Source organism: Pinus tabuliformis, chromosome 2_1, assembly GCF_031772625.1.
Source record: "Pinus tabuliformis cultivar Carrire ecotype Pingquan chromosome 2_1, CPIR1, whole genome shotgun sequence".
Taxonomy (NCBI): Eukaryota; Viridiplantae; Streptophyta; class Pinopsida; order Pinales; family Pinaceae; genus Pinus; species Pinus tabuliformis.
In genome coordinates, this window is record NC_142299.1 from 81,011,809 (window position 1) to 81,155,987 (window position 144,179).

At 38.9% G+C, this 144,179-nt stretch overlaps 1 protein-coding gene across 2 annotated transcripts; it reads right to left on the bottom strand.

Moving 5' to 3' along the window:
• Positions 1 to 27,432: 27,432 nt before the first annotated feature.
• Positions 27,433 to 86,545, bottom strand: LOC149198872 (uncharacterized). Of its 2 annotated transcripts, XR_016253741.1 has the most exons (10): positions 85,671 to 86,544; positions 85,461 to 85,568; positions 85,024 to 85,334; positions 32,177 to 32,334; positions 31,118 to 32,091; positions 30,768 to 31,031; positions 29,710 to 30,636; positions 28,997 to 29,578; positions 28,324 to 28,887; positions 27,433 to 28,114 (listed from the first exon to the last, which is right to left on the bottom strand). XR_016253741.1 is itself a non-coding variant. In XM_089402193.1 (9 exons), the coding sequence occupies exons 1-9, from the start codon at positions 86,433 to 86,435 to the stop codon at positions 28,390 to 28,392; spliced, it is 4,587 nt and encodes a 1,528-aa protein (XP_089258319.1). In that variant the 5' UTR covers positions 86,436 to 86,545; the 3' UTR covers positions 28,322 to 28,389. The 2 variants fall into 2 exon arrangements, 1 of the variants encoding a protein (XP_089258319.1); XM_089402193.1 differs by lacking the exon at positions 27,433 to 28,114 and having other exon boundaries at positions 28,322 to 28,887; positions 85,671 to 86,545.
• Positions 86,546 to 144,179: the final 57,634 nt, after the last annotated feature.

Sequence of the window (144,179 nt, forward strand, 5' to 3'; positions counted from 1 at the left end):
GAATCGGTTACATGAAGTAACTATGCTGAATTGCAACATGATGACCCCATCGCTACACTATGTGTCATCAGAAGTAAGAAATCTACCTACTTATGAAGGTCTGAATGAGGTAGATATCTTTTTGGATGCATTTGAAAGGGAGGTACCAAAAAAGTAGTGCTTCCAGGCCTTGGACTGGGCACCGCGTGCTAGCCCACAAGATGGTGGGGTACGCATAAGGGAAGCTTTGATGATTGACACGAATGTAGGAGGATGATGAGAACAAGATTTGGGAAGCCTAAGATGTGACTGACAGACAAGTATGATGGGAAAATGATCCACACGTGCATTTGGCCAAATGGACATAGGCTTATGGAGAAAAGCCCCAACCTGAGTAGGTGCACCTATTATGACATACCTTGGATGTTATCCCAATGAATTGGTATATAGAAACAGAGCTTCGGCATGGGACAACTAAATGGGATATCCTGCGCGAAGGATTCATGATGACATTCAGTTTTGAGGACGAGTTTGATAGTATTGATGAAGTGCTGCAAGAGGTGAAAGCAACTATCTTTAGGATACTGCAGGATCCTTTAGACCTAATTCAGCCTGAATGGGCTACTTATCTGAGTTGCACGCTCGAATGTTATAATGTAACTGTTGAAGAAGAGGACAAGGATCCGTAGAAGATTAACATTTCAGAAAAAGAAGGCCGCCACGAGGTTTAAGGACCGCAGATTGAGAACCCTGATATAACCTCGTCATTGACAACGAAACAAGTGAACATTGGTATTGAGGCAGAACCCAATTTTGCGAAGATTGGAGATTACTGGGATGATGTGATGGTGGATAAGGTTGTTGAATTGCTCTGCAAATACTAGGACTTATTCCCTACCAATTTTACAGATCTAAAAGGAATAATCGGGGACCTAGGAATGATGAAGATAACGTTAAAGCCCGACATGAAGCCAATTAACAAAAGGCCTTACCGTCTCAATACGAAATATAAGGAGAAGGTCCGTTTAGAGCTAGACAAGATAATCGTGGCAGGCATCATTTAGCCTGCGGAAGAATCTGATTGGGTAAGCCCAATGGTGGTGCAAGAGAAGAAGCATAAATATGAGATAAGGATATGCGTGGATCTCAGAAAACTGAATGATGCTTGTGCGCATGATCCTTTCCCGACTCCGTTCACGGATGAAGTGTTGGACAATGTAGGTGGCCAGAAAGCATATTCCTTCACTGATGCGTTCTCTAGGTACCACCAAATCAAAATCACGCCAGAGGATAGGAGCAAGGCCACCTTCGCGACTGAGTGGGGTTTTTTTCAATACACTGTAATGTCTTTTGGATTGAAGAATGCGCCTGCAATATTTTCACGCGTGGTCGTTGCAGCATTCAAAGAATTTATTCATAAGTTCCTGGAGGTATATTTTGATGAATGGACTATATTTGGGCTGGTTAAGCGCCATGTGGAAAGCTTGCACCTGATGTTGGATACCTGTCGAAGATACCAGATCACGCTCAATCCCAAGAAGTGTATGTTTTGCATTCCTTATGGGAACCTATTGGGGCATGTGGTTTGCAAACAAGGACTGATGGTAGACCCCGCAAATATCGCATTGATAATGAACTTGGAAGCGACGAGGAGTGTGAAACAACTATGCGCTACTCTGGGACATACGGGATATTACAGAAATTTTATCAAAAGCTATGCCCAAATCACCGCACCTATGGAAAAATTGTTAAAGAAGGATGTCACGTTCTGCTGGAACGATGACTGTAAGAAGAGCTTGGATATATTGAAAGAAAAGATGGTTACCGCGCCAATTCTAGTCTTCCCAGACTGGAAGAAAGAGTTTCATGTACATGTCGACGCATCATGTATAGCGCTGGGGGCAGTACTAACACAGGTTGGTGGAGAAGGCTTGGACCATCCTATCGCATTCGCAAGCCACAAATTATCCAAAGCAGAGAAGAATTATTCTACCACTGAGCGCGAGGGGCTAGCTATGGTGTATGCGCTCCAGAAGTATAGGCACTACTTGCTAGGAGGCCATTTTAAGATGTATACGGATCACTCTGCACTGAAGTACCTGGTCAATAAGCCTGTGTTGGGGGGGTGAATCTGCAGATGGCTCTTATTGTTCTAGGAGTACAATTTTGAAGTTGTTGTGAAGCCTAGATGATTGAATGCGGAACCAGACTATCTATCACACATCGAAATAGGGGAGGAACCTACTAACTTGGAAGAAGGATTTCCTGACGCATAGCTATTTGCAGTGCGTGTCACAGATGGTCATTTTGAGGATATAATACACTTCCTAACAACAGGAACTGCACCAGAAGGATACTCTATCCAGCAAAAGAAGGAATTAGTGGTGCGCATGGCAAATTTTTCTGTCATTGCTGGGCATCTATACAAAATGGGTACTAACGAGGTATTGCGATGATATGTACCTAAGTTCGAGAGAAGCAACATCCTCATGGACGCTCATGGGGGCGCCGTGGGGGGACATTATGCAGGGAGAGAAACTGCATAGAAGATTCTATGCGCAGGGTTGTGGTGGACAACGCTTCATCATGATTCAGAAGCATATTGCAAGGAATGTGATGTATGTCAAAGAACGAGCAGGCCATCGCGGAGGGATGAAATGCCTTTGAATCCACAAATTATGTTGCAACCCTTCGAGAATTAGGCGATCTATTTTGTAGGACCCATTCAACCACAAGGGAAGACTGGAGCAATGTTGGGCATGGAATCCCCCCACAGAATGTTTTGGGGCTCAAAGCCCAAGTTTTGAGTGATACTATTGTAAAGCTCCATGAACTGTGGGCGCGAAATGTATGTTAGAGTCATAAGGTTTTCCGCCCTAAGTTTGAATGTAATGTCAGCCTACCCATGGTCCGTGGACCATGGGATTGTATAAATAAGAGTGAGGCTCTAAGTTGTAAAGAAAAAGATATAATAGAATGGATAGAAGGAGATAACGAAGCATAGAAGAAGAGTCTAAGTGCGTCTTGGGTCATAGTAGTAGGAAGAGGCTCTGCAGCTGAGTGCGCAGAGGCCTAGTAGAGTCTGCAACTGAGTGCGTGAACCCCTGCAGCTAAGTGTGTAGGGTGGAGTTGAGTCTGTAACCAGAGAAAAGATTAATAAAGAAAGGTTTTGTTACAAATTTTGTGCATCTATTCTGAGTTATTACATGTTTGATCTCAATTTCAATTACATTGTTTATTTACTGTGCGCACTTATATGAATTGTGAATATTGTTAAGTGTAACTAAAAGCGTACAAATAAGCTAAGTTAATCAACTAATATCAAGATACTAGTAAGGACTTGGGTAATAACATTGTTTGGCCCCCGAGTAGGGCTGTGCGAAGGTAGTATCTCAGGTTACGAGATACAGGAGGGTACACATAGCATCGAGCACAACCGAAGACCACTTGAAACCATCAGACATCTCCAGGGTGCAGAAACCTGGTTCTAGCACCCTCTCATGCTACTTCAGGTGAGACTTTAGTCCGCGCTTCGTGGACTGTTGCCAAAAGGGCCAGTAGTACCAAGATTTTTTTAGCTAAATCACCTCCAAACCTGGGTCAGGTCCCAACAAGCCAACAAATAGTTTCGTTGCCGGGACCGGGATCTGCATAAGGGATTTCTGATGTCGTGTCTTTGGAATCCAATGATGAAAGAAATTGAAGGGTGGTTGGACAGAAAGATTCACAAGTTTGCGGCGCAGGAAAATAGGAATCCGTGAGTATCAAAATAAAAGTGGTTGGAGAACTACTTATATACAGAAATTAACGAGATTTTCTTTGCATCCTTCCCCTCTTAATTATATGAGTGGATCGCGAAGCTAGAAGACAGTCAGGGAAGGTGTAGGCTCAACAAACCAATTGTGTGGACTTCAAAATTACTGCACAGACTAGAAGCATCGGAAGATAAGATCGCATGCCCTGTGGACCATTGACTCGATCGAATTATAGGGGGGTTCATCACCGAGTTTGCAATAGACATGACAGCCAGCTATAGTGAGGCAGAACGACGCTTCCTCAAAGGACCGTGAGGTAAGTACATTAAATCTTTGAACACTTGGATTAAGATGTTATTGTGTGAAAAGCGGGTTATGCGAATAAATTGATGTTTTGGGATATGCAAAGTGGGAGGATCTATATAAATGAAGGTAGCGCAGAGATAGAAAATAGCCCCTTGATTTCTCCTTGGCGGGAAAGCGAGGAAGAGCTCGCGAAAGTTTCTCCAAGAAACGTGTTCAGTCTTATAAGGTAGCGAATTCCACACCTACCACCTCCACCTACACCACCACCAGTCTCACCATCTTCACCTCCATCTCCTCCACCACCACAGTTTAATATCGCGAGTGCAATAAAATTGTCGTTATTCAGAGGAGTAGGGAACGAAGATCCAGACCATTTGGTTCGTGGTAAGGGCTATATGGGAAGCACAAGGAGTCATCGATGACAATATAAAGAAGGCAACACTGGTAAGCGCGTTGTAGGATTTCACACTAACAAGGTACAATAAGCATTCTAATGACCATCCAAATGCGGGGATCGTAGATAACTAGGCCATGCTGAACAGGGAATTTAGCAGGCCAAAATCAGAGATACAATCGATTATTGGGTTTAAAGAAATCGTGATGCTTCCAGGAAAGACCCCTTTGGATATGGACCAGAGACTCAAGAGTATGATTCGTGAAGCCAACATGACCTTAATGGATGGAAAACACCGCGCATGGTTTGTAGCGTCACTAACACCGCGTTTAAGGACAATGTTGTCATAGCAAAAGCTATCCACCCAGGTCGAAGCTTTGGAGATTGCAATGAGACTGTACGAGACCCAAATACAAGATCCTGGCCAAGTATTCCAACAAATCCATGCGCAACCTACAAAATTTGTGTCTGGAAATGTAGAGTTTGAAATAGGACAAGACAACTCGCCTAGAAGCGTGCGAGGAGGTATGGTGCATAAAATGCAAGGGCCAGGGGAATGACAAGCAGCATTTTCCAGTCTTCGCGAACTACTTGGTGAGAGGAGAGCCGATGCCATTAAGACCATGAGGCACAAGTAGGACCGAGTGTGGCACCTACATTATGGTGTGCGATTTTTCAAATAGGAGGAAAACATGCTACAAATAATTTTCATTTATTACAGAAGTATACGCAGACGTCCCAGCAATTGTTTTGTAATTTCTGCAAGTCAGTAGGCCATGATGAGCACATCTATAGAAGCTATGAGCTAATGATGGATCAGCCTCCTGCCTACAGAGTGCAGACTGAAATGTGAGCCCTCGATCCAAATGCATGGATGGCTCGCGATGGATTTCAGGAGCGCAGATGAGGTCGAGGTGGAATGGGATCGGGATGGGGTCATCGATAGTTGATTGTTACAATTGTAGAGGGCCAAGGCATTATGCCCGCAATTTTACAAATATGAAGAGAGCATCATGTTTATATTGTACTCAATTTGATCATGAGATGGAGGACTGCCCTACACTAATAGCGAGGCTGTGCGATAAAGGGGTATTCCAGCCTCCCCCAACTCAGAATTTTCAAATGATGAGGTATGAGCCACGTGAAGAGGACGCAAATGTAAACATCATGCTTAGGAGTGGTATCATGACAGGAGATGACAAAGATAAGTAGCCTGAAGAAATTGCATGGGTTCGCAAGGCTCCTACAAAGGAACCTGAATTTTATTTAGAGCGCGCGAAGGAGACTTTCATGGAAGCTAAAAAGAGCTTCACGGAGGCCTCCACTTCAGGTAGTAAGGATCAACCAGAGCCAGAAATGGAACCTTCAATGATCGCTACCTTTCTGGAGACATGTATGAAACTGCTGCATGACAACAAGGTTGTGAAGGGACTCTAGGAGCTTATCACTAGGTGCCCTAGGTCAGGAGAACCTCAAGTAGTCCGGAACCTCGGAAAGCACACATCGCAAATAGGAAGGGAAATGAGATTGACTGTGGAAATCGAGGAGTATGAAATGGATCAAGTAATTCTGGATCTAGGATCAGACATGAATGTGCTGCCAAAGCAGACATGGGAGCGCATGGGTAGGCCCGCGTTACAATTGTCCCCTATTCAATTATGGATGGCGAACCAACAAAAGATCCTATTGATGGGAAGATTACAGGGGATAACAGTAGACATCGAAGGTGTGAGCGTGCTTGCAGATTTTGAGGTGATAGAGATTGTCGATGACAGCAATCCCTATCCCATGCTACTAGGGATATATTGGGCCACTGATATGAATGCAGTGATAAATCTAAATAAGCGCAAAATGATCTTTGAGAAAAAATCACTGTGCGTAGTGGTACCTCTAGACCCTATGGAAGGATCGCGCTACACAGAGCTAGTGCATGGCGATGAGAGCGATGCTGAGCTAGACTGTATCTACAAGATAACCGCTCAGGAAAAGGGTTGGGTGAATCCTACAGCGGATGGTCAGATTTCATGGGAGCACGAAAGCTCCTACACTTCAGATTCAGATGAGGAAACATAATGATGGCATAACCGGTTACACGAGGTAACCATGATCAATTGCAACATGATGGTAAGATCACTGTGCTGCGTGACAACAAAGGTGAGGGATCTACCTATGTATGATGGGTTGACAGTGGTGGATGAATTTCTGAACAAATTTGAAAGCAAAGTGCTAGAAAAACAATGGTTCGATGCTCTAAAATGGGCACTGTGCGCTACACCCACAAGGTGGTGGGGTACGCACCAGTAGAGTTTTGGGGACTGGTGCCAATGCAGAAAGATGATGTGATTACGATTTCGAAAGCCTCAGATATGGGTGGGAGTTAGGCATGATGGACGAAACACCCTGTGCACTCAACTTTCCAGATGGGTACAGGCGAATGGTACACAACTTTCACAAATGCACATCGCTCTCACAATAGGAAACAGGAACAACAACCAGAAGAAGGTAAGACAGGTGCGCGAATGATGAAGCATGATAAAACCTAGTGCACAAAAAATCATACACGGGGAAGCCTTTGAAAAGGTGTGCGAAGTGCTGAATAGGGTCCACCATGTGAGATGCACCGACTGGGACCTGCACGTACCAACGGTTGTATGGGCTTATAGGACCATGTGCAAAACTCTGACCACGCAAGCACTTCTGAAGCTGAAGTATGAAGCAGGGGTTGTAGTCCCTGTGGAGCATGCGAAGACGAGTTTGTGCGTAACAACACCCGTAGATACGGTGGTCCACGCAGACCAGAATGAAGAAATCACACAGTTGCAAGAAACAAAATATATAAGACTTGAGGAAGAAATCCGACGGGGAAACTTTATACTTCGTGAACTTGAAAAAGGTCGGGTACGACTAAGGGGGAAAAGCGCTTTAATGGACGTAGAGGTCAAGAAGCTGGAAAATGAAATAAAGGAAGCATTTTTCGTTGAAAAACCAAGGATAGTAAGGCAAGATGCGTACAGTCATATTGACAGATTGGAAAACTATCACCGTGAACTAGTTAGTTTGTTGTTGTGGCTGGGACCGCATCTCACCAAACGTAGTGACCAGGGTAGCGCAATGCAAATAGTAGAGTGCGCAATGCCGATCACTACAATCGAATATGGGGATTCTCCACGAACCATGGTGGAGGACGGGATGGAACCCCACACGGGTGGTGCGACCACCTGACTAGCCATAGGGAGAACAGTCTTAGTGCTCCAGGCAGTTGAAAGGGAGCACGGTACTATAAAATATTCTTCCTAGGAGCTGCGCGATATTGGAGATGCATGTAGAATAAGAATGTCACAGGGCTTGTGACCATGCATGAAGGATTGAGCTGCTGCAGGGTTGGCTGGGAAGTGAATGTTGGTGTCACTGTTCATGATGGGATGTCCAATTTGAGGCCAAATGCAACGGGCGGAGGGCATTTCAGACGTGAATTATGGCCAAGATTTGGGAAAAGCTATCGCTAAGAAAGCATTAATGGCTTGAAATTGGGGGAAATGGTCGAATTAAAATTCGAAAGGTGCTATAAAACTCACAAGGCTGGCTAGTGAACAACACTTGGTCATTTGAGAATTGAGCATTTGAGAAAAGCACAGAGTGTTGAGAACCGAGTGATAATTGAGATCCTAATTTCGCGAGAGACAGAATACAGTCCACAGATGATGACGGCCACTAACGATGGGTTAGGAATTGAAGAGGTACCCACCGGCGAGGCCACGTAGATCCAAAGAGTGGAGGAAGTTCTAGAAGGCGTCAAGGTGGTGATAGAAATCCCAAAATCACTGCGAACACTGCGGCCCAAGAAGTATAGAAAGGTGATTGGTCCAATACACATGTCCCTGAGGAATCCACGGCATAGAAAACTCTCCATGGAAGAGAAGGGGAAAGCAGTCACAATAGAAACATATGAGGAAGCAGAAGACTTATAGGCCCTGATCACCGCAATGAAAGAAGAAGAAGAAGTGGAGGAGGATATCCAACCGTTGTGCTCTGCAACAAAACTTCCAGCGTATGTCCCTCCACAGAAAGGGAAAACCAAAGTGCTAAAGAACCTGGATGAAACAAAAAGCTCGCTCCAGACCCCGCTCCTCCCTGACAACATTGTATTTGATGGCACACACCTAGGTTGCGTACCAACCATGAAATTTGAAGACTCGGACCTCGCTAACAGTGAGAAGTTCCTACACCTGGAGACCAAGAACTTAATGAAGCAAAACACCAAGGGGGCGGTGATCACGTTGGAGCCCCGGAAATGGTTATGCAGTGTGGAAAAGGTTGACTTGCTACACTTGTTATGGATACCACATTTCATCACGCACCCATCACCATTTTCGTCATCAGGTAGCTGCTTTGCCTAGTACATGATGGGTATCTATGACTGGAGGAGCCTATTCCCATCACAGTAGACCTCATTCACAGGATTTCTCAGCTCCCCTGTAAAGGAAAGAACCCTGCGACTATAGCCGGGAAATGTAGCGATTTGGCCCTTGCAGAAGCCATGAAGGAAAAATATAAGTTGGAGAAGAAGAAGAGGGGCTACATCATCTCAAGCATCAAAGACAAAGGGGTGCGCGTAGCGACCCAACTCTTGGCTAGCAAAGTTATGAGAAAGTGCCATGCAGATGAGGTACCGGTGTCAGTGGTCATGCTGGCCGAGAAGTGCGCGGAGGGGGTCCAGTTCAACTAGGCCAAATTCCTCTGCAAGGATTTTTTGATAAACTGTAATGAAGCCCAGGAGTAGGATAAGGCCTGCCACTACACATGGTTGCTATTATCCATACTGCTCATAGTGGGAGAACTGTCAGAGGATAGTCAGTTCCCCAACATTGATAGGGAGTTACTAGAGGCCGTGAAGTATGCTTCGCTCTAGGTCACCAAGGACACAAAACATATTCGCGACATCAAAATTTTCTGGGTGCTCATGGAAGTGAGCATCTGGATGTGGATCAATAGGAGGTTGTGCCTATCACCTATGGTGCATAATAGTCTGCAGAGTTTTGCAGAATTCAAAGCTGATATGCACAACATATATATCAGGGCATGAAAGGATCCAGTGAAACAGTGGACGAATCTACCATTTGTAGCCATTGATGACGCGATGTTCGCTATCTTGGATACATGGCCTCCCAAATGGCACGCTCTAGAACTGGCAGAACTGGAGAAGGCCACAGCCCAGAAGAAAAAGGATGTTGCTAAGTTGCGCATCACTCAATTAGTAGAGAAAATATGGAACGGAAAAGTAGCAGCGGAGGTAAGGGCAGTGCGCGAAGCGGCACAGAAAATATCGGAGCAGAAGAAGGTCGCAGAAGCAGCAGTAGCAGCGTAGGGAGTAGAGGCAGCAATGACACAGGTAGACAAGGGCCAAGCAACGTCCTTAGGGTAGGAGGTAGAAGAAACAAAAACAACAGAAGGAAGCACGGACCCAGGGACCACATCCACACAATTAAAGCGACCACACATCACAGAGAGATTGGGCCCAAGGAAGAAGGTCAAGGCCTCGAAGTTGGCCATTGACCCGATCACCTTAACCGAAGGTGATCTCCATGACATCAGCGAGATGGTTTGTGATGTCACAAGTGAAGCACTTTAGGAGTTCATGCAAGAGCATCAGAATGTTTTGGGGGCCCTCAGGGCGTAGCTATAGGAGTTACAGGTGTGGCCCCTCAGGAAAGCACCTTGTCAACGCACGTCGCAGTAGGAACTTCAGCAATAGAACAGATGTTGCGCACAAGGATGAAAAACACAATAGTGTTGCTAGAGGGAGCTCTAGTGTCATCTAATGAGATGGATTGGATGTCGCTTAACATGATGAAAGACATTGGCCTTAACCTAGCTGCCCTTCCTCGGGAAATGATATATCAGTTATAGGATGGGATAATGAGAGAGCTGTGAGCCAGGGAGAGCCACGCGATCTAGGTTCGCAGTAAGCAGAAAATAAACATAGAACAACTCAGCTTGCAGTGCAACGAATTGGTGTCACGGAATCAATAGTTGGTGAATACAATAGATGACACTTGCAGATGCGTCCCAGAGCTAGCCATCACAGTAGATCTACTAGTAGAAGTGTGGATCCATAGTTTAGAAAGTGGAGTCTGCGACACAAGAGAAGAGACGGCAAGGGTACAACTAGAGCTGAATCTCCAAATTGTCGAGTTGCGATTGAAGGCGCAGCCTTCCAATGTCTTGGAAATCAGAGAACAACATTCCATCACTATTGCAGCAGAGATGGAAGATATTGGAGGTGCATTGCGCGACTGTATGAATATGTTGGAACAAGCACTGGAGGTCCTCATGACTTTGCAGGAGGATCCCAACATCCAGTGGCTGGAGACAGAGGTATGTGAACTCCATCAATAGTATGATAGCATCAGAGGGACTGCACAGATAGTAGTCCTCACTTAGTGTCTTGTGAGGATGCAACAAGCCAAGGCGTTAAAGGAGAAGGTGGACGTGGCACGCCATAAGGAAGAAGTTCTCAAAGAGCATGTCCAGCCGTGGATTGACGCGGCCTTCACGATCATGGAAAATATTGAAGGAAAGCTTGCACACATCTAGGGGATGCATGTGCAGATGCAGGGTAGCACGCAGGAAACAGAGGCTTCAAAAGAACAGATGCAACAGGTTCAACAAGCAGCAGCTCAGTGCACTGCGGACATCAAGACCGTTCGGAACTAGTTGGAGGGAGTCTGCACCAAGATTGCTGCGCCAATAGAGTGACTCAAGGGCGAGTCATGATGTTTGTGTTAGGGGCCTGTTGGGCATGGAATCCCCCCACAGCATGTTTTGGGGCTCAAAGCCCAAGTTTTGAGTGATATTGTAAATCTCCGCAAATTTTGGGCACGAAATGCATGTTAGAGTCATAGGGTTGTCCACCCTAAGTTTGAATGTAATGTCAGCCTACCCATGGTTCGCAGACCATGGGATTGTATAAATTAGAGCGAGGCTCTAAGTTGTAAAGAAAAATATAGAATAGAATGGATAGAAGGAGATAGTGAATCATAGACGAAGAGTCTAAGTACGTCTTGGGTCGTAGTAGTAGGAAGAGGCTCTGTAGCTAAGTGTGCAGAGGCCTAGTAGAGTCTGTAGCTGAGTGCGCGGACCCCTGCAGCTGAGTGCGCAGGGTGGAGTTGAGTCTGTAACCAGAGAAAATATTAATAAAGAAAGGTTTGGTTACAAATTTTGTGCACCTATTCTGAGTTATTACATGTTTGATCTCAATTGCAACTACATTGTTTATTTACTGTGCGCACTTATATGAATTGTGAATATTGTTAAGTATAACTAAAAGCATACAAATAAGCTAAGTTAATCAACTAATATTGGGCTACTAGTAAGGACTTGGGTAATAACATTGTTCAGCCCCTGAGTAGGGCTACACGAAGGCAGTATCTCAGGTGCGAGGTATAGGAGGGTACGCATAGCATCAAGCACAATTGCGGACCACTTGAAACCATCAGACATCTCCAGGGTGCGGAAACTTGGTTCTAGCACCCTTCCATACTACTTCAAGTGCAACCTCAATCTATGCTCCATAGATTGTTACCGAAAGGGCCAGTAGTACCAAGATTTGTTTGGCTAAATCACCTCTGAACCTCGGTCAGGCCCTAACAAGCCAAAAAGCAAGGTACATTATCACTGCGACAGAGTACTTGACTCGTTGGGCAGAAGCGCAGCCGATGAAGGATTGGATGGGCACGATGACCGTGAAGTTCCTATTTGAGCATGTACTGACGCAAGTTGGATGTCCAAGGATCTTGATGAGTGATCATGGTACACACTTCCTGAATGAGACGATCAGCGCACTAACAGAGGAATTTTAGGTATGTCACTAGAAGAGCACACCTTATCACCCATAGGCTAACGAGACAGTGGAGGCATTCAAAAAAGTGCTTGAAAACTCACTAACCAAGGTTTGCAATGCTCAACGAAGTGATTGGGACCTATGCATACCTGTAGGATAAATCCATTTTAGGCTTATCTATGGTGTGGAAGCTATAATGCCTATGGAGTACATCGTGACTAGTCTATGCATAGCAGTGCTCATAGGTATGACGGATCGTGGAGCTTTGGAAGAGAGGCTCGCGCAGTTGGATGAACTCGAAGAAGAAATATTTTTTGCTGGATTTCACCAGCAGGTCCAAAAGCAGCGCAAAAAGGCATGGCATGATCGACACATCAAGCTATGCACATTTAAGGTAAATGACCTGGTTTTTTTATATGATAGTAAATTTGATAAATTTCCAGGGAAATTCAGGATGCACTGGTTAGGGCCTTATGTTATTAAGGATATTACCAATGGAGGAGCGGTACAGCTGGTCAAGTTAAATGGAGAACCCTTCCCAGGAAAGGTGAATGGCAGTCACTTGAAGCCATACACCGGCGGTCTGACCATGTGACTAAATGAAAGTAGCACAGTCTTAGCACTCTAAACAGCTGAAAGGAGGCGTGGGACTATAAACTACACTACCCGGGTTGGAGAGTTGCACGATTGGAAGATGGTGTGGAGTGAGGATGTGTCACTAGGTCCGCGACAGTGTGGAGGGAGTTGCGCTACCCAGGGAGAAATCGCGCAGGTCGGCTGGAAAGTGACCATTAAAGTCACTATTCATGAAAAGATGGTAGAAGTGAGGCCAAATGGAGCGGGCAACCAGCATTTAAGATGAAATTTATGGCTTAGATCCTTGAAAATCTGTTGCCAATCCGGCATTAATGAACCGATTTTGGGGGGAATGGTCAGATTTGAATTCAAATTGCCCTATAAATTACAAGTGGCTCCCCAACAAAAAACACTTGGCATTTTGAGTATTCAGCAGTTGATCTCTCAAGCGCCTATGAATCGTGAGCAATATGAGCTTCTGATAGTTTCTGGGGTATTTGCGACTTTGCCGGTGGACACACAAGAATTCTTACGGAAGATCATGTCTGCGCCCCCAGAAGTTATCAATACACAACAAGTAGTAGAGGAGCCAGCATAGGGAATGGAGAGAGAGGCCAAAGTAGCTGCCCCGGAAGTAGTCGCAGTATTAGCGGAGGTCCCTAAATCATCGAGAACATCGAGACCGAAGCCAACCCCAACCAAGGAGACTATGAAGGACAAGAAGGGCAAGCAGCCTGCCATACCGGTGTGTGCATCGCCAAGGAGAAACCCACCAAAGCACACTGCCCAGGAGAAATGTAAGGCTATAAACCTATAAGCAGAGGAGGAGGATATCGAAGACATCTCGATGAACGATGAGGATGTGGGAGTGTAAATAGAGGAGGTTGAAACCCAAGCTGCGGACCCTATTACACAGTTGCCGAAGTATGTCCCTCCGCGTAAGCCTAAGTCCAAGGTCCCAAAGGACATTGATGAAAGTAAGACTCCCCTACAAACTCGTCTGCTACAGGATGAAATCACCTTTGACAATCTGCGTTTGGCACAGGTGCCCATATTGAAGCTCGAAGACTTGGACTTGGAAAATCATGAGAAGTTTCCGCACCTGGCGACCGAATAGTTGATGCGCTGCATCATAGAAACAAATACGAGGATGACTACACTGGAGCCGCGAAAGTGGCTCAGAGGAATAGAGAAGGCAGGATTACTCAACTTGCTCCGAGTGCTGCACTATAACCACACCCCCGTGACAGTTTTAGTCATCAAGCAACTGCTGTGCTTGGTGCATGATGGGTGTCTGTGGCTGGAGGAGCCAATACCCATCACTAATATGTTGATTCACCACATAACATGCCTGCCATATACAGGCAAAAATCCAACTATGATCTTTGGCAGCAAGGGTGGCGAGTTGGCGCTCGCAAAATCAATGAAAGAAAATTTCAAGTTGATGAAAACGCCACGAGGGTATGCTATCTCCAGCATCTACGACCCCACTGTGAAGGTGGCAACACAGATCCTTGCAAGGAAGGTGATGTGGAATTGCCACACTAATGAGGTACCGATGCCTGTCGTCGCGCTCGCACAGCAGTGCGTGGAAGGAGTCTAGTTTAATTGGTCAGACTACCTTCGCGGAGAGTTCCTAGTGAACTACCGTGAAGCGCAAGAGAAAAGAAATATGTTCCACTACGCGTGGCTCTTGCTATTGATTGTGCTCGTAGCATGGGAGCTACCAGAGGAGAGCCAATTCCCCTCAATCACACTAGACCTTCCTGAAGTAGTGCAATACGGTTCGTTGTGGGAAACCAAGGACACAGAGCACATTCGAGATAGCAAGATCTTTTGGATCTTGATGGAAATGAATATCAGGATGGCTATCAATCGCAAGTTGCGATTTTCACCCACGGTATATGCTAACCTGCAGAGCTATGCCGAGTTTAAGGTTGATTTCCATTGGATTTCGATCAGGGCGTGGAAGGACCTTGCACAGAAGTGGTACGATTTGTCGTACCTAGCCACATCTGATGCCATTGATGTGGTGTTGGATAAATGGCCGGCAGAGTGGTGCACCTCGACGGACTTGGCAGTAGGTGGAAGCAAGTCTGCCACACAAAAGAAGAAGGAATAGGCCAAGCTGAAGATGGCACAACTAGTCGAAAAGAGGAAAAAGGAGGTCGCTAAGAAGTCCCAGGCGGGACAGGCAGGAAATGAGGTAGGAAAATAGACAGGTGGCATAGAGCAGGGCTCTGACAAAGGTGTGCAGTTGCCTTCACCTGAAATTGAAGAGGAGGACACAGAGCAGCATGGTGCGGACCCTCAAGAGACATTCGGCCGCATTAAGCACCCGAGAGAGATGGAGAAGGGAGGGTCCAGGAAGAAATCCAAGGAAACCAAGACCTCACTGGACCCTATCACACTAACGGAGGGTGACTTATATGACATCGGTGACACAGTCCGAGATGTCACCATGGAGGCCCTGCAACAGTTCGAAAAGCAGCAGCAGATCATCCTAGGGAACATCCAGACAAGACTGTAGGAGTTGTAGAGCCGCACGTCACAAGTTGGTACAGTGTGTACCAGCTTGTCTATCGACATATTGGAGGTTGTCGATATGCTATGCACAAAGGCTTCCAGTGCGCTAGTGCTGCCGGATGGAGCACTGACAACAGAAAATGAGGCTAACAAGCTCAGCCTTCAACACCACCAGAGGTAAAGGAATAGCAGGCAGCCGCTATCACAGAAGCAGTTGTGGCAATAGAGAGTGCAGGAGCAGACTACACACAGTTGTTCGAACAATCATTTGAGGTCCTGATCGGCTCGCAAGAGGACCCAAACATCCAAAGGCTAGAGACGGAAGCACGTGAACTCTAACAATGCTATGATGAAGTTAAGGGCACAACGCGAACCGCCGCGCTAAAATAGAGGTTTGCCAAGCTACAGGAAGCCAAGTAGCTGAAGGAACAGGTGGACGCAGCGCTGCAAAAGGAAGCAGTGCTGAAGGCGTGACTAAAGCCCTAGTTGGAGGAAGCTTATGCAGTCACAGGAAACATTCAAGGCAAGCTTGCGACTCTGCAAGCGACACAACAACAACTTCTGGCAGACAGCGTAGGGAAGTAACTGAGAAGATAGTTGAAGATGTGAAGCAAGAAGCAACTCAATGCACAGTCGAAGTTGCATCATCAGGGTCAAGCTAGACGGGCTTCGCATAAAGATCTCCGCACCTACTGAGTGACTCGAGGGCGAGTCACAATCTTTGTGTTGGGGGATTGTTGGGAGCGGGATCCCCCAAGGGAAATTTTGGGGCTAAAAGCCCATGTTTAAGTCAATTTTTGTAATATTATTGTAAAGACTCTGCATTTTGTGGTCATGGAGTGCGAAGGTGTTATGTGTCATAAAGGGTAGTCCGCCCTTAGTTTTGTAAAGTAAAGTCGGTTGTAAGAGATCTAGCCATGGTACCTGTTGTAACATGATTAGTTTTGATAATTTAAATTTTCTAATATAATAGGTTTTAGTAGTTTAGAAATAATAAATGGGTCTGCAAGAGTAAATTCACCCTCAAAATGTAAATTTAAGTTTCATTAGCAGGTTGATTTAGTTAATCATGCATTTAAACATGATTAAATGATGTAATAAAGTAAATTAAAATATGGTTTACAAACTGCTGAGAACGAATTTTCAAAAACGGAAAGAGGTTTTTGTTGATAACATCCTCATGTACAAAAACCTCTCTCAGTTTTGTAACCGCTATTATGGATTGGGAGATGCAAATGCATATTTGAAGGAATGTTTTCTAGAAATTTCTTGTTTTAGTCACCTTTTTGCAGAGGATAGTGTGACTAAACAAAGATGAATATTTGGAATCTGGAAGAGGTTTTGGTTAATAGGATTCCAGAATACAAATTAATATCTCACGTTTCACACAGGTATCAGGGGTTGGTATATACACTCTCATCGTGTTTAGCCTATTTTTCTGACTATGCAATGTCTTGTTTAAGCCACCGTTTTGCAAAAACTATTGTGGATAATAAGAGATGATTCTTGAGAAACTGAAAGAGGTTTGTGTTCATAAGATGCTAAAGTACAATAACCTACTTCATATTTTACTCATATATTACATAATCCGAGATACAAGTACATCTTCACAGCCTATTTTTCATATTATGTAAATTCCTTTTTAGACATCTTTTTGCAGAACGTATTGTGAACAGCTGGAGGCGAATTTTGGGAAACTGAGAGAGATTTATCACAAGAACATATTAATGTACAATTACATCTCTCAATTTTTACATAAATATCTCGGATTAAGATATACAAAGGCATGAATGGACCCTATTTTGCAGGATTTCAGGAGGAAAATGCTCAAAGACAGTTAGGCCACCTCATCAACTAAGAGTTGCAATTCAATTCAAATTTCTCTTTTTTGTAAATAGCAATGCATAATGATAGTGCCAAGTAGATACATTAGTTTTTAATGTCCTATATTTCAGTTCTATTTTTGTAAAACAGTTTAAGATATTTGTAAACAAATCTTGATATTTTTTCAAGATATTTTAGTTTAGAATTTGTATAAATACTTCATCAGTTGAAGTAATTGGGGTTGGCTTTTGATGCCAAGGCTCTTCACTCTGTAATAAAGCTTTTGTTGTAGTTTTTCTAATGAAAGCCTTACGGATCTAGTTTTGACATAATTTTTTGCTTCAAGTATGTTTTTCCAGTTTTTCATATCTTATTTCTACACATGATAAAAGTGTTTATAGGAAGGTCTACAAAATCATTATCTTTAGAAAGAGATTTGTTTATTGGATTGTTTGTTCATCATAAATCCTCTTTAATTGGTTTTGTTTTGTGCTTTCTGACAGACATTAAAATAGATTAACTTATTAGTATATTTGTCTGAAATAGCTCCTCTTAGAATTGGTTTCAGTCTCGCCATTCTGTTTCCCTTTAAATCTATTTTGTTGGGCTGTAGAAATCTTCAACACGCATCCAAATCTTCCTAGTGGTCAAGTAATCATTCTGGCTACTCAATTATTAGGAATCTCCTTACATTCTTCTGCCAAATTCTTATATAAATCAAGCCAGTTTGTCAGGCTGGAAGCTGACACTTTCAAAAGGAACCCTATGAGAGAGCCTTTAAATCATGAGTAGGGATTATCATTGATCGCCAACCACCCCCAATTAAAACCATAAATCTGGCCATTGTTCTTCAAGTTTGTTGTTCAATGACATGTGAACAACGTTAAACAAGGCCTCATAACCACTGAGGGAGCCCCCTTTGGTTCAAGGGCCAGCTTGAACTAAAGGCTGGTTGAGTTGGTTTCCTGGCGTAGTTTTTGCAACCAAGGACTGCCTACGGGTAACAGGTACAACATTTGGCGTCATTGCCGGGGAGAAAAGTAAAGATCTTTCTCCAAGGAACAATAAAGTTTAGATCTATTTCTTGCTGGTGAACAAGGAATAGGCATTTTTATTGGTTGCATTATTTTCACCTGGCGACTCCACTTTGTCGGATGGTGATTCCACTGGATTACTGATCCCACTCTTGTTTGGAAATTTCAGCTACCTTTACTGCTATGCAAGGTTCATTGATACTTGCAATCAGCAATATATGTCTTTCCCTCTTAGCCATGGTCATAAATCTAAAATGTCTACAGAGGATGTAGCTTTTAAAGTACACCTGTGAGTATAAGTTTTCCATGTGATTTCATGTTCATATTGCATATATTCTTCAGATTTTCAGCTGCTAGAAACTTGGTTTGTCAATAAATCCACTCCGCACTTGGTTACATTAGAAAGAATATTACACCTAAGCATGTAAAGTTTCTCAGTTCAGTTAGATAGAGGTGTGGTATTGATTAGCTGCTTTCAGATTCAGGGTGCAGTAGATCTGCAATTGTTTCAGTGATATTTCAAGATTGCATATTAAGTTTGGTTTGGTTGAGTGCAATGACTTCCAAGGGATTAACTAATTAGCTCCATATCCCATGAATTAGGCACTTGTGTGCTTATTTCCACTTACATTTCCAGTTGTTTCACTTCAGCAGTTTTCAAGTTTCAGATTTCAGTGTGAAAGAGTATCTGAATTAGTGCAAGCATATGGTTGCATTTTACAGTTGTAGGTTGCAGTGTGTAGTAGCAGAGTATTCAAATGACAACATTGATCCATGGGGATTGGTTATATTTCTACATAAGATGGCAAATCAGTGGTTGGTGGTTTTATGGTATGACTCCATGCCCAACACTAAAGGCAACTGGTCTACTAGTTCTCTGCATCCCACAGGGGGAAGCAGTCCCCATTGGAGCCGATGTTGTAACATGATTAGTTTTGATAATTTAAATTTTTTGATATAATAGGTTTTAGTAGTTTAGAAATAATAAATGGGTCTGCAAGAGTAAATGCACCCTCAAAATGTAAATTTAAGTTTCATTAGCTAGTTGATTTAGTTAATCATGCATTTAAACATGATTAAATGATGTAATAAAGTAAATTCAAACATGGTTTACAAACAACTGAGAACGAATTTTCAAAAACTGAAAGATTTTTTTTTTATAACATCCTCCTTTACAAAAACCTCTCTCAATTTTGTAACAACTATTATGGATTGGGAGATGCAAATGCATCTTTAAAGAGATGTTTTCTAGAAATTTCCTGTTTTGGTCACCTTGTTGTAGAGGATAGTGTGACTAAACAAAGATGAATATTTCAAAACTGGAAGATGTTTTGGTTAATTGTATTCCAGAATACAAAATCCTATCTCACTTTTCACACAGGTGTGAGGGGTTGTTATATATACTCTCATTATGTTTAGCCTATTTTTCCGACTGTGCAATGTCCTGTTTAAGCCACCGTTTTGCAGAAACTATTGTGGATAATCAAAGATGATTCTTGAGAAACTGAAAGAGGTTTGTGTTCCTAAGATTCTAAATTACAATAACCTACTTCATATTTTACTCATCTATTACATAATCAAAGATACAAGTACATATTCACAACCTATTTTTCGGACTGTGTAAATTCCTTTTTAGACATCATTTTGCATAACGTATTGTGAACAGCTAGAGCCAAATTTTGGGAAACTGAGAGATGTTTATCACAAGAACATATTAATATACAATAAACTCTCTCGATGTTTATAGAAATATCTCGGATTAAGATATACAAATGCATGAATGGACCCTATTTTGTAGGATTTCGGGAGGAAAATGCTCAAAGACAGTTAGGCCACCTCATCAACTAAGAGTTGCAATTCAATTCAAATTTCTCTTTTTTGTAAATAGAAATGCATAATGATAGTGCCAAGTAGATACATTAGTTTTTAATGTCCTATATTTTAGTTCTATTTGTGTAAAACAGTTTAAGATATTTGTAAACAAATCTTGATATTTTTTCAAGATATTTTAGTTTAGAATTTGTATAAATACTTCATCAATTGAAGTAATTGGGGTTGGATTTTGATGCCAAGACTCTTCACTCTGTAATAAAGCTTCTGTTGTAGTTTTTCTAATGAAAGCCTTACGGCTCTAGTTTTGACATAATTTTGTGCTTCGAGTATGTTTTTCCAGTTTTTCATATCTTATTTCTACACATGATAAAAGTGTTTATAGGAAGGTCTGCAAAATAATTATCTTTAGAAAGAGATTTGTTTATTGGACTGTTTGTTCATCATAACTCCTCTTTAACTGGTTTTGCTTTGTGCTTTCTGACAGCCATTAAAAGAGATTAACTTATTAGGCTATTTGTCTGAAATAGCTCCTGTTAGAATTGGTTTCAGTCTGTCCATTCTGTTTCCCTTTAAATCTATTTTGTTGGGCTGTAGAAATGTTCTACATGCATCCAAATCTTCCTAGGGTTCAAGTAATCAGTCTGGCTACTTAATTATTAGGAATCTCCTTACATTCTTCTGCCAAATTCTTATATAAATCAAGTCATTCTGTCAGGCTAGAAGATGAAACTTTCAAAAGGAACCCTATGAGAGAGCCTTTAAATCATGAGTAGGGATTATCCATGAGTAGGGATTATCATTGATTTCCAACCAACCCCAATTAAAACCATAAATCTGGCCATTGTGTTTCAAAGGTTTTTGTTCAGTGACAGGTGAACAACGTTAAACAAAGCCACGTAACCACTGAGGGAGCCCCCTTTGGTTCAACAACCATCTTGAACCTAAAGGCTGGTTGAGTTGTTCCCTGGCGTAGTTTTTTCAGCCAAGGACTGCCTACGGGAAATAGGTACAATAGTACACAGACCATGGGATTGTATAAAAAGAGCTAAGCTCTAAGTAGTTAGAAGAGACAGACAATAATGGAACAACTAAGAGAGCCATAGCTTTAGAGTAAGAAGTCTAAGTCTTTGGTTGTAGTATAGGTAGAGGCTCTGCAGCTGAGTGCACAGAGGCCTAGGGTAGAAGTCCACAGCTAAGTGCGTGGACCCCTGCAGTTGTGTGCGCAAGGCAGACAAAGTTTGTAACCACTTGGAAGATATTAATAAAGAGAGATATTCTGCAATTTCTGTGTCTTTTCTCTGTTTATGCATCTTTATATGTTATGTATGAATTTTCTTTATTATGCTTATATGGTGCGTGAATGAATGCAATTACATTAAATAACTGAACGCATATATGAATATCTGTTTACGTGGGGATAAATATAATTGTTTGATAAGATAAGCAAGGCACTTAGATTAATTGGGGAATTTGTACGACACGCTGCCATAGCAGTGCGAAAGTACCTAAGCAACAGGCTCGAGTTGCGCAAAGGACGATCATATCCTTTTGCGGAGGTATTGAAGAACAAAACGCAGGGTTTGTCTTGCAAGCCCTAGAGTGAAGCAACCTGCGCGAAGGCATGGATAGAGGGAATTAAACGACATCACGACCATATCAGGGTGCGGAAACTTGGTTCCAGCATCCCCCCATACTGCTTTGGGTGAAACTTCAGTCCGCGCTCAACGGGCTGATGCCGAAATGGCCAGTAGTGTAGGGATTTGTTTGGCTAATTAATGTTGAACCTGGGTCAGGCCCCCCTCAAGCCAACAATAACTTTATTTTGCTAATATGACTTTTTATTATTTATTATTATTCAATTATTAATCAATTCCCAAGGTGTCTTCTCAAATTTACTTTTGGATAATATATGGTTTTCTTCAATTTATTTGTAAATTAAATACTCATATTTCAATTCTTAAGATATCTTCTCAAATTTACTTTTGGATAGGATATGGTCTTCTCCAATTTATTTCTAAAATAAATATTTGTATTTCAATTCCCAAGGTGTCTCCTCAGATTTATTTTGGAATAATATATGAAAATAAAATTCAAGGTCATTAAACTAAAAGGATTGGGGGGTATTCATGGCATTAATGGTATTTGGTTCAAGTGGATGAAAGAAAGAGACATAAAGAGAATGAGGATGAGAGGAGAAGGCGGATCCCTATTCTTTATTTTAGCATTGGAGGGTTTTATTTGGAGGAGGAAGGTAGAGAAGGAGAAGGAAGAGAATAGAGAGAAAAATGAGAGAACTCAAACTTGAATTTATTGGAGAGTGGTGGTTTTAACTTGTACACGCTACAACTGGTTGGACTTGGACTCAGAGGGCTAGGGAACCTATGGACATTTACTAGGCTAGGAAATCGTTCCTAGTTGGCTCGGAGGTAAATTCGATTAAGTAACCGAACATGAGCATCCTAACAGAGTTAAGAGAATCCCAACAATGTCATTGAATCAAGTATTCTTCAGTTAGTTATTTTATTTATGTAAATTGTTAAAATTTATGCATGTTGTAGAAATAAATTAATATATGTTCATGCTTATGATGTTTTATAAGCCTAAAATTTTCCTTGTTCTAAAATTTTGTGAAATTTATTTGATTGTCCTCAAAATTTGGGAAATTTAATTGAATGATTATATCAATAGTTAAAGGACCTATGGTTGGGTCCTCACAATTAATTATTCACTTAGGTTTATAATCCCAACCACTCATAGCCAACCATGGTCAAATGTCGCATTGTGACAAATATTGTCTCAATATTAGAATCAACCATGGTCAAACATGGTCCAATGTCGCATTGTCACAAAGATTCCCTCGATTTGAAAATAAATCATGGTCAACCATAGTCGAACATCGCATTGGGACAAGGATTGTCTCAATATGAAAATTAAACATCGTCAACCAGGTCCAACCATGTTTATTTTAGGGTTCATGTTCATAGGGTTTAATATTTTTCTCTTCCATTTATAATATTACTCCTTAAGGTTTATAGTATAAATCCTTTGGGTTTAATATTTATTAATATATAATAATATATTAATATTTATTAATACAATATTTTCTTAATAAATAATTAATATTTAATATTAGGGTTTATACTATAGGTTTTATAATTATGACTTTTAATAACAGGTTTGGCATTATGGTTTATAATATTAAGTTTATAATATAGCATATATCAAAATCAACCATGGTAAAACATAGTACACGATGTTTATTTTAGGGTTTATATACCTAGGGCTATAATATTATTCCCTTGGGTTTAATATTACTCCCTTGGGTTTATAATCCTTTGGATTTTTAGTATTAATTCCTTTGGTTTATAATTCCCTTCTGTTTATAATATTAATTCGTTGGGTTTATTAATATACGGGTCCATTTTCTTAGGGTTAATAGTATTCCCTTGGGCTTATAATACCTTGGGGTTTTAGAATTAATCCCTCGGGTTTATAATATCAACCTCTTGGGTATATCAATCCCTTGGTCCAACATTACATTATGACAACCATGGTCATCCATGGTCAACCATGGTCCAACGTTGCATTGTGACAAATATTGTCTCAATATTAAAATCAACCATGGCCAACCATTTTCCAACATTGCATTGTGCCAAAGGTTGTCTCAATATGAAAATAAATCATGGTCAACCATAGTCCAACGTCGAACTATGACAAATATTGTCAATATGAAAATCAGTCGTTTATTATTCCCTTGGGTTTATAATATCAATCCCTTGGGTTTATTAATCTAACAGTTCATATTCCTAGGGTATAACATTTTTCATAGGATTTATAATATTAATCTTTGAGTTTAATATAAATCCAGTGGGTTTATAGGCATGGCCAACCATGGTCCAACGTCACAATGTGGCAAAGATCTTTTCGATATGAAAATAAACCATGGTCCAATTTCATATTGTTATAAAGTTTGTCTCCATATGAAAATCAATCATGGTCAACCATGGACAAAGATGGTCCAACATTGCATTGTGACAAATATTGTCTCAATATGAAAATCATTCATCATCAACTATGATTGCTTTGGGGTTTATAATATTTATCTTAGGGTTTATATATCTTGAGTTTATATTATGTAGCCCTTGGGTTTAATATTATTTCCTTGGGTTTATAATCCCTTGGGTTTTAAGTATAAATCCCTTGGGTTTATTAATATAAGGGTTCATATTCGTAGGGTGTAATGTTATTCATAGAGGTTTTAATATTCATAGGGAAAAATAAATCTTATTCATATTCTATAATCAAACTTATGTATCACTTTTGTAATGATGATTTATAAGAATAAAAAAAATTCGGATAATGTCCTCTTTATATAATACTCTTCTAATCAAATTTGATTAGTTAAGAACTAATAAACATCTTTGAGACAATTTAGGCCATTTTGTGGGTGAATTTTGAACAATTATGTATCAACAAAAACATCTTGAAACTCTTCTGTGTAGCGTAGCTTGATGGTAGAGATGTGATTCATAAATACATGCCTTTATCTTAGTTTGATAATAATAGTGAACTCATGTTCTTATTGAAATAAAATCAATTGCTTAAGTTCCCTAATAAGAAGGACTTGTTGGAAATATAGTTCAATTCTAAGTGATCAACACAACATTGAAATTTTGGGTTCCAAGAGGAAATGGAAAATTTTCTATATGACGCATACTTCCTTCTAAATTGTTTTATAATTCCTTTACATTGCATTTAGCTTCCTATTGACGTAAGATTATCAATATTGTTAGGATGCAAATTTGTTAATATATTCCAGTACTAGTATTAGATATATTTATCTATATATGAAATATCATGCTTCATGCAGGATAAACTAAAAATTCCCTTTCATAGTTTCTTCGCTTCAAGGTTTCAATGGTGGTATAATATGCTTTAGTCCATTGAATATTTACCCCTTTTAGTAAAAAGAGAACTACTTATTAGGGGATGTGGCCATAGCCTCATATTAACTTATGACAGTAGTTTGTGGATAAAAAAGGTATAGACACATAAAACATATGTTGGTGTAGGATGTGATATAAGCAAAGGCCCCCTAAGGAGTAGTGAAGGTCATTTTGTACATCTTTCATGAGAAACCAATAGTTATTTTTTCTTGGATAATACATCGGAATATATAAGATCTTCGAACATGTAACTATTTAGGTGGTCCATGTTGGGAAAAGGTTAATTGTCATTCTGATACAACTAGTTAAAAATATGAAAATCAATACATAACTTAAACTTTTTTATTCTTCTTTCCGTAGTTTAAAACTAGTTTGGGATTAATGGGTAGTTGGTTTTGCTTGAAAATATTTATGTCTTATTTCAAAGAAATAATGTGTTTGATTATGATTGTCTTATACTTTTAAACTCACCACAACTCAAGACAACACATCCTTGAATTAACAATAAACATTAATAATAAAAAGGAACATTATTATAGTGAAAAAATGAGAGAAAACATATTGAAAATAATAAATAATATGTAATTCATTTATAATACATAACATTAAAAACATCATCTTTGTTCTAACTCAAACAATGCTTGTTCTATGTCCTCATTGGAACCCTTGATGAAGATTTGCATCAATCTCTTTTCTTTCCCTTCCATACTCTTTACATATAGGGAAACCATATCTTACCCATTTTCTATAATTATTTCCCCATCTTTATCTATTAATATCATCCATGGAATGTGATAACCAATAGAGTCAAGGATTCTTTTCAGTTTGGCATTGTCATCTCTTTTAGACACCATTTCTTTTAAAGAAGACAAGTGTGTCAAGAATCTTATTGCATCATGTTCCAATAAACTTAATAAAGGAATCTCCTCCATCTCAACTTTTGGTGTATCAAGATTTGGTAGTGGAGCTTTGATTTTTTTCTCTCTTTGAAGTCAAATCCAGTGATATGAAGTATATGAATGTCATCAATAAACTCTATTAAAACATTCCTTAAAAAAAATGTAAACTCCTTCACAGATATTCCTTTTTCAAAACCATCTCCACCAAATAAGCACATCTATTAAAACATTCCTTAAAAAAAATGTAAACTCCTTCATAGATATTCCGTTTTCAAAACCATCTCCACCAAATAAGCACATCATTTTTTGTTGAAGCAATACCTCTTTTACCTTTCAAAATAAGAAAAAAAATCATCTTAAAACAATAATAAATCATCCATTTAATTTTTTTTAATGCACGATCAAAACTAGTTTGGGAGTAATGGGTATTTGGTTTTATTTGTATGGATTTACCTCTTATTTCAAAGAAATTTTGTGTTTGTTTATGAATCTTTTATACTTTTAAACTCACCATAATTCAAGACAACACATGCTTGATTTAACGAGAAAAAATAATAATAAGAAAGAATAGTATTATAACGAAATAAAAATGAAAACACATATTGAAAATAATAGATAAAATGTTTATAATACATGGTATGAAATACATCATATTTGTTCTAAATCATGCATAAGTCAAGCAATGATTGTTGTCTGCCCTCCTTGGAACCTTTCATCAAGATTTGCATCAACCTCTTTGTTTTCTCTTCCATACTCTTTTTGTATTGGAAAACCATATATTTCCCATTTTCTATCATTATTTCCCCATCTTTATCTATTAATATCATCCATGGAATGTGATAACCAATACAATCAAAGTGTTTTTTCAGTTTAGCTTTGTCATCTCTTTTAGACACTTCTTCTTTTAAAGAATAAAAGTGTGTCCAAAATCTTATAGCCTCATGTTCCAATAAATTTAAGAAAGGTGTCTCCTCCATCTCAACTTTTTCCATATCAATATTTTGCAGTGGACAATAATGAACATAAGTGGTATCTGTAAGCTTTGATCTTTTTATCTCTTTGAAGCCAAATCCAGTGATATAAATTATATGAATGTTATCAATAAACTCTATTAATATGTTCCTTAATAAAAATGTAAACTCTTTTACAGATATTTAGCGTTTTATAGAGCCATATCCACCAAATAAGCATATCATTTTTTGTTGAAGCAATGCCTCTTTTACCTTTCAACATAAGGAAAAAAATTAATCTTAAAACAATAACAAATCATCTATTTAAATTTTTTTAACTTATTATTTTTAATAACAATATATTAAGAAAACTGATTAGTTTGGGATTAACGGGTATTTGGTTTTGTTTGACTGGACTTATGTCCTATTTCAAAGAAATAATGTGTTTGATTATGATTCTCTTATACTTTTGAACTCACTACAATTCAACACAACGCAACTTTGAATCAACAATAAAAATTAATAATGACAAAGAACATTATTATAATGAAATAAAAATGAGAAAACATATTGAAAATAATAAATAAAATGTAGTTCATTTATAATACATTGCATTAAATACATCATCTTTGTTTTAACTCAAACAATGCTTGTTCTCTGTCCTCCTTGGAGCCCTTGATCAAGACTTGCATCAATCTCTTGGCTTTCTCTTCCATACTCTTTCTCTGTCCTCCTTGGAGCCCTTGATCAAGACTTGTATCAATCTCTTGGCTTTCTCTTCCATACTCTTTGAATATAGGGAAATCATTTGTTTCCCATCTTCTAAAATTATTTCCCCATCTTTATCTATTAATATCATCCATGGAAAGCGACAACCAATAGACTTAAAGATTCTTTTCAGCTTGGCATTGTCATCTCTTTTAGACACCATTTCTTTTAAAGAATAAAAGTGTGTCCAAAATCTTATAGCCTCTTGTTCCAATAAATTTGACAAAGGCATCTCCTCCATCTCGGCTTCTGGCATATCAGGATTTGGTAGTGTAGAAGAATAAACATAAGTGGCATCGGTGAGCTTTGAGTTTTTTATCTCTTTGAAGTCAAATCCAGTGATATAAATTATATGAATGTCAGCCATAAACTCTATTAACACATTCCTTAAAAAAAATGTAAACTCCTTCATAGATATCCCTTCTTTAGAGCCATCTCCACCAAATAAGCATATCATTTTTTGTTGAAGCAATACCTCTTTTACCTTTCAAAATAAGGAAAAAATTATCCTTAAAACAATAATAAATTATCTATTTAAATTTTTTTAACTTATTATTTTTAATAACCATATTAAAAAAACAAATATAAATTAAATACTAATCTTTAATTTATCATCTCCCCGAAAAAAAAATAGATATAACAAAACAACCTTTAATCTATTAAAATTTAAACCAACAATGATGGACTACTCACCTTATGCCAGACGCTTTCTTGATTGTAGAAAAGAAGCTCTAAAGCGGACGTAGTCTCCATTTGAGACTATTCTTCCTCCTCTAATTCTTTAATTCTGTCCACGGTAAAGGGATAAGCCTTTGGCCCCCACCTATCTAGCAAAGGCAGTACAGGTTTATCAGCTGTAAACACTTTCCCATTTGGTTCTATTACCGTGATTATACTCGTGTACATTATTTCAAACTGATCTACCCATAATAGACATCCCTGGTCCGGTAGACTCCCTTTAATGAGGAAATACTTCACTGCTCTGCTTAACATCCCTGGATTTTGAAGGACCAACCACGGAGCATCTCCTGAAAACTGCTCAAGCACCTCCAATGTTATATTTGTATTTGGGTGCACAAGTGGAATTGATATAACTTCTAAATTCAATGCCTCTTTCTTTGTGTTATACAGTTCCATCAAAGACCCCAAACGAATATCATAACAGATGTCAAGAGGTCTGATGTCTAACAAAATCCTTTTTCCTTTCAATTCTTCCACTCCGCAGCTACAAGGTTTGGAGTTTTCATTTGGAGCGCCCTACAATTATCAATGTCAACAAAATAAAGTAGAGAGAGTCAATAATGTGACGCGAAATTTGTAAATTCTGTTTTAAAAAAGAAATATAACAAAAGTCAGAACTTAATACCTTCTGTGAGAACTTAATACCAGTCGGAAACAATGCTCTTAACAACTCTATATTACTCTGTCCACTTCTTGCTTCAAGTTCCTTCAACCTCTCGTAACTTCTACAGTTACCCAACAAAAATTCCTCCACATCACGGCCTGTCAAAGCTTTCCAGCAAGGACGATAATCTTCAGCATCCTTCTCGTCTCCCGCTACCTTCGTTCTCATCTCAAAATAACGGTTCCGATCTAGATCTTCAACTTCTGACACAAAGGCCAGTTTCCCGAACACATCAGCACTGCGATCGTCCCGCTCCCTATGGCCCACAATTTTACCCTTGACTTTCATTGGCAACTCATTAAAATTGTCGCCAATATAAATTATTTCAACATTTGTTTGTATTTCATCTCTTGTTTCTTCAAAAAAAGGCCACGGGAAATCGTAATCAAAATCGTCATGCAAATCAAAGATGACAAGAAAGAGGGAGTCTGCAGAAAGATGGTGAGACAGATGGAATGGCTCTCCTTCTCCATTACTGAGAAGGCTGTCGAATTCTGTTAACAACTCCTTTTCTAGAGTCGCCTTCCGGTCCTCCAACAAAGCCTGGACAGAAATCTGAAATCAGTACAAAGTAAAAAAAGATAAACAATCTATATTCATTTTAAAAGTTCACATAAAATACATGCAATAACACGATCGGTATATCAATATGGATGGATGGATGTTATGTTAACCTGTCCTGTGAACACTATAAAAGACCCTAATGGATTGCCTTCTCTTTCAATTTCTCCCCATCTCTTCACCAACATTTCGCTTCCAAGGATGTATACCAACTGTAATGTTTTTATCTTCACCACCTTGTCCATCTCTTTCCCTTCCAACAAGGGGCAATCTTGTGGATATAAATATTGCAATGAGGCAAGACTATGAAAATATTCAGGTAGTCTTTTTAAACTGTGGCACCCAGTCAAAAATAAAATTGCCAAGGAGTCGAGGCAGTGGAAGTCATTACACAAATGTTCAAGGTTTTTACACCCACGTAAATCCAGCTTCCATAAATTTACTAATTCTCCAAATCTGTCTGGAAGCTTCTCTAAATTGCTACACTGCTTCAATGAAAGAACTCTGATAAAGGAGAGGTTGCAGAACCCATTAGGTAGTTCTTTTAAGCTTGAACAGCGTGACATATCCAGTGAGGAAGCCAACGACTTCAGGTCTCCAATGCTTTCTGGAATACTTCTTAATTGGCTGCATCCCTTCAAATCTAATTCAGCAAGTGATGTTAAGTTTCCTAAGCCATGAGGGAGATCTAGTAGCCTTTCGCAATAGGATAGATCCAATAATTCCAATGCTGTGAGTTTCTCAAAATCTTCAGGCAATTGCATTATACTCGAACAGTACTCCATTCTGATTACTCTTAAAGATTGGAGCTTTGAAATTGAGGCTGGTAACTCCTGTATAGATCTGCAATATGAAAGTGTCAGTTCTTGCAAACCACGTACTAGATCACCCAGGTCTTCAGGCAATTTTTTCAACGCTACAAAGTGGGTCAATCTAAGTATCCTCAAATTCCCGAGATGCTGAAGATCGCCGGAAGAGATTTCGAAGGCATGAGAATGTGACCTCCCATCAAACTCCATGTACCTAACACTCGAGGGAATCTGCAAATTATTTGTGACAAACATAATCAAATTGAACCATTAAAAATAATAAAACTATCTCACACACAAATTCATTTTTCGAAGAAAATTGAGGAAAGAGATATTGGACTAAATATTTAAAAGAGACTTGCCTCGAGGAAATTCAAATCCCTTGGTTCATACTTCAAATATTTCAATTCCGTTGACCGGGACACATCAAAGGGAAGATGGGGAACTGCAGCTTGTAGAAAAACCAACTTTTCAAATGTTTGACTACATTTGTCCTCTACTTTTATCAAGTTCCCCAATGAAAGAACTCTTATCGAACTGCACAACAACTCCAATTTTGAGGCTGATATATCTACTAGATCTTTATTATTTTCACTCAGCCATATACCTTTGATCTCTCGAATATCCTGCATGATATAATTAAACAGAATTGAGTAGTTATCATAATGATAGAGACATATTATGGAACAAAATTAATTTCATGATTTGATACCTTCTTATTTAGCAGCTCCTCAAGTTCCTTTCCACTGGTGAATGTGAATCTCACTCCCTTTGTCTTTTCCAGACCGATTGACAAAATGACATTTTGTACAACAACAACCCCATCTGTGCCTCTGCTGACAAGTGATCTACTTTCCAGCATTTTCAGTTCATTCTTCCCAACAATATCTGCCACTGTGTCCCAATCCCATCCTTTGAAATATGAGCAGATGTCCAAAAATGGATCTTTGGATTTGAGATGGTTATATGCAAAGACGTAGGATTCCATTTCTCCAGCTTTACTCTCCCATTTTTTTTTGTCTTCCATCAATATACTAAAAGCTTCTTGTTGATCCTCTTCTTCACGTATGAATCCTCCTACCACTTTCAAAAGTGCTGGAATTCCGTCATATGACTGTACAATCTGATTCAATTGGTCACGATTTAGTTGGTTGTCCTTGATTTCTTTCTTCAAAAGCTGCATAGCTTCTGTGGGATGAAGGCCTTCCATAGCATAGGGTATTATTGTTTTCACTTTTAACGCTCTGCGCACATCTGTATCACGTGCAGTGACAAGCAGCCTCACCTTCTTGGCCTTTTCCATATCCGTGGGCAAAAGCTGCTCAAGCTCCTGTCGCCCCAAAACATCATCTATGTAGATAAACGCGGGCACTTTCTCTAACATCTTGCCCACTGCTCGCTGTCCATCATGCCAACCTGTAATTTTTTGAACCGTCTCTCCTTGTTCAATCAAATCTTCTAAGATCGATTTCTGCAACTCTAGTATATCTGGCTTTGAATCGATATGTTTGAAGAGTTGAACTTTAGAATATTTACATCCTTGAATCTCAAGGGACGAAAAGACGGCATCTGCAAGGGTGCTCTTACCCATTCCGCCTAATCCATGCACCATAATTGCAATGGCATTTTTGTCACTCGCCCATTCCAAAAGATCGATAATTTCTTTTACCGACTCCTCTATTCCAACTGTTTCAACGGCATTAATCATCAGATCCATGTTTGTGGGAAGAACGAATTTAAAATAAACAAATTATTTCAATCATATATTCACCTGCATAATCCGGATATCCTCTGGAGAGAGGGGCTTTCTTGCGGTCAATGGCATCATAAATACAAATATCCATCTGGGCATGAATGTGCTTGTACATGCCATCTATCTTTTTACTAAAATCATCCAGATCACCCTTGTCTGCTTGGGCATTGAAATACCTGTAATAAGTCAAGGAAAGTCCATTAAAACACTGGATTCTGCCTATTGGACATGGTCATCCATTAATTATGGAACACGTGGACTTTTTTTTTTAGATGACGTGATGTAAATTTTAATGAGTAAAGGTTTGAGTTGTAATGTGCAAGTTATTGTATTATAATTTTTTGAGCAGGTTTGTCTCTATCAAATATTTTCGTATAACATTTTATATTTTTAAGTTTTAAGTTTTATATTAATAAATTATTATTATTTTATCATTATAAAATGTAGTGTTCCAAAACGTGGAGTATTAAGAAATGGATTATGTGATCTGGAAAACCACTCAAGAACCTGATGGATAACGAAAGCTTGAAATCTAATTTTTTTTCAAAATCAATTAAATAATAAAAATATTTTAATTCACAAAATTAAAATTAAAAGTTAATTTTTTCAATATTTCATATTAATAAATAATAATTAAAAAATTAGTTTTTTAATATTTTATATTAACAAATAATAAATGACGTGAAGTTGTTTATTGATAGACTAAATTAGTTGGGAGACTAAAATCCGGGATTTTTTGTCCTAAAAAATATGATGGTAGGAGTGTTTGAATTTTGTCTCTGAAGGTGGAAATGGATTCAGCACCATCAAAAATTCCTAAAGCACTCAAAATCTTGAAGCTTGAAATTTGTACTTGGGATTTCCAAAAAAAATTGCCTCATTTTACCAAAATCTCGCCTAAAAATCCATTGTTTTCTAGGCCAATTTACTTCATTTTTAGACTATGTTTATTTAATACATTGTTTTTTCTTTTCATGTTAATTATAGTTTTTTATTTTTATTATTTTTTAAATTTCTAATCCACAAATATTCACTGAAATCATTATTTTAATTTTTTACTTTTATGTTATTTTTTGAGTAATATTTTTGTTCCTTATTTTCAATTTAAATATCTTTTATCAATCATTACTTTATTTTTAATAACTTTGCTCACTAAGCTAATGTGGATTTTCATAGTTGTTCATATTGTTAGAGATTTTTGGGACTAAAATTGTGGTATAGAATATGAAGAAATATAACCATTGATGAAAAATTAATTTTGAAAAGATAAAATTCAAAGGAGGGTCAACGGTCAAAGTGTTAATTTTCACATTGCTTTTAGCCCAATTCAATTCTTCAATTAGCAATCTTTTCAATAAAAATTAATCTTTCCAATCATTAAGAGTAATTGAACATAGAACAACAAATGCAATGACAAAGGAGACAATCAACACATCAACAAGAGACATCGGGTTTGGTCAAAGACTAGGGGAAAACCCCACAAGGGGGAAAACCCTTTGAAAATTATTCTTCTATTAGAATGTCATAAAATGTTCAACAAAGAGTACAATGAGCCCTATACAAAATCATCTAACAAAATAACCCAATAACATTCAAAATTATGTTTCTAGCATCAATATATATCAAACACAACTTTTCTAGTTTGTGGTCAAATTTAGCCCTAAATCCCAACCGCATGGAGGAAGAGGTGTGCATGTGGCTAGGACCTTCCAATTGCACCCTTGAGCCTGTTGGCCTGCAGTTATAGCTGAAAATTTCCTTTGACAAGCCTACAGTGGTGACCGAAAATCCTAGAACATGTGCGAGCTTCAGACCCTGTATTTTTGGACCTATGTGAACCTCTTTCCTCAACCCAACCTCAGACCTGTGCGAACAAATCAATGAAGAAGAGAAGAAGATGATGCTTGGGGATGTCCAAATGAGCTTGAGGTCACTTGTATTTATAGGCTTCCAAGGGTGACCAATTTCCTGTTAGGGCCAACCTATCCAAATGTGCCTATGTGGGCTTTTCTTCATAAGAACACATTCCCTGGTCCAAATTGAGTGCTTCAATAGTAAAAAATGGTCCTCTCGAAAAAGAGGAATCTAGTCCCATGGTTGCAATTTATCATTGAGTTGAAAAATTAACACTCCCTCTTAGCTAGGGACAAATTCCAACTGCATCATGTCATGTGTATCATGTCGTCATATCATGTCCCTTCTCTGCTCAACTCTATCTGCTGAAACATTCTCAAATCTGAAGAAGAAGAATCTGGGAGCATTAGCTACCACTCTCTATAACGTTAGAGAGCATATCGCAATCTGAGAACAATATCAAGGAGCACATCTCAACCTGAAACTACATCGAGGAACATATCTCAATCCTGAATCTCATGTGGGAGAAAAACACCTTCAACCCCATATCTAGGTGATATAGGGGAGCACATCTCAACCCATCCTATTGCCAACTGATAGTCCCAACAATGACCCTGAAGAGTCATGTAGTAGAACACCTGCATCAAAATAAACTTGGGTTGTACACCCCCAAGTACACTCTCAACCTGTTGGCGAAATATGGAGCAGTAATCCCAACAAGCCTAGTTTGTGGGTATGATGCCAACTGGGGTATATTATGCAAAGACCAAGATAGGGGAGAAACAACTCTAGCCCTATGTAATAGATAGGGGAGCAACATATACGAACCTTTTGTCCAAAGATCCCTCAACCCTAGGAGCCCTCTATCTCAATTCCTCACACTAGGAGCTCAGACAGTGGGGAAGAGTTAGCTTAGTGTTGTTGATCAGTGATGCCCCTTATCAGAAGGGGTCATATCCATTAGTCCAAGCTGCTCTAGGAAGACCAAGAACTTCCCTTTCAGAAAATCCTTGGTGAGAATATCTGCAATCTACTCATTTGTCGATATGTGATGGCGTCTAATGGCTCCTCTATGCACCATGTCTCGAATGTAATGATATTGAATCTCTATGTGCTTGGAGTTGTCATGAAATACATGATTATTTGTGAGAAATATCCCACTCTTGTTGTCACAATATATCATTGTAGTGTCTAGGACCTACACCTATAGCTCTCCAAAGAGCTTCCTCAACCAAACAGCTTTGCAGCTAGCTGTGCTAGCGGCATTTTACTCTGCCTCGGTGGGTACTCAATGCTACAAACTTTTTCTTCCTGCTCATCCTAGATACCATGGAAGATCCTCCAGATGTACTCTTCATGTCGACAATGTTTCCTTCCTAGTCAACATTGGTATATCCATGAAGTCGAACATCTTCGGCAGAATATCTCAAACCAAGGGTGATCATCCCATGCAAATATCTCAAAATGTGTTTGACAGTGATCCAACGTGCATGGAGAGGCTTAGTCATGAATTGACACAATTTGTTTACTACATAGCATATATCTGGATGGATGTTCACTAAGAACAGCAAAGCCCTAATCAATTGTCTATACTTGAATGGATTTGCCAAATTGCGTCCTGCAGCTTCTCCACATAATTTCTTGAAATTCATTTCCATCGGTGTGGGAAAGGACTTGCATTTTGTCATTCCAAATCTCTCCAACAGCTTCATGACATATTTTCCTTGTGAAAGGAAAATCTCACTAGGCCTTTGCCACACCTCAAGGCCTAGAAAGTAGTGCATGAGTCCAAATTCCTTCATCTCGAATTCAAAGGCTAGCTCCCTCTTACACTCTATCATTAGGGGCTCACTACCTATCAAGAATAGATCGTCAACATATAAAACCAAAATCAAGAACATACTTTGGACTACTTTGAAGTATAGGTTGGGAGCAACATTGCTTCTTGTGAATCCCAGCTTCACCAAATAATTGTCTATGTGGGCGTACCATGCTTTGGGGGCTTGCTTCAAACCATACAATGCCTTCTTCAACTTGAAAACATGTGTCTTTCGATCCTCTACTTCAAATCCTTGTGGCTTATCAATGTACACTTCTTCCTATAGCATGCCATGGAGGAATGTTGTCTTCACATCCATTTGATGAAGGCTCCATCCTTGACTAGCAACAAGAGAAACTATCAAACAAATGGTTGTATATCAAGCCACAGGTGAAAATATATCATCATAATATTCTACCTCTTTCTAGGAGAAACCTCAGGCTACGAACCTTGCTTTATATCTCTCAATGCTACCATCAACTCCATGTTTAATCTTGAATAACCACTTTGAAGTCACAACGGATTTCCTGTCCGATCTCATCACAACATTCCATACATCATTCTTCATAATTTATTCATATTCTTTGGCCATAGCATCCTTCCAAACTTGTTCTTTCATGGCTTCTTCAAAGGTGGTAGGTTCTACTTGAATCATAATACTCATGGCTGCAACATATCCCGGGTATCTGCATGGCTTCTTCCTTTCTCTAAATGATATTTGAATGGGAACTCATCTTTCATCATCCTTTAATATATCATGGAGCCAAAGTGGCCTTTTCCTGGAAGGAAGATCACATGGAGGATCTAAGGATCCATGGGCTCCATGGGATCATCAAAAATATTTGTCTCGGATTCAGGCACGGAAGGACCATCTAGAATATCCATATCATCATTCTTCTTCTCAAGAGGAGGAGTTGGAGGAAGGTCCCTTACTTTCCTAAGGGAAACATCTTCATTGAGTGTTACATCCCTACTAATTTCAACCTTCCTTTTGTTGAAGAAAAGGGTAACTAGGTTCGGTATTTTTCAATGTAATTTTGATCTTTGTACTTGTCAAGAAAAAGAATTATTATTTTTATAAATTATATGAATGAGTTTCTTGCTCATTCCATAGGTCTAGGAAAGTCAAAGAGTCAAAAGAAAATTGAAGAGCTCTTCATGAGACTATGTGTAATGTGTATGGGTGAAACTGAATGTCTAGAAAAACCCTCCAAGACAAGCACAATCCTCAGGATGAAGTTAACTAGCAAATGAACTAAATAAAAGTCATGTCGGATTGCAAATAGAGACACATATGTTCACACTGGCACGTTGGCTTAATATGTGGGTCAAACCACTATAAATAGGCATGTAAGTTCAAATTAAAGTCAAGAAATTTCAAACATCTCTCTGCAACTCGGATCTCTGAAATCTCAGACAAGTATAGGGGTCTGCAATCCGCATTATAGAAGGACACATTTTTGGATGTCTCTGAAACAGTCTCAGTGTAGGAAGATCTCGGTGTGGGAAGAATACTATCACAGTCTCAGTGGATATCAACAGTATTTGCATATATGTGATGAGAAGGATCTCAGTATTAATGTCTCGGCATGGTTAAGGATCACGATGATCCCACAGTAGAACACACAGTCTCGACATATCTGTTATGAAGAGGATGATACACTCTTGACATACTCACAGTCACAGTCTCATTGTAATGATAAGAACCTCGATGATCCTATAGTAATGTTCTTTATCTTGGCATACATTCTAAGTACAACTATACTCTCATAGAAGTAATCATGTAAATACACTCATGATCTCGACGAAGACAAGATCAATGGACCTAGTTGACATGGTGATGATCTCAGTGAAGGTGCAGCAATCATCTAGTTGAAGGTGCAACAATGGTACTACTGTAATGCAATAATGATGACCTTAGTGAAATAGCAGTGATGAAGATGATCTCAGTAGTAACAAAGGAAGAGGATTGGTGTCTTGGTCTTGGAGTGGCATAGAGGGTCAAGTATAATGGTCTTGGTGTTCGTCAATTAAAATCTCTATAAGAAGAATTATGTACGGGTTTTTCTCTCCAAGAGAGAGAGATTTTGGACTTGGAAGAATGCCTACTTCTTGTGTTCTTGTCTCTTTGTTTTGGTAGCAGTTTGATGAATTAAACACACACACTCAGAATAAGAAGAAGATTAAGATAAGATAAATAGTAAAATCATTTCACAAATTGTTATCAAGTATAGAAGAATCTATCTAATGCTAACTGCCCTAGATTCTTCAACACCTTTGACCAAGAATATATATTCTAAAATCTTTAGAATTTTCACAATATCCAACAAATGTACCTTTTCTTCCCATGGCTTCCAGCTTGTTTCTTTTGTCCTTTGGCACATGGAAATATATATGGCATCTAAAGATACAGAGATGGCCAACATCAGGCTTGACACTTGTGAACACTTCTTCAGGGGTCTTGTTGTCCAATGCTTGATGAGGAACCCTATTTTTAACCTATACAGAAACATTTTTTGCTTCTCCCCAAAGGAACTTTAGCAAATTTTGATCGTGGAGCATGGCATGAGCAACTTCTACAATAGACCTGTTCTTTCTTTCAACTACTCCATTTTGTTCAGGAGTATAAGGAACAATTGTATCTTTCTTGTTATCTTCCTTCTTGCAATAATTGATGAACTCATTCGAAATGTACTCTCCACCATTGTCAGACCTAAATATCTTGATTTTCTTCCCTGTTTGATTTTCTACCAAAGCTTTGAACTCATTGAACATTTCAAAGGCTTCATCCTTGTGCTTCAAATAATATATGCATGTCTTTCTTGAGAAGTCATCAATGAAGGTGATGTAGTAGAGATGTCCACCAATAGAATGTAAAGGCATCAAATCACATATGATCTGAAATTGGACGAGAACTTCTCCTTCCTAAAAATTGATCATTCTTCTTGATGTTTTGCAAGGAAAAATGAGTCTTATGACAAAACAGGTTTTCAAAGGTCTCTTCAAGGACTATGAGTAAGTTTTCACGTAAACTTAAAACATAAGCAACATCTCATCATCTAACTAATATAGGCATTCATGAAGAGAAATAATAAAGAATTTGGTGACGGAGTTCACCCCTCCTGGGCTACATCTTTGGGCCTGCCAACATAACTAGACCACTCCATATATTCAGTGAAAAAATTACATAAAGTTTTCTAATAAAACAGGTGGTTATTTTCCCCTTCAAGGAACTGCAAAGAAATCTCACTATAAACAACATGACAACCTACAGTCAGTCATTAAACCATCAACAATAAAAAGTGTCCCCTACAAATACCTTGTACTCCATCTGAAAATGAGCATACATGAGCATACAAGCACTTCAATTCCACCTTAAAATACAAAATAAAGATTTCCTCAACAAGACATAGTGATAAAATAATAAATGAGTTGAACCATGCAAGTAACAACTGCTACAGTAAACATTTGAAGGTAAGAAAACCCCAACAAGGCCTTTCCCATGGTCAAACACCTTCAAAAACTACTCCAAAACATTGATTGATCCATACATCCATGGACTTGAACCTGAAAAAATTCTCTTTAGATGTGCTCCAATCAACAAATAGAGGTCACCATTGGATCCATAATGTCCAAAAATCCCTATCTAGACTCTTCTTGAGCTCCAAAATCACCAAGTTATGGCTCCAACAAGCTCTGAAAACTCCTTCTCTGTTATCCGTCCTACAAAATGGATAAACAATATAATAGTGGTATAATTTCTCCATGTTTTCCGTTGTGGAGGTGACCATTTCGCCTATAGAAGGTGCAATTTGTTAGATAATTAAATTTCCCAATAACCCTTAAGTGCGGAAACTATGGCCACATGGACCATGCGGCTCGGGGACGGGGCTAACCGCTCGCCCCTGCTGGTCTAGCCCCTTAAACTTCGGGGTTGTGGTCTTATTAGTGCCCACAGGGCCAAGGACTGAGCCAACAACCTGCCCTTACCACTGAGCCCCCTCTTCCATGGCGTTGCGATCAAGTTGGTGGCCATATGGCCTAGGGCTAGCCCCCATTCAAACTCCCTAATAATGAGCACTCTGCCAAGGTTCTATGGCACCCATACGACTAGAGATTAGGGATATCCCAAACCCCTTCTATGCTGAGCTCACTCCAATATACCGACGAGGTCATATGCAGGTCACCGTGACAAGGGTTAGAGTTAATCTTAAGCCCTTTTCCGTTAAGATCTACTTCGGTGCACCTATGATCGTGTGGTTGGTTGGTGACTAGGGACTGGGGCTAGTCCCTGATCCCCAACCCTTTTGTGCCATGGTCATATGGATAGCAGATGACTAGCGGTCAGGGTTGACTTCCTAGCCCCTCCTCCCATATATGCACTTCATAAATCTTAAATAGGTTTGAGCCCCTTATGGGGTTAAGAATTACCCTTGTGGCATAGCGGCAAGGTGCTAGGCTACTAGATGTAAGGTCGCAGGTTTGCATCCTACCCATCCTATTTGACCCATACCAAAATTTTGGCCAACCGTGGGGTGCCATGTGGCAGCCTCTGGTTGTGCCACATGATACACCCTAATTAGTCCACCACACACAAATCAACCTAATAAAATTTTACCAATACGAGGTTGCCACTTGGCATTATCTCATTAGTCCATATATGCCAAGTCAATTGATGATGTCAGCAGTACGGTAGCCCAGTAAGTTGACCAGTAAGCAAACTTGCTAATTTTTTAGCTATTGGGACAAACGATTAGGACGCGATAACTTGAGCATACAATATCGGATTGAGGTGAAATCATTTTTGTTGGATCCATAACAACAAACATTTAGACTTGATGTCAATTTCGAAAAAAAATTGCACTTTAATTTTTGAGCTAAAATTTGATCACCGGATCATACCTCCCCACTAGGAACTTTTGGACTCCAAAATTTTACTTCTCCTAGTAAATAATATGAGGTTCAAAATCAAAACTTACCACTACAACAAAACCCTGTGATTAGCGTCCCTTTCTTCTTCCCTTTTTTGCGTCTAGAGCCCATTTTTGGTGCTATTTGTGTCCATTATCAAATATGGTGCAAAACTTGATGCAAACTTTGCACCATGTCTTACACCAAGTTTAGCACCAAGTATTGCAATAGGTTTTGCACCAGATTTTACACCAGGTTTTACGCCAAGTTTTATGCCAAGTTTTGTGCCATCCTTTGCACCATGTTTTGCATCAAGTTTCGCACCTCATTTTGCTTCACCAACTTTTGCATCCTCTATTGCATCCACTTTTTGTGCCTACACTTGCATCAACTTTTGTATCATCTCTTGCATCCTCTTTTGCATCATTTTTTAAATCATTTTTTGCATCCATTTTTGCATCATTTTTTCCATCCCCTTTGTGCCAGTTCTGCATCAAGTTTTGTGTCTAGTTTTGCATCTAATTTTGCATCTATTTTTTTTGTATCCACTTTTACATCTTGCTTTGCATCCATATTTACATCCTCTTTTTCATCTGTTAGTATGTCCACTATTGCATCCAATCTTCTTGTGCCATCATTTGCACCTAGTTTGGAACCTCCCTTTGCACCCATTTTTGCTTCTAAATTTTCATCCACGATTGCATCCTTATATACATATAGGTTTTCATTGACCTTTATATCTATTTTTTCATCCCTTTTTGTATCCACTTTTGTGTCAATATTTGCATCAGGTTTTGTGTCTCATATTGCATCTACTTTTGTATCAAATTTTGCTACATCAAATTTTGCATCCTATTTTGCATCCATTGTTGCACCCGTGTGTTATAGACATTTTTGGGCACTGCAACTCCAAGCATAAATGTCCATAAACTAAGGGCTCCTAAGTCCCTAAAAGTGTTGTTCCAACCCCTAAAAGAACAAGGTCAACTGATTACAGCTTCTCCCAGAAGTTCTCCATGTAAAACTGCTCAGAACTGGTCAAAACTTGACCATTTCACCTGCTCCATAGGCAAAGTGCATTGCATCTCACCTAAATACACACAGTAGGTGCGTTGCATTTCAAAAAGCCCTTATATGGGGTGCAATGGGCGATAAGGGACAAATGGCAGTGTTAATCCGCGAGGTGGAGAAGCATGGAATCTTCCAGAAACTTCTCCTGTGACACTTGCCTCTCTGAATTCGACCAGGGATGAGTAAGAGATCATCAATCTCCAAGTGGAAGCAAGAACTATTAGAGCAAAGACACTAATCAAATCACAAGCTGACTCATCTCCCTTCCAGACATCTATATATGGATCCCTCATCCCAGAGATCCGGAGGCTGGAATTTTGCATCTTGTAAGGAATTGTTGTTGGTTTCTTGACGCAACATCATAGTGTTGGGTGATCTAAGCTTTTCATGAGAGAAGGGCTCACTTGCTGAGAGGATGATGCTAGGTCAGAACGATTGGTTGTAACTCTCCTGGCTCTTTCTTGATTATCAATAAAGCTATTCAAGTTTTCCTTTATACTCTTGTGTGATTTATGTTTTATGCATTTGTATGGTCAATTTACATCTGATCCTAGATTGTTTATGATAATAGATCCATGTTCTCGCATAGTGTTATACTGCTTTGATTCTATAGGTACTCTGTGAAGCTGGGTATATAAGAAAGCAAGTAGCAAAGGACTATCAGAAGAGAGAGGAATGGAGCAAAAGACAGAGGTTGGTCTCCTTTATTCTTCTCTCATCTATCTTTCATAAAGGAAAACGAAAGTAGTTTTACTTTGTTTGTTTCTAAGGTAGCTACCAGCCTTAGTGGGATTAGCAGTTCTGCATAGACAATTTTCCCTGTAACAAAATGGCGACTCCGCTGGGGAATAAATTGATTGTTTATCTACATTTGTTTACTTTATAAACTTACAGACGGAGCCTGAAGTCAAGCCAGCTAGCCTTCGAACTGCATTTGCTATGCAAGTGCAAAGTAGATCAATGCTGCTTCAGTCAATCTCCGGGTTTTGTTTATGAATTAAACAATTGATTTACAAACTTTCTAATTGCCCTCGTGGTGGCTCTAGTAACCTCCTTAGATCTACCCCTGTGATTGATTTACTGATTATCACTTGCTCAACCAAAATCCCTGAACTGAACTGCAAACTGTGACCCGGAACCCAATCAAAGTCTCGTCCCTGGTCCAGCGCACTGTCTGTTTTGTGAATCTCAAATTCAGCGTACTTCTCGAGTGTAGTAGGTGCGTTGCATTTCAGTTTCACTGTGTTACAGGTGCGCTGATCAGACTAGGCATTGTTCCTAAATTTTGGTTTCTGTGTTCACTCTTTTCAGATCTATTCAAGAGTTTTGCTGCCTGTAGTTAGTACACCTCTGTTTGAAACCCCTTTCCTTGTTGTTATTCCGCCTCCATTGTGCAAAGAACTATAAATGTTTTTATGTATTTTTTGAGTCATTTTCAGTTCTCCTTTACAAAGAAGTAACGTAATTGTACTGTCATTTCTTGATTTGAAAGTGTCGCAAGTGTCATTTTCAGTCATAAAAGAGAATCTGATTGTTCTTGATAGTCGATTACCCTGTTACTATTGTATTTGATCTGAATTAGTAGTTTTTCTAGTGTCGAAAGCAAGTTTTCATTTCCAAATCGCAAAGTGTTGTCACTATCTTCATTTTGATTTTGAAAAGAAACTTGTTAGTAATTGTCGCTTTGAAAAATAATTCAGATTTGCGCATTAGCTTTCTTTTTATCATTCACATATTAAGAAGGCTGAAAACAAATACATGCATGTGCATTTGCATTTAGACTGTTTGATTGGTTTGATTTAGGACAGTGCATATAGTGTGTGCTCTATGCTCTTTGCTGAAAGAACGCCATTTCTCTTTCCTTAGTAGCTAGGATTTTCATTGCACAAAGAAGATAAAACGACTGTTTATCATCTTAGATTGCATTTTAGGAATTGTACATCTATATCACGTGGTGAACCTGAAAGGAAAATTTCTTAAGCAAGATCATCTATAAAATAAATTTAATGAATCTAACAACGCTTTGGAACCTAACGCACAACATCTAGAAGTCTAGGCTAGAGACGTATTCTGGCGTCGTAAAGCCTGGTAACTGTTGTTTTCACTATTGGTTGGGTGATTCCTCCACTTTGAGATGATAAGTGCCAGTACGGACTTGTGCTCCCACGTACCGTCGAGTATATTTTGGGAGACCACAATAGGCTTAATCCTTTATCCATAGGAAGCCGTGTCTGCCGCCCTATCGATCGCAATGCACTGAACACAGCATTCGGGAAGATTGACTACCGTACCATAAAAAGTATTCTACAGTTTTGCGATTGGTTTGGTAATCCCTCTGCCTAGATTTCCAGAGCAATCCCTTTCGTTCCTTTTTAGACTCCTTAACGGAAAAGGTCCATCTGAGCACTTGTCACTTCAGGCTCATTAAAAATCGAAGGCGACTAGGGTCATCTTTTGTTTTTTCTCGACTCTTTAAAATTGAAAAAACAAGTTGTGTCAAAGCATCTAAAATTTATTTTAAACAGAATAATCATCACCTTTCCTACGTTGGCCTTAGGTTGAGGAAAATGGAGTCCACCAACCAAGGAGTTCCCCTTGGAGGAAATCCTAGTCCCTTCTCCTGTTGGGGAGATGTTGGTGCACCCCATATGGCCACATTGTCGCTTCCAGGATTGACAATCGGTTTGCCCATATGGCTTTCCTCAACCTCCGTCGTTCAGAACGCCGCGATTCCTGAACAATCGAGTCAGCAACTAGACAATTCTAGAGTTAACCCCCAACCCTCTACTTCGTCCAATTCTTCCTCTCCTCCTTCCTCTTCGCTTGATGGGGTTGGTAAAGCCAAAAATCAAGTACCTAAGAAGAAGGAAAAGAAGAAGAAAAATAAGGAGCCAAAGGCGAAAAGGGGTAACCAAGCATCGTCTAGCGAAAATCCACACACTGCACCAACCAGGCCTAAATCGCCATGTGTCATTTGCAAGGGAGACCACTTTCATAGAGATTGTCCTTGCATCCCTCGGATCTTAAGGGACTTGTCTCCTCGTTTGCACAACCCGGTGTCGTCAACCTCTGATGATCATGTTGAAAATACACTGTCGACTAGTGAAAGTGAAGCCCCTAGACAAAAAGGAAAAAGCAAATTTCCTTGTAAACTGTGTGAAGGCAATCACGCCGTACACCGTTGTCCCTTCTTAGATGAGGCTAAAAGAGTTTTGGATGATCGTCCGGTTTCACCGTTACGACTTCCTCCTGGATATAAGAAACTCTTGCCGAGTCCGTCACTAGTTGAAAATCCAGCTGACACGCCCAGGTGGTTGGCCGAAGTATCTATCACTGAAGAAAAACCATCTGAATCCATACCAGACGAAAGTCAAAAGGTCGAGGCGACAGTTGACCCGGTCTTGCCTTCAAAGGTTCCATCTTCAGATGATACAGTCACCGAAGAGAACAAGGATGACACCGTCCAAATTCTTTTCGTAAGCACGGACTCCGATGAACATGGGGGCAATTTACCCATTCCTTTACCGCAGGAAGGAAGTTCGTCAGGGTCGTACCCGGACGTCTATTCGGTCCCACCTCCAAGCAACCTGGTTGTTTCCTTTGACTGGAATCTACTAGGCAGACCCCGTTTACCGGCTAGTGTACCATTCCGAATCATTGCTCAAATATATAGGGTTATGGCCGGTACCATCATAGATGAAGGGGCTTCTGTGAGTATCCTTTCCTCGACTGCTTGGAAAGCGCTTGGTTCACCATCGCTTTTGCCTGAGATGAGAAATCTAACAGGCTTTGACAAAGGAACCAGTCGACCGTTAGGGATCCTTCCCAATGTGCCCATTACATTGAGAGGGAAAACCGTTCACATGAAAGTAATGGTAGTCCAAGGACCCCTGGATTATAATCTACTCCTTGGACGAGACTATATTTATTGCATGGGAGCCATTGTCTCATCACTTTTAGAGTAATGTGTTTTCTGCACGAAGGAAGAGTGGTCAAGCTCGTAGACCAGCTTTCATTCCCCAGTTCACGCATAGCAAATAGTCATATACCATCCCTGAATGGTCTTTTCACGCAAGGAATGTCTCATCAATTCCCAGTCCGTCCACCTGATGAGCACGAGTGATTCGGGGGACATGACTGAATCCCAAGGGGCATGCACCCTAGTCTACTTCGGCAGGAAAACTTCAGGTATAGCATAGGTTTCCGCGAAGGATATATGACTAGTCTGACACTCCCGTCCGTAATTGGAAAAGGGGGTTAGATTGGAATAAGATTCCCTCGTCAAAGTTATGTGAGTGGTGGCGTCTGCACCACTCGCCTTTGTCTATTTCGATAGACATCGCCGAAGAAGTGTTTTGTTTGTGGTACAAATAGAACAATCTTTGGTAACCTGAAAGAGGTAAGCCTTTTTGGCAAAACAAATGTTTTGTCCACGAAATTGCGGGGTAACCTTGAAACTCTATTTTATACCTGGGGGCATGAAAACCTTTTGGCATGCAAGCGAAGAGCGACCATTTATTTTTTAAATTTGTAGGTCCTCTAACCCTTTAAACTCGTAGGATTGGTCGTTTCCTAACTTGCATAAAGAAAGGATGTGGGGCAAAGCTTTGAAATAATGTCGTTTTTTATATATGAGACATTCTTATTATACGACTGGATTAATCGAGCAGTTTTAACGCGGACTTCATGCTAGTTAAAAAATAAACATAAGCAATGAGAAAATGTTTCCCCCAGCGTTTAAGCTCATTAAAAAATGAACCAATTTCCGGTAAATAACCATCGTGAATGTAGTACTTCAGCCTTTGAAGCCTTGGTCGTGTTCTCATCATCACCTCCACTTTGTATTGGCCGATCATTCACCTCCACTTGATTGTTTACCCCTTTTGAGGAACAGCTGCGAAGAGTGATCTTGTTAGCCATCCTTGTAACACTGCCGTGATTGGGAAATTCGAAACCTTACCTGGAATCAGCTGCTACCCGAATTTATCACTCGTTCCTCAAAGACGAGTCTCCTTTAAGCTCTTTTCAACTGACTCGTAAAATATGAAAAGTTTTCCGAGCCATTGGCCTCTCCAACTCGTTAAAGTGACTAGAAGTGTTATCCCTCCTTTAAATTTTAATCTTTTTGGACCTGAGGGATTATTACATGAAAAGATCGAGCGCTTGTTTTGTTCGGCTCATTAAAAGTACCGAAAATTCATCCCTCCTGTATTCTTTTATACTTTTTCGGACCTAAGGGATTAGATGACGAAAAAGGATTTTTGGAGTTTCCTTTACGTCCCTTTTCAGACTCTCTAAAATTGAAAAGGACCAAGTTATCTTTGTCGTTAAACTTGTTAAAACCTAATAGCAACAAACTTGTCCATAACAGACAAGAACGAGTTTCACTATCGCTAGGCTCGTTAAAACATAGCAATGGATTTTCCCGAAGGGAAAAGTATAGAACAAGCATATGTTATCCTCCTCAAGCTTGACAAAAATAAAGAGGTACTGGTCAGCAATGACTGGGGAAAAATTGGGAAGAAAACTTGAAGAAACTTTGTTGGTAGCAAGTCGCTCTTGAACATGACACTTTCACTCCGCATCCAAGTCGGTTGGGTTGTTTCATTCACCGGTCACATCGCCATGGTCACATCACACCATCCACATTTGGGGTTAATGCTACCAATCCATCATGTCAGTGTCGTCGATATGTTCAAGAGAAGTCACTCAGAGAATTCACCTGTGTCTCACCCACTGCAATACATTTACGCTCCATTCTTTCATGACCACCACCCTGAACCTTATATCACCATATCATTTTCACCTCCATTAAAATCATTTGCTCCGTTCCGTGTCATTGATGTGGGATTCATTAAGGCCCTCCTATGACGGATCGCTTCTTGTCGACATCAGCTCATTATCCAAGAAGTCGATCTAGGAACACCCATTTCAGTACTTTGAAGCTTGCATGCCTCAATGGCAAGTTTCTCACTTCCGGCAATAGGTTTACATCAATGACCTTCGACTGAAAGATTTTGCGTGGTGTTCGACGCTAAGTCCCTTATTCACACCACGTGAATTGTACTGCAGTACCTTGAGGATCATTATCATTATCGGTGATTCCTCTCGCGCCTGTTAACAGATTACATCATTGGCTGGTAATCAGGCGATGTCTTTCCATGTTCGACTCCAGAACATCTCTCACATGGATCGACTTGTACTTTAAGTGAAGATCGAATGAGATTGAAGACCCCAAATCTAGTTTCATCCATCCGGGCTGTGATATATATTCAGGAAAATAAAGACATCAAATGTACATCATTGCTGCACAGATAATCATCCAATCTAAGGAATGATGGCTCTACCAGAATCATCTGTCTACACTCAGACGATTGTCTGTCCTATGTACATGAAAATGAATTTATAAAGTTGAGCATGGGAATGCCCGCCTCAGCTAGATCATGAAAATATTATGAAGATAATGTATTGTATTGTATCTTATTACAGGTCTCCTTCCAGCTTGAAAGAACTTCGGATCCTCATGATAAAGCATTTCACCCAACATCAAAAAAGATTAACGACCTCATGCTTTAGGGGGCAACTGTTATAGACATTTTTGGGCACTACAACCCCAAGCATAAATGTCCATAAACTAAGGGCTCTTAAGTCCCTAAAATTGTTGTTCCAACCCCTAAAAGAACAAGCTCCACTGATTACAGCTTCTCCCAGAAGTTCTCCATGAAAAACTGCTCAGAACTGGTCAAAACTGGACCATTTCACATGCTCCATAGGCAAAGTGCGTTGCATCTCACCTAAATACACACAGTAGGTGCATTTCATTTCAAAAAGCCCTTCTATGGGGTGCGATGGGCGAGAAGGGACAAATGGCAGTGTCAATCCGCGAGGTGGAGAAGCATGGAATCTTCCAGAAACTTCTCCTGTGACACTTGCCTCTCTGAATTCAACCAGGGATGAGTAAGAGATCATCAATCTCCAAGTGGAAGCAAGAACTATCAGAGGGAAGATACTAATCAAATCACAAGCTGACTCATCTCCCTTGCAGACATCTATATATGGATCCCTCATCCCAGAGATCCAGAGGCTGGAATTTTGCATCTTGTAAGGAATTGTTGTTGGTTTCTTGAGGCAACATCATAGTGTTGGGTGATCTAAGCTTTTCATGAGGTGAAGAAGGGCTCACTTGCTGAGAGGATGATGCTGGGTCAGAACGATTGGTTGTAACTCTCTTGGCTCTTTCTTGATTATCAATAAAGCTATTCAAGTTTTCCTCTATACTCTTGTGTGATTTATGTTTTATGCATTTGTATGGTCAATTTACATCTGATCTTAGATTGTTTATGATAATAGATCCATGTTCTCGTATAGTGTTATGCTGCTTTGATTCTACAGGTACTCTGTGAAGCTGGGTATATAAGAAAGCAAGTAGCAAAGGACTATCAGAAGAGAGAGGAATCGAGCAAGGAACCAAGCGCAAGACAGAGGTTGGTCTCCTTTATTCTTCTCTCATCTATCTTTCATAAAGGAAAACAAAAGCAGTTTTACTTTGTTTGTTTCTAAGGTAGCTACCAGGCAGTTCTGCATAGACACTTTTCCCTGTAACACCGTGTTTACGTCCACTTTTGCATCCATTTTTGTGTCTTCATTTGCTTCTTTTTTTCATTTATCATTACATCCAAATTTTTTGTGACACAATTTGTGCCACGTTTTTTACTTATTTTTGTACACACGTTTGCTTCCAATTTTGCATCGATCTTCGCATCCTCTTTTGCATCAAATATTGCATCTATTTTTTCATCCACTTTTGTGTTGGGTTTTGCATCTCATTTTGTATCTTGTTTTGCATCTACTTCCATTGCATCCATATTTTGCATCCAATTTTTTTTCTCTTGTTGCACTCATGTTTGCATCCACTTTTACATCCCTTATTTCTTCTTATCTTACAACTAAGTTTGCATCTTTTTTTGTGTTTGTTATCAAATATCAAGTAATATATTCTTCGAGAATGGAAGGAATGGAGTAGATCCATTGGCATTAGAAGGAGGAACTCAAGTAATCATGGAAAATCCAAAATGAACGAGGAAGTTGAACTATATCAAGGGCCATAAGGAATATAATACTGGTAGGAAAATAGGTTGTGAAATTTGCTGGGAATTTTATCTCAGATATTGAAATTTGATAGGATATTATTGAAAAAATAATAAAAGGTGGAAAAATCATTTTATTCCTAGCTATTATCTTCCAAGTCTATGGGCTAAATTGGAAGTAAAATGACTGACAGAATGTTGATATAATCTTCCTATATTTACCTGCTTTGGTATGTGAGAAGATGAGTCATCTTGAAGAGACCTTGGAAAACACTCAAAAACTTCTTGATGAACTAGTGAGAATATATGGTCCTTTACACATCAATACCTCCTTAGACCAAAATGATGGTCAAAGAATCAGAACATTCTCGAAAATAGTCCATGCCATTCAGCAGCCCAAGCACCGACATGGAAAGTGAAGGAGGGACAGGGAAGAGGAGCTAAGATCTCTGCACTTGGATATGAATTGCAGCAAACAAAGTTACTCATATACCTTCGTAAGTTGGAGGAATTAGACACATGTATGTCCAAGGTGGGGCAGCCAGAATGGAAGAAGCTAAGTTGGGCTATCAAACCATCCCTACTTGCATTAAAACAACACAAACTCTGGGAGTATCCTTGTGAAGAGGCCCAACTCACAGTTGCTTCTTATCTCAATAGGATCATAGCTTTAACATCACCGCTACTACCTTACAATAATGATATCATGAGAGAGATATTGTAGTTGATAGTAGAATCCCTTCAAGGGTTGAACAACATCATGCTTCCTACCTTTCAGAAGCAGTGCAAAATCTTAGAACTAATGGCAGAATTCAACTTTGGCACATTCATGTTGAATCTGGAATGTGAGGACTTATTCTTCCAAGTGTTCCAGGAAGTTTACACCAGCATTACATCAACTTATCCAGATTTTGTCAAAACAAGCATGCAAAATATTGGGTCTTTATTCTTAGAATGATATGCTAACATCAGCAAGATATTAAGATCCAAATTGCTGACCATTTGGAGGAAGGAACCAAAGGTATCACCAGTTTCCTATGATCTAGTTGAGAAGTTAGTCAGGAAAAACATAAAATTTCTCAGAAGGGTGCTGACTAGGAAGGAGTTGAGAAGGATTGATGGAGGCAAGAAAAAAACTTGTAGAAAGAATGAACTAAGGAGGAGATGACTATGCTTTATCTGCAAAGGACCTTGGGCCTTTAACCATTCATGTCTAGGTGATAGCAAGGAGGCAACATAGATAGAAAAAGAGGAGATTCCTTTAGATCATGGGGAGTCTTTTGTATTTGGGTCTATTCATTTTCAAGATCGTGAGTAGCAGCGCGATATTATTCAGGGAGACTTGCAAGATGACAAGCATTTGGAAGTGCATGAGGAAATTATACCTAATGGTATTGATGAGGTAGACTCATATACAGCTAAGTCCATAGGTCTCCAAGGGGATGTCCATAAAGAATATGAACGTTCAAGTACAAATAGCAGTCCACCAGTGCATTTATGTTCGACAATTAGAGAGGATGAACAACATATTGTCTTCACTGATGGAGGAGACAAGGGAAATTTGAGTAAGGAACTAGTAGTAGTGAACCAACATGATGAGCATGATCATTAGGAGCAACATGATGAAATAATGTGTAAAATGAACCATTCCCAGAGAGTCAGTCAAAGGCTCAAATTGAAGTTGTGGTCATTAGGCATTCGGTGCAGACAAGAATATAGACATTCATCAGGGCATTAGAATCACCAATAGAGAACTTTAAGGGAAAGATCATGCATTTCAAGACACATTTTATGATGTTGAAGTAGAGAGTTTGGATAGCTCAAGACATTATCTTATAAGAAAATGGAAAAATTGAGAAGCTCATAGGGGTATGTGTCGAGTCAGTGACCAAGTTGTCTAGTGTAGAGGAATGTCTCAAGTCCCTCACAAGGATACAAAAGGAATACAATTAGGAATTCCAAAGCAGCCCTCTACAGGCGTACACGCCTTTATACATTGGGGAGATTAGGGAAAAATTATCCAAATGGATCATGTTGGATGACCGAATGGAGCAACATGAGTTGAGCAACTGGCAACATCAACATAGTAGACTTATTCCATGTGCAGACATTCATGCATTAGATCCTTCCCACGGGATGGATTGTCGAGAAATTATGAGTTGGAACTTTATTGATGGGTTGATTCCTATGAGGATACCCATAACCAAGGGCATATTGCAGCTTTGGCCCTTAGGCATGGGCAATGATGGAGAGGTTGAGATGGTATCATAACCCATAGGTCCCGGGACTTAGGTGGCATTGGGATCTATGTGAATCTATTGAGGGCGAGATTGGTCGAATAATTGTTTGGGATCTAGGGATCGAAGAATCCATTCAAGATCATTTAGCATAGAGGCATGGGATAACACTTAGGTTTGCATGGGATGTTGGTATTAGTATACATACGCTTTTCTTGCGGATAGAAGTGGATTGCTTGAGGGCAAGCAATCTTTGGGTGGGAGGATTTGTAATATTCCCTTTCTTGATATGATCAAAGTGGACTGAATCTGCCCATGGTATTTACAGTGGTATTCACCAATGGTATTTTCCTTTATTTTTCGAAGGAAAAAATTAAAATAAGGTTTTTGGAGAGTCCATCAGGCCCATAAAAGGGGATAAGGGACAGACAGTGGGACCATGGAGAGTTTGTCTATCTTATTGTGTTTTGTTCATAACTTGGCATGGCCAGTTCTAAGTTGATCCTAGGACGAAAACCCCGTGGTGACATTTGTATGGTGGATCCATCTAGGATTCACAAGTGGGCTTTAGTGTCTTAGAGTAGTCGTTGTTGAGCAGTCGTGCATGGTATTGGTAGGGACTTGAGTATGTCTTGTTTGAGCATGTATCTTGTTTTCATTTATTAATATAAATAAGAGGTTGCATTTTCATATCCCTTTGGTGTTCATTTTTTTATTGCAAGAATTTTTATTAGAACATTCCAGTGTGCCAGATCTATAGGAAATTTAATTGTTTGGGATCTTACAAGAAGGAACAACAATCTAGGGAGAGAGTTGAAGGCAAAATTGTTGAACTCAATGTTGATTTGGGGTGGCATCGGATGTGCTCTAGGCCTCAAATTTTGCAGGGAGGCTTGGGAACATGTATTGCAAAGAAACCAGAAAGAGTTTTGGTAAATTCAACCCAAAGAAATTTTATTAAAATAATTAATGTTTTTTAATGGGACCCTAAGTCTAAACTTAGGAAATTAAAACTATTAATGGGTATTAATCTAATTGTGGGTGTAACTTCTAGAAGAAGACAATGATCAAGCTAAAATGATCTTAGCCATTGATTAGATTCTAATTTGGGTCGTTGAATGTCAACGAGAAGATTATTTAAGGGAGCTTGAGGGACATTTGGAAATCACACCGAGAGATCAAGAGATCGAATTTATGAAGTGATAAGTTCTTAGGAGGAAATTCTGATCGAGTAGATTTCTTTTAATTGAGGGGCAGGGATAGTTGGGCTGGAGTATCTTCTCTAGAGCCTAGGATACACAGTAGAGAGAGGCAGAGAGACACCATAGGGGTTGATGTTGAGCCAGAAGGACCCACGCATAGCTTGACATTGAGCCAAAAAGGCTCACGTAGAGGTAGGTCAGTCACCCACGCAGAAGTCCGAGTTTTACAAAGGAGCTGACATTTCTGAGCCGGGAGGGCTGGAAACTACTCTAGAAGGCAAGATGTTTCCTAGTTGAGCTGACACAGAGCCTCAGAGAGCTCCACAGAGGCCCACATAGTTATTGCGCAAGGGAAGCGTAGTTCTAGCCGAGGACAATTGATCCAGTTGTCGGAATAGTCAGAATTGTCAGGTATAGTAAGGGAATCTCACTAATTTTTTTTTACCAATTTATTTATTTGTAACTAGATTGTTGGGAGGGCATCCAGAGTTGTATTCAGAAACTACTTCTTAATAATAAAAAAAACCCTCAGAGTTGTTGCACCGATTTTCCCGCATTGGGTTTTTCTGGGGACTTTTGTCCAAAAATAACAATGTCATTTTTGTTGTATTTTCTTTCTTGCTTAGTCTCTTGTTTCCACATAATAAGTTAATTAAGTGAAGTTTGCAGTGTATGTATTACAAAATTGGTCGTAGGAAACTACAAGTAATTTGTTTAAAGGAATTTAATAAATAGGATTAATGTCATTAGTGACTGCAGTAGGAATTACGGTCAAGGAATTTTCACACCCAACACATTATTGGTTCACATGAGCACAACCTCAATAAATATGTCCAAAGCGATGGGGATTCCCTTTCTTGCTCCTACCCCTCCTCCGACATCCTCCAATTCGAATGGAAGGTCTGAAGAGGTGGAATCCTCCTAACAAGAGAAAAGAGCCTCCAATTTGGCTCACCAAAAACCTAAAGCCAAGAAACAAAAGGTGATTGGTGCCCATAACTCTTTGGAACCAGTAGGGCAGGCAACAGACTTAGCCAGTCAGTCTAACGTTGAGGGCATAACCAATGGAGAACCCTCATGAAGGGAGGTAGATTCCTACATTGGGAAAGCATTCATGGAATTGGAGCATCCCTCTTGTCTCCCTAAAGGATATGACAACCTCTTCCTCTACCTGTAGCAATAGGAACATGCTAGGAAGTAAAAGGCTTGGCAAGGCAAGGTTCCAAGGGAGAAAATGCATCTCACCTAGACCAAGACCAAGGCCGACGAGGATAAGGAATAGCCCAAACATGCATGCTAAATTCCCTGGATAGACATTCTCAGAGTCTCAATTTTACATGTCATTTAGTTGCTCTTCTCTACTTAGATTCAATTATGTTTACTTTGTTTTAATGTCATTCCATCACCATTATTGTTAATACCTCTTTGGGAGACCATCTGGCTTCCCTCTCGAGCTAATGGCCTCCCTAATTTTCTCCTCATTATATACATTTTTTTGTCTACAAACAACTTAGGGGTACAAACTACTCTTGACCTCCATGATTGTATTTTATGTAAAATTTTGAAAATATACAAATATTACCCTGCTTACCCCTTAATTTTTTTTATTAAACTTATTTAAAATTTAAGATCAAAGATTTGACTCGTGAACAGTTGGGAAGATGACAATGAAGGTGAATAACTAATTTCAAGAGAGAAAAAACAGAGAGAGCCTTTGTTTCTGAACAAAAAAGGCTCTGTTTCTTTTTACGTTGTATCTAATTCTTGATCTGAATTGAAAAAACGATTCTTATGTTGTGGGCTGAATTATACTTTCTTTGGACTCTTACAGAAAACTGTTAGGCTCACTTGGAATGTAAACAACCACAAATGATAGAACAATGAATTGCATATATTATTGACATGATATACATTTATAGTACATAGTGTGACCCTTGGATTCATATTCCAAGTGGTCTCTTGGACTCTGGTGGCTATTCACATTCCACACCAACCCATAGAGGATTAGGTGTCCAACAATCCCCCCCTAATCTGAAGGGGTACATATGAGTCCAAGAAGAGAGTTGTAATACAAAATGTGCAAAAATGCACGGAAGCGCTAGGCTGAATGTGCTCTCTGAAATGTTGGTATAAGGAGGTTGTTTAAGGATGGCCACCAACATTGGAACACTTAGTGCAGTTCCCAGAACTCTTCCAAGTCTGGCAAGAGGCTGAAATATTCTGCAAGAGGAAGTGTCCCTAATGCTTTGGAGAGGGGGACCTTCAACCTGAAACAGGGAGGTCTACAACCTACAATGGTTTAAGGATGACCACCAACTCTGGAATGCTTAATGAAATTCCTGGAACTCTTCCAAAATTAGCAAGAAGTTGAAGTCTTCTGCTAAAGGAAGTGTCCCCAGTTCTTTCAAGAGATGTCTCAACCCCACATAGATGGTTTAAGGTTGATCATCAATTGAAGGCATGCTCATGGGCATCTTTGTTGCTGGCTACAACTCTGAATCTGGTATGGCAGGTTGTGGCTCATGCTCGCTTGATGTTGGTTTGAAGCTTGTAGATGACCATCACTTACCCCCTTGTCAGATACAAGGTGAGATGATGGAGAGAACTCAACTGCAAGACTGTTCAATACTCTAGAAAAGTTCTGACATATGACTATAAAATATTCTTGGTTGTTGAAGCCCATTTCCAAGAAGCAATCCATCCAAGATGAATCTCTGGCACGAGGCTTGTTTTTGTAGCATCTATTTGAGAATAAGTGATTTTATGACAGTGCTCACATGCATGAAGATCAAAACAGTGATCTTTCATATGGCCAACTCGATCACAGCATTGGAATTTAACAACTTTTGGTTGTGAATGTGGAGGAGTAGAATCTGGAACAGTTGAAGGTGAACCATCATGAAGAAACCCAACGCTCTAAAACTTGATGGGCTTTGAGTAATCTGGAGTATGAAAGGAAAATTCCTTATCATATCCAAGACATGTTTTGTGCTTATTACTGATGAGTTCTTCCGAAGGTTTAATGATGGGCTTGGGATGGGCAGACTGAACTTCTACATCTGCATGAAAACATGATTTGGAACTGGGCACTAAATCAACCTCAATTTTATATTCTTGGTGTTGATGGGAGCCTATCTCAATGTTCTGAACAGAAACAAGTTCAAAATGATGAATCCATTGTTGTAATTCTTCTTGCTTAAGTTGAGATTCCAACTACAAAAACTCAATATTTTCTTGTGCATTTTGCAAACATATTTGAACGTTAACAAGAGTGGTTTTGCTGATTTTGATAGTGTCACCTGTAGTATATTGTATCAAAGTTTCCAGGGACTCTAATAATTCATAAACTTTGGCCATTTTCCAAACAAATCAAGCTAAATAAATGAATGGTGTTGGCTTCAACCGATAATGCACCCATTTACAATGTAAACAAATTGCGAATATTGGATTGATCTTCAAAACAAATGTGTCATTGATTTAATAAAAAATATCAAACTAAAATGTTGAATATAGCACCCCACACCAAGAAAAAATTCAACTATACCTCTAAGATTGCGAGAAGAGATAATGATACTATCATTACTTACTATGCAGTGTTTTCTAATGCTAGAAAATATAACATATCCATGGTGAGGGGTTAAGAATTCTTTGAAGCTTCCTAAAAGTGATTGTTGGGTGTGGGATCCTCTAAGGCAGGTTGGCCCCATCAAGCCAACAGTGATACAAAAACACTCGGTTAGATAAAATAGATCATACTTCGCTCCCTTCCATCTGGTTCTTTAATTTTTATTTAGGTCGCGTATTTAGGTCTAGCCAAAATCCGCAGATTTCCCTTAGATCTAACTGATTTCTCCCCTGTATTTGTGCAGCAATGGCGCTTCACACTAAGAAAACAGTGTTAGACAGACTTCGGGAGGTTGGAGATCGAGTTGGCTATGAAAAGTCACATTGCAGCTGAGGGACCGAGGTTCGAGGGAGAGGACCGAGTGGAAGGATCCCACAACTAACACACAAGAATGCAATGGGCGTAGATGGAGTAAACAAAGATGTTGGGCATTGGGTTTTCTTAGTAGAGTGAATATTCATGGAGAGACATTAGTCTTCATTACATGGGAGCTCCAGACATTAACCAACAACATTCAGGCATGGAATATTAAAAACGCATATGACAGTGTATGGAAGGTGGAGCGTTATACTAGAGTTAAAAACAAAATGTTATAAACCGGTGGTAGAGGACTGTGGTATGCAGGCAGAGAATTGGCGCTCAACTGTGGTATGCTTGTAGAGGACCAGGCGTTAACTGAAGACCGTTGATATATATGGAATCGGCCTCCAAATTCGACTGCTCCAGCATGGGCACTTGCCAGACCAAAGACTTGAAAACCTCTCAACTGCAACGTTGTCGTCTGGTGTGAATACCACAACAACCGTCACTTTTATGACGCCTCTGGAATAACATGTGTAGCAAGTTCTATACCTATTGATTCTCGTATAAGGTGCGATTGCAGACTCCTCTCTGTGGCAGTGTTCTGAAATTATGGGGGTCATGTTGCCTTTTCTCTGCTCACAACATTGTTGCTTGACAACATGTCTAGAAATAGATTTTAAGCATCTCAGAACTGTGATAAAAACCCTGCAGATTCATCTCATGATGTGTAGGAATTTACAGGGTAAGTTCCACAGAAAGAATACCAAAAGGACACCGCTCACAACCAGATCTCAAATCAATACACCAGTATTTTTGACGTGGTTAAAACCCTCAGAGTGCAAGGAGGGAAACAGTCCACGGCCTGTCCCAACGTGGGTACTACAGGCAATTTATTAATCAAAGAATGAAAATTTACATAAGCTTCTCTCATGCACGGATTACACGAACAATGACCCTCCATGCGCTTTAAATAGAACTCATGGACCAATCGGGTGTCAAGCCACGGATCAAGTGTCGGTAATACCGAGGTGAGAGTGAACCGTCGGATCACTACATATCGTGACCGTCGGATTGTAAGTTACAAAATGTACAACGGTAAAGAAACGCACTTTACCTAACTCTAACCTAACTCTATACTAGACCAAGTTGAACTTAACTATATCCTATGTGTCGGAATATCCTAACATCCCCCCTTAAGAACAACTTGGGATAGGATTGAAGGATTTACAAATATGACACAATAGGAGAAGGAAGGAGGCACTAGAGCCTATCCCCCCTTAGTGACAACTTCCTGAACTCCAAGCATATATCGAAGTTTAGTGAACTTCGCCTCTGTGAGAGCCTTTGTGAAGATGTCTGCAACCTGATCATCTGTTGGACAATATTGCACTTCAAGAACATGGTCATGAATGAGCTTTCTGATGAAGTGCATGTGTAGTTCAATGTGTTTGCTGCGCTGATGCTGGACTGGATCTTTGCATAGCTGAATGGCACTTTGATTATCACACCAAAGTGTGGTTGGATGCTGCTGCTCAAAGCCAAACTCTGATAGGATCTGACGAAGCCACAAGGCTTCCTTACTAGCTTCCACGGCACCACGATACTCTGCTTCTGCTGACGAAAGAGAAATGGCAGCCTGTTTCTTACAAGCCCATGTAATAGGTCCTGAACCAAGAGTGAAGACATAACCGGCAGTAGACTTCCGATCATCATGGTCACCAGCCCAATCAAAATCAGTGAAACCAACTAACAGAGGAGCTGCTTTGGCACTGTAATGAATCCCAAACTGTACTGTACCTCGAACATAACGAAGTATTCTTTTAGCTGCTTTCCAATGACTTTCACGGGGGTTTTGCATAAAACGAGCAACAAGGCCAACAACAAAGGAAAGATCAGGACGAGTATGGGTTAAATACAAGAGTTTTCCGACAAGTTGACGGTATAAGGTAGCATCAACTTCAGGAGAAGTACAAGAGACTGAAAGTTTGACTCCAGACTGAAAGGGAGAAGGGGCTGGCTTACAGTCTTCCATGTGAAAATGACGAAGAATATCACAAGCATACTTGGACTGGGAAAGAAAATACCCTCTTGGGATTGCAAGACTTGAAGACCGAGAAAATAGTGTAAGTGTCCTAAGTCTGTCATTTCAAATTTCTTTTTAAGGCTGGACTTCACATGGTTTATAAGGTTGGGATCACTACCAGTAAGAATAAGATCATCAACATAAAGAACAAGGATGATAAGAGAGTTGCCCACTTTCTTGGTGTAGACAGTATTGTCAGAATGACACCTAGAAAAGCCAGATTCTAAAAGAAAGCTATCCATTTTGGCATACCAAGCCCGAGGAGCTTGCTTGAGGCCATAAAGGGATTTCTTAAGTCGACAAACAAGGCTGGAGTCTGTTTGTATGAAGCCAATGGGTTGTTCCATATAGATTTCTTCCTGCAAGTCCCCATGCAAGAAGGCAGATTTAACATCCATCTGATGGACTTCCCATTTTAAAGAGGCAGCAAGGGAAAGAACAAGGCGGATAGAGTTCATTTTGGCAACAGGGGAGAAGGTTTCAGTGTAGTCAATGCCTTCAACCTGTGAAAAGCCCTTAGCAACGAGACGAGCTTTATGTTTATCAACTTTCCCATCTGGTCCATACTTGGTTCTGTAAACCCATTTACATCTAACAAGTTTGCGTCCCTTTGGTAGAGGAACAAGATCCCATGTATCATTTGTCATCAATGAATGATATTCTTCATTCATAGCTGCTTCCCAATGTGGATGGCCTGAAGCTTCTGCAAAAGTGTCAGGATCATGATTTACTGGAGCTTGAGCCAGTAAAGAAGAGGCTCTTTCAAACTGAGAACGTGTACGTCGCTGATCTGTAGGATCACCGGCAAGATCACCTGCTGCATCCCGAGTAGCACGGACCCATCTTGGAAGTTGAGGATCCTGAGAAGGTGGGGGAGGATTATCATCCTCACTTTCATCATCTGAAGAAGAAATGTTTTCAAAAGTAGAAGAGATAGGAAGAGGTGGCACATCCGCCGGACTAGGCTCGCAGGCCGATTTATTTTCATCAAATTTTACATCTCTTCTAATGATAACATTTTTGGACTTAAATGGAATAAGTCTATAACCTTTTACATCTTCAGAATATCCAACAAAAGTACATTTCTCACTCTTAGGTTCTAAAGCTTTATGCTTTTCATCTGGAATATGGGCCCATGCTTCACTTCCAAACACACGAAAGTGACTTACATCTGGTTTAATGGAACTCCAAGCTTCTTCTGGAGTGATATTCTCTAGAACCTTAGTAGGAGTGCGATTGATTATATAATTTGCACAATTAATTGCTTCGGCCCAAAAACTAAGACTGAGTCCTTTAGATTGCAGCATACAATTAGCCATTTCCTTTAAGGTGCGATTTTTCCTTTCAGCTACACCATTTTGTTGTGGAGTGTATGGAACAGTATGTTGCATTTGAATTCCATTTTCGGTGCAAAAGTTGATGAATGTGTTTTTAACATATTCTCCACCATTATCAGTTCTTAGCTTAAGAATTTGATGTCCAGATTGTTTTTCAACAAAGGCTTTGAAGGCCAAAAAAGTGTTAAATACTTCGCTCTTGAGTTTTAAGAAGTATACCCAAGTGCGTCTAGAGAAATCATCAATGAAAGTTAAGAAGTACTTGCAGCCAGAGAATGAAGCAACAGGAAGAGGACCACATAAATCACTGTGCACAAGCTGTAAAGGGGCTGAGGCGTGCCAAGAGGCACGTTTGTCAAAACTGTCCCGATGATGTTTTCCGAGTACACATCCGGAACAAACACCATCTCTGCAAGATACCATAGGAAGACCTGTCACCATATTTTCTTTACATAGATGCTGAAGGGAGCGATAGTTTAAGTGACCAAATCGCTCATGCCAAAGTTTGCTCACTTCATCATTATGAGCAACAAATACTGAGGGAAGATTTGATGACCCAAAGTTGTGAAACTTATACAACCTTTTGGAATCATCAGCAAGACCAGTAGCTAGAATCTGTTTAGGATCTTTTAGATCCTTGATTACAACATCATGAGGTGAAAATTCAACAATTTTACCTTCACCTGAATGAGTTATCTGATAGACAGATAGAAGGTTGCAGGATAAGGTTGGAACACATAATACATCATTAAACTGACCATTGTCTAGATGAACAGTTCCAGTCCCTACAACATTAAGAGATCTATCATCACCAATATATATATTTTTGGTGTTACAATCATTTAAAGAAGAAAACATGGCTTGGTTTTTGGCCATGTGACAAGAGGCTCCAGAATCAATGAGCCACTCATGAGAATGAGAAGAAGAAGAAGATACATTTAATGCATAACCAGACTGAGATGATTGATAATGACATGCAGAAAGTGCCATTCCGGAAGTTGAAGTTGAAGTAGGCTCCACATGGATGTTATGTTTCTTCATTGCGGCTTCCAAGGCTTCCATCTTCTTAAAGCATTTAGATTCTAAGTGGCCATCTCGATTACAAAAGTTACAATGTCTATCAGTCTTCTTCCATTTGTTTTTATTGGTCTTATCATTTTGCTGAAATGATCTTTCATTTTGAGGCTGAGATGGTTTAGGACCATTCTTTTGAGGATATGACTTCTTAGGATTCTTTGAATTTGGTTGCTGCTGGGCGGCTAACGCTTTCGTGGAAGAGTTTCCAAGATTAAGAAGACCAAGGTGTAAGAGTTTTTCTTGTTCTCTTATTAAGGAATCACAAAAGGAGTCAAAGGAAGGGGCCTTGTAGTCTTGTCCTTGACAAATGAAAGCTTCCCTTGTAGAATGGAAAGTGGAAACAAATACAGAGTAGGCTGGTCCCAACTTAGTAAGGATGGAATAAATAAGGTTACCATCTTCTTTCTTAACTTTAACACCTTCCAAGAGATATCTAAGGGTCTTGAATTTGGACAAGAAATCTTCAATGCAAGAAAAATTATTAGGATCCAAAGTAAGCAGCTCATTTTCAAGTTGATGGGCTCTAATTTCATTTTTAATTCCAAAAACTTTAGCAAGTTTTTCTAATGCTTCATGAGGAGTCTCAAGTTCTGCAATGTGGAATCTAAGATCAGGAGAAACAGACATCTCTATCAAACCACGTGCTTGATCTTGTCTATTTTCCCATTTTGCCGCCTTGTCTTCATCTTTTGGTTTCTTCTCTTGGTCTGTGGCTATTCTGTAGAGACCTTTACTTCTAAGTAAATCTCCCATGTAGGCTACCCATTGGAAGTAGTTAGTGCTGTCAAGAATGACTTGGCATGGACTTTCCATTTTTTTAAAAACAACTGAAGCTGAAGATGCTAAAAGTAAGTGTTCCAATGGATAGATCTCGAAAAAATAGGCGGTTTTAAAAAAAACGGCTCTGAAAAAGGCTTCCGGATGAAGAAGTTATGGCTTTTTGAAAAAAAATTGTTGACGTTGCCGGCAAAGTGCGCGAATGTGCGGGAATGAAAAAATCTGCCCCCACAAAATGGAGACTTGAACCCAAGACCTCTACTCTCTTAAAATAGCTTTGAACCAATTGATCTATACAAAAAATTTGAGAGAGAGAGAGAGAGAGAGAGAGAGAGAGAGAGAGAGGGGGGGGGGGGGGGGGGGCCTTGGTTTGCATGCTTGCCTTCAGAAAGCTCTTTTTCCCTACAAAACACAAAACACAAAACCCAACACGAATATGCAAAGAAAAATGAACCTTACGGCTCGAAGTTAGCTTTAGCCAAAAAACTAGAAATTTAAAAAAAAAATTCAAAGTTAGCTTTAGCCGAAAAACTAAATATTTTTCTCAATGTTTCTGATTTTCCGAGATCACACTAAGGTGCAGGGAAAAGAGCATACGCATGAGAAAAATCCTTCCTTTCTGTTTCTGATTTGCCCAGATCGCACAGAGTCGCAGGGCAAAGAGCATACGCAGAAATGAAAGGTATAGATCCGGTTAAAAAAAAAGGCTAAATAAACTGAGACCGAAATAAGCAGAGAGAAAATAACAGTAAACTGCAAAAGAACACTATATACCTCCCGATCTGAAAAATGACGCAGCTAGGGCTACCGGAAACCTTTTCGCGTGAAACGAAAGGGGTTCCTCACTGGAACAGATGCTCCGAATGCAACAGAGCAGTCCTCTCGGCCCGAAAGCAGTCAAAAACAGTAGATCTAGGAAACGACAGCCGCATGCAGTTCTACCGGCTTCAGATTTGGATCACCAACGGACGCGGCCCTCAAATAGCTCTGATACCATGTAGGAATTTACAGGGTAAGTTCCACAGAAAGAATACCAAAAGGACACCGCTCACAACCAGATCTCAAATCAATACACCAGTATTTTTGACGTGGTTAAAACCCTCAGAGTGCAAGGAGGGAAACAGTCCACGGCCTGTCCCAACGTGGGTACTACAGGCAATTTATTAATCAAAGAATGAAAATTTACATAAGCTTCTCTCATGCACGGATTACACGAACAATGACCCTCCATGCGCTTTAAATAGAACTCATGGACCAATCGGGTGTCAAGCCACGGATCAAGTGTCGGTAATACCGAGGTGAGAGTGAACCGTCGGATCACTACATATCGTGACCGTCGGATTGTAAGTTACAAAATGTACAACGGTAAAGAAACACACTTTACCTAACTCTAACCTAACTCTATACTAGACCAAGTTGAACTTAACTATATCCTATGTGTCGGAATATCCTAACATGATGAACACAAGTGGTCGCCTACAATTTTAAAACATCAATGTTCTTTCAAAGACTGGATCAATGGTAGCACTGTGACGAGCAACAACATTAATGATGCTAAGTTGATGATATCGGTCCCTGAAGAATTTTTGAGTAATGATGAAGAATCACTGAACGCCACCCCACAATTAGTTGAAGAAGAGCAACCAACTGTGCCTCAATCTGACCTCATTGGACCGCATAGTGACTTGGACTTGGATGCTAAACAATGCACGAGGGACAAGGAATTCAAAGGTTATCTTTGGAGGAGTCACGAGATGAAATTCAGTGGGGACGGATGAGACCCTTAGATTACCCCGCATACATGTATATCAAGATGAGAATGGTACCTTGTGATCCAAGGACAACAGGAAACTGTGGGCTTTCCGAATGACCGACGTTACCTCCATTGTAGGGAAGCTTTTCTTTAACCAATTTTTCAGGATGCCTCCTAACAGTGGTTAGTGGGAAGAGGTATTAATGGCGTAATGTTTATACCTAAGTGGATATGAATTTGAAACTGATGCATTCAAGACTTTGAAGACACCTTTTCCAGCCCAGGTACACTTATGTATTCAGAAGGAATGCTTGACATTGCCAGAGGAAAAATTCAAGCTGCGATTAAAGATAATCACTATGGGAAAAGTAGCTGAAGGAAAGAGATTGGGTGGCAATAATAGAAAGATAGGCTTAGATGGCAGAGCCTTAAATTTGATGAGACCACAAATCAATTCCAAACCAAACTCAGATTGGAGCAGCTATGAACCAGATATGAACCATATGATATAATGAACATAAAGTGACATGAACCAGTGCTCACAATAATCTCAACGCATATATAAATACGACCCTCGTATAAAACGAAATTTAATGCATGAGTAACCTTCACATATAAACCTTGAACTTCAATTAACGCACAGAAAAAGAACGTATATACCTGGATTGAGTGCAGCATAGAGCCAAATTTAGGTCCTGTGTTCTAACGGGTGTAGATTTCACAGAATCTAGATAATGCCTAGGTCTGGAAACAAACTCATAGAGAATGACCACAAAAAATAGTGGCTCAAATTCGAGCACGACAGGAATTCACCTACTCTGATACCATGTTAGGCTCACATGGAATGTAAACGACCATAAATGATAGAACAATGAATTGCATATATTATTGACATGATATACATTTATAGTACATAGTATGACCCTTGGATTCATATTCCAAGTGGTCTCTTGGACTCCAGTGGTTGTTCACATTCCACAGCAACCCATAGAGGATTAGGTGTCCAACAAAAACTTGTTAGAAGTGTTTCTTTTCTCCTTGTCTCTTTAATTTATTATATGTGATGTATGAATTATCTTAAAATTGGCAGCTAGGGCCAAACTCCACATGGGTCATTTTATTTATGAAAATTGATATTTTTCTTGGATTCCTCTCTCCGAGAGGTGTAGGATTGATCTAGAGATCATCTGATTCTGACATGTACAAATGAAGTTATGAATTTATTTTGATTATGAAAAAATTGTCAAGGTTGTCCAGCAAACTTATGTAGGCTCAGAAGCCCAATAGTCATGTCCATTCATCCTCAATGTTTGTTATAAATACATGAAGCCTTAGCCTCATTTGGACACACTCATCTTCACACTTCTCTCTCTCTCTCTCCTCATTGATTGGGTGTGGATTTCTAGGCCTCTCTCTCTCCACACGTCCAAAATTTTAGGAGCAAAATTTTAGGAGGCCAAAATTTCAAGAGACTGAATTTTTGGATAGTTTGACCATGCATCGACCAGCAATGTTCACATGTTTGACTACGTTTTTGTTAATTCTAAGTATGTTCTATGCTAGATCAATTTACTTCAATTTTCACAGTTAGCTCAATAACTTTTCCAGATTAGCAATCACATCAGCATTAAAGTAAACTGCAGATAGAACATAAATATAAATCGCAGAAGACAAGCCAAGACAAGAGGACACAAGATGTGGCGCTAGCCAGGGACAAACCCCAATGTGGGGAAACCCTTGATAAATTCTTCTTTTATGTTCTTCAATAGTTTAGCAGAGAGAGAGAGAGATAGTACATTTACAACAGAAGTCAACATTTTGACTTTCTATATCTACATGAGATCAATTGAAGACATGTTGCATCAACTGATTCTCCAAGGTCACTCCTTCACCCATCACCATGCTGCATCTCATCCACTTGTTGCACCTTACCGTGCTGCACCATGTTGTACTTATCATCACAGTGCTGGACCTTAATGACCATGCTATGCACTTCATGTTGCTGCTTCTGTTACTGTGCTACTTCAATCATTGAGCTGCTCTTATCACAGATCTGCACCTAATGTTGTACTCATCGCTGATCTACACTCAATGACTGCTATGATGCATTTCATCATGCTTCATTAATCATGACTATACCTATCATTGTACTGCATTATGTGCCATTGTTGCACCATGTTGCCATCCTGACCTATGTGCTGGCTGCACCTTGCTTGCTTGTTGTCCTTAGCATGCTTATTGTTGCATGCTAGTTGTCCCTTGCATGCAAGCTATAACATTGCATGCTTGGTGTATTTGCTGCTAAGTACCATACAACTGTCCCAATGTTAGTTAGCTATCCCTTGCATGCTGCCCTCCTTCAGAGACAAATGCTCCAGCTGTTCCGACAGTTCCGGCAGTTCTGCCTTTTCCGCCAATTTCAGCTTTTCCGGCTTTTTAGGTAGTTCGAGATTTTTCGGTAGTTCCGGCTTTTTCGGCAGTTTTGGCTTTTCTGACAGTTCCAGCTTTCTGGTAGTTCTGGCTTTTCTGGCAATTCCGACTTCCAGTAGTTCTAGATTTTCCAGCAGTTCCGGCTTTTCCGGCAGTTTCGACTTTTTCGGCAGTTTTGGTTTTTCCGGTAGTTCCAGCTTTTCCTACAGTTCCAGCTTTTCCAGCTTTTCTGGCTTTTCCGGCAGTTCCGACAGTTCTAGCTTTTCCAATAGTTCTGGCTTTTCCAGTAGTTACGGATTTTCCGGCAGTTCCGACTTTTCCGATAGTTCCAAATATTCCGGCAGTTCCGGCTTTTTTATTCTCCCATGACTACATTTAGATCTAGGGCAGCGTATACCCTAGGGCACTCCCTCTAGCTCTCATCTTCATCAAACCCAAAACAGGATGAAGTGAGATCACAAGAGTGAGTGTGTATGTGACATATGACTTCAAGTCCTCTTCTATTTATACTAAAACGTAGAGGTTGAATAGACATGACTGTTGGGCTTCTGAGCCTACATAAGTTGCTTGCCGACTTGACAATTTGTCCATAATCAAAATAAATTCATATCTTCATAAATACTTATCGGAATCGGATGATCTTTAGATCAATCCTACACCTCTCGATGAGAGGGATCCGAGAAAAATATTAGTTGCCATAAATAAGATGACCCACATGGAGTTTGGCCCTAGTTGCCAATTTTAATAGTTTTTGGGTGAGATATTTCTATTTGGGAAAGCCACATTTCTAGGCACAGAAATCGAGGTCAAATGTTGACTTTGACCAGCATTGACTACAGCTAGGGTTGACAACAGAGTTGGTTGTTTGACCATGTTTGACTGGACTATTTTGGGTTATTTTGAGGGTTGAATCATCTTGTTGTTTGGAGGCCGAAGTTGACTGAAGTTAACGAAATTGTCGAGGGTCAAATCTTCCCTTTTGACTGGCATTGACTTTTCTCATTAGGACTCTTTTACTGTTGTTACAAAATATCGTATTTGTAAATTGTACTATCTCTCTCTGTTGAACCATTGAAAACTATAAGAAGATTTGATCAAGGGTTTCCCCACATTGGGGTTTATCCCTGGCTGGTGCCACATCTGTCCCCTTGTCTTGGCTTGTCTTCTACTATTTATATTTATGTTCTATCTACATTTTATTATCATGTTGATGTGATTGCTAATCTAAATATTGATACTGGGCTATTAAAGAAATTGAAGTGAAATTGCTCTAAAGCATAGAACATACCATTTTGCATCAAATTAACATGGTATCAGAGTTGAGGTGAAGACAAATCCCAAGAAAGAGCGAAAGAGAGATCACCAAATACAGTTGGACAAGGACAAAAGGCTCAATGGGTTCCTCATCCTACTTCCCAGCTGAAGACAATCTCCATGATAAATCTAACTATCATGGATGGAAGATGTCTCATGATTTTACCTTGGAAGAACAAGTGATGGATTATGTGTAGGGTAAAATCCCTGAACATCCTTCAAATGCACCGGCTGTTGCAAAGACCAAGTATAATAGGGACGAAGTCAAAGCAAAGAAGATTATCAGGGATTTCATTGACAAGCGTTTGGTGGCCTACATCTCCGAATTGAAGACCTCCTTGGAAATCTACGACATGTTGATCAACATTTCAAGGTTAGTAATGCTAATCAAATTCTGCATTTTATTCAACCGAGGAGAGTAGATTCAGAAGCCCTATGCTGATGCAAAACCCTGTCAAACGCCGCCAAACCCTAACCAGCCGCCGTCCCTGACCGCTCTCACTGCTATTGCTGCCGCTCCTCTGCTGGTTGCTCGCAATGGCAATGGCAGTAGGGGGGGAGAGCTCTGCCTCCCCTCCAAAAAACTCTTTAAGCTCTGACCAAATGTAGCATGTACAGCTTCTGTTCCCCTCTGGCACAGGCCCAGAAGAAGGACAAAACAGTCACCAGAAGAATGAAGACAAGACCTACACGGTCCCGACAGAAGAAGAAACTGCAGATAAGGAGATGCCTAACAAAGCCAAAGCGACGCAGACAAAAGCAACATCGGCCACCTGTATCCCAAAAGCCGCTGAACCCATCAAGGTTGACTTGCCTAGCCACCGCATCAATGGTGAGATCCAGTACATGCAAGATCACGCACTCATCGGAAAGTTTCTAGGTTTCTGGCCTACGGAAAAAGCCTTACAAGGCTGGATAGCCTCAAAATGGAAGCCCAAAGGACAAATCACTCTGCAACTCGGTCCAAAAGGCTTTTTTACAGCAATCTTTCACTGTGTGGAGGACAGAGTGCGGATATTTGAAGGAGGCCCTTACTTCTTCAACTCTTCAGGTCTCTATCTCACAGAATGGAAACCAAGATTCAACCCCGACAAGGAAGATTTCAGCTGGGCTCCGGTCTGGATCAGGATGTACTCCCTCCCGGCGGAATATTGGAAAGAAGAAACGCTAGCGGATATAGGCAACAAGCTTGGCACCTTCATCCGAGTCGCGGCTGAGACAAAAACTCGCAAATACACCTCATATGCCAGGATCTGCGTCCACATGCACCTGACCAAAGCTCTAGCTGATACAGTAAAACTCTATCACGATGATTATGAATGGACTCAATCTTTAGATTATGAGCATATTCCCTTCCGCTGTCGCAAGTGTCATGAGCATGGCCATCTATACCGAGATTGTCCTTTGAATTCTCAGTTCAAAGCAGCTGATGCTATCTCTGACAAAGACCCTGAAGGTTTCACAAAAATTCACAACCGCCGTAGGCATGCCAAAAAGAGTCAGCCAGTCATAGACAATGCTCCCAAAGCTGACTCCCAGAACAGATTCTCTGTTCTTGCTTCGCATAACAAGCAAGACCAACCCAGTTCAGAACCCCCACTCAATCCCTCTTCGCCCTCTTCCTCCCTCAATCCCTCAAACCCCTTGCAGCCCTCTGATCCTGCTATCGCGAATCATCATCCCAACCCTTCCTTGGAGAAAGGAAAATCAGTGTCTAGTCTCAGTCCCTCCTCCATATCCCAAGAGAAAACTCTACCGGACAATAAGCTACAAGACACAGATATGGAGACAGATGCTACACTGGCCCTAAGTCTGCAGCAAGAAAAGGATGAGGAAGAAACAAGGCATACTACTGTTATGGAGGAAGATCAGGTGGATGTTAGTCTAGATGGTTTAGACATCTTCACTCTTGAAGCGGCATGCAAACAAAGGGAATACAACTCAATTTCCACCTGGAAAATCGACAAGCTGGAAGGAGTCTTAACCAAGGTGCAGCATAACAAAAGCCTTGGCATACAGGGAGGCAGCCCATGGGATGGAAAAAAGGTTCTCAAAGATCTCAAGAAACGAGGAAGAAAGACAGATCTACAAAGAACCATAGCATTAGGGGAAATACTTATGGAGTCGGGGCGATTCCCTAAGTTGACAAAGTTTTATAAACCCAAATCTCAGTTTACATGAAATTAATATCCTGGAATGTGAGAGGACTCAACAGCCCCTCAAAACATAGAATGATCAAAAACTTGATTCAATCAGAAAAACCAACCATAGTTTTTCTGCAAGAAACTAAAAGCAGCACTGAAGCTATTGAAAGAATTCGCAGCAAAGTCTGGGCAGGAAGCAGCGCTATCTCAGTAAACGCCTCTGGAGCCTCAGGGGGTTTAGCCATTATGTGGAATCCGCAAATCATCACCCTATATGACTTCCATGCCACTCTCCATCTTATTCAAGCCTCTTTCCACCTTATTGGCACCAGAATCCATGGGCATCTCACCAATGTATATTTTCCTCAGACAATTCAGCAAAAACTAGATCTTCTGGAAACAATTTCTATCCTCAATAAGAACAGGCAATTCCCGCTATGGATTGGGGGCGGCGACTTCAACATAATAACATCCATGACAGAGAAGCAGGGAGGAAGAATCAGGCTCGACAGTGATAGTGAGGGACTCAGAGAATTCATTCAAAACAATCAACTCATGGACATACCAACCTCCAATGGTATTTTCACTTGGACTAACAAGCGTCGAGGAATTCATCACATTGCCTCCAGGCTTGATAGATTCCTTCTTTCTGACAATGCAATCCACCTAGGAGGGGATTTCAACGCTTCCATTCTCCCCCAAAGTGGATCTGATCACTGGCCCATTATGCTACAATGGTCCAGGCCAGGTAACCGCTGCAACAGACCTTTCAGATTCGAAGCATTTTGGTTCACAAATGCCACTTTCAAGACGGTAGTCAACAACGCATGGGCAGCCTACATCCCGCCAGATGGAACCAAAATGTATCAATTCCAGCAAAAACTAAAAAATCTGAAACACGTCCTCAAAGTATGGAATCGCACAAACTTTGGCAATATTCAGGAGCAGCGCTCACAACTGGAACAGCAAATGCACAGACTTCAACAAACTCTCATTCTTGAGGGCAGATCAGAGGAACAAGCGCAACAGGAGCAGATACTCTGGAACCAAATTGAGGAATGCAGAAAACAAGAGGAAATACTTTGGCGGCAAAAATCCAGAATCAATTGGCTCAAGGAGGGGGAGAAGAACACAAAATTCTTCCACAAAACCACCATTCAAAGACGAATGCACAACAATATCACGTTCATCAACAACCAACAAGTTGAAAGAATTGAGGAGCACGAGGACATGGAAAAGGAATTCACAGGGTATTTCAAGGAAATTTTAACGGAACCCTTTGAAAACAGGGAGGCGGCAATCAGAGCCATCACGCAGCATATTCCAAGCATCATAACTGAGGATCACAATAACAAACTTCTCCAGCCAACGACCTTGCAAGAAGTTGAAGAAGCCATGCCTCAACTCAAAGACGGAAAAGCGCCTGGACCTGATGGCTTTACAGCCAATTTCTTCCACGAATTCTGGGAGTTAATCAAAAATGAGGTATGGGACCTCGTTGAAGAATCAAGAAGCATGCATTGGATCCTCCCAGCCCTCAATACCACCTTCATTGCCCTGGTACCTAAAGGCGGAGAGCCCAACAGGCCTGAAAAATATCGGTCGATCGCTTTATGCAATGTAATCTACAAGCTAATCTCAAAGGTCATCGCAAATAGGCTCAAACCTCTCCTGCCCCTACTCATATCTCCGAAACAAACTGGATACGTGGAAGGTCGTCAGATCATGGATGGAATCATACTCTCAAATGAGGTAATACACTCATTAAAGATTCTCAAGAAACCAGGTATGATTCTAAAACTCGACCTTTCCAAAGCTTTTGACAAGCGCAGTTGGGAGTTCATTCATAAAATGCTATTAGCCTTTGGTTTCAGTGCAACTTGGACAAGATGGATTATGAACCTCATCACTTCCCCAAGCTTCTCTGTTCTTTTAAATGGCTCTCCCTCCTCCCCCTTTCGACCCTCCTGTGGCATTAGGCAAGGGGATCCTCTTTCTCCTTTTCTCTTTGTTCTAATGGCCGAGGGCCTCAGCAGACTTCTCAAATCAGTCGTTGCCTCCAAAGAGCTCAAAGGTATTTCCATCCATGGTCTCAATCCTCTGTCCCATCAGCAGTTCGTTGATGACACTATGTTATTTGGTCATCCCTCTTCCCGAGAAGCCACTGTTTTTAAGTCTCTTCTCTCCCTCTATTCTGATGCCTCTGGCACCTCCATCAATGCCACGAAGTCTCAACTTTTCTTCTTCAACACCCCCCCCTCCACTCAAAGGAATATTGCCAGGATTTTGGGTTTCACCTTATCCTCTCTGCCTTCTAAATACCTTGGAGCACCCCTCTCTGACTCAGCTATCAAACACTCTTCCTGGCGGTCTCTCCTTGATAAGCTAGAATCAAAACTCTCATCTTGGACCTATCGTGCTCTCAACATGGCAGGCAGATTAGTTCTGATCAAATCGGTACTCCAAGCTATGCCGCTGTACCTCTTCTCCACCATGGCAGCTCCAAAATGGGTCTTAAAAGCCATTCGCAACCTCCAGTGCAACTTCCTTTGGGGTTCCACGGGTAGGAATCGAAAATGGGCTCTTGTCAACTGGAAAGACGTGTGCAAGATCAAATCAGAAGGAGGACTGGGACTACGGGATCCGCTTCAAAGTAACAACACAATGGGAGCCCGAATGTGGTGGAATTGGATTTCCAAGCCTCACTCACCTTGGGCTCGCTTATGGCAAGAAAAATATGCTCCTGGAAGTCACTGGAATGATCTCATCAGAATCAACTCCTCAGCCCAAGGATCACCAATCTGGAATGCCGCAAAGACTCATAGCCACTTCATTCAGGAACACAGTTTCTGGGAAGTACACTCGGGTACCTCTGCCAAGTTTTGGGAGGATTCGTGGCAGCAACTCCCCAAACTTGCAGATCTATTCCAAAAGCCAATCTGGCATTCTTACATGTAGCAAGAGAACCTCACACAGGTCCAACAATTCTGGCAACCAACTGCGCTTCATGGATACCAAATGTGGAAACCAGCGAGCAGCTGGCAGAGGGATTGGGAGGGTGAAACTTTCTCAGAAATGGATCAGGAACTCACCCATCGCAGAATCCGTCACTCAAACCAGCAAGATAAGCTCAGATGGGGTCACACGCACAAAGGCACATTCACCACCAAAGAAGCACACCAGCTGCGCTATTCAGATACACAAGCAGATAGAGACCAAATCTGGGCACGAGTTTGGTTACCAGGGCTATGGCCCAAAATCTCAACCTTCCTATGGCTGTTAAGTAAAAGGCGCATTCTTACTTGGGACAACTTAACAAAAAGAGGATTCATTGGGCCTTCGAGATGCCCAAATTGCAATCTCAACTCTGAGACAATCAGCCATTTAATGGAGACATGTCCGCTAGCAAAGCAACTTTGGGAGAAAGTGGAAAAGTGCAACAAGAGAACAGATCCCAGGGGCGAGGATATAACGGAAAATATCAGGAACAAGGACAAGAACCCATTCAAAATCCAACTTCTCAATACACTTTGGGGGATAATACCAGGCTTTTTATACTGGATTCTCTGGAAAGAGTGCAATGCCAGAATCTTAAACAACACTTCCCGGACAATAGATGCTCTGTGGCTCATCTACAAACGAAACATCCAAGAAACTTTAGCCATAAGAACCTGGTATGACACAGACATGCCAGAAGCGCAACAAGAGAGGGACATTTTGAAAGAATGGAATCTTGACCTCTCAGCCTTTGCCAAGATCATCCCCCGTCCTCCTCGAAGTTCCACCTCCCCATCCTCCTGGTCCCCTCCAGCTTACAACTCATTCAAGCTCAATTTTGATGGGGCAGCTAAAGGTAATCCTGGTCCTGCAGGTTACGGAGGAATCATCAGAAGCCATACAGGAGCAATTCTGCATATTTATTCTGGTTCATTAGGCAAAGACACTAACAATGTAGCTGAGCTGGAAGGTCTCTGGCAAGGGATCTGTATAGTAGAGCAAAAACACTTCTTCCCTCTTGAGGTTGAGGGTGATTCTCTCATCCTAATAGCAGCAGCCAAGAAAATTCAGGCAGGGACAGCAGCAGTCAAGCTCGCAGCCAGCTGGAGATTGCTAAGCAGGTTGGAATCCCTGGAGGCAAAGCTCAAGACTCCCCAAAGCATAACCTTCCAGCATGTGCGACGAACAGCAAACCAGGTAGCCGACAGAATGGCCAACCAAGGTGTTTCTCAGGCATCACCATACTTCTCTGGCTCCCTGGACATGGTTGATGATGAACAACTTAAACAAGACTGCATCGCCTTGGTGCAAAAGGACCTCTCCCTCCCGGATGCGGGTGGTTTTCAAGCATGACAGTTGGGTGGCTCGTCATAAGGGCATGTGTCAGCCCGGACGAGCCACCTATCCCAGGACGATTCACACCTGGTCAGGCCATGTGATGCATTTAAGTTCGGAGGCGGTTCATTTCAGCGGAGTCCTTTCGGCATTCACTGCGCGTCTTGGTAACTGGAATATGGCGATTCAAAGCCATGGACACTCTGTCATTCTCTCGCAGTTGGTGTGGGCTTGTATTCTGGATCTGAGGGAGGTCGTGGTGGCTCTCTCACTGGTTCTGAGGGAGGCGGTGAGGGTGTCTCCTTGCTCTCAGAGAAATTTGGGAAGGCACGACATCTCTGTTATTATCCCGCAGTCCAGCAAAGGGTTTGAGTGTTTGGAGGTTGTGCTGGTTTATGCATTGGTCTCACAGGAACTTGAGAGGAGATACACCAGCAATTTGAATAGCTCAGGGAAGCAAAGCGGGCAACGAAGGATGATCAATCGACGCGGCTGCTCCAGAAGTCAGGCCCAGGCTCAGAGGCGAGCCCCCTCCCCTACATCCTCATTCGAGATCTCTTCAGAACAAAGACGCCCCAGGGGAAGGCCGGCTGGTAGAGGCAGAGCTGCGGATTACAGAGGGAGGGCGGTTGGCAGGGGCAGAGCAGTGGAACAACGGGAGATTATGGAATGTGGGCATGTTGTGCATCCCATGGTGAGATATCGCATTCCTTGCACCTTGTCAAACTCTACTTTCTATGTCACAGTTTCAGTTGAGCATTGCAGAAATCTGGGAGGTCAGGACGCTGCTCCTCAAGCTAGCCCTCCGCGGATTCCTGGGCTGGCTCCTACAATTGATATGGAACTTCCAGCCACTGATATGCTGCGCCCTGTCCATGAAAGCTTCCCCCCGGATCCCGGGGCAGGCCCAAGTGAACCTGCGCAGCAGAACACTCCCGGATGCAGAATGGAGGAAGACCCGCACACTACCGATGATGACTAGCTCGCTCTTCAGTCCGCCTCAGGTCACTGAGATTGGAATTTTCTCACTGTTTGTTTTCAACGCTATCATTTACGTGTCAGGTCCTTGTCCTTATGTAATTCTGTTCTTACCTGTTACAGTGACAGATATCTATATGTGTCCCAGTCTCTATATGTCTCAGTTTCGGCTAATCATGTATGTTCAGTGTCGGTCTCAAGCCTGTTGGCCTGGTTTAGTGTCAGTTTTTTGTAATTTTGGAGATGATTCATGAGCTTACTGTCAGTCCTTCGACAGGAATCACAGAGCTATGGCTTTGCTGTAACAATGATGATGTAATTTTTGCCTTTTTTGTAATATAAATAGCATAGTCTGATTCAGAAAAAAAAAATGCTAATCAAATTCTATTTCTCAAGAATAAGTTGAAAGATATTAAGAAGGGCAAGGACGAGGATATTCAATCCTACTTCTTAAGGATCACTGAGATCAAGAATGATCTACTTTTGATTGGAGAAGTCATTCTTGACAGGAAACTTACTCTCACTACCGTGGAGAAATCCCACTTGAGTGGTATGTATTTAGAACCACAATACTCAACAATGATAGAATTCCAGGGTTTGAAGAATTGATGTCAAGATGCATTCAAGAAGAAACAAGAATGGTGGAGCAATAAATGCCTTCTATTAGAAGCAACCCCACTGCATTCTCCGCTTATGCCAAAAGGAGAAATAATGCAGGGTCTAAAGGTCATTTCCATGGAAAGGCTGGATCTAAGGGAGGAAGGAAGGGCAAGTGCTTTGTTTGCAATAAGTTTGGGCACTATGCAAGTGAGTGTCCAAATAGAAGGGACACATCACATGATGATGATCACAATCGTTCCAAGGGCAACTTCAACAACAATGATCAAAGAAATGGCAGGTCCAATGGCAAAGGAAAAAGGAATGTGGGACATCAAGGAAATGGTAGACCCTCCAAGAGATCAACGAACTCCAGGTATAAAGAATCCAATGTTGTTAATAATAAGCAAAAAGAGTACTATCTTATATCGGCCCTCTCCACTACCTCTCCTCTGAACACTTTGGGAAATTGGCTAATTGATAGTGGTGCCTCAAGGCACTTCAACGTATACAAGGAAGCCCTCTCTAATCTGATAGAAAAGGAGACAAACTTGGAGATCATCCTTGGAGACGATACCACCTATCTCATGAAGGGAGTAGGGAATGTTACCCTTCAATTGAATCAAGGTAACACTATTCATTTGCAAGAAGTATTATATGTACCTGATCTCAAGAAGAACCTAGTGTCCATTTTGGCAATGGAAGATAAAGGATTCAAGGTGGCTTTTATCGATGGAAAGGTATGTGTTTGGAAAAGAAATTTTAAATATGCTTTTACTCTTGGGTTTAGGGTTGACACTTTGTATCAAGTTGGAGGAAGTCCATTGGGAGCCATGTCTTGTGACACATCTCTACAATCTAAACTATGGCACCGGAGGTTTGCCTATATTCATTATAAGGCCCTACCCGATGTGAGACAGATGGTGACAGGTATTCTCGAATTCAAAGTAGAGCATGAAGGTGCATGTCTAGGATGTGACGAAGTAAAACTTACAAGGGGACCATTCCCCTCAAGTAATAGCAAGACCACAGACATATTACAATTGATCCACTTTGACATATATGGTACGATGCCCGTAAACTCTTTGGGAGAATATTTATATTATCTCACCTTTACGGATGATTATTCTCGCAAAACTTGGATCTACTTGAAGAAGAAGGATGAAGCATTCACCTGGTTCTAACACTTCAAAGCCTTTATCGAAAACCAATCCAAGAAGAAAATCAAGATATTTAGGACTAATAATGGGACCGAGTATGAATCGAATGAATTCCAAGATTATTGCAGAGAAGCTGGCATTAAGAGGGAGACTACAACACCATACACTCCCGAGCAAAATGGTGTGGCTAAAAGGAAGAATCACACTATTGTAGAAGTTGTTAGTGCCATGCTTCATGATCAAGGGCTTCCGAAGTTCTTATGGGTTGAAGCTGCAAATACCGATGTGTATGTTCAAAACTGATGCCTTCATCAAGCATTGGACTCCAAGACTCCCGAAAAAATGTTCACTGGTAAGAAACCTGATGTCTCTCATTTTAGAATTTTTGGAAGCCTCGTATATTTTCATGTGTCAAAAGAGAAAAGAAGCAAATTGGGTGCATCTCAGAAGAAAGGAATCTTTGTGGGCTATAGTGAAAATTCTAAGGGATATAGAATTTATGTGGTTGGTCAAAGGGAATTTGAGATAAGTCATGATGTCACCTTCGACAAAGATATGGCCCTCAGGAATATCAACAACCTTCCTATCCCAAGGAAGGACAAAGAAGCTGACAACGAAAAACTAGGTGCAAAAGAAGATGAAACAATACCATATGTTGATGAACCTATGGATCTTATTGATCCTCCTCCTCAAGAGCCCTCCTCCTCCAAGAGGAGACCCTCATGGCTTAGGGAGACTTGAGAAGATGCCGAGAGACATATTGCACCAAGGGGGACCTTCCGTGAAAGCAAGAAACCAAATAGGTATCAAGGATACTTGACCATCATGAGCACTATCATTCAAAATGAGCCTTCATCATTTGAAGAATTTGTGAAGCAACAAGTACGGAAGGAGGCTATGAATGAAGAATATGAGTCAATTATGAAGAATGATGTCTGGGATGTGGTTCCTAGACCCAGGGACAAATCAGTTGTCACCTCTAAGTGGCTCTACAAAATCAAGCATGGAGCTAATGGAAGTGCAGAAAAGTTCAGGGCTCGCTTCGTTGCTCGAGGCTTCTCTCAAAAGGAAGGTGTAGATTACGATGAGATATTTGCACCGTTTCCCGATACACCACCATCCGCTCGATAATAGCTCTTGTTGCCTCGAAAGGATGGAACCTACATCATATGGATGTCAAGACCGCTTTCTTGTATGGTTCGATCAAAGAGGAAGTCTATGTGGAACAACCTGAGGGGTTTGAGGTTCATGACTGGGAATCTCATGTATACAGGTTGAAGAAAGCTCTCTATGTATTGAAGCAAGCAACCCGGGCTTGGTATGATAGGATCGATAGCTATCTGATGAAGATGAGATTCACTAGAAGTGAAGCCGATTCGAACCTTTACTTTAAGGTTTGTTAAACACACATGGACAGCTAACAATATGAAAGATAAATCATGTGAGTTCATATTTTTATTAACATCAGATATACATTTATAGTACAATGTGTGACTCTTGGGTTTCAGATCCCAAGGTCTCTTGGACTGCTTAGTCTTTTCGGCTTCCACACTAACCCTTTAGGATTAGGTGTCCAACATTCCCCCCCTTAATCCGAAGGGTTATGTATGAGTCCAAGAAGAGAGATGTAATACAAAATGTGCAAAAAATGCATGGCAGCACTAGGCTGAATGTGCTCTATGAAATGTTGGTAAAAAAAGGGCGGTGGTTTAAGGATGACCACCAACACTGGAACGCTTAGTGCAGTTCCCGGAACTCTTCCAAAACTAGCAAGAAACTGAAGTTTTCTGCTAGAGGAAGTGATCCTATTGTTTTAAAGAGGGAAACCTTCAACCATAAAAGGGAGGTCTCACCCCGCATAAAAGGTAAAACTTCAACCTGAAAAGGGAAGTCTCAACCTGTGATGGTTTAAGGATAACCAACAACTCTGGAATGCTTAATGCAATTCCTGGAACTCTTCCAAAACTGGCAAGAAGCTGGTGTCTTCTGCTAGAGGAAGTGTTCTCAATCTGTGATGGTTTAAGGATGACCAACAACTCTGTAATTCCTGGAACTCTTCCAAAACTGGCAAGAAGCTGGAGTCTTCTGCTAGAGGAAGTGTCCCAGATTGCCAACTGAAGGCATGTTCAGGCATCTTTGTCTCTGGCTACAACTCTGAAACTGGTGTGGCAGGTTGTGGCTCAGGCTCACTTGATGTGACTTTGAAGCTTGTAGATGACCATCATTTTCCCCCCTGTCAAGTACAAGGTGAGAAGATGGAGAAAACTCAACTGCAAGACTGTTCAATACTCTGGAACAAGTTCTGACATGTGTTTGGAATATCTTCTTGGTTGTTGATGCCCATTGCCAAGAAGCGATCCATCCAAGATGAATCTTTGTTCTTGCAGGACGTTTGTTTCTGAAGCATCTGTGTGAAGAATGGCTGGTTTTATGACAGTGCTCACATGGATGAAGATCAAAACAGTGATCTTTCAGATGGCCAACTCGATCACAGTGTTGGCATTTCTCAATCTGTTGTTGTTGTTGTTGCTGTGGAAGAGGGGCAGAATCTGGAACAGCTGAAGCTGAACTGTCATGAGGAGCAGGTGAACTGTCATAAATGAATCCAACACTCTGAAACTGAATGGGCTTTGAGTAGTCTGGAATACGAAAGGACAAGTCCTTGTCATATCCAAGACCAGTTTTGTGCTTGTTGTGGACAAGCTGTTCCCAAGGTCTGATGATGGGCTTGGGAAGTGCAGATTGAGTTTCTGCATCTGCATATACAATTGCTGCTTTATTTGAATGATCTGTACCATTATTGACTTGCTGTTCATGGGAGTCTGTTTCATTGTTCTGAACAGAAACAGGTTCAGAATGATGACTCCACTACTGTAATTCTTCCTGCTGCAGTTGTGATTCAAGCTGCAAAAACTCTATCTTTTCTTGTGCATATTGCAGACGTGTTTGAATGTCTGAAAGAGAGGCTTTGTTAATTTTGACTGTGCTGTTAGCAGTGGACATGATTAGAGTTCTCAATAACTCTAATATTCTTTCAAGCTTAGCCATTTTTCTACACCTTAAAAAACCTCCAAATCCCACAGAAAAATGTAAGCTGCTAAATATGTTCAAGTTGCACAAGAAAGCCCTATAGCTTAAAGGAAAAAATCAACCAGAGATATCTTGAAACTGTCAAAATTATACAAATATCACCAGACTTTCAGAGATTCTGTTCTTTAAATTCTGTAGAAATTTCACAGCAAGAATGAGAGGCTCAAAGTCCTTCCAACACAGATACAATAGATATGTTGCTCAACTGAAACAACCACAGAAAATACAAGTTTGTAGCCTTGGGCTAGATCATTCTTTATGGAAGTCGCTGTAGAAAATACAAAGTTGGCCTATGCAGGTCACGAACCAACTTTAGAAAGATTGCTTTAGGCCTGGAACCAACTGTCTTCTCAAATTAAAGCCACAGGACTGAAACAAAGTTTCTGAAAATGAACAGGCAAGAACTCCTCGACTTCAATCACCAAAATCATTTAACCAATTCAACTTGGCATCTCTAAAAAAGTCTGCTACAGCAAAGATAATATGGACTTGTGCAAAATACAAAGCATTCGACTTTCCAACAGTGATTTATCAACCACCAAAGTATGCACTTGGCCTTTCTAATGGAGGAAATATATATCGCTTTTAGAATTTAGTAGGCATTATACATGTCAGGCTGTCACTGACCATTTTGACAATATTTTATCAGTTGGAAATAGTAAGATATTGCTAAAATGTACAAAAGGAATATTCTAATGTTTGTCCATGAAGTCCTGGTACTTAAAGATCGAGGGCAACTTTGTTATATCTTATAATAAATCAGTCCATCGGTCAACGGTGACCGTGATATGCCGGATTCTGTTGAAACAAAAACAACAGATACTGGTGACCATACAAATCAAAGATTCTGTCTAAAACAAAACTTTGTTTTAATTGCCAACCGATGTCAGTTTACTAGTGTGATCAACAGAGAATTAGGCCGTCCACCAGGTTTCCGATGTGCCACGGGCATAGGACCTGATGATTTTGGTGGAATGCATGCCTTTTAGACCTGGCACTTAAACCAAAGAATGTGCAGCCCCGCTGGAGTAGTTTCTTTATAAACATCCAAAAGAAAACACTATCTGATTAAACTCACCATTTAATAAGCGATCCAAACAAGAAATGCTGCATGATGGGCACCTTCTCCAGCAGCTCAGCCTTATACATCTTCAGCATCCCACTATTCACCTTGCCCCAATTCGGCACAGTGCTGATATCATCGATCATGGGCGAATGCTCCGCCAAATGACCCTTCTTCACTTTCTTCACAAAAGCCACGCAGGAAAGATAAAGATACTCATCAGAGAAATTGTCAAGAATGTCTTGATTGTGAATGGACTTGGGCTTCATATATTTGTGATTGGTCCATCCCTGGGACTAGATTTCGTTCCACATTTTTCTGATACTTATGATACTTTCATTCCGAAAATTCTGAACAACGGATCCTCGAGAACCCACCTCGCAAGAAGTAGACAACTCAGAAATAGATATGGACAGCGTTCAAAAACTGCACCAAACAATGTCTCAAAAACTGCGTCAACGTGCCTCTTAATACCACTGCCTCTCTTAATACCAGTGTTCGAAAGGGAACGTGGTATGATGGTGTGTAATTGTATTCATCATAGAAGAATAAAATTACATTTAACTTATGTACAAAGTGAGTGCATTCTGGTAAGCATTCAACATCCACATTGAGGGACAATGTTTTACGTTCAAAACCTTAGGCCACGAGATTGTGAAAAAATAAAAACAGGCATGTAGACTTGCTTAAAAAACCCAAAGAAGCATCGTACAAAGGCCAAAGAAGGGCACCCACTCATGCATTATTGGTCAACAAATCCAGCAGGAAAATAATAAGGAAAATGGGTGCAGACATTCCGTAATCAAAACCTTGAGAGGAGCAGAGGTGTGACCTACTAAGCCTCACGATGAACTGGCGGCAACCCCAGATCTAAAAGCGGTGAATGCAGTACAACCCTGCAAAAACCCACGAAATGCAACCAACGCACCAGTATTTGAACACAAAGATTCAAATTTGCAAACCATTGTTTCAACTCTTCGACTTCAAGGTTTTAACCATCTTACATCCCAGCATTCAAATGTTACGCGGATCCCATATTCGAAGCACTGAATCAGGTATCTTAAATTACCTTAAGCCACAAAAATATCTAACTGCCCATGGCACTATATGCCATCTTCTTCTCTTTAATCCAGACCAACTATCAAACGAAGATCCCCTGCCTATCTTCGTCAATATAATCAATGCACAAACTTGTTATGACAGTGGCGCAATAAAACTCTCATATATAAAACAAAAATGCATCACAACATACGGCCTTCAAAGACTTGTCAACAACATTCACGGTGTTTTAAAAACCATTCAAGGTACAAGACATATACTTGGAACTTCACATACGAACAATTGTGCATTCTCAGATCACTGCATTCCAGGTCGTGGGCCTGCGTGTGGATGGGTTACAAATGCCAACGATTGCAAATGACTACAAATTGTGGGAAGAGTATTGTGAGTTGAACACATCTTTAGCCTCAATGTACAACGTTCAATTCTCGTACCGCAATAGTTTGTAACGCCTCGACCTAGTCTCCACACCGGTTTTCAAACGCCCAAAACAAAAAATGCAGAACGGGTGTTCATACGCGCCAGGGAGCGAGAATCACTCGAAGACTGAGGATGACAGGAATTTGGCAGAAATAAAAAACGCAGTCTTGATTACAATAATGGCAAATGCGTTGGCATATGGACAGATATGGCAGATCAGAGGCAGGAATGTGCAGAGAAAACGGATGCGCAGTCTCTCAGGACAGAGGCAGCGACAGAACGACAGAGTCAGAGAGCGTTTCCAGAATGCAGTCACGCAATTATGTTTAGCTCAGTGAGCACAGAGTGCAGACAATGAAAAAATACCATATGGCAGAGGGCCAGGGCTGACATGCACATAACAGGCCACAGAAAAACAAGTGGCTATGATACCATGTTAAACACACATGGACAGCTAACAATATGAAAGATAAATCATGTGAGTTCATATTTTTATTAACATCAGATATACATTTATAGTACAATGTGTGACTCTTGGGTTTCAGATCCCAAGGTCTCTTGCACTGCTTAGTCTTTTCGGCTTCCACACTAACCCTTTAGGATTAGGTGTCCAACAAGGTTGAAAATGATAAACCTCTCATTCTGGTACTTTATGTGGACGACCTCTTTTTGACAGGTGTAGACCCTTTCATTCACAAATGTAATAGGGAGTTGGCTTATGAATTTAAGATGAATGACCTAGGACTGATGCACTACTTCCTAGGGTTGGAGGTCTCGCAAAAGGCAGGTGAAATTTTTCTATCTCAAGGAAAATATGTTGGGAAGATATTGGAAAGATTTGGGATGGTGGAGTGCAAGCCTTTGACTACCCTGATGGAACTTAACTTTAAGAAGTTATGTGGTAGGGCTGCTAGACCTGAATTGGGAAATGCTTCTGAGTATCGTCAACTCATAGGAGCATTTATGTTCTTGGTAAACTCCCATCCGGACAGATGTTTTGCAGTTAACACATTGAACCAATATATGGTTGAGCCTCATCATATACATTGGATTGGTGCCAAGAATTTTCTGAGATATCTTCGGGGCACAATCACTCATGGATTGAGATACATTGCCGGAGATGTGAGGCTGCATGTTTATTCTGTTGTTGATTGGGCTGACAGTGTGGTGGATTACAAGAGCACTTATGAATGTCGTTTTTCTTTGGGTTCTACTTCGATAACCTGGATGGGCAGGAAGAAGAAATTGGTTGCCTTGAGCACCGCTGAGGTCGAGTACATAGCTGCCAGTATGGCCTCCTATGAAGCTGTCTAGTTGAGGGAGCTCTTCAGTGAGTTGTTTAGACATGTGCTGGATACCATGTGATCCTATGCGACAATCAAAGTGGGATCTGATTATCAAAGAATCATGTGTTTCATGATCACTCCAAGCATATGGATATGTACCACTTTATCGTGATATGGTACAACCACGAGCAATAAAAGGTACAAACTATTCCTGATTTTATGTAAAAATTTTAAAATATACAAATATTACCCTGCTTACCCTTTAAACAAAAATTATTAAACTTATTTAAAATTTAAGATCAGAGATTTGACTCGTGAACAGTTGAGAAGATGACAGCGAAGGTGAATAACTGATTTCAAGAGAGAAAAAATACAGAGAGACTCTCTTTCTTAACAGAAAAAGGCTCCGTTTCCTTTTGCGTTGTATCTAATTCCTGATCTGAATTGAATAAACTATTCTTATGATCTGGGTTGAATGATACTTTCTTTGGACTATCGCAGAAAAACTTGTTAGAAGTGTTTCTTTGCTCCCTGTCTCTTTAATTTATTAGATGTGATGTATGAATTAGGTAAGAAAACCTCTTTTAAGAGATGCATTACCTTCTCTATTTCCACTTTTAGACAATCTATTACAGCTGCAGGCTCTTATTTATGTGTATGTTTGAAAAAGATTGTAACAGATTTGCTTTCCATTCACATCGAGTTCTTTGTTTTGGTTAATTTGCAGGTTCTGGAGTATTTGATTGTTTGCTTTTATAACAGAATTGTGGGGCTTTCATCAGGGGGCCTCTGCTATATGTGCATATCAAAATAAACCGTCACACAAATAAATAGATTAGAATGTTGATTTACTCACTTGGAAGATTTTGACGACTCAATCTGAGAACAGCACCTGTTGTGGCCTTCAATTATCAATTCGGTTGCCTCTTTGATTAGATTGTGCATTACTGCATCTTCTTTCAACTGACGGCGTTCTCTAAATTGTCTGACAATGTTGGCCAGAAAAAACATTTCCTTCAGGAGACCTAGGCACTCAGCTTTATTGCCTTTAACTTCTTCGAGCCTCTGGAAGATATTCTCTACCACAAGAAGACCTGCAGTAACCAACTGTGTCGGTCCCAGACTTGCAACAGCTGTCTTGATCACCTCCGCAGGAATAACACTTGTCTGAAATAAACATACAAGAAAAATTTAGGGGATGCACAACACAAACCAGAAGAATTTGAGCATATGAATAAAAGGGTTTGTAAATAAAACATTGTCAAATGATGAAGGTCCAAGTTTACTACGCACAACGACATTGATTCCCCCTGATATCAGCTTCTTTAATTTGGAGAATGTTTTGGAGGCAGTGGGCCAATATTGTTGAGCCCCTTCTGTTTGTGGCGGTTTTTCCCCTTCCTGGAACAAAAGGAAACGGAATTTCATTCATGCTGTTTTCTAAATCTGCAGGTCATGATGTCCATATAAAATCACACAATATCTATAGCGATACGCTTTTACCTCGATGAGTAGCAAGCGTTCGTATATGCGCTTAATAAGGGCATCCAGATCCACGTCCACGTCGTCTCCTTCAAGCCCAGCAGCATCTTTGTTTGTGTTGGTAATAGAAGAGGAGGACGTTGTCCCTTGAAAAGAAGAGGAGTGGGCTTCTCCAGGTTGAGTAGAGGAGGAGGCAACCGATTGTTGGGAGTGATGAATATCATCTGTCGCCATGGCCACCGTTGGAACGCGGCAAGAAGCGGAGGAGGTAGCAGTTTCTGGAACGGTGGAAGAGGAGGAGGGCATCCCTTGAAGAGAAGAGGAGTGGGCTTCTCCAGGTTGAGTAGAGGAGGAGGCAACCGATTGTTGGGAGTGACGAATATCATCTGTCGCCATGGCCACCGTTGGAACGCGGGAAGAAGCGGAGGAGATAGCAGAAGCGGAGGAGGTACCAGTTTCTGGAACGGTGGAAGAGGAGGAGGCAGCACATGGTGGAGCTAATGGAATGGAAGAGGCACCACCTGATGGAGAAGAAGGCACCACCTCATCCTGCTTTACAACAACAGCGCAAGAGGCGTCTTGATGTGCAGAAGAAGATGAAAAGGACGGCTCGATACTCTTGCCTTGGGCACCAGAAGTTGACGATGATGGAGGGGTTTGGAGATGATGTCCTGTCGCGTTTGGGTCAACAGCTGCAGCAGAATCATCTGGCAGGGGAGAGGTAGAAGGGGTGTTCCTCCCCGAAAAACAAGAAAAACAGCAGCAGCAGCTACTTCTCCTGGTCATTGTTGCTAGAACCAGGTAAGGTTGGAAGGTGAGGATGAGAATAGGAAAAACAAGGAACAATGAGAGTCGAAGAACTGAAATTTGAGAGGTAGCACTTCTCTGAATTCACTCACCGCAACGCATTATATAGGCACGTTCAATCTAGTAGCTTGCAAAGTCACGGATTCCATAAATAAGGCAAAGCGAAAGTGATCAAATTTGGACGTAAGTACAACTCACAAATTCTTTAGTAGTCTAACCAGTGGAGGAATTGGCCACACAGTTAAAAAAATGGTAATGCATTTTTTTAATGAAATTTTGTAATAGTAGGGTTTGAATTATGTTTAAAATTTTGTAATAGTAGGGTTTGAATTATGTTTCTGAGTGTGGAAATAGTTTCAGTATTATTAAAAAAAAAACTTAAAATATTTAAAATTTTAAAATTTCACCGTTATAATTTGAATTTACAACAATCTCCACAAAATTTTATTAAAATAATATCAAAATTTGAAAAAAAAAAAAAAAGTCAATTCTTTAGGTTATGATAAAGGTAAATGTAAAGATTCCTCATACAAAGATAAAGGTAAAGGTAACGAAAAAGCACAAGTGATAATATTTAATCGGGTTGGGGTATATGTGGTTTGTCTCCCAGTTCCATGGATTAGGTAAATTGAAATAGATAATTATGCCTTCTTGTGCTCACGGGTTACATTCGGATAAAGTGACACGTACGGTGATTCGATGATTCGAAGGCAACATAGTCGAAGTGCTAAATTCAGGGAAAATCTGTTTTCACTTCCAAGTCATTTTATAAAGTCTTGTCCTTTAGAAAATTTAAAAGTATTTTTTAAGGCTTGGGTAATTTTTTTCTTCTGTTTTTTAATTATTTTGTATGTTATAAAATTTAAATTAAGATGAATGGATTTTAATATTTTAGAATCTTATCTATAAATATATGTTTATAAAGATAAATAGTAAAGGATATATTAATAAATATAAAGATATTAAAATTTTAAAGTTTATAGAAAAATTTATTGGATTTTATTTTTAATTGGTTATTATTTAGATGTGGTGTAACATTTTTAGTTGTAAATTGGATAATGAGTTTCATTTGTTGTTTTTGTAAATGAGGTTTTTTCTGAATTTTCTAGGGATTAGTGGGATTTGTGAAGGTTGTCTTTTTTCCCTTTTGTTATTTCTTATTATCGTTGAAGTTTTAAGGAGACTCATCGTGTAACCTAAGTTTTTGGATCTTTTAAAAGGAACCAAAATTTCTAAGTCAAGTCAAGTTTCAAGTCTTCTATTTTTCGATGTTATTCTATGTTGTGCACATGGTGGATGCAGAGACCTGGTCTCTCTGAAAAGATCAATCAACTTGTTTTACTCTTCCACTCAAATGGAGATTAATGTCCAATAATTTTGTTTGGTTTCCCATGGAAATTTCGAAGCCATTAGTACTCAAATGATAAATTGTTGCTCGGCCCAAGCTCCTTCCCTACAGAGATATGATTTGTTGGGTTGTGGAACATTTAAACATTGCAGATAAAAGATTCATAACAAAGAATGATACATTCATCGTCTCTTTCAATGGTGGTGATTTCAACACTATGTACCATTGGCCTAGTCCTCAGTGTAAATATGACAAACAGTTCATTGAGAAGTTCATGAGTGGCATTGATCATGCATCCAAACCCATCAAGGATTGGAGGAGTGATTCAAATAAGCACAAGCATGAGGAAAAGGGCATATATTCAATAGAATCCCTTACATGAACTTATTTCCAAATTGCTGCTATGGTATGTAGACTTTTCGCCTATCCTAATACTTAGAAGTTCCCAGACCAATGGACTACAATGATTGATGTTGCTTCAGAAGGATTTATTCTAGACTGGGGAAATATTTTATCTGATAACTTAGCCACTCACATTTTAAATTTTAGGAGAAAGCATACAGTTTCAGAGAATGTAATTCCTCCTTTTTATATGAGTGCTTATGTTATGGACTCCCTATGTTATAGTATGGATTTTTCTTCCATGGGATAGAAATGGAATTTAGAGGATCCTACTCCTATTCATATATACCATAATACCCTTTGGGATTATAAGTACCAACCCTACTTCTATAAGATCTGTCAAGGTGTCATGTTGTCGATTCATCAAATTATCTTTAACAAAAGGGATCCTAGGATTTCCCCCGAAGAAGAGACAAAATTGCTCAAATTAGGAATTGGTTTGGAGAAGAGTTGTTCACATACATATAGGTTTTTGGTAGTCTTTCTCACCCACGTGTATTTCCCTTATACGTCCCTGATAAGTTATTTGCCCATGAGATTGCATACCAAACTGTAGGTAATGGAATTTCTTAAGTATTGAAAGAATCCAATAAAAAAGTATGGTCTGTGTTTCCTCTTTGTTGTTGCATTTTTGCACTGTAATACTATAGACATGCAACTAAGGAGATCAACTCTATTCTAGAGTTTAAATTTCCTACTATTCCTAATAGGGAATATGACCCTCATGGAAATGTCAAGAAGGTCACTACACAATCAAGTGTTAGGAAATTCTCCCATGAGCCACATTAGTTCGATGATGTCTTTGAGAAAGCTTCCACATATGCCATAGTTTCCAAACAGATTTTAGAGAAGCTAGCTCCATGGGAGACTAATCAATTTTCAAAATACAGGGAAGCAAGGCTATCCCATTTACCTTTGGATTTGTTTAAAAATTCACAAGAAAACACAACTTAGGAAGAAGTTACAGTTATTTCTTTTGAACATATTATTCATATCCCTGATCCAAAAGAGATAGAGGCTTCTTCTTTTACCCAAATTGAGGAACAGCTACCAAGTTCTAATCTTGATGGGATTTTAGAACAATGTAGTCAGGTTCTAAAAGGAAGTAAACTCGAGGCTTTGAAGACTCAATCACAGGATAAGATCTTAGACATTTGCAAGATTGTAGAGAGGACCTCGTTTACTATTGGGGCCTCTGACAAGCCTTTAGAGGTTGAAGATATAGAGAATATAGCAGCATTCCCATCCTCCTAGGTCATCTTAAGGGTTGAAGAGATTCCTCCTCTCAACATATTCTACAATCCCCAACATAAGGCCATGGTCGAAAGACAAAGAAAGAAAATAAATATTAATCAATCCCAGGCCTTAGTCCCTGGAAACACTACTTTTGAAGTAGTATGGAAAGGTTCACAAACTACCACTTCAAAGGAACTTGAGAGACACACAGTTGATAAGAGCTTATGCTTTTGCCACTATGGACAAAGCTATCAAGATTCAACAACTTCTATAGGAAAAGGATAACAGGAAAATGCAATTAGAACAAGGCCTTGAGAATGAGAAGTAAATGATTGCTCAGCAATGGAAAGTACAACTTATAGAGCTTCAAAACAATTTCAACGCCCTTAAAATTCAGCATGACTCTGATTTAAACGTCTGACATGCCTAGATTCAAGAATTACAACAGAATATTGAACAAATGAAAATCAATCCTAAGTTGGAAGAATTTAAAAAAGAAGCAGGAGAATTAAATACGCTCCTTGCTAAACAACAGGTCATTTTCTATCAGAAGTTAGTTATTATTCATAATTTGTGTCAAACGACCACTTGATTGGTATACCAACTGTCCGACCTGAGGACATACTTTGATGATATTGAGGAGAAGATTGCAAGATATATAACATGGCAATATAGTGCTAAAGGGATATCAATCGATATCCCAAGGATTGAAGAATCACATAAGGATATAGTCTTCAAAGAATGGGGAATTCGCCTGAAATAAATAGAAATAATGGCATTCAATGCAAGGGACATCTCCAATGACCTAATTGAAGTGATAATTTATTTAAGGAAAATCTTATTTCAGAATTCCTGGAGGGAACTCTTCACGATATTAAATTGTTAACTAAGACGTGGCATGATTATTCAAAGTAAAATGCTGAGAAGATTTAAAAGCTCTCTAATATAGACTTAGAATTCCATTGGCATTTCTTAGTAAAACCTCATAGCCAATGGTTAATGCTTAGAAGCTTATCTAACACAACCAATCATATGCTTCCAACACTTAAGGACATTATATTTACTGGTCAAATGCGGATCAAACATGGTCTCCACCCGAATTGAAGCCTATGACAGATAGCTATGAACTACAACGGTGTGTGGGAGGCCAGTCTTCTTCAGATTCTTACTTGGGTTGTTATAACCAAGTCTAAAATTGTCCTATGGTTTTATTTTAAGAGGTGTTTATTAAAACCGCTCCAAAATTTTATTCTGCTTTACTATATTTGTATTTTATTTGAAAACTATAAATCCCCTTCATTTGAATGAAGAGAGGGTTCTAAATTTTGGAGAGAAAGCTTTTGTTTTCACTACTGTAACTCAATTTATCTTAATATAAAGTTGAACCAATAGTGTTTTTCTCATGAGCAGAGTTACAATATATCAGGTTTTGTTAGGATTCCAAGAAACTCTCATAGGTTGTAGCTCGAAGATGCTTGGTAACAAATAAATTCAACTATTGTTGCAAGTTTAATGGAAGGAATGATGGTTTGTTCAAGCCAGATAACCACTTCTACTTTGTTTCACTCCAGACATGCATGAACACCCTCAGACTACAAGGCTTTAGACCACCAAATACTCACAGTTTAGATATTGGGTGAATATGGAGAATACTAAACACATCAACAGATGCACAAGACCATGTGATGGTCGGCTACAACTAGTAAAGAGACCTGTAAATCTAATCTACTAGTGCAAAGACAGGATGACAACTCTCTTGCATCAGATAGAAAGAAACCTATGTGACCTATTCAGTGACACATTCAACAATCTAACACATAGATAAGATGATAGTTATCTAGTGCTAAACCTCAAAAGATCATGAACACAGCATATCAGGCACAAGCCTGGAACAGAGGAAAATGGAAAGTGAGCAGTTAACAGCAAAAGAAGCTTGTATTAGCTGAAAATGAAGACGAGACGCTGCAAGTGACAAAATATCTACAGCCTCCAGAAGTTGAACCTCACATCAAATGCCAACCACCAACCCTAATTACATCTTGTTTCTGAGTATTTATAGATTTACATTACAAGGGCACTTGGCCGTTTAGGTATGGAGGGGTCACAATTGACCACCAACTGCATTTAACTACCTGATGGAGTCTCTCAACATGTTTGCTTGCTTCAGTGAATGAATCTGATCTGTTTAAGTGTTGTGCTATCCTCTTAGGCAGTTGGAGTGCTCGTACCAGTGGAGTTCCATAACTCATAAATTCAGTTACAAGGTCGTGCTTGTCCTTTTCTCCCTTGGCCATGCCTCCTATTAAATATGGTTGTTGGGGGGTTTGATAGCGACTGGTAATGGCAAGCTGGTCATCTTCCTTCTTCGGGAAAACAGAATGGTGGAGGACGTGGAATGCATGGGCAGGTGAATGATTTGGATGACCGGGAAGAATAGTCATCGGATCGAGGGAATGGACGGCGGAGATGGCTCGACAGAGTCTGTCGGGAGAGGTGAGAGTGGAGTGAATCGGGGCCATCAGATCTTCGGCGGACAGATCGAACGGTCATCAGGAAGCGAAGCTGTATGAACGTTTAACGAGCGGACAAATTGGTCGAGTGGTAAATGGTATTTATCGCACCGCTTTTGGGTGTTAAACGGTAAAAAGATGGGGTCGCGTGATTCCATTCAGCAATCGAGACGTAGCGGTGGATGAGAGAGAAAAACCTCTCTCATCGCGCGCTAACGTTTGATCACATTGCTGGCACGATAAGAGCGAATGCCATCGAATCTCGGCGGAGATGATCCGACGGTGAGGAATGATTGAGCAGGTTGCTTTATCAAGCGTAAGGGAAATATTGCATAAAAATAACACAAGAGGAACTCAAATATTTATTGAAATGGGTAATATACCATGAGACTACATTATGAAAAGAAAGGATGATTTACTTTAGGTGAAGTTTCGTATTTATACCTTTTAATGCGTATCTTTCTCTGAGATTCATGCCTCTTATTACATTTCAAATACCATGGGTAAATACCATGGTTTATAAAATCCATGTGTGAATACCATGGGTGAGTATCATAATTATGATAGTACAATTGAAATCATTGCGCGATTAGATTCTCACTTTAATGTTATGATTTATTTTGTTTATTATCATGCTTTATCCATGGTTTAACCAACCATTGACAGATCCCTGATGGGGGTGGACATGGGCTATGCCCTCATCCCACGCAACAAACATGCTAGTTATTAATTTTGGTTCACAACGACAGTACTCATATCGTGCAAACCCTTCAAAAGCTAAGTCTTGGTTGTTAATTGGTGCATTGGGTAATTACCTAATGTTCATAACACGGGCGGTGGGTTTTGTGCATAAGGGGAGCTGTAAGGTTCACGACAGAGACGATATGTGCTTGCCTGTGTGTTGGCTCAGTTGGCTCAGCACAGTGGTCGACTGTCTTGTTGTAGTCTTGCTTCACACTGATTTTCAAATAAGTATTTGGGACCTGGGCATGACTTTGAGAGGCAAAATTCTTCTCAGCGTTGAGCTTGGATGGGAAAAAAGGCAAATTCTCATCAATTCTGAAAGCAGGTTTAAGGTGGACTAGTTTTTGTGTTTTGTGAAGGTAACCCCTCTACTTTGTATTTGGTTCTCTGGATGGGTTTTTGTTTGTTCAGTGGATGTTCTCTCAGTCATTTTTGGATGGAGTCTCGTGGGGTGGAAAATGGACCAAGAGAGTAGCATTGGTAATTCTCGCAGTGGGGATTTCAGGGGTCTGAGTTGGGGGGTTTCAACTGCTCAAGCCCTGGTTGTTGGCATAGTTTCTAGCTTATGTCTGTCTCCACTTGAATTTTACCACCTTCTTTGTTCTAATCTGGCTCTCATGTCCACCTTCTTCATTGTCTTGAGTCAGTGGTTTCTTATAGCTCTCTTTTGCCCTCTATTTCTCTGTGTTGTTGCTGGTATGGGGTTAATTCCCTATGGGTAGGTTCTGCGGTTAATTGGGTGCATACAGTGATAATTTGGATGGTTCTTTATATAGTTTTTGAAGGCATACCTGTCATAATTTTAGCTTGGAATAAGTTTATTTATTCTCTTTAGAGGGCTTCTCCTCGCTGGGTGAGTAGTGCTTCAAAACTAGGCAGGCTCCTATAGGTTTTTGGTAGGGGCTTTATCTTTTTCTCTATTAGGGGGTGTCGACTCTCGAGTCCCTTATCACATACCACTTGATAATATTCATAGTTTGATGGCCATGTTGCGCTATCATGGGAGGCCACGTTGTCGGGGCAGCCACCATATCCCTGCAGGGCATCTAGCACACAACCAAAGTTTTTCTTTAGACAATTCAACATGTATGGAACATGACAATGAGGTGGCTCACGCTTTGGTTCATTCTCACGGTCGGGTGGATGTTCTAGCTTCATTGGATTCCATTGTAGAGAAACTTAGAGGAATTCAGGAAAATATGGACATTAATCGAGAACATAGATATGAGGACTGTAATGAGCTGGTTGCATATATGAATGCCATTCAGTTTAGCCAGAACGAGATTCTCAAGCAGCTGGACAATCTTTTTCGAAGTCACTGTCGCACGAATGAGCGTCTTCGCAATTTGGAAGCTTGAGTTGAACATATCGACTTCCACATGCATGAACATGTTTACTTTCATGTTGGAACTCCTATAGTTCCGCCCCATCCCCCTCCTTAATATGATGTTGTCAGTATTTGTGCTCTTTTTTTCTCTTTTTTGCGATGTATGGCTCTTAAGCCTAGCGAAGATAATGCTTGTAAGAATTAATCTTTGGCATACTCTGACCCCAATGCCAACAAGTCTGGTTAGAATGAGGCTCGGGAGGCCATAGAGACACATTTTATACTATCTATTTTTATAAGAATATAACTAAAGAAATTTCACTAACAAAAAATAACCATTGACATAAAAAGAACTACGGTAATTATTTTCCACCTGGATCATACATGATGGAGATCTTCCTTGCAAATTTCTTAATGGGATCACGATGTTTAGACCTCAAGCCTTATCTTAACATCTCCTTGATGTGACTAGATGTACAAACACTCAACTAATAAGTCCATCTCCATGAAGCATACACTTAGATCAAGAGGCCAGATGGACTTGAGTGGAACAACTCATCGACAATGTTCCAAGCAAGTGAAAGTTACCTAGTTTTCCAATGATTTTTCAAACAGGTTAACATTCGTAACACATGTATAGGTTGGTATTTTGGAATAGAGGATAGGCTTGATTTAGTCCACCTATAAATGTTTTATAGCTTTAGATATGAGTGTGTAGTGTCCGTGTCTTAGGTGCCTTATAATGTTATTGGAGACACCTACAATAATTATCTTGTTAATTTAAGGATTTCCTAGCTGGATTAATATCTTGTAGCACAACATACAACTTCTACAATTTGAAAATATATATATATATATATATATATAATCGTTATTATTCATTTGCAGTTTTGATAAAATCGTTATATATATAAATATATTCAGCTCTCTGGAAAATTTATTTTGTAATTCAATTTTTAATAATTTTTACCAATTTTATTTAAGATTAATAAGAACACATGTACTGGAAAACATATATAAATTAAATTACTCCTTTCAAATGCACATGCATCCAGAATGGGATTGTCATTTGATTTTGAGGATTCATTATTATAATCGTCATAACTCAGACCTACTTTTATACGTTATTAGGTTGTCTACATCCGGTCTGTCATTGCCAGCGATAAGTGAACGAATTCGATAAAAAATTGTCGAATAAAAAAATATACTTTGAGCGGTAAAATCGCCAAGCTCCTGTCCCATCCTTGACCGAAGGATATTAAACACAAAAATTTAGGCAACCGCAACCCCAAAGTCTACAGAAAACATATTAAATTGATGGGGAGTTATGAAGAATGAGTGCACCACTGAACTCTGAGGCCGTCATTTTGGTTGGAGATAAGGATGCACTATGTGAGAGTTAATATTAATCTATGTTTTATTAAAGCCATCCATTCCTAATTATTATTTTATGAATTATTGCCAACCCGGATTCCCTCCATGTTAATATTGTTTATGGAGCAGTTATAATCGTGACAACTCATCTCTAGATTCCCGGGATTGTCTTTTTGACTGTAAGGATGCATTATGGAGTTGTCACAATCGTCACAATTCATGCCCAATTTATCTTAACATTATATTAACACTACTGCCCAGTTTCCACTTCATATGGTTTATGCAAGTTCATTAATTTATTATTTTAGATTTTGATTAATTTATTATTTCTATTACTCAAATGTTTTTTACTTTATTTTTGTTTGATATTATTATTTGCCACACTCTGATGCGGTAATATTTAACACATTGAGAAGTTTTTACAAAACTTTTAATTTATGCCACAATAATGCGAATAAATGGTGTTGTTTAAATGCGTTACCTTTTGGATTATTTCGTTGGAATTTGTTAATTTTTTTTGGTTAAATATGATTTTTTATGATATCATATGTGTTTTTGATTTTATATATAGATTCAGTATCTTATCCTGAAAAACTTTGAGACATTCACATTGTGGAGAGTTTACAACTCAAACTTGTGATTCTAAAAAAAAATTGTCGGATTTTTAAGAAAATTGAACCAGAAAATATGGCAAAAAACCCTCCAAAACATAAACCAAATAAAATATCACTTTAAGAATTTTCTCTATCTCAATAGAATTTATTTTGACATAATCTAACCTATAGACGAAATAATTTTTTTTACCAGAATTCACCAAAATTCGGCAATACAATTTCAAGATTTTTTTTGTTGTTTAAAATACATTTTTGAATGCATAAATGGATTCAACACCATGAAAAACCGTTGAGACACTTGAATTATGGAGATTAAACAATTTAAAATCAAGTTTTAAAAATCTATTTCGAATTTTGATTAAAATTAACTAGAAAAAATGTCGTGAAAGAGACCATTTCGTCTATAAGTTAGACTATGTCATTTATTTTCAACTCACCTATGCACATGACATAAGCATACACTTTTTGTTTATTAAATGCTCGGATGGGGTCCCTCAGTTAGTTTTGGGGCAAAAGCCCAAATTTTGATGTAAAAAGATGTAAAGTCTCCGCAAATTGTGGACACAGAGCGCGTAGCTAGTCAAAAGTCAAATATGGTATTTACCCTTGTTTATGTAAACTTGAGTTGGTTTTTGAGATCTGGGATTGTATAAATAGGTGTCTTAGAGAGTCTAAGAGAGATGTCTTAGATGTAATGGGTCAATAGAAGTGACGTAATAATGCAAAGAAGTAGGTCAAATAGGGGAAGAAAGGCTTTGAAGCTAAGTGCGCAGAGGCCTAGAGTAGTGTCTGCAGCTGAGTGCGCAGACCCCTACAACTAAGTGCACAAGGAAGTTTGAGTCTGTAAACTTTTACTAAAGATCAACAAAGAAGGTTCTTGCAGAAATTCTTGTGTTTTATCTCCTTACTTCTGTGATATATGCTATGATGAATGATGTCTTTATGAAATAATGTTGTATTGATGCGCAAATCTACTAGATACAGTCAATTAACTGAATGCAATTAATGATAAGTGATTACGCGAAGATAATAGGACTTTCTATTATGTTTATCAAGTACATAGCTAGAAGTAAGTAAATACTGATCTAAGGACAACCTATGGTGCGTGTAACTAGCTAATTTGCCTGTTTAAAGTCCACAAAATACGATCGTAGACCTTCGCAGAGGTCTAGAGGCCATTAGAGGGAAGATACAATACCAGGTCTTAAGGGCTTGGAGATCTGTGCGAAGGCAGATCTAGGGTGTGAAATGGGCATTGCACTGATCTCTGGGTGCGGGAACTTGGTTCCAATGTCCCACCATACTCCGTCAGGTGAGACTTCAGTCTGCGCACCGCAGATTGATGCCAAAAGGACAAGTAGTGTAGAGATTTGTTTCGCGCAACTAACTCTAAACTTGGGTCAAGACCCCCTAAGCCAACAAATGGTTCTGTTGCCGGAACCAGGATCTGCATAAAGAGATATATGATGTCGCATCACTAGAATCCGACCAAAAAGGAAATTTAGAATTGGTTGGATAGGAAGATACATAAATTCTCGATGTAGGAGAACATGAACCTGAGCCTGTCAAAAGAACAGTGGTTGGACAAATATTTATACACTAAGATACATGAAATTTTCTTATGCACCTTCCTGATCAAGATGTACGAATGAATAGCTAAATTGGCAAACGACCAAGGAAGGTGGAGGCTTGATGGTCTAATAGTGTGGACCCCAGAATTAGTGCGGATATTGGAAGATTTTGAGGATAAGATCGCGCGCTATTGATCAATGGCTTGATCGCGTCATAGGAGGATTTGTGACAAAGTTCGCAGTTGATACCTCAGTCAGTTACAACGAAGCAGAGCAACGCTTCTTCAAGGGACTGTGAGGTAAGTATTTAAGATCTTTGAATATTTGAATTAAGATGCTCTTATGTGAAAAGTGGGTTATGCCATTGCCTTGATGTTTGGATCTAAGCGAAGTGGACGAAGCTTTAGAAACCAAGAAAAAGCAGGCCCTAAATATAGGCCGGTGATTAGACCTCCTTCAAGTGACAAGGAAGGAGCAGTACAGGCCTCACCACGGAGCGCTATCCAATTGATAAGACAAGGTTTTTCAAGGACACATCATCCATCCACCCCACCTCCACCTTCACCTCCACAGCACACCATCGCCTACACTGCCACCTCCACCACTTCCATTCAACATGTCGAGTACAATGAAGTTGTTAGTTTTCAAGGGTCTAGGAAGTGAGGATCCCGATCAGTTTTGGTTTGTTGCGAAGGATGTGTGGACAGCACAAGAAGTTATGGATGATAATATAAAGATTTGTTGGATATCATTGGCCGCTCCACTATGATGTGCTATTATTTTACACATTGAGAAGCTTTTACAAAACTTTTAATTTATGTCACAATAATAGGAATGGCCCATATGTTATATTAACACTACTTGTCATTTTCCATTTCATATGGTTTACGCAAGTTCATAAATTTATTATTTCAGATTTTGATTAATTTATTATTTCCATTCTATGTTTGGTAAAAGTCAATATGGTAGTAACTATATCTCATTTTTCACTTCCCACTTGGGTGGCACACCTTTTGGCTCTTGGAACACTTATTTTCATGCATGTAAAATCTTTTAGAAAACTATTACTTCTATTGTTTTATACATCTTTCTAATGATGCCTTCACAACTGCAAACTTAATGTCTTAGATTTTGTCACAAGAAGAGAGTTGCATGCTTCTTCCTTGAGCTAATCAATCTCTTAACTTGGTGGGAACTGGCTAGAGAGATGTTAGACTTCTCCTTATTTGCATTGATGAAAAATAATTGCAATCCTTGATGATGTCGTATTGGGTTTACCTTATCATGAAAATGACATCCTTCTTACACAAGTAAAGACTCTAAGCACTTCATTGCAAGGACCAAGGGGCACCACATTGACTTAATATACTCCATTAATAAAATTCACACTAATATAAAATATAATCTTGCGTAACTGAATAAAATTTAACTCTTCATATCTGTTGATTCCAAAGGGTTTGGATGAGAGTGATCACTCATTTATAAACCAAGCTAACTTACTAGGTACTTTATAATATGGTTGGCTAATGAACCAAAATATAACATTAGCATCCACTTCATTCTTCTTATTTTGAATATCAACATGGAAAAAAATTGTCATATTCTTATCCTATTTGTGATGGAGGTCACTCAAGTTCATTTCCTTCTACACTGTTGTGCAAAAGAATTTTTCTCTTCCACATCTGAGCTTATTTATATTTCCCTCCATGCATCCACATCTAGAAGATTCTTCTCCCCACTGCTATCCTCTCTCGCATTCTCGCCCACCCTGGGTCTCTCTTCCTCTCTCCACTTTTCCTTCAATCTCTCTCCCCTACTCTTCCCCAACCTCTCTCTTGGCCTATATCTCCATCCATATATTTCTCTCCACCTCCATTACTCTTTCTCACTCTCCACTTATCTCTTATTCTCTCCCCCTCCCCACTCCTCTCTCTCTACCCTTCTATCTAAATTTCTCCCTGTACCCCCCCTCTCAACCTCTCTCTATAAAATTCCTTTTTGTTGCACCCCATGTAGATGTCACTATGTTAATTTGTTTATATAATTTATGTCAAAGTGCAATTAATGATTGAGATGAAGGAGAGGATACAGGTTCATAGTTCTGAAGTGGAAAGGTTGCTTGTGGTGTGTCAAAAACATACCACACCCAACTCATTTACTTCCATTACCTATCACCTTGACGAATTGAATGAATTGCACAAATAGTTATACAAGAGGATCCCAAAAGGCCAAAATTTTGAAGTCTTCAAATCTCAGCAAAAACTACCTCAAATTGAAGAGATCATCATTCTAAATCTAACAGTGCAAACAACACCTCAATCTGGCACTGTATGAAAAAGTTATGACCAAATTAAGTTTTTGTCGAATAGAAAAAAGAAATTGCAAGTGTACCTTAGGGTACCGTGTGGCACTCCCATACGCCGCAATGTATTAGTATGGACAACATATTGTTAGCGATGGTATGAATCCTAGTCCAATCAAATTACAACATATGGCAGTACAAACCGGTGACTGGGAAATTGATTAGGTACAGGGAGACCAATGGCATGATGCCACATGGGCCAATTATATGGCACCACATGGCACCATGGTGGCAACCCATGGGGCCTGGTTAATCTAGTGGCTACTAGAAAGGATTTAATGGTAAATTTTGTTACATTACCAATTAATGGGTGGTTGGAAAAATAAGTGATTAAGGAACATTTGGTTGGAAAAATAAGTGATTAAGGAACATTTGTTTTATTTTATAAAGATAACAATGCTTGATGGTCATGGGGTTTGAACCCTTGACCTACCATATGGGAAAAAGAAAATATATTGTAGGGTCATTTTTGGGCCAAAAACTCAATGTTGGTTGTATCGCCCACCAAATTATATATAAATGACCATTGTGTATTCGACAAGAGGAGGGACCAAAATGGTGCATGCATGGACCAAAACCACGCTTGGAAGCAAGAGCCAAGGGGAAGAACTATGCGCACCCTGAACTGAGATTTAGGGTTCCAATAGAGGAATATTCCAAGAATATTCTCCCACAAAATCTGCATTGAATTTTTTAGATTCTCTAAGGGGCTAGACTTGCAGGTGACAGAATATGGTCAAGTTTATACTCAAATTTTCAAGATGATTTCACTGGCGCAGTTTGTTTTTGGATCCCAGTAGTCCATTTTTAGGTCACTGTTAAGAGTGGATGTATAATTATGTATTTTTATATTTTCTCCTTATTTTCACTTGGATGAATGAAGAGGTCTCTCCACTATTGAAGCTAGGCCTAGAGATATAGTACGCACTAAACAAACTCCGTTATCAAATTTTTGTGTGCATTGTATTTATGGTCTCATTTATGTTTCCTCTTCTCTAAGTGTTTGCACATGTGGTTTTACATGCAATTATGTAAACATCAATGACGTAAATATCTTGGATCATGTTTGGTATCAGAGTGGTCTTCTTGTTGATGTGATTTATGAGTGCGAATGATAATCAGGGCCAAGTTCAAAAAGGGTGAAGGTGAACTTAAATCCTTTGATCCAGAGATTGGACATGCAATAAAAAGAAGGAAAATGACATATGACAATGCTAATATTGAGGAGGATCAAGATTTATGAAAAGATTTGTATACCATGGAGAATAAGGTAGACAAATTGTTGCAGATTATGAGAAGAAAATGGAAAACAAGAAGGAAGAGGAAGAAGACGATCGTGCATCGGTAAATTAGGAAAATGAAGGAGAACCTAATGAACCTCCATCTCCATATTCCATTGTATGTTCTACTTCTTCATCTTCTTCTTATTATTTTACTAATAAGCCTAGAAGATCTTCTAAGACGATTTTTTTTAAGCCAGATGTAATGTTTATTTTTTCCATGTTTAACAAAGAATGTAATGCATAAAAATTAAATAATTGGGTCATAAAGATTGAAGTATATTTATGGATGAAACATATCGAAGAAGATGATGCCAATATCCAGTTAGCATATATTTTGTTGTGAGGCACCTCTCTCATATGGTGGTAGAGGAAACCTTAGAAAGCTAGAAAACATTTGGGTAAACTTCTTTCTTCCTTATCTGAATTTATTTTTGCATTGAGAGATCAATTCTATCCCTTGGGCTATCGACAAAAAGCCATGAATGAATGGAAATATTTGAGGCAAGGTAAAGGGAAATTTTTTCAAATTTTCACATTGAAATTTATGAAGAAAGCTTTATCATCGGGTATTCCTTTAGATTCACTTTAAATCATGATGAAATATATTGGTTCTATACATAGTTATATCTTGCATTCTTTATTTTTGTTTGAACCCACTACTATTGATGCAACTAGTGTGAAGGTTCTCCATATTCAAATCAGGGGTAAACATGACAAGGAAGATCATCCAAACCTCATAATAGAAAATTCAAAGGAAAAGGAAAGGGAAAGGAAAATAAGAAAACTAAAACCAAGAAAGAAGAAAGAAATCCACATTGTACACATTGCAAGGAAGGGCACGATGAAGAGCATTGTTCGAAGCTGAATCCAAAATTGAAGCTAAAGATATTTGGTGTAAAAGGGAGGTAGAGGACAATGGAAACTATGTAACAAGACCTTGTATCTGATTCTAATGAAGAGACACATATTACAACTTTGGCATACAAGGTAACAACTCTCTTCATGTTAATTCAAACTCTAAAATCCATGCTTATTCAAGTTATACTTATGAGTCTCTTGTTGACGAATGGAAGAGGACTGAATTGTTCCATAGTAGGGTTCTAGTAAAACATACCAAAGTAGAAACAATATTTGACCTAGGCTCTCAAGTCAATCTAATTTTAAAATAACTATTAAGAAGTTGGGAATGTAAACCAAATCTCATCCAAAACCCTACCCTCTTGGTTGGGTATGTGACAAAGAAAAACTCTATGTAACCAAGAAATGTAGGGTTATGTTTTTTATTACATAAAAACTAGTAGATGAGGTTGATCTGGATGTTGTCACACTAGATATATGTGGCATAGTTTTGGGAAGTCCATATTATTATGAAAAGAAATCAATCTTCTTTTGGCATGAGAAAAAATACCATCTTATCAAGGATGGGGTGGAGTCTATTGTCAGAACCCATCATGTGAATATCAGTGCAAACCTTGTTGGTGCAGGTTAGATGAAAAGGCTTATTAAATCCAACAAAAATTTCATTCGCATGGTTGTAAGGGTAAAATATATGGAATCATCTTATGCTTTCCAAGGTTTTGACCCCTCTCACAAGAAATAATTGTATGATGTTGTTTTTAATTATGGTGGCATTTTTCAGGAACCAAGTGGGCTGCCTCCTAAAAGAGATATCCAACATGAAATTCATCTCCGACAAGATTCTCCTTTTCCTAATGTGGAAATGTATAGTTTGTCAGTTGTTGAAATGGAAGAGATCAAGAAGTAGGTGCAGGATTTGTTGAACCAAGGGGTCATCAAACCTAACTCTTCTCCTTGCAGTTCACCCATAGTGTTGGTGCCAAAGAAGGATGGCACATGGAGGATTTGTGTGGATTATTAGGAACTCAACAAGATCATGGTGAAAAGTCGCTACCCTCTTCCTCGATATATGCTTTACCTGATCAATTGAAAATTATTGTTTATTTCACTAAGCTGGATTTGCGTAGTGGTTACCACCAAATCAAAATCGTAGATCATGATGCATGGAATACTAAATTCAAGACGAAGAAGGGGTTGTTCGAGTGGTTGATGATGCCATTTGGAATATGCAATGCCCCAACCACAATTATTAGGGTGATGAATGATATATTTAAACCTTTTCTAGATGAATTTGTGATTGTGTGTCTTGATGATATACTTGTTTCCAGTAGAAATTGGGATAATCATGTAAACCATGTCAAAAGGGTGCTTGATACTTTACAAAAGGAGAAACTGGATGTAAAAATTTCCAAATGTGAAATTGGAAAAACTTCTTTGGTTTATTTAGGTCATATTGTTGGAGGAGGTTAGCTGAAAATTGATCCTCCAAAGGTTTATGTAATTGTTAAATGGTCTAAGCCTACTAATGTAACAAAAGTAAGAAGCTTTTTGGGTGCAGTGTATTATTGGAGGAGGTTCATTGCCAACTTATCCATAATAACATCTCTTTTGCATGCTTTAACCAGTGTGAAGAAGACTTTTCAGTGGGAGGAAAGCAACAAAAGGATTTTGACACTCTTAGAAAATTATATATTACGAAGCAATGGAACACATAAAATATTGCAGAAATATAAACACAGAAAACACATAAAACAAGAGAGACACAGATATACATGGTTCACCTAGTTTGGGCTACGTCCATGGAGAAACAACCAGTCCTTCTTTTATTATATTATCCAGCAAACTGAAGAGATACAACCTACAACAGATCTGCTCTAACACCCTCTTTGCTCTCAATCTCCTCTCTCTTCCTCACTCAAAATACAGAGATACATAGACGCAATACAATTCCCTCATATATAGTGAGGGGTTGCCTTCTAGGGCAAAAAAACCCCTAAACTAAACATAACTTCCACCATTAGATCATCCGCCTAATGAACGGCCCAGATTGACTAGAAATTACTAGACTTTTACAAGGCAATTTTACATCTATTTTTTGGCTTCGGGGGCGCTACCCCCGAACCCCCGTCGGGGGACTGCTGGCCCCCGAACCCCCTAGCCGCGGGGGATTTACCCCCCCGCATGGAGGGGTGTACAGTCTTTCTGGGGTATACATCTGGCTGAAACCTTTGAATACAAAAGATAATCAGGCTCCACACCCAACAGACACCCTGAAGGAAAAGATTGCCACTAGAGCTATAACTTCTACCTTAAGCTTTTCCTTCCAATGACTGGAGTTAAATACGATCCCTTGACCCATCATGCATGTGACCATGGTGGAGGAGACTTAAAAACATATTTCCTCAGCTCAGAACTTGAACAAACTTCTTCCATAGATTAACCAACATCTGTAGGACCTATGAAAGTCTCTGACATATTTGCAATGCTTCACCAAGTCACTGCAACAACTCCATCATCATCCAAAGTCAAACTACGTTGACTAGGATGCCAACCATCAACCATACTAAGAAATTGAGCCATCAAACTTCTCTGCAACATCCCTCCCATCAGTATGTAGCTCCAATACCTGTCAAAAATCTTCCAAGACCTGCACATCCATGTGAAGCATCATAATTCATATGTAGACCCTCTCCAAGCCCAATGTATAACATGTCAACATGGGAGACCTAATCTGGGACATGGAGACCATGGAGACCTAACTAACAAGGCTCCTCAACTCTAATTCTTGAAGCAACCATCATAAACTGTATGCAACAACATGATCATGAAGATCATCATCATGGGAATACCTCTAAGCTAGTTCACATACCAACATACCATCATCAATATCAACAACAACAATCATTGCTCCATCCTCAAGCTCCACGCTAGTATACATGCCAAAGACCATCTCCAAGCTTGTCCAAGCTAATAGACATGCCAAGGACCATCTACACATCATCTATACACAATCCACCTACATTCATACATACATATGCATAGCCAACTGACCTGCAATCCAAGCAACCAATTTGACATCAATGACAATCAACCACACATCTGCAACACTGCAACACACATAAATTCGAACACATTATTGTTAGCTCTTATGAATGGGGCTGTTGTTAGTTGGTTACCAAGGTAGGACAATGGCCTTCAATTAATCTCTAAACTAATGTAAATGTTTTTATCGTCATTTTGTGCATTATAAAGTATATATTCACAATTTAGCACATTTCCCTTGTTTAAACTAGATTTAACATTAAAAATAATATTAATGATGGTTTTTGCATATGCATGTCTAAAAATTTCCTTTATAGACATGTATATTTGAATGCATAAAGGTTGCCCTCGATCCTGCAGATTCCTCCACTAAGAAGAAATTATGCATGATGTTCTTATGAAAAGTCACCACATGGCCTATCGATTACACTTGTAAAGCATAATTTTGAGAATTTTGTAAAGGTCAAATGCACTTTCCATCATTGATGGTGATTCACTAAGTCTTTTTTTCTGCCTGCACCAGTCGTGGGTTCCTACATGCACCAATTTGGGATTTTGATAGAATGGAACACTTTCGAGGAAAATTGGAGATGGTTTTTCTCCAAAATTATGTTTTAACACCTCCACACGAGTTTGAATGCACCCAGGTCGCACGTGTGAGTTTTTATAAGAAAATTGACAAATCAACCCCAAAATTCACACATTTTTCAAACTTCCAAATTTGTCCTTGATTTATGTGCAGATGACGAAGAATCTCATAATTCTAAAACATGAGTTTTGATGAAAATATGGAAAATTAGGCTCCCCTAAACAAGTTTCCAAAATTCGTCATCATTTGAGACTTGTGTGGGGTTCTTTGAGGCTAATTTGTTAAAAAAGCAGAATTTTCCAGAATTGAAAAATTGGGATGTTAGAGCCAAAATTCGTCTTGAAACCTTCATAAAAATTCCATCCATGGCATCTGGAGGTAGGATGTTGTTATTTTGATTCGGTATTGTTGGTTGGCTCTTGGAGCACATGGCCTCAGATGCAAAATACTAATTATCATTCAATATGCAAGACTCATGACCAAGTTTCATTCTATTTAGTTGTGCATTGTAAGTTTAACTTTATCTCTATGATTTAGATCTCTCACAAAGGGGATGAGCTGGTTGGTTTGGGCCCACCAACCTAGCTTTTCCACTCTCTTTCTTTTATTTTTTTACTCCATAAGTTACAGATCTAGTGACTTGCATTGTATTTATAGTTTATATGTGCTATAACTAGAGTGGTTAAACTTATATCTACATGGTTTTGAGAGCAAGAGTTATATATATAGTTTCATTGCATATTTCTTTCTTTTATATGAGATCTAGAAATGAATAATAGTATGAGTGGTTCATTGGTATGACAGAGATCATGTTTACAAGTTAGTATTGCAATTGATTAATGTGTGAGACTTATTCTTGAGTTGTAGTATAGCTTTCATATGCATATTGTAGTGATTGTATTAGCATGTACTCTATTTCATAAGGATTTCACTTCTGGTCGCACTGGTCGAATTATTATTACATAGGTTCATTTGATCTTGTAATATTTAAAGCTATCTGCCAAATTTATGACATAAGAGAAATAAATTTACCTTGAATTTTGCCCTTTGTTGAGTTATAAAACCCAACACTACAAGTCCATTCATATTTGGTAACCCTGTGTTGAATAATGACTTTAAACTATTACAAATCTGATGTTTATTGACTGAATACATTGGGTTTCACCATGATCTGAGTGAGAATCGAATTAAGGCTTGTTAACAGTGGTCATATTCCCATATTATGGCTTTCCAACTTTTGTGAATCGTAAGAGAGTACATTTATGTTATTGGCTCATGATCTAAGGTTTACAAATGATGTATTTTAACCTGATGTACTTTGTCTCATCTCTTCAATGTTTCTTCCACAAGACTATAGTCAAGGGATTGATATATAATAAAGGGATTTTAATTGATAAGTTAAAATTTTATAATTTATCTTTGTAAATCCATAGTTGTTTGAAGACTTGGAAGATTACAAAGTTTCTCTTTTGATACAAATCCCTTGTGTTTGTTTCTTTCATCATTTCTAGAATTGGTAATCAGCCTATTGATTTATGGAACTTTGACGTCAGAGGCAAGTTTATGTTATTAGTATTAAATATGAGTGAAACATTTCTTTAGGTATGGTTAGTGCATTTGAATTAAAACTAACGTGCCACAGAATAGATTTGGACCTTGTTCTTCATTTTCGATTTGCACATAGAATTTTCAATAACATTGTGCATAGCAGCCTACTAGACTTGGTTGATTGAGTTTTGTGTAAGGGAATTTGTCTTGCACTCATGGATAGTCTGGGATTTAATTGTTTTGGTTTTCAATCATTGTGAGACAGTCTTTTCTTTGTAATTGCTTAATTAATGAATAGTCAAATGCTCAGTTTTCCAAATAATTAGTAGTTAAGATTTGGTCTTTACTTGCTAGTAATTAGGGTTTTCTTGTCAATTGCCAACATTTATGGATTGTTCCTTAATTAGGGTTTACTTTTCAGTTGTTGATAGTTCAAGGCTTTCTTCTAATTTTTGATATATTGCGGGGTGGGTGTTTATGATTTAATTTCCAAGCATTTCTTTTGAGTCCAGGAATAGACTAGTGCATGAATCAAAAGGTGTGAGCAGTTTCTACACAAACTAGGGTTTTGTTTTGCAGGCCCTTGAAGTCCTTCTCTAGAATTTACAGTGTTGCACCTCAAAGTCCACGGAAACTAGGTTGAAAAATTAAATATTAGACTAAATATACCATATATTTCATTCAAAATTTTAGCGTCGTTGTCGGGGACATGTTTAGGGGATAGAGTTTGGTGACATGTTGCATTTTGGTTTTCTCTTCTCCTAGTTTCTCTTGCAAGTTTTTGTTCTTTGAATTTATTTCTTTTGTGCAAATTTGTCTCAAAGAATCCCTTTTTTAATATGTTGTAAGATCCCCTCCTACCTATATACTTGCCCTATGGTGACATAATATACCATCTTGCTTATTGAATAAAAAAATGGTATTTAGAGAAATCTTTCAATGAGGAGTTTTTGATGTTGTTGCAGAGAAATACAAATCATCCAATGATGAACTTACGAGTGCAGAAATAAGCATTTTGCTTTAATTTTTAAAAGATAATTTTATTTGGTCTCTTAATTTAGAATTGGATGATTTTCAGGAAGAGCGAAAGCAGGGTAAAATTGAAGAACCATTGTTGATATTTTGCACCAACTATAGAAAGAAGCACTTCCTTAGAAAGTACCCACTTATTGATTTTAAAGTTTGCAAAATTTGCAAGGAAGGTCACTCAACAAAACATTACCCATTATTGCCAGGATGACTAAAGGTACTCAAAAAATCAAGTAAGGAATCAAATCAATTTCCAGGTATAACTCAAAACCCATCATTATTTAAAAATTGGTTATCCTCGGTAGGGTCCTCAACAAATTTGTAATCCTGCAATTTCATGGAAAACTTTTAGTCCTCCTCTAACTGAATACCATATTTCATGGCCACAATGGCCCTCTTGTTGGCCCTCTTCTTCGAGTCAAATATTTCCATGGCCTTAAGAATGGTTTGGAGCCTCTTCCCTAGGGTACTCTTTCATGAAAAGTCAATTACTTGAACAACAACAAAAACCACAATTTCCACTCAATGCACCATCAATTTATTATCCTATATGGTCCCAATCACTTGTGCAACCTTACCCTAACCCAAATATTAACCACACCCTAATTTAAACCCTAATCCAAATCTTAGACCTAACTTTAATCCTTACTTTATTCCAAACCCTAGATTTAACCCTAGTCCACACCCAAATTTAAACCCTAATCCAAATCTTAGACCTAACTCTAATCCAAAATCTAATTCAAACTCTAAACGTAACCTTAGTCAACACCCTAATTCAAACCATATACTTAACCCTAGTCCACACCTTAATTTAAACCCTAACCCTAATTTAAACAAGGAGGTTGCACAAAAATTTAAAACACTTGTTCTTCTCGTTGATTCCCCTACTGAACGAAATGATATATCTTCGAGGTTGGGGGAAGGGGTGACTTTAGAAACATCTCATATCACTACATAACATTCATCTTGGGAAGACCTAATTCTAAGACCATTAGAGGAGCAATCTATAATTGGAACTTGTTTTGAAACTGTTTTTGATGCTCAAAACCCTAGAATTTCCTTTAACCATTCTTGTCAATCTCAAAAGAAGATATCAGAGCTCGAAACTGAGCGGCTTTTATTTTGTGTTTCGCCAGATCCCTTATGCCTCCAACAGAATGATTCTCAAGTTGTGGAAGACTTGTATGAGTTGAATAATCATGAATATGAGGATCCCATTGAATCCTGGTTTCAAATAATTGTCAGCTCACCTCATTCGCTCATCATCTCGAATCTCTTGATACTATGTCAATTAAATAAACTCATGTCTCATACTCCATTATGCATTAAATTTTACTTTATGAACCCAAGTGTGAGTATGCTTATTATTTTATTACACACATGGCTACACTAGAAATACTCTGACACTTGAAGGAGATCTTCCTCTCTTTGAATTAGGGTATGGTAGTATAAAAACAATAAATGAAAATACTATCTAAAATAAAATTGTCACAAAACCACTCTTGAAGTTGCAATTCCCTAAGGCACAACTATTAAAATTTATGTTATTATGCACTCTTGTCGTAAGTCTTGTTAGAAGAAAATCACACTTAATCCCTTGTTATTTTGTAAAGAGACTATAATTGATGGGTTGGTTCCTCTTTATAATTGTTTGGTAATTTATTGAGTGAGTCTAGGGAACTTGTCATTGTTATGCTTAATAATTTCAATTCACAACCTAAAACCCTAACCCTGGCCTAGTCATTCTAACAAGTTGTTGTCCAAGAAATATTTTCAAATTCCTATTAGAAGGTATTGTTGAAAAACCTCCTATAGCAAACCACTCCTATAAAACCCTAATGAGCTATCATGAGAACCACAGTGTGATTAACTTTAGGAATCGTTCAGTCATTATCTAGGATGCTTTCTTTAAAATGAGTCTTTAGGGTAGAAAGACCAACTAGCTAAGATTAGTCATTAAAAACTTTTCACGCCATCCCATGCTCTTAAGGAGTATATTTTCTTCCCCACCTATTAAGAAACCTATTTAAGGTTGATCATAATTAGATTTTATTTTAACATAAAGGGATTAATTGAGGGATTCGAGGTCTCATTATGAGCCGACCTACCATGATCATGGGTCCTAACGAGAATGAAATTACCACTACTGGTCACCAAGTCATGGTAATCGATTTCAATTGAAAAGCTAGAAGATAAGAGGTCTCATCACAAGCCATCATTCTCATTCTTATTAGTTCTTGTGAATGGCACTATCGTTAACCTATTACCAAGTTAGGACAACGACCCTCAGTTAATTTATAAACTAATGTAAATGTCTTTAAATGGCTTTGAATCTATACCTAATATATGGGAAACAAGCATTTCATTGGGTTTAAACGCATTCATATAGAGCCTATAGACGCTTGCTCACAGCAGTGGCCATGTCTTTGGTATTAAAGTTAATATTACATTATGATTTACTTGGTCATATTTGTCTTTCATTGAACTCATTATCCTATCTCTCTAAGAATGGCCTTAATATCCTTTATGAATTATTGTTTGGAGTTCTATCTTTTGGAATAGACAAGTTTTCATGGAAGTGGGACCCTAAGTGCAAGTGGTTCACTTTTCTTGAACAAGAGGAGCTTCCACTACATGTTGCATAATGGTAATATGTTCACTTTGGGAAGGTATTATTTTGTCACATCTTCATACATATTTATTCCATGGCTTTCAAAATATGGTTATGTCACTTCTATTTGTAATGAGGTTATTAAGGTGAAAAAATTCTGACTAAGGCTACTCTTGAGATACTTTGTGGAAATTTCGATGGTTGGTTATTTCATGATAACTCTATCCTTGCAGTTTAGAATTTTTATGACAGCCATGATATTAGACTTTATTGAAATCAATCTTAATAAATAAATAATCTGGTGCAAAAATGAACTAGAAGGAATTCTCTTTTTAGGACAAGCTATATTTAAGTAGAGATCCAAGAATTTTTTATTGCATTGAGTTTCAAGAACATTATTACAAGTGAAAAGGTCACCAATAGTGTTTCAATATTGTTTCCTTGTAAGGGAGAAAAAGATCAACAATTGATTCACCTTCATGAGGACATGCAAAATGATTGGCATGATGGGATTTCAAGACTCCATTTTGTTAGGTTTTACATCAATTTTTGCTCTAGAATCCCTCATAGTTATGAGGGTTATTGTCGTCAATTTCTGCATTATAAATTTAATATTCAACATTTAGAACATTTCCCTTGTTTTAGCAATATTTAAAATTAAAAAAATATTAATGATGGTTTGTGCATATGCAGGTATACAAATTTCCTTTATAGACATGTCTCATTGAATGCATAATGGTTGGCCTTGATCCTGCAAATTCTTGCACCAAGAAGAAATTATGCATGATGTTCTTATGAGAATTCACCACATGACCTCTCGATTAAACTTATCAACATTAATTTTGAAGATTTTGTCAAGGTAAAATACACTTTCCCTTATTGATGGTGATGCGCTAAGTCTTTGGTTGTGCCTGCACAAGTCTTGGGTTCCTCCCTGCATCAATTTGTGGCGTTGATAGAATGGATTACTTTCGGTGAAAACTAAAGATGATTTTTGTCCAAAATGATGTTGTAAGTCCTAAAAATGAGCTAGAATGTATCCAAGTCACAAATGTAAGTTTCTAGAAGAAAATTGACAATTCTGCCCCAAAGTTCACACGTTTTTCAAACTGCCACATTTGTCCTCGATTTGCGTACATATGAACAAGAGTCCAAGAATTATAAAACATGGGTTTTGTTCAAAATATGGAAAATTAGTTTCCTGCTAAACATATGTCCACAATTCGTTATGTTTTGAGAGTTATGTGGGGTTTTCTAAGGTGAATTGATTAAAAATGAAAAATTTCCCAGAATTGAAAATTTGGGTTGTTAGAGCTAAAATTCATCTTGTAACCTTCATAAAAATCCCAAACATGGCCTCCGGAGGGAGGAGGATGTTGTTTGGAATCCATATTTTTTTTGGAGATTGGAGCACATGGCCTCAGATGTAAAATACTAATTATCATTCAATATACAAGTGTTATAGACATTTTTGTGCCTTACAGCATGAAGCATGAAATGTCCATAATCTAAGGGATCCAAAGTCCCTAAACATGTTGTTCCTACCCCTAGAGGAACAAGGTCAGCAAACCACAGCACTAAATATCAGTTCTCCACCTGAAAACACTCAAAAACAAGCTAATTCAGGATCATGTCAACTGCTACACTGGCTACCTGCACTGAATGTCAACTGCTACACTGGCTACCTGCACTGAATGTCAACTGCTACACTGGCTACCTGCGCTGAATGTCAACTCCAACACTAGCTACCTGCGCTGAATGAGTTTGGACATGTGGCAGACTCATTCCTCAAGGTGTCAATGCCCAGGAAGCTTCCAAAATGACACTTGGGTCAGAGAATCGACTGGTGATGAGTAAGAGGGTCTAGATCTCCAAGTGGAAGCAAGAACCTCCAAGTGGACTCAAGAACTAAAGAATAACTGAAGTGGGAGAGGACACTAGTCAGCTTCATGCCAGCTACAAGCTGACTCATCCTTTCTCCAAATCTCCTATATATAGAGCTCTCTCATGAGGTCTAGGGAGGCTGGAATTTTGTGCAAGTAAGGAAGTGCTGTTGGTTTGAGTATAGAACTATTGGGTGATTTGCTTGAAGGAGGTGAAGAGGAGATTTCTTTCTGCTGGGAGGTGTTGCTGGATTGGGCCTATTATGGTTGTAACACTCTCAGAACTTTACTTCTTCCATTAATAAAGAATTTGAGGTTCTTCTATATGCATGTGTCTCAATGGTGTATTGATGCTTGTATATTTGATTTATTCTAATCCTTGAATCAATTATGGATGTATGCTTCTTGTAGTTTCCTTTTCTTGTGCTTTTACAAGATCTTTGTGTAGCTGGGCCAGTGAAAGAGCAAGGAGCTTGGAGCAAGCAGCAAAGAGGGAAGATTGGATCAACCATTAGCGGAAGATAACGATTAGTGGATCCCTTTCTCCTCCCTCTCTCATCTCATAAAGAAGTAATCTTGAATAGCTTTACATTCAGTTGTTGCTGAGGTACTATCACCCTTAGAGTGGGATAGGGTCATTCCGTATTGGATACTTTTCCCAACAACAAATTGGCGACTCCGCTGGGGATCGTATCTTGTTGGTTGTTTGTGTTTTTGCTATTCATTTCATAAACACAGGGAGTACCGAATCGAACTGCATTTGGATCTTTCAAATGCAAAGTAGAGGGCAGCTACTCTAGCTCAGTTTTTGGGCAAGTTTATGATTTGAAGAGCTGATCCACAAGGACTCTAAATAGCTCTTAGTGATAGCTTTTCATCCTCCTTTTCATCCCTTAGTGTGTCCTTGACTGATAGCTTCTGATTTCGCCAAAAACTGTGAATTTTTGAGCAATCTGTGACCCGGAAACTGAGAAAAACGAAAGTTTGAATCTTCAGTGCAGGTGCTGTGAAGGCAGTCTGCATTTCAGCACAGTTCCCGAAGGGGCTACCTGCGCTGAATGTCAAACTGACAGTGTACCACCTGCGCTGAACCAGTCTTGCCTTGTGCTACTGGGGTTTCCTGCTGTTTCTTGCCCTGTTTTCACCCTTGTTTTTGCAGCCTGTTACCAGTCAATGTACCTATCTGAAACCAACTTTCCTTGCCACTATTTCGCCTCGGTTGTATAAAGAAACTGTGTTTGTTCTTTGTGTATTTCTTGTATCATTTACAGTTTCCCATAACGAAAGTGAACTAGTCTTGTTGTGGCCTCTTAGATCTAGACCTGTGATAAAGTGTCGTTCTGATCTTAAGAGTTAGTTTGTTTGCTGTTCATAGCTGGTTGAGCTTTTTCTTTCGTCATATGGTTTGAATTTATATATTTCTAGTGTCGAAACAAGTGAATCTTAAGGTGTATTTTGATTTTGGACAAGCTTGTTTGCTTTCACTTGAAAATAAATTCGAAATTATACAACAACTTTCTTTTTGTATTACATCAACATTAAGAAAGAGAAAAGAAATACCTGCATTTTGCATTTTGCATATAAGTTTGTATGTTGATTTAGGGAAAAAGTGCATTAGTGTGTGCTCTTTGATCTGTGTGAAAAGATGTTGTCTTTCTTTTCCCTCAGTAGTTAAGATTTTCATAAGTCGAAAAGATTGAAAAAGCTTGCTTCTCATCTTAGACTACATTTAGGAATTTGTATCAAAACATCTCGTGGTGAACCTTGAAAGGCAAACTGCTAAACAAGATCAACATTAAAATAAATTGAATTTACATAACAATGCTTTGAAACATAACGCAAACACATAGAGGTCTAAGCTAGAGACGTGTTCCGGCGTCGTTAAACGTAGTGACTGTCGATCTCGACGAAGGTGGGTGATTCCTCCTGAGAGTCGGTGGCACTAATACGGACTTGTGCTCCCACGTACCGTCGCGTATATATTGGGAGACCCCTATAGGATCAAAGCCTTTATCCATAGGAAACCGTGTCGTCCGCCCTACTGATTGCAATGCAGTGAACACAGCATTCACGAAGATCGACCACTCGTACCGTAAAACGTATTCTGTGGTTTTGCGAAAGGTTTGGCACACCCTCTGCCTAGATCTCCAGAGCAGTTTCTTTTGGCCTTTTTCAAACTCTATAACTGAAAAAGTCCAACCGAGCATTTGTCACTTCGAGCTCGTTAATACATCGAAGGAGACTAGAGTCATCTTTAGCTTTTTCTCGACTCTTAAAAAGTGAAAAAGCAAGTTGTGTCTAAAGCGTCGTTATAAAAATTTATTTTAAGCGGAATAATCATCACCTTTCCCTCGTTGATCTTCGAAGTTAGTCCACCACAAGTGGAAGTTCCTGTAGAATCGCTAAGAAATCTTTTGGATAGACTAGATATGTCTGAACAACCGTCGACATCTAGGACTGTGTCGTCCGACACAGCAGCAGCAGAGCCTCCTGCTACTACTCCAACGATGTTTGCTGGTATACCATCTGTCCCAACCAATTTTCAACAACAAGCCGGAGTCCAATCAGGGACAACGACATGGTTAGTTCCTATTTCTTCATCTGGATTATCATCTGGTATTTCTTATGTTGAAACTCAACAAATTGATCCAATGTGTCTTCAAAGGCCAATTTACCCTTTAAGTACTGGATTTCCACCATATGGAGGGCAGTATGCTCTTTCATTGTTCCCTCCCAAAGAACAAACATATGGGAGTTTACAACAAAGTTCAGGTCAAACTGGAATTACATCCAACGGTTGGGTACCAATACTGCCTCAACAACCAGGGGTTGTATATTCAATGCAACCAGTACACCCTGTGTCGAATATTCCCACCATACCTGCTATAGTGAATGTGTCGCAAGTACAAGCACCACATGTTGTATGTCAACCCCAAGTTTCTCAGGTTGCAATACAACAACCTCTTATCTCAACGACTCAATCACAATCTCAGGGTAGTGCCTCCTTATCTGGAGCGACTCAGGCTCAAACACGTACTGTGACTCCTCATCCCGGTCAATCATCCAATATTGGTCAACAGCAAATGGTCCAACAACCAGAGCTGGTTCAATCTCAACAACTGCCATTCCAACAATCATATTAAGGACCTGAGCAACAAGTCTTTGTAAGTAATGGGCAACCATACTATAATGGTTATGCCCATCAACCTTGTCAAAGTTGCCAGCATTATGCTAGTTTGCAAAGACCCATTGCTCAGGCGATCCCATCTTATCCTGGGTATGCTTCGCCTAACCTGAATCAACAGTTTCCCTTTGTAGCAACTCTAGAATTACCAGATCTAAACCGGCTGATGAATGATCCAATTGCTTATGCTCCTTGGTGGCCAGCGATTCCGCATAAACTTCCGTCAGATATTCCTAAATTTAATGGAAATCCGGGTGAAGATCCGTCGAATCATGTGATGACATTCCATCTATGGTGTTCATCGAACACCTTGAATGATGATTCGATAAGACTTCGCCTCTTTCAGAGGACGTTAATGGGTCCAGCGGCAAAATGGTACATTAAATTGCCTAGAGCTTCGTTCGACAACTTCAGTACCTTACCCACAACCTTTTTAACCCATTTTCAATTACCGATAAGGTATGAAACGGGAACAGAACTCCTTACCAACTTCAAACAGACGAATGCCACCCACATATCTGATCATATACATGAGTGGCGTCGTCGTCGTAGGATGGTGAAAACATATGTTCCCGATCAACTGTTAGCTGAATGGTTTATAAAGTCGTTACTTCCTGCTATAACGGAAGATGTGGCCAAGGGGGGAGTCGTAACAGAGGAGCAAGTTATCGCTCGTGCACAGTATTTGGACTTAGTTTATACTCAGTCCGGCACGCTCTACGACAAAATACCCGGCGCTCCTAGACCGGAACTTTCAATTCCTCCTCCTCCTAAATCAAACAATGACTCTCACGCCAGCGATGGCGTGATTGGCAAGCACAAAATTTATAGTCAAAATGCAAATGAAGAACTTCTTGCCTCAGAAGTAAATGCCATGTCGACTGACAAGGGCAAACAACTGAAGCAACCAGGGGGCAAGAAGAAAAAGAAAGGGAGAAAAAGGAAACCCCCAACAGGGTGTCATATATGCGATGCGGATCATTGGACGAAAGATTGTCCACATATAGCTGAAGTTAAGAAACTCTTTAAGAGTTAAAAAACCCCAGCAGTATTGACTGATCCGTTTCCTAATCCAGGTCAAAATCTGGTTGCTAATCAAAATGCTTCCCGATCCCAAGTGCTTATGTTGTCTACCTCAAAGCAACAAAATAATGCTTTGACGAGGAATAAGGATTACAGGAATCCAAAGCTGTCAAACAACAAGGCTAACGAACAACCTAGTAGTTCGACAACAACTTTAACCAAAGTTGTGCCACCCATCGTCCCTGAGCCAATAATAAAGTCGCAAAAGGGAGCAGTACACAAATCGACATTTAATCCTTGTGCGAAAATAGCACAGATAGAGGACCTGGCCCAATCGCCATCCGTTATGTCGACACTTGAGGTATCACAAAATTGCTTCTCCCAAGAACAAGCTTTATTATCAGCAATAGGTGGAATTGACCCAATGGATTCCAATCTTGTCGCCTTTGATCATAAAGGATATGACCCTCAGTTACCAGCTCAACTAGCTTTCCTTATTCAAGTGAAAGCCCTCAACAAAACTGTTCATCGAACAATTATTGATGAGGGGGCATCTACGTGTCTTATGTCGATGAGTTGCTGGAAACATTTAGGCTCACCACCCTTGTCGAAATCGTCAATGACGTTAAAATCATTTGATGGACAATCATACACTCCATACGGGATTTTAAGTAACTTGCAAGTTGAACTGGGGGGCAAAACAGTAGGAATTGATGTTGAAGTAATTGATGGAAACCTCGATTACAACATCCTACTCGGAAGACCGTGGATCTATGCCATGGCCGCAGTTGTGTCGACCTACTTCGGGAAGATTGCATTTCCCTTCCAAGGAGGAATTACAATCGTCGACCAACAAACTTTTCTCCCCAACAGTTCACAAGTTACGGGAAGCATTCCAATGATCCATGGAAGGAATCATTCGCTCCAAAATATCGGAGTAGGTCTCCTAAAAGACCCTGCCTTAATGGGTACTTTTTCCCTACCGCCTCCAAGTAATCTGGTGGAAGTGGCCACAGTAGAATATGAAACCTTCTATGTCTGATGGATTTGGAGTCAGAGGATGGTTCTTATCTTGTGTCAACCTCATTAAAAAATCAAAACAAATCCCCTTTCTCAAAGGTAAACCTTCATTCCAACCATCGAGTTGAATGCAATGAAGCTTGGGGGGCATGCACCTCGATTTGCATTATTATGCTGGGGGCATGCAAACTTATCTTCGAGCAGTTTTAGCATAAAGTTCATGCTCGTTAAAAAATAAACGCAAGATCCGAGCAGTTTTAACGCGGTCTTCATGCTCGTTAAAAAATAAATAAAAGCAGTGAGCAATGTTTCCTCTAGAGTTTAAGCTCATTTTTATCTAAAAAAAGAACCTATTCCGGTAAATAACCATTGTGATCGTAAATTTATTAACCATAAAAGCCGGTCGTGTTTTGCACCTACCACCTCCACTTTCATTTGGCCGATCGTTCACCTCCATATGATTGTTTACCCATTTTGAGGAACAGCTGCGAAGAGTGATTTCACCTAGCCATCCTTGTGACACTGCCGTGATTGGAAAATTCCAACCTATACCTGGAATCAGCTGCTATCCCTGTTCATCACTCGTTCCTTAAAAGACAAGTCTTCTTTAATCTCTTTTCAACTGACTCGTAAAATATGAAAAGATTGCCGAGTTTTGGCCTTCCAGCTCATTAAACGACTGGAAGAGCTATCCCTCCTCTAGATTTTAATCTTTTTGGACCTGAGGGATTATGGCACAAAAAGATCGAGCGCTTGTTTTGTTCGGCTCGTTAAAACTATCGAAAACTCATCCCTTCTGTATTGTTTTATACTTTTTCGGACTTAAGGGATTAGATGACGAAAAAGGAATTTTGGAGTTAACTTTATGTACCTTTTCAGACTCTCTAAAAATGAAAAGGACCGAGTTTTCCTTGTCATTAGACTCATTAAAATGATTAAATAGCGACAAACTTGTCTTTAGACGAGAACGAGTTTCCCTATCGCTAGGCTCGTTAAAACATAGCGATGGGCTTGCCCGAAGGGAAGGTTATAGAACAAGCATATGTTATCCTCCTCAAGCTTGACAAAAATAAAGAGGTATTGGTCAGAAATGACTGGGGAAAAATTGGGAGAACCTCAAAGCTTTAATGGTAGCAAGTCGCTCTTGAACATGACACTTTTCCTCCGTATCACATCGGGTTGGGTTGTTTCATTCACCGGTCTCATCACCATGGTCTTCGCCAAACCATCCACATTTGGGGTAATGCTACCGATCCATCGCATCAGTGTCGTTATATGTTCAAGAGATGTTGTTCAGAAAGAGTCAACCGTGTCCCATCCACTACCATACATTATCCTTCATCCACCCATGATCGCCACCCTGAATCGTATTTCACAGATTGTTTTCACCTCCACTAAAATCATTAGCTCCGTTCCATGTCACTGATGTGGGATTCATTAAGGCCCTCCTTTGACGGATCGCTTCTTGTCGACTTCAGCTCATTATCCAAGAAGTTGATCTGGGAACACCCCCCTCAGTACTTTGAAGCTTGCATGCCTCAATGGCAAGTTTCTCACTTCCGGCGACAGGTATACATCAATGACCTTCGACCGAAAGATTCTACGTGGTGTTCGACGCCAAGTCCTTTATTCACACCACGTGGATTGTACTGTCGTACCTTGAGGGTCATTATCATTATCGGTGATTCCTCTCGCGCTTGTTAACGGTTTACATCATTGACCGGTAATCAAGCGATGTCTTTCCATGTTCGACTTCAGCGCAATTCTCACATGGATCGACTTGTACTTAGAGTGAAGATCGAACGAGTTTGAAGACCCCAGATCTAGTTTCATCCATCCGGGCTGCGATATATATTCACGAAATATAAAGACTTTTGACATGTACATCATTGCAACAGATGATCATCCTACTCAAAGGATGATAATTTCAGCAGAGAATTATCAGTCTACCATCAGACGATCGTCTGTTCTATGTACCAAAATGAATTTATAAAGCTGAGCATGGGAATGCCCGCCTCAGCTAGATCATGAAAGAAGAATGAAAAATAATGTATTGCATTGTATTTTATTACAGGTCACCTCTCTGCGATTGAATGAACTTCGGATCCTCCTGATAAAGCATTTCACCCGATAAACGACCTCATACTTTAGGGGGCAACTGTTATAGACATTTTTGTGCCTTACAGCATGAAGCATGAAATGTCCATAATCTAAGGGATCCAAAGTCCCTAAACATGTTGTTCCTACCCTTAGAGGAACAAGGTCAGCAAACCACAACACTAAATATCAGTTCTCCACCTGAAAGCACTCAAAAACAAGCTAATTCAGGATCATGTCAACTGCTACACTGGCTACCTGCACTGAATGTCAACTGCTACACTGGCTACCTGCGCTGAATGTCAACTCCAACACTAGCTACCTGCGCTGAACGAGTTTGGACATGTGGCAGACTCATTCCTCAAGGTGTCAATGCCCAGGAAGCTTCCAAAATGACACTTGGGTCAGAGAATTCGACTGGTGATGAGTAAGAGGGTCTAGATCTCCAAGTGGAAGCAAGAACCTCCAAGTGGACTCAAGAACTAAAGAATAACTGAAGTGGGAGAGGACACTAGTCAGCTTCATGCCAGCTACAAGCTGACTCATCCTTTCTCCAAATCTCCTATATATAGAGCTCTCTCATGAGGTCTAGGGAAGCTGGAATTTTGTGCAAGTAAGGAAGTGCTGTTGGTTTGAGTATAGAACTATTGGGTGATTTGCTTGAAGGAGGTGAAGAGGAGATTTCTTTCTGCTGGGAGGTGTTGCTGGATTGGGCCTATTATGGTTGTAACACTCTCAGAACTTTACTTCTTCCATTAATAAAGCATTTGAGGTTCTTCTATATGCATGTGTCTCAATGGTGTATTGATGCTTGTATATTTGATTTATTCTAATCCTTGAATCAATTATGGATGTATGCTTCTTGTAGTTTCCTTTTCTTGTGCTTTTACAAGATCTTTGTGTAGCTGGGCCAGTGAAAGAGCAAGGAGCTTGGAGCAAGCAGCAAAGATGGAAGATTGGATCAACCATTAGTGGAAGATAATAGTTAGTGGATCCCTTTCTCCTCCCTCTCTCATCTCATAAAGAAGTAATCTTGAATAGCTTTACATTCAGTTGTTGCTGAGGTACTATCACCCTTAGAGTGGGATAGGGTCATTCCGTATTGGATACTTTTCCCAACAACAACAAGACTCATGACCAACTTTCATTCTATTTATTTTTGCACTATAAGTTTAACTTTGTCTCTGTGATTTAGATCTCTCATAGAGGGGACGCACTAGTTTGTTTGGGCCCACAAACCCAACTTTTCACCCTCTTTCTTATGTTTGTTTACTCAATAAGTTACAGATCTAGTGATTGACATTGTATTTATAGTTTAAATGTGCTAACTAGAGTGGATAAACTCATATCTAAACGGTTTTCAGAGAAAGAGTTATATATCTAGTTTCATTGCATACATCTTTATTTTATATGAGTTGTATATATGAATAATAGTGTGATTAGTTTATTGGTATGACAGGCATCATGTTTACAAGTTAGTATTGCAATTGATTAATGTGTGAGACGTATTCATGAGTTGTAACATAGCTTTTATATGCATATTGCTGTGATTGTATTAGCATGTACTCTGCTTCATAAGGACTTCATTCCTGGTTGCACTCTCTAGAATTATTATTACAAAGGTACATTTGATCTCATAAGATTTGAAATTCTTTGTCAAATTTATGACATAAGAGCAATACATCTACCTCTATTTGTGCCGTTTGTTGAGTTACAAACCCAACACTACAATTCCATTCACATTTGGCAACCCTATGTTGAATAGACTTGAAGTTGTTCCAAATTTGATGTTTATTAACTTAATACATTTGGTTTCACCATGGTCTGAATGAGAATCGAATTAAGACTTGTTAATAGTGGTCATATTCCCATCTTACGATTTGTTAACTTTTGTGAATCTTAAGAGAGTACATGTATGTTATTGGCTCATGATCTAAGGTTTACAAATGATGTTTTTTAACCCGATGTATTTTGTCTCATCTCTTCAATGTTTTTTCCACAAGATTGCAGTCAAGGGATTGATTTGTAAGAAAGGGATTTTAATTGTTTAGTTAAAATTTTATAATTTATATCTGTAAATGCATATTATTTTGATGGCTTGGAAGATCACAAAGTTTCTCTTTTGATACAAATCACTTGTGTCTATTTCTTTTATCATTTTTGGAATTGGTAATCAACTTATTGGTTTATGGAGCTTTGATGTTGAATGCAAGTTTATGTTATTAGTATTAAATTTGAGTGGAAGCGTTTCTTGAGATATGGTTAGTGCATTTGAATTAAAACTATTTTTCCACAGAAGAGATTTGGAACTTGTTCTTCATTTTGGATTTGCATAGAGAATTTTCAATAACATTGTTCATAACAACCTATTAGGCTTGGTTTATTGATATTTTTGTGAGCATATTTAGCTTGCATTCATGGATTATCTAGGATTTATTTGTTTTAGTTTTCAGTCATTGTGAGGTAGGTTTTCCTTTGGAATTGCTAAATTAATGAATAGTCAAATTCTTAGGTTTCTAGCTAATTAGTAGTTAGGGCTTGTTCTTTACTTGCCATTAATTAGGGTTTTCTTGTCAATTTCCAACATTTAGGGATTGTTCCTCAAGTAGGGTTTACTTTCCAATTGTTTATAGTTCAAGGTTTTCTTCTCATTGTTGATAGATTGTAGGATTGGTGTTTATGATTTCATTTCAAATGATTTCTTTTGAGTGCAGAAATAAAAAGGTGTGAGTAGTTTCTACACAAACTAAGGTTTTATTTTGTAGGTCCCTTAAGTCCTTCTTTGGCATTTCTAGTGTTGCGCCTCAAAGTCCATGGACCGTGTGGTGCAGGTAAATTCTTAGTGCAGACACAAACAATTCCTCTAGCCCGAGAGGGTGGGTCTAGCCACAAACAAACAATCTATGGAAAATCTCCTTAAGCTAGAACCAATTAAGAGGGCCTACCTCTTAGAATGCTATTCTGCTTGGTGATGATCCTGCTTCCTCACTCCAGTTATCTTCAGTTTCCTTCCTTCGAATACCTGAAACAAGCAAACAAAAACAACAACAAATGTGATAGAATACAATACTATATTCAACCTACTTAATAGGTCAAGGAACATTAAGCCATAAATATGTAAAATGACACTTCATGTAGGAAATCAATCAATAGTTTCATTTATATAAATCAGAAAGAGATTACAACCGGTGCCTTGACGTTGTTGGTCTCCTCCGACGTATCTAGGTTCCCACACTTCTGCTAAAACTTCATGGATAACCTCAACAATGAAAGTTTTAAGGCCTCTTTCCCTCTAGTCTCAAACCAAACCAAAACAAACTATTCTCCCTGAAACATACACTAGAAAACTACAAGCTATGACTTGCTGATCATTCAAACTTACTCCAAAACTCCAACTAGCTTTTTCTTGGGGAAAAGAGAGGTTTATATAGCTTGGATGGATTGGAGATGGTTCCTCTCATCATGGGAGAAGGTCTTATCTCTTGAGTTTGTTCTATCCTAATAGGTGAAAGGATCCCAAACTGACTTCCTCGGCTCCATCCGACACAACCATCTACCAGACTTCCATTACGAAGCTTCTAGACATGGAAGCTTCGGCTCCTTATTTAAAAATCCTTCCAAAAGAGGATCAACATAACTGTAAAAGGGCTCAGTCGCTCCATACGGTGCGAGGGGTAGTTTTAATCTTTGTAAATCAGCATGAGGAGGAAACTGGTAAGTAGTGTCAATCTTGTAAATTGGGATAAAATGAAAGGACCAATATGGGATTTGATCCTAAATTGTGACATTTTCTTGGCTACTACAAAATGCACTTCATCTACCTTAATCATTTGTCTGATGTATTCAAGTGCAAAGATCCTCATGGGGAGGAACTTTGGAAGCTTATAAGGGGCCAACTCACAACCATATACTTGTAATTCAATATAATTTTGGTACAAGTACCAATCACCTGTTCTTACTTGGTCTGTCAACTTCATAATCCTTCTAATTTCTTCACTAATCCCGGTTCTGCAGTCCCACTGAGGAGGCTCATTGCTGGGTGAAAAAAAAATTCTACAAATGTCTTGTAGTTGAAGTCCTTTTGGTCTTTCACCACTAATGTTTTCCAGAAACTCACGGATTGGGGTTCACCTTCTTCATTCATCTTTCTCATTGTAAACTAGAACCTGTCTGCCTGAAAATAAACAAACATATACACCAAAACTAAGGAGTATTGAAACACTTCCTCTGTGAATAAATTGGCAGACTGCTCATGAATGGCATCTGCTAAAAATTGGCTAAAATTGAAGAGGACAGAGGGCTTGGATTCTATTGATAGAACAGACAGGAAAGCTATGATAGCTTCATCAAGCCATTGATCTTAATAATAGCCAAGTAAATAAGAAAGAAAAGTGACAATATGTCTAGTTCTGTCAAGTAAAACAGAGGAAGAATAAGGAGGATTCTTGTTTGACAGAGGTGTTTTCTCAGTCATGAAGAGTTCTAAGGTTTTAGCTCTCTTAGAAAAATCTAGTTTTTGATACATTTCAGTGAGAATCTCATGGGGAAAGGGAGTAGTTCCTTCAATAACAGGAGCCTGCATCATTTGCATAATAAACTTGGCATCGATGGTAAACAATATATGTCCTATTGGGGCCATCACTGCCCTTTGCTGTGGATTATAGCATGAGTGGAATTTCCTGATCAGCTCTGGGCAACTGTGTGTTTTAGAAAAAATATAAAAAGGTAAATTAGTGTTCCAGAGGCCTATGTCATCCATCTCCTCCATAAGTTTATCCTCCCACCAACAATATATGTCGAATAAATCGAACTTTGAGAGTGTTTGATGTGTCATAAAATCCCTATTTGCAAGTGGTATGTGATCCAAATCCAATGGTGGGTACAACATTGGATTAAATACCTCCTGTTCTTTCTTCTTGAGTGCCATGACTATCTTCTGAGAAAAACCTCTGAATACTGATTTGTGTTGAATTTGTAATAGAAGGGGATAAGAAGAAATGAGAATTCAGAGAGGGAGAAAGAAAGGGAATAAACCAGAAGTGGGATTCAAGAAAGGGAATATGTGATTACTGCAAAAAAATAAATCCTTCTGCAATTGTACTGTTGTCGGAGTGTGCTTACTGCACTCTCTGTGTATGCCTGATATTTTTTGAATTGCACCTGATAGTTAGTTAAAATTTGAAAATGGCATGAAATGGCACTTTTATAACTTTGGAGTGTTCTTGTTGGATTGGTCTGACTTGGCGCGGGTCCATTGGCTAACGGTCTAGCCAATTGAATGCACAACGACGGGAACGAAGGTGATAGGTGGATGGGACGGGATGGTGTCATGAGGTCGAGGGAGTGATAAACGGTCAAGATGACATAGTGGTTTAATTAATGGCATAAGCCATTTTTTGGGGGGCCCTAGGAGTGGTAAGAGGTATGAGAGGGGGGGTTGTGAAATTGTGAGAGCACAACACTTCAGTGGTTTGAAACCACTGATTTCAGACCCCCATCGAGGATTAACTTTCGGAGGGTGAGGTGGGGCCGGAAAAGCACACGGGCTGTCGGATCATATGGAGTGAGCAGAGATCAAATGAAAGGTGAGTGGTGGGTAGTGAGGCATGTGACGGGTGAGTGAGTGGTGGGGTGGGGAAATAAATAAGGGGGCGGACTATAGGGATATATGATATAAAATAAGGTTAGAGAAAATGATATAAGACCCTTTTCTCTTTTTTGATTTCTATTCCTGACATTAGGAAAAAACATTGAGGTATATTATCAAGCCTTAAAGAGCTTATCATGTCCTTTTCCTTTCGAAATTTTTCTCAATATACCTACCCTTATTTTATAATCTAGCTTTTTTTATTTTTTCATTTGTAGGGTGCATTTATACTTGCATACCCTTTCTCTTTTATTTCATTTCTAACCTACTCTATCACATATTTATCCCATTGGTCCAGATTAAACAGTTGAACCAATTTTAGTTCTACCTAGCTACTGATTTGCCAATATTAAACTGTTTCGCAGATCTTTATTCTCTACCCTATCAACATAAATTGAAAATTTTTCAATCATGCTTAGACTGTATGATTTGAACAACATTTGGGGTTTTTTTTTTTTATATATACCCTCTTTTCATTTTTTTTTGTGAAATCAATTGAATATTGAAATCTATGAACAATTTGAAATCTACAAATTGTGAAATACTCAATCACCTTGAGATCCTATAAATTATAGGACCCTAACAGTGGCTCTAGCTGGGGATGGCACTTCTCAACTTGAAGTGTCAAGAACACATGACCTGTAGCGTTGAATCCTTCAAATCTGCATTATTTCCAATTTGATTTCTTTTTTGTCAAAAACTTGAAATACTGTGATATTTACAATGGAGTGAGGAAATCTGTGTACTCAAGAAAAGTAATGCTTCAACATCCTGCTACTAACTGGACCTTTTGGCAATTCTGTTCCATCCAACTCTTTGAGAAAAAATGAATTATTCCCTCTAAAAGAAAGAATAATAATGGACCTTTCCAAAGAATTTCAAATTTTCCATGTTTCCCTTTGTCTTCTCTTCTTGAGTCCCATTTTAGCACTTTATCTCCCAGGTTGAAATCATCATCTTTTGTTCTTTTATAAAAAAAATTCTTTATGTTTTCTTGGATAACTCGAGTTCTATTGTATACTTCTTCTCTGGACTGCTGCAATTGAATTGTCTGATACATCCTTCTTTGTATATCATTTGGTTCACTTTGTATCTCCTTGCATGATCTTCATAACTGGTACTTCCACGGAAGAAGGAAAAATTGCATCCATCCCATAAACTAGTTGGAATGGGGACATGCCAATTGATTTATTTGTAGTCAATCTGTCAGCCCATAATGCATAGATCAATGTGTTGTGCCATGACTTCTTATTGTCCTCCAGTATCTTCTTTATGATGTTTACCAAACTTCTATTGGAGGATTCATCAAATCCATTACCTTGAGGGTAATAAGCTGTGGAATGACTGTTAGGTCCCTATACTACTAGTGTAGACCCTTACTGTTATTAGTACAACCCCCTTATTATATTTTTGTAACCTTATTGTTATTAGTACAACCCCTTATTATATTTTTGTTATTATTGTGCCCTTACATTATTATTGTTGTGTCGGCTCTGATTATATTATGACCCCTTAGACTCCTATATATAGAAAGGAGGTAATGTCATTTAAATCATCCAAGAATTGTTCATTTGTGTAATGTAAAGGAGGTTTCCCCCTCTAAGAGGCTGATTTCTAAGGAGTTCATCTATCTTTTCTATCTTTTTGTGAGCTGGTTTCATAACATTTGGTATCAAAGCTTTGGATTCTAGGGTTTTGCTGCTCCAAACAGGTCTTCGTGGAATTTTCGCTATCAATTTTTTTTTGCACTATTCAGAAGCTAAGAAAAAAATCCATTTGAGAAGAAATCTCGCTAAACTACGGGTCGGAATTTCAGATCTTGTCTCACTATATTTTCGGATATACGATCTGAGGAAGTTAGAGTTTTTGCGGACTCCCGAATTACATCTTAAACATGTGACCTTGGGAAAATCATCATAACTTTCTCTCTGAGCATCAGATTGAAATTTCATAAGAAGTTATAGAAAGAGGACGGATTGTAGTTTTTTGTTTATATTTTCAGATCCGAAGGTCAAAAGAGTGACACATGGAACTTCATAAAAGTTCGCTCTTCTGAAAAGGTATATAATCAGGTCATCTTGGGAGATTGTGCATAACTATTTCTTGGAGAATCCAATTTTGATCAAACTGGTGGCATTAGAAAGAGGATGTAGAGGGCTACTGCAGGTCGTGATTTCAGAACTGAAAGATTTGAAATTATAGAGTGACAGTCGTTTCAAGATTGAGCTCCTAAAATAAAGAAAAGACAATATGAGGAAGTTTGATGGCAAGGATCCGGTAAATTGGATACTATAGATGGAGCAATACTTTGATCCACATGAGGTGAAACTATTACAAAAGGTAAGTATTGCATCTTCATATTTAGAACTAGATCAATTTTTATGGTATAAAGGGCTTTGTTCTCGTAAATCACTTGTTACGTGGTCAATTTTCACGGAGGAAATGATAGCACATTATGAGGATACAAAGAGAAACACCTTCTCTATCCAATTGATAAATCTCAAAGAAAAGTGGTCAATGGCAGAGCACATTGAGGGCTTTCAAAAATTGAATATAAGGGAAAATTATATTCCAGAGAATCAGAGGATTGATGTTTCCATAGGGACTTTAAAGGATAACATTCAACATGAGGTTCGTCTTTGGGAACCTGATTCATTAGAGAAGGAATTTAGGTTGGAAAGAAAAGTGGAAAGAAAAATTATGGCAACAAGGAATTCTACCCCTCAACTATAAAGTTGAAAGTGTTGTTTCTCCTAGCCTTCCACAATCTACAAGGGTGACACCACAACAATTGGAAGAAAAAAGAGCAAAAGGACTTTGTTACAATTGTGATAACAAATACATTAAAGGTCATAAGTGTGCTAAGAAGAAATTATTATACATTGATTGTGGAGAGGAGGAAGAAAAGGATCAAGAAACATCAAAAGAAGAGGATATACACCAGGAACCAACCCCAGAAAAAGAAGAAATGAATCCAGCCATATCTTGTAAAGCATTGGCAAGAATTACCACTCCTCAAACTCTCAAGATAGAAGGACATATCAAGAAAAAAAAAGGTTCAAGAAGTGAAAGATCACATCAAGAAAGAAGAAATTAATCGGAACATATCTTGTAATGCATTGGCCGGAATTACCACTCCTCAAACTATCAAGATAGAAGGAAATATCAAGAAGAAAAATGTTCAAGAAGTGAAAGATCACATCGAGCATCAAGAAATGAATCCAACCATATCTTGTAATGCATTGGAAGAAATTACCACTCCTCAAACTCTCAAGATAGAAGGACATATCAAGAATAAAAAGATTCAAGAAGTGAAAGATCACATCGAGAATCAACAACAAGTTCTCCAACTTTTAAAGGATAACACCACTTTGGTGCAGAATCGAATGAAACAACAGGCAAATCAACATCGTAGTGAAAGAAGTTTTGATGTAGGCGATTGGGTATTTTTATGGCTACATCTCAAGCAAGCTATTTATGAGAAGGAAATGTTGGCAATACTACATGCACTTATGAAAGGGCGACCTTACCTAATGGGAAGAGACTTCAAGGTAAAAATGGATCATGATAGTCTTAAATACTTTTTATAACAAAGATTATCTTTAGAAGAACAGAAAAAATGGGTCACAAATATGTTGGGTTATGACTTTGAAATCATCTACAAAAAAGTGAAGAAAAATGTTGTTGCATATGCACTCTCAAGAAAGGATGAGGATGTGGAAGCATTGTTTTGTGCTATTTCTATTATCCACCCAGACGGGATAAACAAAGCAAGGGATGAATGGAAGAAGGATGAAGAAGTGTGGTCACTCATTCAAATGTTGTAGAAGATCCCAGTTCAAACAATATTGCTAGAACTTGATGAGGAAGGAAAAATCATATAGGAACCTAGAGCAGTCACAGAAACAAGAACACGACAGCTACGAAATCGATCAATTCAGAATATCTCATCAAGTGGAAGAACTTACCCACTGAAGATTCCACATGGGAGGACAAGAATTTTATACAGAAGCATCAAGAACTACTCTAGGAGAGGGGAATACTTTTTGAAGGAGAGGGGAATGTTAGGTCCCTATACTACCAGTGTAACCCCTTATTGTTATTAGTACAACCCCCTTATTATATTTTTGTGCCCATGTAGTCCCCATATTGTTATTATTGTGCCCCATAGAAGTCCACTATTGTTATTATTGTGCCCTTACATTATTATTGTTATGTCGGCTCTGATTATATTATGACCCCTTAGACTCCTATATATAGAAAGGAGGTCTTGTCATTTAAATCATCCAAGAATTGTTCATTTGTGTAATGTAAAGGAGGTTGCCCCCTCGAAGAGGCTAATTTCTAAGGTGTTCATCTGTATTTTCTATCTTTTTGTGAGATGGTTTCATAACAATGACCCAAATAAATATGGTACTTATGACAAAAATCCACCATATTTTTTTATTTGAACGCTGCAACATTATCAATGACCAGTTTCCTAGGACAACCAAATTTGGAAAGGATATTGGTTTCAAGGAATTTTACAATAATAGAATCAGTAGCAGCTCTGGAAGGGATGGCTTCTATCCATTTGGTGAAGTAGTTTGTGGCTGTTAGGATATATATGTGTTGGGCAGAGGATGGAGAATGAATTTCACCAATGAAATTCAATCCCCATTGTTGGAAAGGAATTTCAATAGAGATGGATTTTAGGGGCAAAGATAGTAATTTTCTCTTCCCTTCAAAGATTTGGCATTTATAGCAAGCAATAACCAGCTTATGGATGTCCGGGTAAAGTGTAGGCCAAAAGTAACCTACTCTAAGGATTTTATTAGCACTTGTCTTCCAACAAAGATGGCCTCCACAGTCACCTTCATGGAATTCCTGCATGACTTTGTCAGCATCATCTTTTAACAAATATCTGAGTAAGACACCTCCAACATATTTCCAATATAATGTGCTATCAACAATGCAAAATTTGATTGCTTTTAATTTAAGAAATCTCGCCTTTGTTTTGAATAATCTAGGAGGAGCATTTAAATTGAACAGAACATATAAAAGGTCTGCATACCAAGGGGAATTTAGGTATGCCTCGTCTATTGGTGGAGTTGCCAGTTCCTCAAAATCATCCAAATAAAATACCATGTTGATGTCTAATGTATTAAAATTTGATTCAGCCATCAATTTGGCTAATCCTTGTCCTTTGATCAACTTGGTGGGTTTGATTTCTATATCATATTCTAGAATCACTGCTATCCATTTGCCTCTCTTTCCATCAGGTCCATTTTATGTGAGAATATCTTTTACCACTACATTAGGCACATAAGCAATGATACGAGAATACAAGATGTAAACCCTAAAATATTTTATTGATGATGATGATGATGATGATGGTTACCGTCCATTGAGACCAAATTGGTCTATCGGACCTATAATTTTCTTTCTTTGTTTCTAATTGTCTAGCTCCTTGTCTTTCTTGGCAAGATTGGTGCCGTAGCTTTCTTCTTTTTCTCTACGGTCTTCCAACTTTCTTTATCTTGGATCTCCTTCATCTCTTCTGATTCTTGGGACATTGGTGTCTTAGCTTCACGATCTATTGTGTTCGTCCTTTTGAAGATAGTCGGAGAAGAAGTTTGGTCTAGGAGATTTTCTTTGCTGTTAAATGGAGATTTATTTTGTGCGGTATTCGAACCCTCATAACTTGAGGGGTTGTCGAGTTCACTCTTTTGTTGTTGGGTGGGGCTTTCCCCCTGCTTGTCTTGAGAGTTGTTTCTTTCCTGCCCGATTTCTTGTGATTCAGAGTTTTCTCGAGAGTATTCTTCTTTGATGGCTGTGTAGTGTTCCTTTTGTGCTCCTTGCCACCATGTAGATTTGTGGTGATTTTTTCTAGCAGAATTTTTCTGGGAAGCTTTTGGGTAATTTTTGGCTAGGTGGCCTGTCTCAAATCAGGATCGACATCTGAAGAGGACACTTTCATAATTGAGTTTCTGGTTCCACACATAGTCTGTACTTGTTAGGTGTATTTCAGCTGGGAATCCAACACTAAAGTCCATTTCCACACAGATGTGTGCATAGGTGGTTTTGGCATATTCCTCTGTTTCTGGGCACCTGCAGTAAAATTTCCCAATTGCATTTCCAATGGCTTTTATCGAAGAGAAATTCCAGAGATGCAAGGGTAGGTTCGGAAATCTCACCCAAACTGGTGCTGAGGTTATGACTGTTGTTGAGGGATCGAATGATGGGTTCCATGGCCTCAGGAATAGACCTGATTTTTCCCAAAACCAAGGGCCGGAATCTAGAATACATTGTCTGCTTTCAGAGTTTTCAAAATCTACTATAAAGAAAACCCTAGCACAGGGGTAGATATTAATTGCATCAGGAATTAGAGGCTTCCATGCCTTTGAGATCCAACTGTGGAGAGCTATCAGTCGCGGCCAAAAACCATTGAATCGGTAGATTAGGGCACTTTCAGAGAACTTCAAAGCCTCATTGAGTGAGGCTTGGATCAGCTGGATAGTGGGAGCTGGGGCTTCACTGACTATATGGGCAAGAGCTTGCCCCCCAGAGGTAGACTGATCTGAGCCAGCAGCTATTTTCACAAAGCTGGGAGCCATCTCGAGAATGCTCTCCTGTTGAGTATAGAAGATTGTCGAAGAGAAGCCACAGAATCGGCAGATCTACAATTTAGAGAGCCGCAAGTTTGGATAGCCGCTCTATATCTCAATAGAGTCGCAGATCTAGAGAAATAAGCCACGCCAAGAGATGGAAGCCACAGAATCGGCAGATCTACAACTTGGAGAGCCACAGATCTGGATAGCTGCTCTATATCTCAATAGAGCTGTAGATCTGGAGAAATAAGCCACGCCAAGAGATGGAAGCCACATAATCGGCAGATCTATAACTTGGAGAGCCGCAGATCTGGATAGCCGCTCTATATCTCAATAGAGCTGCAGATCTGGGGAAATATAAAATCGTGTAGGACGAGGGTTCTAGAGCATCATTTCCACAACGCAGCCCTCTCGGAGCTTAATTCCACAGTTACCTTCGATCCCGACCTTGACGCTGTGGTCGTGGCTTCCTCCAAATAAAACTACAGCGGTCCGGGAGGGCAAGTAGCAAATTAATCAAAATCCAATCCAGGGAGAAAATGCCTATTTTTCCATGATGTTGTATTTTAAAGCCATATCTCTCAGAGATTTGTTAAGAATGCTATTGGTTGTTCATGTCCTTTATTGTTTTTCTATAATAGCACAACAACAATAGTATGCTTAGATGCAAAAGAAAATATAATGAAATCTTTCATGAAATATGGGCTGATTAAAATTGGAGCTTTTGTTAATGCATGCTTAACTAGATCAAAAGATTATTTGGCTTCAACATTCGATTTAATTTTAGTGTCTTTCTTGAGCATGTTTGTTATATTTCTGAGTAGTTCAGCAAGATTTGGTATGAATCTTCTCAAAATTTTTATTTTTCCAACAAAAGATTGAATTTCTTTCATGTTTCATGGATGATTGATTTTAAGGATACCTTCAATCCTACTGGGGTCAATTCTGATTCCATCCTTGGAGATGATATGGCCTAAAATTTTTCCTTCTTCAAGGCCAAACAATGTTTTCTTGGGATTAAGGGAGATACCAAAATTTTTGCATTTTTCAAATACTTTTCCTAGATGTGCTAGGTGTTCTTCATCATATTTTGAAAATACAGTGATGTCATCAAGATAAATCACAATTAAATGTCCAATTTCATCTGAGAAAGCAATGTCCATTGCTCTTTGGAAAGTTTCCCCAACATTCATTAATAAAAAAGGCACTTTTACATACTTGAAAGTTCCCCAAGGAGTAGTAAAAGCAATTTTATCTTGATCATCAGGATGTATCAAAACTTGATTATACCCTGAAAAACCATCTAATAAGGAAATCTTACTAGAACCCACTACCCTTTGCAGTATGCGATCCATCTTAGGTAAGGGATAGTTGTCTTTAAGGGAAACCTTATTTAAATTCCTAAAGTAAATGCACAACCTTATTTCACCAATTTTCTTCCTTGTAGGTATAATATTGGATACTCATTTAGAATTTCTAATTGGGACTATGATCTTAGCCTCATACATTTTCTTGATTTCCTTTTCCACCAAAGGCATTAGGACAGGGTTTATCCTACGTAATTTCTGTTTGAATGGTTTTTTGTCTTCTATGATTGGAATTTTATGTTGTATAATGCTAGTATCATAAGCTTTTAAATCCTCATAGCTCCAAGCAAACACATCTACAAACTATTTGAACAGGCTATATACTTTCTTTTAGCCATAAGAGGTAGTATTTTGACAAGTTTATGATTTTGGGGTTCAACTCACTTCCTATGTTTCATTCCTCAATGTTTGTTCCTGTTGGTTCCATTTTTGGCTTTCTAGAAACATCATTAAAGTCAAACAACTCTTCCAAAGGGGCAAGTCCTCTAGGTAAAACATTATCTTTGAGTTGTAGTACTTTGAATTCTTCTTTTTCTGGATCTTTATGTATTTCAGTTTTATGTACAGTCTTATTTACAGAAATTTTCCCATCAGAAACAACAGGTTGCTCTATATCAACATGTACCTTAGTTTGACTGTCTATTTCATCTTCCAAATCTATATTAATATCCTCAAATTCATCTTTTGATTGTAGAAAACTTTCAATCTGCTTATCACTTCCAAAAACTTCCCAGTATCTCATGTTATCAGGAATTGCAGGACGATGTTTCACTTCAACTGTGTATTGTTTATTGGGATGAGGTAATTTGCAGGTTCTGGCTAAAAAATCTAATCCATTGGCCAGGGCATTCTGCAGCCTGGGGATAACAACAAGGTCATACTCTTCAAAGGTTTTAAGAAAATCAATCACAACATTTCAGTATTCTCTCAATCTAGGATGTTTTGCAGAATATTGTCCTTTAATTTGTTTGATGATGAGCTCAGAGTCTCCCTGGACATAAATTCTTTTAGAACCTACTTTTTTAAGCAACTTCAAGCCTAATAGTAATGCCTCGTATTCTACTATGTTGTTTTTGCATAAAAAATTTAGTTTCTTCAGCCTGATTAGTTGTTGAATTGTATAACCAAACTCCTACTCCTGATCCTGTTTTACCACTTGACCCATCAAAAGTCATATTCTAGAGAGGTTCTCTTTCAGGGTTCTATTGCATAATGGATACCTATGTGTCATGTTCTTCATTAAGTTCATTTTCTACCTGCTTGACATGTGTATCTATGTCTCCATCATTATCATTATACAATATGAAAGAATGAAGATTAGTATGGATAGAGTAGAGGGGTAAGTTGTTAGGATTTTTTTGGCTACTCACCATATAATTCATTAACGTTTCTCTATACACTCTCCTTGGTTGACCAAACACTGGTATTATGGCATATGTCATATCCATTTAAAGTGTCCCTTGTAACTTAGCTCCCCAAGATCTTGATAATAGCATACCATACTTAGGAGGAATGTCTGCTACTACTATATCCATCACTAAAAATTTTACTGGTATCTGGGCTAGCATGACACAAAGGTCCTTAATGAGACCTAGACATATAAACTTGCTAGAATCAAATGAATATAGATCATTATATGGTCTAGTGATTTCAAGTCCAAGTTTTTCCATAACAGTCTTTGGCATGAGATTATGTGATTCACCTCAATCCAACATGGCATTATGAAGGATCTTGTCATGAATATTAAGGCTGACATAAAACGGAGGAACACCTCCTTCTTGAGGCTTGCCATCAACTTCTGGTCCAAACAAAAGTTCAGGCTGGTCATCATTCAAGTTTACTATATTAGTGTTTTCTCCTATGTTGAGTACCTTTAGAACCTAGGACCTATACATATTTTTCTTTACCATTTCAGTAAGAGGAATAGAGATCTTGAGTTTAGCAATTGCATTCTCAATACTCAAGGGTGCTTGATTTTAAGAAAATTTGAGAAATTAGTCCTTTCGGCCACAACCTTTGTTATTAGTTCTATTTGTTGACTTGTAGTAGGCATTCTAGATTGGACAACCTTTTTTGAGACATCAATTTTTTTCTTAGCAACATTTTCCATGTTTCTCCTTTCTGGATTGTTTTCATTTTTGTTAGAGCTTTCAATTGTCTTCTTGGGATCAAGCTCTAAAGTTTTCTTGGCAGAGTTATTAGAATCCTTCTTATTTTAGTTATCATTTCTTTTCTTACTCCTGAGGTTATATTGTCTATGAAATTCTAAGATAGCATTCTCAAATCCATGTTTATAGTCATCAAATTCTTTAGATTCTAGTTCTGTTTGAGTTAATAAAAACAATTCCTGATCCTCTTGTGTAAGAAAAACAAAATTATCTTCATTTTTTCCCATTAAATTAATCTGATTTTAATCAACTCCTTCAACTACACTTATATCTTCATCAACATAATTTTCTTGAAATGTTGGCCTAATTTGTTGATCTGGGCCTCTTTGATCTCTTTGTTTGATTTGTGGAGTGTTTCTCCCAGGGTTTGGATTTCGGTTCTGTTGGATAGGTGGGTTCTCCCTAGGAATATTCCTATCATTTATATTTATTCTCTCCATCATTCTTTCCATAGTTCTTACTAAGGAATCAATTTTGGCTTATGCTGTAGAAGTTGATGTTTCTTCTCTAAAAGTCACTTTATTTCAGTGCTCATCCTGGCTCTTTTAGCCTGTAAATTGGCCTTTACACTCACAACATCTCTTTGCATTGCTTCTAATGTAGGAGAATTCCTTTCCCTGAGCTAGTAGGACATATTAGTATCAAAGCCATCTAGAAATTTTATCAAGGCTAAGTCCCGAGGTGGTTTAAGATTTACAGGTATTGTGTTGTAGGTGTTGTTAAATCTAGCACAATAGTCTTGAACACTTTCACCTACTTCTCTTTTCATATTTTCATATTATGATAGAATCTGCAAGAGGGTTCTTTTTGACTTCCCACCTATTAAGAAAAGTTTGTTGAAATGTGGGGAGGTCATTTATACTATTTGCAGGCAAATACTTAAACCATTTTTTGACTTCTCCTCCTAGACTTTGAGCAAACATTTTGAGCTTAACACTTTCTTCATCTACCTCTTGTAAGTCAAAACAGTCATTTATTTTATCCACATTTTGTTGGGTTGTCAAAGGACCAATACCATGAAATAGGGTGATTTTAGACTGATAGTCTTGTGGCATATTGGTTAATGGTGCTGACAACATCAAAGGAGCATACCTGGCTGCCATGATTGGTGGTGGTGGAGGACCACTTGGAGGAAGTTGAACAGTGGATGAGGCTGGACTAGTACTAGGTGGAAAAGAAAGTAAAGGAATTTGAGTAATATTGTGTTGAAGGATAAAGGAAGGGGTGGGAATTATGGAGGCAATAGGACTTGGTGCCTGAATATGTGCAAGGTGAGATGTGAGGGAAGAACCTGCTAGGTTTAAAGCAGTTAATTATACTCACTGTTGAATGTAAGCATCATTGATTTCAAGGTGAAATCTATCACTAGATATTGAAGAGTGTCAAAATGTTGTATGAGGTGAACATATGATTCAGTTTGTGAAGAAAGTTCTCTCACTAGCCTTTTTGGGAAGATTGATGGATCAAAGATAATATGGTCTTTCCAATTTTATGATTTAGTCCTGAATAAGCCTTGTTCAAAGTGTAAATCAAACTGGATATCTTGAAAGATAACGAAGTTTTCAAGGAGTGAGTTAGCTCTGTGAAGAAACCTGTTGATGTTTGACTCTTAGTTCTAGGAGTTTTCCTTAAGATCTTTTCAGGATTGTCAACTATGGTAGGAGGATTTGGATCTGGGTGAGATCTAGTAGAGATTCTTTTGGGAGCCAGTGCTCAAATCTAACACAGACAAACAAAATATGCACAAAAATAGAAAAGAAACCAATCTATGGAATAATTTTATCATACAAAATTTTTGACTGGGTACTCTGAATTCGAATGAAATGACAAATTTTCAATAGTTCCCCAGTATGGTTTTGTTGAGGGCCAAAAATGTCTGCCTCAACATTGGGGGATAACCACCTGGTCCAGACCTTAAAGCAACTCCTTTTCCATTTGGAGTAGTGGCTCCGACTGGTTTAAATAGGTCCAGTTACCTTTTTCGTATCGCTATTGGTTTATGATAATATCTTTAACTACCAACAGACAGGGATATCAGATCATTTATTCATGTTGATTGGGCAAGAGAATGACCCTTAAGCTAATTTGGGTTCAGCGAAGCCACAACTAAAATTTTGTCTCTTTGAGAAGAGGACTTAAAAGCATGTAGAACTTAATTTAAATGCAAACTTATTCTATAATGCAAGCAAAAGAAACTAATCCTAATGCTATCTCAATTAGGCAGATATAGATCTAACTCAACCACGAGCAAGATATTTAAAGTATTGGGATTTAAATATGTCTTGTTTATAATGAATATCAAGTTAATGAAGTAGTCCAATTAACTGACATTATGGATACCAAAACACCTCCTATTGAGACCTCTTAGCTGAAATAATCAATCAACAACACTTAGGAAGAAATTCACAAAAATGATATTGATTGACAAATCAGTAAATCCAATAATTAAACAATAATATGCAGAAATAGTTCGCAACACATCATTATTTAATTAATCAGTTTTATAAGACAGATTTCTGAGTAAATGGTTACTCAGAAATCAAAATTTAATCCATAAGAACAGAGATACATAATAACAATATTGAGACAAATTACCCATATCAACATAAGTGTACAAACATGAATAAAATGACACATTCTTGTTATCATAAAAATGAAACTGATATTTGAAACAGTAGTATTAGAAATACCAATTTATTGCATCCATTTCTCTGACCCTGGTCTCCAACAGTCCTTTACATTTCTTGAACTTCTGCTTTCAAAACTAGAGTTGCAATAATGCAAACTCTGCCCATCATACATAATTCAAGATACAAAGGAAAAATCCTCAATAATCCCTAGATCTGAGATTTTCTCTCCTCCCTCCTACAACTCTAAATTCTTATTACATAAATGCTTTTAGAAGTCCAAAATTGTAGAGGAGAGCAGCCCCCTATTACATTCTACAATCTGTCATTCATAATATTTTCAAAGGCATTTTTGAGAGGAAAGTTTGTTGAAGAAAAATCTGCCCAATCCAATTTTATATGCTCAAAATTCCAATCTTTAATTGCTGGAGAATTCTCATTGATTGATATCTTTTTCTCCATATCTCTTCTACTGTTTTCCTGCAAAAAGAAATCAAAATAAATTAAGATGAAACAACAAAATCAAGATGTCAAATCTGGAATTAAACAAATCTAATCAAATGCAATTAAAAAGTAAATTTGAGATTTCTATTGATGCATATGATGATTTTAATTGGCCAAGGATATTATTTATGAATGAATTTGCACTTAGAAGAAGCTTGGGGAAATGAAAATGAAGAAAATAAAACTCAGAAAATTGATTTTGTTGAAAAATTCGGAGCTTGATATTCTGCGTATTTTTAGACACAATAAATTACCGAATCTGTTAGTGAAACCTCTTCAGAAATGTTCTCTTTGATTTTATCTTTCCAATGAGCCATCCTAGGCCTCATTTGGCCAAGTACAACTCAATCTATGAGCCTCCAAAGTTGATGAATCAAATCTGGAAATTTTGTTGCTGGCTAGAAAATCAAAATTTTAATTAAAAAATCTAATCCTAAATTAGACTCTAATTATTTGATAATTAATTTTAATTTAATTGTTAATCATAAACTAAACTAATTAATTAATAAACTATTAATTAATTAATATTAATCAAACTAACTAATTAATTTTAATTAAATTAAATTAATTATATTATATATTAATTAATTTAAAATTAAATATTAAATATTAAATCTTATTTTAATATTAAACTATAACTACTACTCCACTTTACTCATACGTATGAGTAATTTTGAAACTCAAACAAAACATAAGTTAATGCCTCCATGCCCTTTTCGCAATCGACAAATCGGGATAATGAATTTATCGGGGTTCTTTAAAAATGTATCAATTGAGAACTCCCGATGTGATGGAGCGATCACATTAATAATTTTTTATTTTAATATTAAACCATACTCTCCTTACCATTCCATACTTCACTCATTTGTATGAATGAGTTTGAAACCAAAATCGAATCACGAGACTTGGTTTAATATCTTATGCCTTTGATTTTTTTTATATGATCGGGAGATCGGGAGGATGGGGTTGTCAAGGTTTTTAAAAATATTGCGATTAAAAACTCTGATGCAATCTTCCGATCGTGTAATATATTTTTATTTTATATATATTATTGTTTGAAGTTGTGAAGCTACATAGGATTGACTTAAAAGATTCACTTGGCGACTCCATTGGAAGAAATATGGCTCCAAAGAGACACACAAGATCAAACCCTATTCTCACATACATAGCAGTATAACACACCAAACCCCAGCACTGAGTGCGTAACCAAAATAGATTATCACAACCAGAACACCAAAACACCAAAACAACAACCATAATAAATTATCACAAGCATTCGGCCTTCCTCTATTATGCAACAAATCGGCCTCAAAAAGGCATTTTTGTTGCACAAATGACTTGACGTATAGAGTATCCATGCTTCAAACCCCACAATTTACACAAAACCAACACAACTGAAAGTGTTAAAACACACATGAAGATAAGATGAACAAAGGCACAATAATCCACCCTGTTAAATGTGTTTAAAAACACAGGTAGATATAGGCTAGTAGGATAGTGTCCTACCTTTTAGGTCTCATTTCATCGGCTTCCTCCATGCCAGTGCGGTGCAGGAACCCAAGTTGCTCCATAAACCATAGCTCCAACTACAAATCATACAGTGACCTATAATATAGGCCTGCCATGGGGTTAGACATCCAAAAATTTGCATAAAACAAGAAAAATTCTCCAGTGTAGCTCAGAAACTTACTCTTTAATTGATAAAACCCTTTGGAGCACAAAACAACGATAACCAATATCGAGTCGAGCTAAACCTTCCACAGGGACGAACAAAGATGAATACCCAAGCCAATAAACCAGACCAAACTCCAGATAACAACCTCACAACCTCTCGAACAAGCATTAGAAATACCCCATAACCCGCTATCTACAGCGCCAAGGACATGTATGGTTGTGAGCGGCATTGCAGCAACGCTGTAGAAGTACCCGAGACAAAAAATGCACAAGAAACAGGTCTGAACAGAATAAGGCAATGATTGAATGAAGACTCGAACAAGTGACCATCAGGTTAACCTAACACGCCCTAAACTGGTTGAACCGGTCACCACATATGCATGATAGGTGTCTGCAGGCAGAGGACAGGTGTCATACGACACCTCAACAAGTTGAAGTGGCATCGTTGAGCTCCTAGTTGGACCCATTCGACTAATGGTTTCACCACCCCCATTCAAAATCACATTTTAAACAACAAAAATTTACAATCTCGCTCAAAATTATATCACCTATTTCCAATGAAAAAATCAAAATATCAATTAATTAGGTTGTGTCAGTCAATTAGTTAGATGAATGACTAGATTATTTGAGTATGGGCTTATACCTATCATAATTGTGATAATTTCCATGGTTTTTTTTTTTTATAATTAAGTTGCATTTAGCTAGATGCAGTTATGGTTATGGATATACATGAATTTATGGATACAAATTATTTTCAAATAAGGGTGAGTATAATGATTAGAAGATACAATAAAAATAAGAAAATTGGAAAAAGAAATAGTTGAATAAAACACATGTTATTTTAAATTAGTGTAAAAAAAGTTAGTAAAGAAGTAAGATAGTAACTTGATAAGAGAATGTGATTTTATCAATTTAAGGTTAATATTTCAAAAAAATAAAATCTCTAATTACAAGGAAAACATTTACTTTGTTAATTTAAGTTAAGCTATTATTACTTAGTACTAAAAAGAAGGATATGAAAAAATATATATAGAAGAATATAGAAGAATGCCTATGTTCACTTTGTAAACAAGAAGATGAATATAAGGTGTACTTGATGACACATCCTCCTATATACAAAAAAAAGAGAAAGAAGAAAGAAAGAAAGAGAGAGAGTAAGACACAATGCATTATGAAGATTTCAGTGTTTTATATATCTTGTTGCGTTTACTAACACAAAAAATACTAGTTATATTAAGAATGATTCAAAACGTCACTAAAACCTATGACAAGTTGAGGCATCTTTGGAATAAGGAATGTAAAGTACATTATGCAAGTGGTGTTTATTTTTTAATTCTTGGTCCCATGGATGGTACAAATTATTTTTGTATGTAAGTAAAAGTATTTTATTCCATTCTTAATGCTCGTAATGCTTTGTTATTGGACTTCCAATGCTATTGTTTGTTGTGTGCAATTTGAACTATAAGATGTTAAAAACAAATAGTGAATTTTCAAAATAGGTGCTACAGTTGAACAATTATCAAGAGATAATGGTTAAATTCCTTGTATTATCATTTGATTTCAAGAATTATTTACATACCTCTTATGATTGCGACAACTTGTGGCCACTTTTCACAAGAATTTCGGTGATCATTCACACATTTAATGATACATTACTTTAACATGAATTTGTCATTTGACTTAAAAAATTAATTACATAGAGATTACAATTGTGACAACTTGTGACCACTTTTCATAAGAATTGTCAGTGATCATTCACATGTTTAATGATACATTACATTAAAATGAACTTATTTGTAGGGTTTACCATCATCTCTCAAGGAAAGACAAGTGTTTTGTGTTACCATTATTTTGATTTCTTAAAGCAAAGCTAGGGTAGTGTGTGTGTTTTAGAAGAGTGATGGGAACCAAACTATATTGTTACATCCCTTTCATTAGTGTAGCTACTCGAAGCTAACTTTCTTCCTACATCTACATTTCTTCTCATGTTCTTCCTTCAATATTTGCTCTTCTTCCTGCCTCTCCTTCCCTTATTCTTCTTTTTTCTCATGCTCTTCTTATTGTTGCTTCCTCTTCTTCTCTCCCACCATAGCCACTTTCACGATAGATGGATCTGTCTTGAATTTGTGGCTTTGTTCTTTTGTTGGACTATGAGTGATTTTCCCTTTATATTTTATGCTCATTATATTGTGCTCTTCTGAATTCTTTTCTTCTAGAGCGATGTCATGCTTTGGAGATGCATGGGAAGAGCCTACCTATCACCTAGTGTGCAGGGCATAGAGGCATTATAACAATTCTTGATATTTTCCTCATTTGACCTAATGATGTTCCTCCACGACCAAGAAAAATGCAACTTGGCACAGTGTTTCTTGCAAATTCCCTTGGGATCATATTGATGGTAATCTATAGTACCAAACCTGCAACTTTCCAACTTTGTGACTTTAGCTTCTGTAGCCTTCAGGTTCTTGATTATGTAAGATCCCACTTATAGAGGAAAGGCGGGCCAAGGTACTTTCTTCTTGCTCTACAATATTGCTGACAACCTTGTGGAAAGGTGATAAGTAAGCTCTTGCATGAAAAAATGATTTGTGGCATACCTCAGAAACAAATGAGATGGTCTTTGGCAACCAAACACCTTGATGTAAGTGCCATCTAGTGAGGCAAACAAATTGACAATATTTGATATTGAATTCATCGCCTCTTGAGACATGCAAGGGGTTTCTTCTTCAAATATTAGTCAGTACAAAAATGTGAAGAAATGATTAGCCAACTTGTTGATAACTCCTTTGTAACTGCATACTGCCAACGATTTGCAATAGATATGGAGAAGAGGCTCTCTAGGTGTCCAATTCCAGCTTATACCAGGAAAATAATTTCGAGCACAACATCATCCAACAGATCGACATACTTATATAACCTTGCTTTCTTACCCTTTGATGGATTCTTGTCCTAGTTTAATTTGATTCTTAGTTGTTGAGCTAAAAGGTGAAACCAATTGAATACTTTCCTATATGCAATGATTTGGTGCAACATGTAAACCCATCCTTGAAGAAAGGATTAAGTGTCCATCTATCCATAAATCCCAAAACATATTCCTATCATCTATTGAAACACTGTCCAGAGAGATCTAGTCTTATAAGTCTTGTTGGGTGTCTAGAAAAACATAGATGGATCTTTCACCCAAGTGTTGATTACTTCCTTGGTGTTCGAATAACTTGTAACAACATAGAAGTGTGAATCAATGTACTCCTTTGGGTGAGGCAAATCATCCATCCATTGAAGAAAATGATTCAAATAGGAAGCAAGCTGTCATTTACTGACACTGCTGAGTATCATGCTCTTAGTATCTAGGCCTTGCAGGATCCATTTGATGATATTTGCATAAGGGAGAAATGAGAACCTGCAAGTTTCCTTTTGGAAAGTTGATCATTGGACATTGATATACACCTCTCTATTGTCCATATCTATTGGGTATTACTTAGTGGTAAATG

What these genes read in the sequence shown, in the direction of transcription:
- LOC149198872 (XM_089402193.1), bottom strand. Translation starts at nt 86,435, where the DNA reads ATGACCAGGAGAAGTAGCTGCTGCTGCTGTTTTTCTTGTTTTTCGGGG. An exon ending in GAGTCGTCAAAATCTTCCAA is followed by an intron (nt 32,335 to 85,023) that starts GTGAGTAAATCA and finishes GACTTATTACAG; the next exon opens with GTATTTCAATGCCCAAGCAG. An exon ending in AGGATATCCGGATTATGCAG is followed by an intron (nt 32,092 to 32,176) that starts GTGAATATATGA and finishes CCGTTGAAACAG; the next exon opens with TTGGAATAGAGGAGTCGGTA.